Here is a 144179-nt window from a genome sequence, read left to right as displayed (position 1 = left end):
CTGAAAACTGGTATGCAGGTACAGCAGGTAATAAGGAAGGCAAATGAATTTTGGCAGTTATTGCTAAAGGAATAGAATATAAACGTAGGGAAGTGTTGCTGCAACTGTACAAGGCATTAGTGAGACCACACCTGGAGTATTGCATTTAGTTTTGGTCCCCTTACTTGAGAAGGGATGTAGTTACATTAGAGGCAGTTCAGAGGAGGTTCACTAGATTGATTCCAGAGATGAGTGGTTTGTCTTATGAAGAGAGATTAAGCAGTTTAGGCCTTTACTCTCTAGAGTTTAGAAGAATAAGAGGAGATCTAATTGAGGTATATAAGATGATTAAGGGGACTGACAAAGTAGACATAGAGAGGATGTTTCCTCTTATGGGGCAATCTAGAATGAGAGGTCATAGTTTTAGGATAAGGGGTAGCAGATTTAAAACGGAGATGAGGAGAAATTACTTCTTTCAAAGGGTCGTGAGTCTGTGGAATTCACTACCCTAGAGTGCGGTGGATGCCGAGACATTGAGTAAACCTAAGGAGGAGGTAGACAGATTTTTAATTAGTAATGGGTTGAAGGGTTATGGAGAATGGGCAGGAAAATGGAGTTGAGGCCGAGATGAGATCAGCCAAGATCGTATTGAATGGCGGAGCAGGCTTGAGGGGCTGAATTGCCTACTCCTGCTCCTAGTTCTTATGTTCTTATTAGAGTTCTTTGAGGAAGTAACAAGCAAGGTAGATAAAGGGGAACCTGTAGATGTGGTGTACTTGGATTTCCACAAGGCATTTGATAAGATGCCACATCAAAGGTTACTACACAAAATAAGAGTTCATGATGTAGTGGGTTTTAGCATAGATAGAGGATTGGTTAGCTAACAGGAAGCAGAAAAGAGGGATAAATGGGGCATTTTTGGGTTGGCAAGTCATTACTAGTGGAGTGCCACAGCGATCAGTGCTGGGGCCTCAAATATTTATAATGTATATCAATTACTTGGAGGAAGGGACCGAATAAGGTAGCTAAATTTGCTGATGACACAAAGATAGGTAGGAAAATAATCTGTCAAGAGTACATAACGAGCCTACAAAGGGATTTAGATTAGAGCATGGCTACCCGACCTGAACCCCACGGAACCTGACGACATGTGTCAGGTTCAGGTTGGGTCGGGTCGCTCTTCCGGATCTGGCATTCGGGCTCGGATTGGGTAGGGCGGATCGGACACAGTGACAGCCAGGACGTCAAGGCGGGAAACACACTGCACTAGTCTGCAGTGAGCGATTCCATCCAAGGTAGAGCACAACCTCTTCAATAAAGTTGATTATATTCTGGTGGTTGGGTCAGGTCTGGTTGGGTCGGGCGCAAGAAAAAATGAAAGAACTCGGGCTGGGTTGGGATCGGGTCGGATGTAGTTCTGTCGGCTCGGGTCGGGTTTCATTTGCAGACCCGAGCAGGCCTTTAATTTAGATAGGTTAAGTGAGTGGGCAAAAATTTGGCAGATGGAGTATGTGGTAAAATGTGAACTTGTCCACTTTGACAGGAAGAATAGAAAAGCAGTATATTGTTTGAATGGAGAGAATCTGCAGAACTCTACAGTACATGGCACATGAATCACAAAAAGTTAGTATGCAGGTACAGCAAGGGATTAAGAAGGCAAATGGAATGTTGGTGTTTATTACAAGGAGAATCAAGTATAAAAGTGGAGAAGTTTTGCTACAACTGTACAGGGCCTTAGTTAGACCACATATGGAGTCCTGTGTACAGCTTTGGTCTCCTTAAGAAAGGATATAATTGCATTAGAAGCAGTTCAGAGAAGATTCACTGACTGATTCCTGGGATGAAGGAGTTATCTTATGAGGAAAGGTTGGAGTTTAGAAGGAGAGGTTGAAGTGATTTATGACTTTAACCTCTTATAGGGACTAAACCAAATCAGGAGTACACCCCTATGAATCTCCTTTAATCAAGTTCAAAGCAGACAAATACTCAGACACTTATTTGGGTCCAAAGAACTGTACTAGCTTTCCCTCAAAAAAAGAAAACCAACAGAGAATATTACCATCTTTCGGATATTTATGATATTTATGACTAAGTCATATTCGGTCCCTTCCTCCAAGTAATTGATATACATTATAAATTTATGACTAAGTCATAAATATCCCAGATATTATAAGGGTCTGGGAAACTCTCTTCAATTCCTATCTCTCCACTTAAAGAGACACAGAGAGTGGCTTCTTGTAGCTGTATACAGAATACTACATGAGATGATTTATTAACTTTTATAGATTTATTAAAGAACTTCGCGTAATAAACTTCTTAAGTGGATAAGTATATCACAATTTCAAATATTACTGAGAGATGTAACACATATTCTTATTTCTGACAGAGAATCCAAAAATTTAACCTTGCTAATGTTACAGCAAAATTATCTTAGAATATCCAGAATATCCATCAAAATCTAAAGTAAACTTTTACCTTAAATCCCCCAAGCAAGGCATAGGATGAGAAGTATTGTTTGAGAATACAACATCCCTAAACATTACTTTCAAAACTTCTCATTTTTTTACTATTTCTAAAGTGTCATATGACTTTCTGGCATATATGTGACCTTCCTGTGTTCCTTTTAAAATCCATATTTTTAATTACCATTTCCACTTAATAGTTTACTGGAATTTGAAGTTGTGAGCATTTATCTAGTCAAAATGTTTATAATTGTGTTTATTTGACCTCTTATTCCTGTAAGTCCATTTTCTATAATTGCCCTTTTTATGGTACCTTAAAGCAACCTCCGGAGCTGATTTGTCTGCATCTACAACCCCATAAACTAATTTAGTTTATTGCTACCTCTTACTGAGGTTACACAGGATATTTCAATGTGTCTTTATCTTCCAATTCCCTGGCAACATAAATTCTATTCTAACAGGGACCTTGAAATATTTAACTCTACCTTCTTAAAGGGGAATTTCAGTGTGTTCTGACCATTTATTCAATCTTTAATTCTAAAAGGTGTAATACACTATCTATTTCCAAATTCTACTTAATTAAACCTATTATACCTATATTCCATCACAAGGTGACCTTATTGAAACACAAAAGATCCTGAGGGGACTCGACAGGGTGGATGCTGAGAGGACGTTTCCCCTTGTGGGATAGTCTAGAACTGGGCGACACAGTTTGAAAATTAGGAGTCTCCCCTTTAAGACTGGGATGAGGAGAATCTTTTTCTCGCTGTTGTTAATCTGTGGAATTCTCTTCCCCAGAGAGCAGTGGAGGCTGGATCATTGAATTTGTTTAAGGCTGAGTTAGATAGATTCTTAAACAACAAGGGAGTCAAGGGTTATGGTGGGGCAGGCAGGATTGTGGAGTTGAGGCCACAATCAGATCAGCCATGATCTTATTGAATGGCGGAGCAGGCTCGAGGGGTCAAATAGCCTACTCCTGCTCCTAATTCTTGTGTTCTTGATGCTCTTACTAATAAACCTTGCTACTACTAATGATTACCTGAGTTTTGAGAGAGAAACAAAGTAAAAATAAGTTTAAAAAAATACTCACCAACCAATCAATAACCCGCTTCCCACTGAAGACACACTTGATTTTCTTTAGAACACTGTTGGTCAGCTCAGAACCCACAGACTAATCACCACTCTTGTTCTGCTCCCTCACAGCTCTGCTCTTTTTAACTCCACCGCTCTTGCTTTGCTCCCTCACAGGCCCCGCTCTTTTTTAACTCCGCTGCTCTGGTTCTGCTCTCTCATCAACCCGTTCTTTTTAACTCCGCCACTCTGGTTCTGCTCCCTCACAGGTCCGCTCTTTTTAACTCTGCCACTCTTGCTCTGCTCCCTCACTGGCCTGCTCTTTTTAACTGCCACTCTGGTTCTGCTCCCTCACAGACCCCGCTCTTTTTAACTCCGCTGCCCTGGCTCAGCTCCATCACAGGCCTGCTTTTTGAAACGTCATCATTCTAGCTCTACTCACTCACCTGACCTGCTCTTTTAAACTCCACCGCTCTTATCGAAGTACAGTGTGATATTATGTACAACAGAAACACCCAAGTGACCCACAAAGTGACATTACCAAAGTGGTGGCCTTTGCTCATGTACATTCCTACGTTGTGCTCCCCCTTTGGCTGAGGATGAGGTGAATGTAGACTGTTCACTAGTGCCTGTCTGGGATTGAGATGCCTGTGGCCCTCATCCTCAATGCGGAGGTGCCGAGCAGAGCACCTCTAAAGGCTGCTGCACTGGCATCACTTCAGGGGCAGCCTCTGTCCGTTGAAGGGGCCATGGAGGCAGATGATGATGATGGAGACTCGTGAAGGGTGGTCCCCTTATCGCCATCTGTCGCCACCCCAGCCCTTTCATGGTACCCTTGATCGCTAGAGGGAACCACCAGCTGGGGTGCAGCTGGCATCCATTCCATGCTACAGACCGTGGCATGCATTATGTGCATGTCAATGCACTGTTCCTGTATCCACTCTGAGTGATGCCACATATGGCTCTCCATGAAGTTGGCCACTCTCAATGGAGGAGCTCAAGTGCTGAAAGCACCGAGATATTCTGGAGCACGTGAGATGGGTGGACTCCTCCATTCTCATCCCATGACTCTGCAATGCCTCAGGTAACTCCACATGTGGGCACACATCTCATGCTGGAAGAGCCACCTGTATCATGATTCCCTAGGCTCTGCATTTCCACTCTGCTGAGCAGGGCTGCACCTGTCTCCCATCCTCCGTTGGGGACTGGCCATAGCCAACTGAGCCTCCTCCGCGTCCTCCAGCTCTGATATTATGTGCGCTTCACCCTGTGCCACCCTCTCTAACACAGCGCAAGGGCCCACTGAGGTGCAAGTATCTGCACCGTTGGAGGGTGCGCAAGAAAGATGTGACAGTGCAGGCTCTGAGGTGTCTTCCGCCTCTGACCCTTCGGGAACTTGTTGGCATTGTGTGGACTCCTGCCCCTCTGCAGCTGGCCCTGTGGGAGACATAAGAAAAGGTGGTGATGAGAGGTCAGGACAGTCAACAGATGCTTCCATGACTTAAAATAGTGAGATGACATCTTATGCTTTGACGGCATTGCCATGCATCCCCTGTATCTGGAGATGTTGACGTCTTTTCACCCTGTCTACAATAGGCCCCCGTTTCTCTGTCCCCAGTGTCCCTGTGGCTTGGCACTCTGGTCAAATCAATGACCGGCTCTTCAAGAGGTGTCAATGATATTGTGGATGGCCCTGCTAGAGAAGGGGCTACACTCGACCTCCTCTTAGGAAATGAGGCTGGGCAGGTGGTTGATGTGTCAGTGCGGGAGCACTTTGGGACCAGTGACCATAACTCTATTAGCTTCAAGATAGTTATGGAAAAGGATAGGATTGGTCCTCAGGTTGAAGTCCTAAATTGGGGGAAGGCTAATTTCGATGGCATCAGACAGGAATTCTCAAAAGTTGAATGGGAGAGGCTGTTTACAGGTCAAGGGACGTCTGGCAAGTGGGAGGCTTTTAAAAGTGAGATAGGAAGAGTTCAGGGCCGGCATGTTCCCGTTAGATGGAAGGGCAAGGCTGGCAAGTTTAGGGAACCTTGGTTGATGAGGGATATTGAGGGTCTGGTCAGGACAAAGAAGGAGGCATATGTCAGGTATAGGCAGCTGGGATCAAGCGAGTCCCTCGAGGAGTATAGGGGATGTAGGAGTACACTTAAGAAGGAAATTAGGAGGCTGAAAAGGGGCCATGAGATTTCCCTGGCAGATAAGATAAAGGAGAATCCTAAAAGATTCTATCGGTATATTATGAGTAAAAGGGTAGCTGGGGAGAGAGTAGGTCCCCTTAAGGATCAGTATGGTAATCTATGTGTGGAGCCATGGGAAATGGGCGAGGTCTTCAATGAATACTTCTCATCTGTATTTACCGTGGAGAAGTTCATGGAAGCTAGTGAGTTCAAGGGAGGGAACAGCGATATCCTGGAGCATATCAACATTACAACGGAGGAGGTGATGGAGGTTTTGAAGCGCACTAAGGTGGATAAATCCCCAGGGCCTGACCAGGTGTATCCTAGGATGCTATGGGAAGCAAGGGAGGAGATTGCTGGGGCCCTGGCAGAGATTTTTGTATCATCGTTAGCCACGGGTGAGGTACCGGAAGACTGGAGGATAGCTAATGTTGTGCCTTTATTTAAGAAGGGCAGCAGGGATAAGCCAGGGATCTACAGGCCAGTGAGCCTTACATCAGTGGTGGGAAAGTTATTGGAAGGGATTCTGAGAGACAGGATTTATATGCATTTGGAAAGGCATGGTCTGATTAGGGATAGTCGGCATGGTTTTGTGCATGGGAAATCATGTCTCACAAATTTGATTGAGTTTTTTGAGGAGGTGACTGAGAGGATTGACGAGGGCAGGGCGGTGGACGTTGTCTACACAGACTTTAGCAAGGCCTTTGACAAAGACCCGCATGGTAGGCTGGTCCGGAAGGTTCGAACATATGGGATCCAGGGTGAGCTAGCAAATTGGATACAAAATTGGCTTGGTGATAGGAGGCAGAGGGTGGTAGTGGAGGGTTGTTTTTCAGATTGGAGGCCGGTGACCAGTGGTGTGCCACAGGGATCGGTGCTTGGCCCTCTGTTGTTTGTCATATATATTAATGACTTGGATATGAGTGTAGGGGGCATGATTAGTAAGCTTGCAGATGACACCAAAATTGGTGGTATAGTGGACAGTGAAGAAGGTTGTCTAAGGTTACAACAGGATATAGATCAACTGGGAAAGTGGGCAAGGGATTGACAAATGGAATTTAACGCAGACAAGTGCATAGTGATGCATTTTGGGAAGTTAAACCAGGGCAGGACATATACAGTGAATGGCAGGGCCCTGGGGAGTGTTGTTGAGCAGAGAGACCTGGGGGTGCAAGTACATAGTTCCCTGAAAGTGGCAACCCAGGTAGACAGAGTGGTGAAGAAGGCGTATGGCATGCTTGCCTTCATCAGCCGAGGCATTGAGTACAAGAGTTGGGACGTCATTTTACAGTTGTACATAACGTTGGTTGGGCCGCATTTGGAATACTGTGTGCAGTTCTGGTCACCGCACTACAGGAAAGATGTGATTAAGCTAGAGAGGGCGCAGAAAAGATTCACAAGGATGTTGCCTGGTTTGGAGGGCTTGAGTTATAAAGAGAGATCGGATAGGCTAGGTCTGTTTTCCCTGGAGTGAAGGAGGCTGAGAGGGGACATGATAGAGGTATATAAAATTATGAGAGGCATAGATAGGGTAGATAGCCAGAGTCCCATGGTAGGGGTGATTAAAACTAGAGGGCATAGATTTAAGGTGAGAGGGAGGAGGTTTAAAGGGGATCAAAGGGGTAAATTTTTCACACAAAGAATAGTGGGTATCTGGAATGAGCTGCCTGAGGAGATGGTGGAGGCAGGAACAGTAGCAACATTTAAGAGGCACCTGGACAGGTACTTGAATGGATAAGGCATAGAGGGATATGGAATTAATGCAGGCAGGTGGGATTAGAATAGATAGGCATTATGGTCGGCATGGACGCGGTGAGCCGAAGGGCCTGTTTCTACGCTGTACGACTCTGTGACTCTATATGAGTCATCACACCCCACCCCCCGCCACCACCATCCAGACGTGCCCTCTTGCTCTACCTGCCATTTGTTTCCCATTTGGCCTGGAAGATGAAGAAAGATGCCATTAGGACAACGCCTCTCTTTCTTAACACTTAGCGCTTTTCATCTACATACAGTGCAGTCTACACTCCAGACTCCTGTTCAACAGCACTAGGGTTCTGTCATCTGCTTATGGGTCATCAAGGCTGACCAGGAGGGATGCCATCTGAATCTATCTTTGGACTCACCTTTCCAGACTCAAGCAGGTCATTGAAATGTTTCCTGCACTGCACCCAGTTCCTCCTCTGCTGCTGACCTTGTGAGCCACCTACAGCCATGCCCTCTTGGTGAGCCTTGCAGCCTGTCTGTTAGCATTGGCAGGGAACAGGATGTTTCTCCTGATTATTCAGTCATCACCTCCAGCAGCACCTCCAACGAGGCATCAGAAAAATGGGGGGGGCTGCTGCCCTGGCAGCCGCTGCCTACTGTCCTCTGCTCAGCTCCTCCATGATTCATGATGAACGGCCTGCACAGCAATGATTGCCATTCACCCCTTAAATCAGGCCCGCTGCTGCCTGTGTCCTGCCTCCTTCCTGAGTCTGCCGCCACTAATTGGATGGTGAACACAACTCTAAGCCAATTAACCACTTGCCATATTAAAATTGCAATGCATGCACGTTGCCGACACGATGCGGGACCAGGACCCAGAAATGAACACGACGTCGGGGTCCCGACCCCGGAATTGAAATCCCACCCATGGTAGGTGATATTAAGATTATGGAAATAGGAGAGCCACTAGACTAATTTCCAGCATAGAGCATCTTAGCTATCTCTACACTTCAAGGAAGCGTAGACTTAGGGGTGATAAGATGATCAAGGAAATAGATTGTGTTCCATTGATAGTTTTTTCCTGTTAAATAGAGAGGACCAGGGGTCACAATTTTAAGTTATGTAGGGCCAGATGTCAGGAGATGGTTCTTTCCCAGAGAATAGGAGACCTCTGGAAAAGCTGCGTTTTTGTGTGGTGGACACTGATTCACTGAATTCCTTCAAGCAAGAGCTGGACTTGTTTCTGGCTGGGGTGAACACTGACTATTACAAAAGGCAGGTACCGTAGTGAATTCAGGGCCAGACTGATCTCCCAGTCTAGTTTTGATCGCCTAGATAGATGGGAGTGAAATTTTCAGATTTTCCCCCCCCCCAAATTGGCCTGGATTTTTAATCTAGTTTTTCACATCTCCCAGAAGATCACATGGTTTTGGCTGCGGTGGTGATTGGATCTATTGTGATATATATTGGGAGAGGCTGGATGGACTGGAGGGTCTTTACTTGTTTGTAAATTCTACCATAAGTCAACATAATCAGTCAAGCTAACAGCATGGCAGTTTGAGAATTTGAATTGGAAATAAAAAGCTGGTATCAGTAAAAGTGACCATGAAATTGTTGGATTATCGTTAAAAACCCCAGGTGCTTCACCAATGTTCTTCAGGGAAGGGGTTCTCAACTGGGGGTCCATGAGAAGGTTTCAAGGGGGCTGCCGACGCCCCATGGCTTCTGCCAACACCAGTGATCTAGCCCCCGGATCGACTCCACTCTTGACTGACAGCCAGAGTCATGTGACCCGCCTGACCTCTCACTCATAAACCTGTTATACGGATCCAAACCAAATGCTGATGAAGCTAGACACAGATCCTTTTCTTCATAGTCAGTGTATTCTCAGAATGCAATATTACAAATTTCTGCCTCCTGCTTCTCCCCCCATGTCCTATCAGGCTCTCTTTATAGCCGCTCCAAGTCCTTAAGTAAACAATGCCCTTCACCTGTGTATCTTTAACAACACATTGAACCGATCATTAACAGATTCCCCTTTCTTTAAACAAAAACTTTATAACATACTTAAATAATTACAAAGTGATCAAAGAAAAAAGTGGTCTTTCATATTTCTTACAACTGATCATAATACAAGGTGTCCCTCTTCTAGGAGCTCCAACAATTTCTTAGAGCAAGCATTCCTCTTTGTAAAACAGTCTGATAATTGGTGACTTGTGTCGACCCATTTTATCTTTGAGATCTCCTTTCTCTCCAACATTTCCTTTATACTCGTGTCTTGCTAGGCCCCCAACTGTCAAGAATGAGGCACATTAATTTTGTCATGAACATTGATTTTAAACTGTTGCTGAAGTGACGAAAGGATTTGCTTTAAAAAATTGCCATATCTTGGCTGGAAATATATTTGCATATTAACAGTCAGTGTTTGGAAGGACAAAGCAGCCATTCCCTGACACATTCAACCCACAATGGACTTTTGATCACCAGCCGTTGAACGTGGGGGTGCTCGGATTCCAGGTTGACTGCTAAGATGGCCGAATACACAAATGGACATGGTCAAACCAGCTAGTCACATGACTAACCTGCTGGGCAACCTGAGTTTTTTGAGTTTGTACAAACAGTTTGGGCAGAAATCAGAATGAGAAGATCTCTCCTGACTGGCTCGCCACAGCCTCTCCTGTTTGCCTGCTCCCATCTCTTTCTCACAAGCCTCTGAATCCACTGAAGACACATGAACCCCAAGACAGAAAAGTCTCCTGCAGTGAACAAGGTTTAAGAAGAATACTGGGCCCCAAAGCAAAGCAAGATCTACCAACAATCAAGGATTCTACAGTGAGCTCTAAGAACCGTAACAAAAACTCTTCAGATATTGCCTCAAACCTTTCCACTTTATTTTTCTTCTGCTTTTTTCTGTCTCTATTTGCATGTGTGTATCACATATGCATGTTAGCATGAGTGCGTCGTGTATTCGAAGGCGTCAACCGAATTAGAGTTTAAGTTTAATAAATTTCAACTTTTCTTCTTTAAACCTAAGACAGCCTGTTTGTGCTGGTTTCTTTGTCTAATTGGAAAGCAATGAACAAGGATTCACCAAGGGGGAGCTAAAAACATGGTGTGCTTAAAAATTAAACCCTGTTACAGCAAGACGAGGTGAAGGCTGAAAGAAAACCCCAGACCTCTTTCTCACCTGGTCGTAACACTAGCAAGGTCAATCCTTAACCTTTTCTCAGTGACACTGTTTGTCGAATGAACATTATCCCATAGAGAACGGTTATCCACATAGCATTCAATGGGCAAACTTTTCTCAGCTTTCCCCTTTTATCTAACATTTTGAAGGAAATCCTATATAAGTAAAATGCCATATCTATCATTTTTACTAGCACCAGTGTTTCCACAGCTCGGGTACTTTTAACTACCCTTTTTATTTTCTTGGCTTCCCACACCAAGGGACAACACTTTCTATTTTTCCCCACGAAGGATATGATAAACTCAGCTATACTCGAATATCCATCTGGAAGATTGGCATGAGAAGCATCACTTGAAAGGACTAATTTCATGTCATTCAGATCATTCAGGGCTGGAAACCTGAGTAAAGAAATTAAACTTGGAGAAATGCATAATGCTTTATTTGCCCTCAAAATGTCCTCAATTGTAGCATGTTTCATCATAATACTAAGTTCCAATACATTGTAACTGGCATCAGGCCTTGCCTGAGTACATAACCAGTTTAACTGTCCAATCAAGCTTCTTAACTGTTCTGTTTCTTCTTTGGATGCAAGATCACCTTTCAGGGACGACCTGGCCCGATCTATCGGGACATTATTAACACTTTCTGGATATGATTGTTGATTCAAGGTTATTCCCGAACTATTCTAATTACTGTCTAACCCTATATATTTAAAGGCCCCCGAAGCCTTACATCCAATCTTAAGTTCCACTTTTAACTTATCTATAACCAATTTCTCAAATTCCCCAGAACCTCCCCATAGAAAATCATTGACATTCATCATAAAGATGCAAGTGAGTTTTTCTTTGTGATACCATTAGAACATTGCTGGATCTGCTTTGAGCTGAAAACAGCCTACTTTCAGCAAGACAGATCTAACCAAGAAATACCATACTCTCAATGAATCATTGAATTCATAAATACATTTGTTTAATTTCCTCAGCTTCCCTTCTACGTCACTCGCTTCTTTAAGTGGTTTCAAAAGCACTTCTGAAATGTTTTACCCTGCAAAAAGATGGCTTTTATATCAACTTACATTCCCATGACAATGTGGATAAAAGATTTAAGAAATATCACTTTTGTTGCTGTGGGGGAGCCCACTGTAACATCTTGATCACCTCTTCAAAACCCCGAGCTACTTGTCTTGCTTTAGTCTTATAATGTCCCATCTGGGGGTACTTTTTCCCATACAGATCTATTTGTGTGATAAGGCTGGCTGTCCCCTATCTTGCACTTCAGAGTAGACACCAAATGCCTTCCAACTTTCCAACTCTTTTCATTTTGCCTCTCTTATTAATTTTTCATCTAATTTGTTTGCAGCCACCATAACTGCCTGACCATAAGGGCTTATGCTTCTAGTAGTGTTCCAAGATTATTTAGTAGTCCTTGTTCTATTGCAGAGCCTAGTCAAGATACGGCCTCTACTTGCCCTCTTATCTCTTTCTGGACTGCTGCTACAGGATCTCTCCCACGATCAGAGGTTCTGCCGCCAGTACGTGCACGTTTCATAGTGCCAGAGTCACTTCCAGACTCACTATGGGGATTCAGGTTGAGTTTTTTTTTAAAGAGATACAGCACTGAAACAGGCCCTTCGGCCCACCGAGTCTGTGCCGACCATCAATCACCTATTTATACTCTTTTTTCTTTTGGGCCTCCTTATCTCGAGAGACAATGGATACGCGCCTGGAGGTGGTCAGTGGTTTGTGAAGCAGCGCCTGGAGTGGCTATAAAGGCCAATTCTGGAGTGACAGGCTCTTCCACAGGTGCTGCAGAGAAATTTGTTTGTTGGGGCTGTTGCACAGTTGGCTCTCCCCTTGCGCCTCTGTCTTTTTTCCTGCCAACTACTAAGTCTCTTCGACTCGCCACAATTTAGCCCTGTCTTTATGGCTGCCCGCCAGCTCTGGCGAATGCTGGCAACCGACTCCCACGACTTGTGATCAATGTCACACGATTTCATGTCGCGTTTGCAGACGTCTTTATAACGGAGACATGGACGGCCGGTGGGTCTGATACCAGTGGCGAGCTCGCTGTACAATGTGTCTTTGGGGATCCTGCCATCTTCCATGCGGCTCACATGGCCAAGCCATCTCAAGCGCCGCTGACTCAGTAGTGTGTATAAGCTGGGGATGTTGGCCGCTTCAAGGACTTCTGTGTTGGAGATATAGTCCTGCCACCTGATGCCAAGTATTCTCCGAAGGCAGCGAAGATGGAATGAATTGAGACGTCGCTCTTGGCTGGCATACGTTGTCCAGGCCTCGCTGCCGTAGAGCAAGGTACTGAGGACACAGGCCTGATACACTCGGACTTTTGTGTTCCGTGTCAGTGCGCCATTTTCCCACACTCTCTTGGCCAGTCTGAACATAGCAGTGGAAGCCTTACCCATGCGCTTGTTGATTTCTGCATCTAGAGACAGGTTACTGGTGATAGTTGAGCCTAGGTAGGTGAACTCTTGAACCACTTCCAGAGCGTGGTCGCCAATATTGATGGATGGAGCATTTCTGACATCCTGCCCCATGATGTTCGTTTTCTTGAGGCTGATGGTTAGGCCAAATTCATTGCAGGCAGACGCAAACCTGTCGATGAGACTCTGCAGGCATTCTTCAGTGTGAGATGTTAAAGCAGCATCGTCAGCAAAGAGGAGTTCTCTGATGAGGACTTTCCGTACTTTGGACTTCGCTCTTAGACGGGCAAGGTTGAACAACCTGCCCCCTGATCTTGTGTGGAGGAAAATTCCTTCTTCAGAGGATTTGAACGCATGTGAAAGCAGCAGGGAGAAGAAAATCCCAAAAAGTGTGGGTGCGAGAACACAGCCCTGTTTCACACCACTCAGGATAGGAAAGGGCTCTGATGAGGAGCCACCATGTTGAATTGTGCCTTTCATATTGTCATGGAATGAGGTGATGATACTTAGTAGCTTTGGTGGACATCCGATCTTTTCTAGTAGTCTGAAGAGACCACGTCTGCTGACGAGGTCAAAGGCTTTGGTGAGATCAATGAAAGCAATGTAGAGGGGCATCTGTTGTTCACGGCATTTCTCCTGTATCTGACGAAGGGAGAACAGCATGTCAATAGTCGATCTCTCTGCACGAAAGCCACACTGTGCCTCAGGGTAGACGCGCTCGGCCAGCTTCTGGAGCCTGTTCAGAGCGACTCGAGCAAAGACTTTCCCCACTATGCTGAGCAGGGAGATTCCACGGTAGTTGTTGCAGTCACCGCGGTCACCTTTGTTTTTATAGAGGGTGATGATGTTGGCATCGCGCATGTCCTGGGGTACTGCTCCCTCGTCCCAGCACAGGCATAGCAGTTCATGTAGTGCTGAGAGTATAGCAGGCTTGGCACTCTTGATTATTTCAGGGGTAATGCTGTCCTTCCCAGGACCTATTTATACTAATCCTACGTTAATCCCATATTCCTACCACATCCCCACAATTGCCCTACCACCTACCTATACTAGGGGCAATTTATAATGGCCAATTTACCTATCAACCTGCAAGTCTTTGGCTGTGGGAGGAAACCAGAGCACCCGGCGAAAACACACGCAGTCACAGGGAGAACTTGCAAACTCCGCACAGGCAGTACCCAGAATTGAACCCGGGTCGCTGGAGCTGTGAGGCTGCGGTGCTAACCACTGCGCCACTGTGCTGCCCTAGAGTTTTCTTGCTTTTCACCATTTTACCTCATTTTGCCAGTCCATTGATCTTACCTGTTGTGCATCATCTTGTACGTTTAGCCAATGTTTGAATTTGCTGGTGGCTTTCCCTGCTTTCCCTACAATGGTGAATTCAGTGAATCCTTCTGGTATGTGCATTACCTTAATACTGACTTTAGAATGTTGTCCTTTGGGTAAAATAGCCCTATCCTGTGCAGTGGTAAGATCCAGCCCCTATCTACTGTATTCTGTTCCTCATAACTGTTAAACATATATGAATATGTGAGGTATAGGATGCCTCTTCACCTTCTACTAATTGTTCAGATTCTGCAAGTTTATAATCAATACCTATTAATCTAGATGAATGGACCCTAAATAGTTTAACTACCATGTTGGAGAATCACGGTCTTCCCTCACATCCTATCACTTTACCCAGACATTTCCACTCTCTGATCCTCTCTTTTATAGTTTACTAAATCCCCAGGATTAAAGTCTATCTCTGATGGCTTTATGTGATGCCGTAATCACACCAAATATTCTGGGACTTCTGCTTTGATGAATGCCTTTCTTCCTGCATGTAGGACATTCAAGTGCACAGAAAAAGGTAGAACTAATTGTAGTCCCTTCTAATGCCAGGGGATGATCACACAGCACAGAAGGTATTTTGTGATTCTTCCCAAATACCAGGACAGATGTTAGCTTGTAATTTGGTTGGTCAGCTAAGATCTCGTGGAGCATCTCATCAATCACCATGTGATTTCTTTCAGAGTCCACTACTGAAAGGACTTTCAGCTGCATTATTCATCACTACAATGTACATATTTTTGCACATGCCTCTAAAATCATTGGCAAACTCTTCCTTATTGTCAATCTGGAATTTTGTTGTTGCCCCCACTCCAGACCCCATCCATTTTCCATGATTTTATCTACAACCACTCTTATCTTTACCATGTATTACTGTAGAAAGACTGAATCTTGTTGCCATGTCTATGAAATGCAAAATGAAAAGGTTTTTGTCCTTGTCCCACACCTTTAAATCCATAGCTACTACTTTATTAAAGTCTTGTGCTAATGGGAGACTTACAATAGGTCGTGATGGCGTTCTCCAATACCTTTTGCATATATCACATTTTTCACTAATCTCGTCAATAAGCTTTGTGTACTCAACCACCCCTGCATCCTTTAGTAGGATTTTTAATCTGTGACAAGGGATGAGCAAATTGCCAATGTATCTTTAAGACAATTTGCCTTTTTTCTGTCAAATTCCTATCACCTAATGCCATTAACACTTCCTTAACATTCTTAGAGATGCTAGGTTTTGTTAAAGGGATGCAATAATGTCCTGATTGGGTAAATTGCACATCTACTGACTTTCCAAAGACAATTGCTTTATCGTGTTCCATGTTCAATTTCATTTGTGCCTTTTTTCATGGAAGACTTGCTCAGCAGAAAGGGTATCTCACTAGCTACCACATCTGTATTAATAAAGTAGTTTACTCCAGTTATTCTGCATGGAATCACCACCCTTTTCAGTGACCTTAATGTGTTGTTATCCCCAAAGCTGAAGCAAGTTGAACTTTCATACTCCCTGACCTTACTTCAATCCTTACTACAGAGTGAGTAACATTTCAATCAATCTGTTCCACATACTGTGGATGTGCAACCACTGTTCAACACAGCACAATTAAATGAATCTGTGAATAGTACACTCATTACCGGACTGAAGCTTCTTGTGACCAATACAATTTCTACAGACTGATTAATATCATTATCTTCCACCTCCGAACTTTCTGTGTCACGCTTCACCTTGAAAATCCTGTTTATCGCATAATGATATTTCGAATCACATCTGAAACACCTGTTTATAATTCCCTGGGCATTAGTTCCTGTCATCGGCTAGATCTGCCAAAAATGTCTCCAAACTCATTTCTTTTGTCTGTGATTCTTCTGCTGTATTGATACCTGCGCCTTATATCTGAACGACCTCAAAACGCCATGACCATCAAGTCCTCCATCTTCTGTGATACTGACGAATGTTCCATTTGTGCCATAAAGGTTGCTGGAAATGACTGCTTTCCCAGGAATTTTTTTTAAAGCATCAGGTACCTGATCAAGAAGTGTGTCTCTTTCTGAGAATCTCACTCCAGTTAAGACCAGAAACCTACCCATGTGTGACACATTAGCACAATCCAATAATATGAAAGCGAACACTAAACAAAGAATTTCCAAATAGAATTTCTGCAATCTTTTATATAATGTGTTTAGTTCCATGATATATTCCTCTGTGGAATAACCATGCATCTTTCTAAATTTATCAAAGTGTGACCATGCCCCATATACATTTAATAGATCATCTTTCATATAAATTGTATCCATAAAGCTCAATAGAAGTTCCAAACCTTCCTCAGTAACCAACTGATGGGCCTCTAGCTCACAACATACTTGATCTTGCTTTTGCTTTGAAGTGACAGTGCCAAGACCATAACTTGTTTTCTCTTCGGTAAGGATAAAACCTGTGTCCACATACTGACCTCTTTTTTTCCATTGATCATAAAGTTCAGATTCAGAGAACATTGGTAGGAAACCATACCCTGACACTTTACACTTGGTTTCAGCCATTCTTCTCAAAAGTGATTCAGGTTACAATCTCTGTCTGAAAAAAATTCTTAGTTTCTAATCTTCCACTTTAGGCAACCATCCTCTGTTACCATGTTATACAGATCCAAGCCAAATGGTGAAGAATGAAGCTAGACACAGATCCTTTTCTTGACCATCGGTTTATTCACAGAATGCAGCATTACATATTTCTTCTTCCTCCTCTTCTTCCTCCTCTTCTTCTTCTTCTTCCTCCTCTTCTTCTTCCTTTTCCTCTTCTTCCTCTTTTCTTCTTCTTCTTCTTCTTCTTCTTCTTCTTCTTCTTCTTCTTCTTCTTCTTCTTCTTCTTCTTCTTCTTCTTCTTCCTCCTCCTCTATCTCAGCAGGCTCTCTTTTATCTGCTTTAAGTCCTTAATTAAACAATACCCTTCACCTGTGTATCTTTAACAACATAATTAACCTAGCATTTAAAAAAAACAATTCAAATTGTTACAGTCACCTGGTTCATGGTTTGTATTAATTTTCTAGAGGTAACTTTTAATTTAGGACTTGATTTTTTTTTTATGCAAGAAAAGCTGGTTTGAAAAACTGGCAAACTAACCTAAGATGGTTACAAATCAAAGGGTAGCCCATGTTTATTTAAGAAGGTCATGGAAGTGAAAAGACCCGACACAATGGGAACCTCTGTTGTTGTTGGAGACCGGGGCTGGAATTGAACATGACCCGGCGGGGCTGCGGTCTGGGAAGCAGAAATGGATGCTGAAGGCACTTGTGTTCTGTAATCAACTGCCACTGTGATCGAGCGCCAGGTATCCAATTAGCGTCTCGCCAGCAGGCTTTTGAATAGAAAAGGCGCGCGCAGGCAGGAAAGTCTTCGTTGGCGGGGATGGGGCAAGAGCCAGAAAAAGGTGCTAACAGCCATTTAAAAGGGCTGTCAGCACCTTTAGTGGCTCTGAGACTGCTGCATGCTTCTCAGAGGATGGTGGGAGGAGCAGGAGCTACATTGAGGACACATATAGCAGGCTGAGGGGAACAGGAGCTGTCCTCTGACTGTAAAGGGTGATCCACCAGATCGTCACAGATACCAGCCTGAGACCTTGGAGAACCAGTACCCGCTTGTGGCAATGGCAGAGAGAACCAACTGGATGGCCCCACGGTTCATCGATGACTCCCTGCATGTCCTCCTCCATGCAGCTGAGGCAAGGTGGGAGGTCCTCTTCTCACCAGATGGAAGGAGAAGGGCTCCCCAGATCACCAGGAAGGCCTGGATGGAGGTTACGAAGGAGGTCAGCAGCTGCAGGGTTGTGAGGAGGACATGGATCCAGTGCCGCAAGCGGGTCAACGACCTTCTCCGCTCTACCAGGGAGAGTGGCATATCTCAGTCCTCATTGCTTCGTACTTAGATGGGTGGGTAACCTGATGTTGATGCTGCAAAGTGGAAGCCCCCCATTTGGAGTGAATGGCTGCAGCTCTGTCATGGGCATATGCTGGGCACATCTCACCTGCACAAGGGTCCAGAAGTGTGCTTACACTTGAATGGCAATGGTCCCGGAGGCAGCATGCAGCAAGAGTGTTGAGTGGGTGCTCCTTCAAGTCAAGTAACTGAAATGATTGTCATGTAACTCCACAGGAGGAGGGCTCAGAATGCCCATGAGAGGGCACAGACCGTTAGCAGTGTGCCAATCATTACCATTCTCACTGCTGTGAAGGAGGAGGCATTGCTACTTGCTGGTGAGGACGGAGATCACCAGTCAGTTGCTTATGGTAAGGCCGGAGTACCTGACCAGGAGGGTGAGCTCCCCAGGGTGCGGTTGGGGCAGAGGTGGGGGAGGCTTTAAGCAATGAGGGTTGTTTGTGCATTGAAACTCACAGACATGTGGCCAGACTGCACCAAGCACCAGCTCAGATACAGTCACCTCATTTGGGCTAATAGCACATTCAGATTCGTGGTCACAACCTGGTTCTAGCACTGCACAAGTGCTGGACCAGCTGCCAGAGGACTGTGAGAGGCCAGGCCAGTACTGAGCCCCATGCTGATGATGAGCATCTAAGGTCATCCATTCAGCGGCAGATGCTGCAGGTGCAGTGAGAGGTACGTAAAGACCTGGTGGAGTTACAAGAGACGATACGTGCTCTGGCTTGGACTTTGGAGGCATCCTTCCAGGCCATAAGTTCTGCACAGTCCCTGTCATCTGAATGACTGGCTTCCTCCATTGACAGATTAGTGACTGCTGTGGAGAGCCAGCTCCAGTAGGTCACCCAGTGCCCGCCGGACATGCGCAGAGACTTACATAACATCACAATGTCAGTGAGCTCCATGTATCAGTGGCAATGCAAGAGAGGAACGAGGCACCTGGAGTTCCTCCAGTTGGTCATCCCTCTCAGGTCAGCAGGGAGGCTCAAATGAACCTCGTGATGGCAGAGGAGTAACAGCAGTCTGCATTTGGGGATTTGTCTCAGGGCGCTCCTGATGTGTACAGTGGTTCCTTCGCCCCTCTGCCAGTGACACTGGCACCTCAGAATGCCAGGATGACAGAGGGTGGTGCTGAGACTGCTTAGGGTCACCTCAACATGCCAGAGCCCTCACGGCCTCGGGCAGCCAGAAGATGGCCGCCAAGGTCATCCCAAGCTACGGGGCAGCCTGATCAGCCACCTGCCTCTGCTGTAGCTGACGGCGAAGGGGAGTGAATGGACATGCACGAGCACTCGGAAAAGATTTAAGAAATCATTGTCACTGCACTTAGGTTCCACTGGTGTTGATTTTGATCCACGTTAATTTTTATCTAATTTTCCACAAACTTTATTTAAGTTCTCCTTTTGCTTATTTATGTCTCAAGTAACTGTTGATATATGAGGCAAACCTTTTCTTCTGCATGAGATGGAGACTTGGGGGAGTTGCACCAGTGGGCCACGGTATGTTAGAGGGAAAGGTGGACTATAGCAGCTGAGATTAGCCCTTGCAGGTGAGTGCATTTGGGGTTCCAGAAGATGTGAATGCCTGAATTTAGATTGATATGTCAGTCGCTGGCAGAGTGCATGGCTCATGAACCTCAGGTCAAGAGAAATGCCTGAGTATTAGAGCCTCCTGCGCCTCCCTTGCACCTAACTCCTGCAGACCTCCAACTGCTTCCCCCAGACAGCCAGGTGGCTGCGCCCCCACCTCCTTCTCAAACTCTTCACCTTCTTGTCTGAGGATGTCTCGTGCTGAACAATTTCCTCAGCATCCAGGGCCTCCCCCACCTCTGCAGCGCCAGGTTATGTAAGGCGCAGCAGACAACAACAATGTGAGATACCCTTGCTGGCGAATGCTGAAGGGCACCGACTGAACGATCCAGGCACCTAAATCTCATCTTCAGAAGACCTATGGTCTGTTCAATGGTGACTCTGGTCATCGCATGGCTCGCATTGTACCATTCCTCTACTTCATTCCGTGGGTTCCTCACAGGTGTCATCAGCCATCTCTTCAGCGGGTAACCCCTGTCGCCAAGTATCCAACCTTGCAGGCACTCAGGGGGTTTGAAAAGCATTGGCACCTGGGAGTTCCGGAGAATGTTTGAGTCATGACTGCTTCCTGGATAACGAGCACATACCTGCAATATTATTTTACGGTGGTCACAGACAAGTTGCACATTCATCGAATGAAATCCCTTTCAATTAATGAAGGCCACTGGCTGGCTTGCAGGAGTTCTGATGGCCACATTTGTACAGTCAATCATTCCTTAGACCATGGGGAACTCAGCAATGGTGCTGAAGCCTCTGGCTCTCTCGGCTGAATCAGTCTTAAACTTGATGAGCTGCTTGGCCCGCGTGAATACGGCATCAGTTACCACGCTTATGCAATGCTGTGCAGATAATTGTGAGATTCCGCATATGTCTCCTGTAGAAGCCTGGAATGAGCCTGATGCATACAAGTTCAGAGTGACTGTGATCTTTAGTACCACTGGCATTGGATGGCCACCCATGCAGTTGGAGCTGACCTCGCTGCCATCATCTTACACAGAGGTGTCACAGGACAGGCACAGACTTCTAAGGCACTGGCGCTCTCTCATCTGCATAAAGATCAGCTGCTGCCGGTACACCCTGCCTACTGGGTAGACTCGTTTCCTCACAGGTCTTTCGTCCTGATGCACTCTGTGGCCTTCTGCCCCTCCCCCATAACCAGGTTGCAGTTGGCCAGCAGGCTGCTGATTTCTTGTCCCTCCTTGAGCCATTCTCTTCCTCGCTGGAGGACCCTCCTCCAGAGTGGACAATGCCCATGGCAGCAGCGTCCCAAAGATGTACTGGGGACAGCTTTTTACTGCCTGCTGCAAGGACAGGCACTTGCAACCTCCCTCCCCTACCCAGGATAAATCAGAGATGCTGTGGCCCTACCAGGAGTATTACTCACTCAAGTGAGCCCTGGTGTGCCATCAATATCAGCTGCAACCTTGGAATTTGCTGTGAAATAAAACACACAAAATAGAAAATTCTAGTACCTTTAACTCCTTCAGTGAGAGAGTGGTTGCCGCTCATTTAAAGCTGCCAGGTCTGCGACCCTCCGTGTGACCCGTGGGCAGAACATAAAATGGCACGGGCAACGTATAATGGGTGTCAATTGGCTTTTTAATCACTTCTATTGCCTTAAGTTGAACAGCGAGTGGCGTTCCCATCTCGCCTGCCGTCCGACAAGAATAAATGGCGATATGGCATCATGAAGTCGGGGACCTGTTCTGATGTCATTGCCTGCCATTTTCCACTGCAGCCACCTCCGACGACACCAAATTTGAGAAGGTAAAATTCCGGCCCAGGTGTCTGCTGCTGCCGTCAGCAGGGGTTTAAATTATTCATAGAATTTGAATAGAATAGGTCTGCACTGAGTGTAAAGAAGGGAATTTGGTAAGTGAATGAATTTTAAGGGTTAATCTCTCAAGACTAGTTACTGTTTTGTTTACCTCTAGCAATTAATTGAAATTCCTGTTTCAGTTAAGAGGTAAGTTAGGTTTCTTGCAGTTTTAAACAGGGGTCTTCTTCTTCTTCTTTGGCCTCCTTGTCTCGAGAGACAATGGGTAAGCGCCTGGAGGTGGTCAGTGGATTGTGAAGCAGCGCCTGGAGTGGCTATAAAGACCAATTCTAGAGTGGCAGACTCTTCCGCAGGTGCCACAGATAAAATTGGTTGTCAGGGCTGTTACACAGTTGGCTCTTGCCTAATTAGGTAGCTAGCTTAAACTGGTTTCTGAGCTGCAGCAGAACTCTAGCAGAGCTGACACAGTATTGCTTTCAGGGTATAAATTGAGGGGACTCTCAATGCTGCTTGTCTGCACAGAATGTTGCTGGAGGGCACAGAGTGTGAAGAAAGGAGTTTGGCAATTGAGGGAGTTCGCTAAGGAGGGGAACTATAAATCAAAAAAAGTGTAAAGCGGGAGTATGGTGCATGAGGGAGGGGCTCCTTTCTTTCTTTCTTGTACCTTTTTTCAGCCTCCAGTAACTGAGTCTCTCTTCAGTACAGAGGAAGAAGTTGATTGGTGAGTAACTGGTAAGTTATTTTACTTGTAATAAAAAGTTTTTAAAGTTACCTTCTGGCAGGTCAGCTTAGCCAAGTGGAATGTACGTCCTGTGGTATGTGGGAAGTCATGGACGCACCATGCATCCTAGACCAACACATCTGCAGGAAGTGTCACCGGCTGCAGACGCTTGAGCTCCAGGTTTCAGAACTCAAGTGGCAGCTGGAGTGACTATTGTGCATCTGCGAGGTAGAGGACTATGTGCATAGCACGTTTAGGGAGGTAGTCACACCGCAGGTTAGGAGCATGCAGGCAGCGAGGTGACCGCTAGGCAGTCTAAGAGAACCAGGCAGGCAGTGCAGGAGTCCCCTGAGTCTATCTTGCTTGCTAATCAGTTTTCCATTTTGGATACTTGTGAGAGCGATGGTTCCTCGGGGGAGTGCAGCCAGAGCAAAGTCTGTAGTACCATGGGTGGCTCAGCTGCACAGGAATGGAGGAAGACAAGAGGAAGAGCAATAGTAATGGGGGATTCAATAGTCAGGGGATCAGACGGGCATTTCTGCAGCTGTAAAAGTGACTCCAGGATGGTGTGTTGCCTCCCTGGTGCCAGGGTCAAGGATGTCACGGAGCGGCTGCAGGACATCCTTCTGGGGGAGGGTGAACAGCCAGAGATCGTGGTCCACATTGGTACCATTGACATAGGTAGGAAGAGGGATGAGATCCTGAGAGATTTTAGGCAGTTAGGAAGGAAATTAAAAAGCAGGACCTCCAAAGCAATAATCTCAGGATTACTCCAAGTGCCACATGCTAGTGAGCATAGGAATAGGAGGATTGATCGATTTAACACGTGGCTGGAGAATTGGTGTAGGAGGGAGGGCATCAGATTTCTGAGGCATTGGGACTGGTTCTGGGGCAGGTGGGACCTGTACGAGATAGATGGGCTACACGTTAACAGGACCAGAACTAATATCCTCGCAGGGAGATTTGCTAGTGTTGTTGGGGAAGTTTTAAACTAGCTTGTCAGGGAGATGGGAACCTGAGAGGTAGCTCAAATTGGAAGGAAGTAGAGCTGGTAACAGGAGGTAGAAAAGTAGCAAGTGACATTAGAAGGCAGGTGAAACAAAGATGAGCATCAACTAGGCTTAGAATGCAGAATAATGTCAAGAAGACACGGTTAAGGGCACTCTACCTGAATGCACGCAGCATTCACAACAAGGTAGATGATTTAAATGCCCAAATAGAGGTAAATGGGTATGATCTAATTGCCATTACGGAAACGTGACTACAGGGTGACCAAGACTGGGAACTGAATATTCAAGGATATTCGACATTTAGGAAGGACAGGCAAAAAGTAAAAGGAGGTGGCGTTGCACTGATAATAAGGGATGGGATCAGTATATTAGTAAGGGAGGATCTCAGATCAGAAGAACAAAATGTGGAATCTGTTTGGGTGGAGCTAAGAAACAGCAAGGGGCAGCAAACAGTGGTAGGAGTTGTCTATAGGCCACCAAACAGTCGTGGTAATGTGGGGCATGGTATTAATCAGGAGATTAGAGAAGCATGTGGCATGGGTAATACAGTAATCATGGGTGATTTCAATCTGCATATAGACTGGGTAAACCTAATGAGCACTAATGCAGTGGAGGACGGGTTTCCGGAGTGTGTTAGGGATGGTTTTCTAGAGCAGTATGTTGAGGAACCGACTAGAGAAAAGGCTATTTTGGATCTAGTTTTATGGAATGAGAAAGGGCTAATTAATAATCTTCTTGTAAAAGAACCTTTAGGGATGAGTGACCATAATATGATAGAATTTTACATTATGTTTGAAAGTGAGGTAGTTCAGTCTGAAGCCAGGGTGTTAAATTTGAACAAAGGGAATTATGAAGGCATGAGGGGCAAATTGGCTGAGGTGGATTGGGAAAACACATTAAAAGGTATGACAGTACATAGGCAATGGATAGTCTTTAAAGACATATTACATAGTTTACAGGAACTATACATTCCTTCAAGGCACAAAAACCCCAGAAGTAAAGGCAGTCAACTGTGGATAACAAAGGAAGTTAAGGATTGTATAAAATTATAAGAAAAGGCCTATAAAGTTGCCAGAAATAGTAGTAAACCTGAGGATTGGGGGGATTTTAGAATATGGCAAAGGAGGACAAAGAAATTGATAAAGAAAGGGAGAATAGAATATGAAGGTAAGCTAGCAAAAAATATAAAAACAGACTGTAAAGCTTGTACAGGTGCGTAAAAAGGAAACGTTTGGCTAAGACCAATATGGGTGCTTACAGGCAGAGTCAGGAGAATTTATAATGGGGAATAGAGAAATGGCAGAGAAGCTAAATGATTACTGAGGAAGATACAAGAAATCTCCCAGAATTAAAAATCCAAGGGATTAGGGGGAATGAGGAATTGAAGGAAATTAATATTAGTAAGAAGGTTGTATTGGAGAAATTAATGGGGCTGAAAGTTGATAAGTCCCCAGGACCTGATATTCTACATCCCGGTGTGTTGAAAGAGGTAGCTATGGAGATAATGGATGCATTGGTGATCATCTTCCAAAATTCTATAGATTCTGGAGCAGTTCCTGTAGATTGGAAGGTCGCAAATGTCACCCCACTATTTAAGAAGGGAGGGAGAGAGAAAACAGGGAATTTGATAGAATCTATTCTAAAGGATGTGATAAATGGACACTTGGATAATAATGATCTGATTGACCATAGTCAACATGGATTTATGAATGGGAAATCATGTTTGACGAACCTGTTGGAGTTTTTTGAGGATGTTACTAACAGAATTGATAAAGGGGAGTTGGTGGACATGGTATACTTGGATTTTCAGAAGGCTTTTGATAAAGTCCCCCACAGGAGGTTGGTTAGCAAAATTAAAGCATGTGGGATAGGAGGTAATATACTGGCACGGATTAAGGATTGGTTAACAGGCTGAAAGCAGAGAGTATGAATAAACGGGTCATTCTCGCGTTGGCAGGCTGTGACTAGTGGGGTACCGCAGGGATCAATGCTTGGGCCCCAGCTGTTCACAATATATATCAATGATTTGGATGTGGGAACCAAATGTAGTATTTCCAAGTTCGCAGATGACACAAAACTAGGTGGAAATGTGTGTTGTGAGGAAGATGCAAAGCGGCTGCAAGGGGATTTGGACAGACTTAGTGAGTGGGCAAGAATGTGGCAGATGGAATATAATGTGGAAAACTGTCAGGTTATCCACTTTGGTAGGAGGAATAGATGTGCAGAGTATTTCTTAAATGGTAAGAGATTAGAAAGTGTAGATGTACAAAGGGACCTGGGTGTTCTTGTCAATAAGTCACTGAAAGCTAACATGCAGGTGCAGCAAGCAATTAAGAAGGCTAATGGTATGTTAGCCTTTATCGCAAGAGGATTTGAGTACAGGAGCAATGAAGTCTTGCTTCAATTGTATAAAACCTTGGTTAGACTGCACTTGGAGTACTGTGTGCAGTTTTGGTCCCCTTACCTTGGGAAGGATATTATTGCCATATAACGAGTCCAGACTTGTTCATGGGGTTGCTGGACTGTCCTATGAAGAGAGAAAGGGGAAACTGGGCCTGTATTCTATAAAGTTTAGAAGAATGAGAGGTGAATGCTCCTATGTTTCTATGTTCCCAGAACAAAGAGATTTAAAGTTCAAAAATCTCTCCATGAGTGCTTACAGAGTTAGAAAGGTGAGAGCCATAAAACCGCAGGTGGCCTCATTTAGTTGGGCAGTTGGACCCAATACATCTATTGTTACCAATATCGTGTGGGCATCAGAAATCAAAGAGAAGATTTTGGAGTTGGAAATAATTAGGATAAATTTCTGTCTGGGACATTTCCCGTGCACCACGTTGCGATGGAGATAGATGTTGCTAGGGAGTTGGCTTTTAGTCAGTGAGTTGGCTTTTGGAAAGCTGGTTGGCTTTGGGAGCAGCTGGACTCGAGTGTAGAGGCTTTTGGGAACCAGGGGTGTTTCTTTTTTAAGACAGACCCATACTCAGGTTTTGGAAATCCAGATTTGAGAGGTGTTGAAGGTGAACGCTATAGGGAGAATCCCCAGGAAATCTCAAACCTCAGAAGACAGCTGAGAAACTAAGGAAATTGAAGTGAATTCCTAAGAGCTGTGGTACACTTTGGATTGGTCCCAGGAGAAGTGAAAAATCCAAGATATTGTAACATATAGGGAAAACTTTTGGGGTGGAAGTAACAGACAAACAGGAGATTTCGGTTGAGATTTAGAGTTTAAAGTATTCATCTTCATATTCTATTAAGATTTAAAGTTTAAAATATGTGTTTCCAAATTGTAGTGTTGTTAATTGTGTTTTGCTTTAACTCATGCAAGTTTTGTTTAAAATGTGAAATCTTGTGGCATAATTCTTTCAGTAATAACTGAGAATTCAACTTTCTTTTTTTAAAAGATAATGGTCCCTAACGGGAACGTAACAAAATGCAAAGTTCAACATTTAAAATTAAACTGCCAACAATATTTTTAATACATTTTCATTGTTTAGATCCAATAATAAAATGTTATTTTATAACCACGTGATGTTTAATTTAATACCATTTTCGCTACTAATGCATCTCGCCCCCCACCGTGCTTCCAGATGTTGTGAGCTGATCATTCCGCTTGAATTATCGTTGTGCAGAGATAAAAATTTGATAGAGTGACAACTCTGGGCACTGGAGACGGTGAGGGCCCTGGGCATTGGAGACGGTGAGGACCCTGGGCATTGGAGACGGTGAGGGCCCTGGGCATTGGAGACGATGAGGGCACTGGTTATTGAAGACGATGCATTGGAGACAGTGAGAGATCCGGCTGTGAATGCTCCGATGAATACAGCACTGCTTCTCCTCAGCACTCAGTGTTGATCCCATTTAGTACAACCTACTTGTGCGAAGCAGCGACATCAATGAAAACTGAGCCAGAATAAACATTGACCATGAGATGCATGAGTGCTTGTCAACGATAACTTCACAGCTTCCAGAATTGTTGCTCAGCCCCAGCAACAAGTTTCACATTAAGAAATTAAAACAAAAATAATAAATATATGTTTAATTTTGTAACCAATCTTTCCACATAAAAAATACTGTGTTACAGGGATCCATGGAATTTTTGTAATATGGGAGCAGAAAGATTGAGAACCATGGGAAGGAAATCAGCCATCCTTCCCAGTCTGGTCTGTATATGACTCCAGCCCCACTGACATTGTTGACTCTTAATTGCCTCCTGAAGTGTCCTAGCTAGCCACTTGGTTGTAAGAGAAAGTGGTTTAAGGAATAGGCCGATCATCACCTTCTCAAAGGCAACTGGGGATGGTAATAAATGCCAGCTTTGCCAGCGATGCCCACATTCTGAGAATTAATTTTTTTAAATTGTTAAAATAGCAAATGTAAAAATATCAAGTGGACACATTGAGGTTTCACAAAAAACAGCTGAGATGGAGAGAAATCAGCAGTGAGACAGACTGATAATAGAGAAAGACCGATTAACAGCAGAGACGTGCAAGCAGCATGAAATTGAAGCAATGAGAAATGAGCAGAGTCTGAGGAAAGGGAACAGAGCAACACAAAAGGAAAACATTAAATAACAAACTACTTTCCCTGTATAAAATGAGATCACAGCAAAAAAGGCACAGAAAAAGTTTAATTCCATGCAGAAAGGACGAGAGCAAACACTGGGAAAAATACACTAGACAGGAGCTTTGATTGTGGTACAGAAAACACAGGTATTTGCAGTACTTTTCTAGTCCAGTAGGGCTGATCTTCTGCAGTTGGAGTCAAGGCATGCTGCTGGGACTGCGTAGAGTGACCTTAGTCCAATGTCTGACTGAGCTGCCTCTGACCTGAGAGGACCAGAAGTGGACAATGGATAGCAAAAATGTTTCATTTTCCAGCATCCTCCACCTCAATCAGCAGAACAATTAACCAAAGTGCTAATGGTGTTCCTGAATCATGTGATATCACTGGTATCTCATATGTAAAAGAAAGTCACCACGTCTGGTCCAGGTAAAATTTTAAGTATACAAATGAGGAAAGAAGCTGTTTGCATTGATAATTTTCCTTGCATCCATGAGGCTAAATCTCAGGCCCTCCCTGATCCATCTCTCCAACATGTGAAATTGCTCTTTCATTGGGACGTGCTGTATCTTGTTCTTCAACACTCTGGACTATTACAGAGCCATTCTGGTGATCCTCAGATCTTTCACAGTTCTGCTGTTCCAGGATCACAGCACTACTTTCAGTGGCAATACTGAGATCTTCCTGTTCATTCCTTTTAGCAATTTGAAGATTGCTCTGGTCCTCAGAACCTGGCTCTTCTGCAATTGGAAACTCTATTTCAATGGCAATACTGAGATCTTCCTGTTCATTCCTTTTAGCAATTTGAAGACTGCTCTGATCCTCAGAACCTGCCTCTTCTGCAACTGGAGACCCCATTTCAATGGCAGTACTGAGATCTTTCTGTTCATTCCTTTCAGCAATTGAAAGACTGTTCTGGTCTTCAGAGCCTGTCTGCTCCACACCTTGAGACCTCATTTCAATGGCAGTGCTGAGATCTTGCTCTTTGATCCCCTTTGCAATTTGCATCTGGTCTCCTGGGTGACAGTAAAACAGGATTAAATATTGCAGCTTAGTAAACACAGATGAAAGGCCACTCTCATAGAGTCATAGAGCTATACAGCATAGAAACAGGTCCTTCGGCCCATCGTTCTGTGCCGGCCATCAATCACCTATCTATTCTAATCCCAAACTCTACAACTTATTAAGTAAGGGATCCTGCCACAAATTGCTCTATTATATACTGCTATCTTAGACGTAAAGCACTTTTTTGGGGGACCTCAGATATCTGAGGCCTTTCTTATAGAACAGTAGAATTATACAGCACAGAAGGAGGCCATTCAGTACATCATGCCTGTGCTGGCTCTTTGAAACAGCTGTCCAATTAGTCCCACACCCCTGCTTACTCCAGAGCCCTGCAATTTTTCTCCCCTTCAAGTATTTATCCAATTCCCTTTTGAAAGTTAGTATTGAATCTCCTTCCAGTCAAGCAGTATATTCCAGATCAGGACAACTCTCGGAGTAAAAAAACCTCTTCTCACCGCTCCTCTCATTCTTTTGCTAATTCCCTTAAATCTGTGTCCTCTGAGTACTGACCATCCTGCCATCTACTCTATCGAAGCTCCTCATAATTTTGAAAACCTCTATTAAATCTCCATTTAACTGTCTGCTCTAAGGAGAACAATCCCAATTTCTCCAGTCTCTCCATATAACTGAAGTCCTTCATCCCTGGTATCATCCCAGTAATCTCGTCTGCACCCTCTGCAAAACCTTGCCACCCTTTCTGAAGTGGAACTGGACACAAAACTCCAGCTGAGGCTGCTGTCCTCTGACAGGAAAGTTTCACACACATGAAGGAGTACATCCCAGATGAAACCTCTATAATAGAGCAGTTTCACCAATACTGTGTCAGCAAAGATAAAAATTATCTGCTTTGTGATGGGCTGAGAAACCCAAGTCAACACCCCAATTAAGAAAGAAACACTTGCATTTATATAGCACCTTTCATGACCATTGGACAACTCAAAGCACTTTACAGCCAGCAAAGTATTTTTTGGAGTATAGTCACTATTGTAATGCAGGAAATGTGGCAGGTAATTTGTGCATAGCAAGCTCCCACAAACTGCAATGAGATAATGACCAGATAATCTGTTTTTGTGATGTTGATTGAGGAATAAATTGGCCAGAACACTGGGAAACACTCCCCTGCTCTTCTTCAAAATTGTGCTATGGGATCTTTTATGTCCATCTTCGAGGGCAGATGAGGCTCGGTTTAACGTTTCATCAGAAAAATGGCACCTCCAAAAGTGTAGCACCCCCTCAGTACCGCACTGGTCAGCCTTGATTTTTGTACTCAAGGCCTGGAATTGGACTTGAATCCAGAACTTTGTGACTCAGAGGTGAGAGTGCTACCAAATGAGCCATGGCTGTCAGAGAATGAAATGAACAAAACAACTTAAATAAAAAAAATTGTCCCTCGTGATGCATTTTCATAAAATATTGCTTTTACTGTTACGAAAGTACCTCTGTGATTTGTTAAATATATTTTTTGAGGATTCATTTTTGAAAGATTGAAGAAATGTTAAACTTTGGGGTTTTCAAAGGGGGTCATGTAAAGGCCACTTGACTTTGAAAAACAGTCCCTGGAAATGTTTTATAAGAGGGGCACTGAGAGGTCTTGTGAGGAAAGCAAACCTTTCCAGGAAACCACCTGACTTCCAGCAACAACACAAGCCTTTCTGGGAAACCGCCTGCCTTCCAGTTCAATAAACAACAGAGAATTTTGGACACCTGGAGAAGTTGTTTACAAAGAAGTGACAGTTCAAGACTGATAGAGGTCAAAAGGTTGATCTCCTGTTGTCAGTTTCGCTTTTGAATTGTTCTGAGTTGAGGTCGAACTATATAAAAAGGGAGAGAACTTCCAAGTAGAGAAGAGAATTGCCAAGGGAGGAGAGAAGGCTACAACCCAGCTCAGCTTTCCAGCATCTCTCTTTAAAAAAAAACCCTGAGAAGTCTACTGTGTCAACTCATCTCATCACCTGTCTTTGAAGAATAGCCTGATAAATCAATTCTCAATGCCGCCTGAAAAGAACTGTTCTAAAAGATCCCAGTGACCTGTCTACGTGTACTCGGAGGCCAGACTGTATGCTAGTTTTGGAACACAACGTATCTCATCTGCTGTTTCTTCAAGAATGAGCAAGTATTCAGTCCAAGTGTTTTTTTTTGTCTAATAGAGCTCTAAAAACAAAAATACCTTTATTTTTCCAGTTAACTGGTGTATGTGTATGTGAGGGGATAAGGTAAAAAGAGAACTTTTATATTTCGATCTGTGTGTTTATGCTTTGCTTCATTACTGGTTAAGACTTGTTTTATAATAAACTGATCATCTTGTTGTTTCTTAAAGAAACCTGTTTGGTATATTCTGGGATAAAAATAGAGTCTATGATTGGTAAGTGGGAATCAAGATAATCAGGCAGAGTCAACATGGTTTTGTGAAAGGGAAATCATGTTTAACCAATTTATTGGAGTTCTTTGAAGAAGTAACATGCGCTGTGGATAAAGGGAAACAGGTGGATGTATCATACTTAGATTTCCAGAAGGCATTTGATAAGATGCCACATCAAAGGTTATTGAAGAAAATAAAAGCTCATGGTGTAGGGGGTAACATTGGTATGGATAGAAGATTGGCTAGCTAACAGGAAACAGAGAGTATGCATAAATGGATCATTTTCTGGTTGGCAAGATGTTACAAGTGGTGTGCCACAGGGATCTGTGCTGGGGCCTCAACATTTTACAATTCATATAAATAACTTAGATGAAGGGACTGAAGGTGTAGTTGCTAAATTTGCTGATGACACAAAGATAGATAGGAAAATAACTTGTGAAGAGGACATAAGGGGGCTACAAAGGGACATAGATAGGTTAAGTGAGTGGGCAAAGATCTGGCAAATGGAGTATAATGTGGGAAAATGTGAAATTGTCCACTTTGGCAGGAAGAATTTAAAAAAAGCATATTATCTAAATGGTGAGAGATTGCAGAGCTCTGAGATGCAGAGAGATCTGGGTGTCCTAGTGCATGAATCACAAAAGGTTAGTATGCAGGTACAGCACATAATTAGGAAAGCTAATCGAATGTTATAGTTTATTGCGAAGGGAATTGAATACAAAAGTAGGGAGGTTATGCTTCAGCTATACAGGGCATTAGTGAGACCACATCTGGAGTACTGTGTACAGTACTGGTCTCCTTATTTAAGGAAGGATGTAAATACTTTGAAGACAGTACAGAGAAGGTTTACTAGACTAATACCTGGAATGGGTGGGCTGTCTTACGAGGAAAGATTGGACAGGCTAGGCTTGTATCTGCTGGAATTTAGAAGAGTAAGAGGGGAGTTGATTGAAACATATAAGATCCTGAGGGGTCTTAACAAGGTGGATGTGGAAAGGATGTTTTTCCTTGTGGGAGAATCTAGAACTAGGGGTCACTGTTTAAAAATAAGGGGTCGCCCATTTAAGACAGAGATGAGGAGAAATGTTTTCTCTCAGAGGGTCGTGAGTCTTTGGAATTCTCTTCCTCAAAAGGCAGTGGAAGCAGAGTCTTTGAATATTTTTAAGGCAGAGGTAGATAGGTTTTTGATAAGCAAGGGGGTGGAAGTTTATCGGGGGTAGGTGGAAATGTGAAGTAATCAGTTCAGCCATGAACTTACTGAATGGCGGAGCAGGCTCGAGGGGCCGAGTGGCCTACTCCTGCTCCTAATCGTATGTTTGTATGGGAAAAAAATTAAATATATGTTGTGACCTGTGGATAAGTGGAACTAGAATAAACAGTGCACTCCTCCCACCTCAGTTGTAACATCACAAACAATAGTGTTTGTACTTCCAGTACTTCAAGAGCAAACTAGCAACTCTCCACCGATTGTCAGTCTCTCCACTGACAAGGGCCAAGTAAATGACCCTGGAATAAACAGTTAAGATCACCTATCATTGTAAAAATTGGCTTTAGGTAATTGACAGCAAGAACTGGGTATCCCAAAAACAATCTCTTCTCCAGAAGATCAAAGCAAATGATATTGGTTGTGAGGAATTGGACACTTTCCATCTTTGGCATCAAATAGCAACATTATGTGTTCCAAGGCAAAGGAATAGTCAGTTATATGCACTCCCAGGGCAGGTACAGCAAGAGTTGGATTAATTCTTTCTCGACACTGCCCCATGCTAGGTGTAGCAAGGTTAGATAAAGAGAAAATATCTCTCTACATTATCACATGAAATGTCATTACTTCAAACTCTCAGAATACAATTCTGGCCTCTTGTGCATCCCCAATTTCCTTCGCCCTACCATTGGCCATCATGCTTTTAGCTGTCTAGGCCCTAAGCTCTGGAATTCCCACCTTATACCTCCCTGCCTCTCCACCTTCCTTCAGTTTCTTTCTTTTGGGCCTCCTTATCTCGAGAGACAATGGATACGCGCCTGGAGGTGGTCAGTGGTTTGTGAAGCAGCGCCTGGAGTGGCTATAAAGGCCAATTCTGGAGTGACAGGCTCTTCCACAGGTGCTGCAGAGAAATTTGTTTGTTGGGGCTGTTGCACAGTTGGCTCTCCCCTTGCGCCTCTGTCTTTTTTCCTGCCAACTACTAAGTCTCTTCGACTCGCCACAATTTAGCCCTGTCTTTATGGCTGCCCGCCAGCTCTGGCGAATGCTGGCAACTGACTCCCACGACTTGTGATCAATGTCACACGATTTCATGTCGCGTTTGCAGACGTCTTTATAACGGAGACATGGACGGCCGGTGGGTCTGATACCAGTGGCGAGCTCGCTGTACAATGTGTCTTTGGGGATCCTGCCATCTTCCATGCGGCTCACATGGCCAAGCCATCTCAAGCGCCGCTGACTCAGTAGTGTGTATAAGCTGGGGATGTTGGCCGCTTCAAGGACTTCTGTGTTGGAGATATCGTCCTGCCACCTGATGCCAAGTATTCTCCGAAGGCAGCGAAGATGGAATGAATTGAGACGTCGCTCTTGGCTGGCATACGTTGTCCAGGCCTCGCTGCCGTAGAGCAAGGTACTGAGGACACAGGCCTGATACACTCGGACTTTTGTGTTCCGTGTCAGTGCGCCATTTTCCCACACTCTCTTGGCCAGTCTGAACATAGCAGTGGAAGCCTTACCCATGCGCTTGTTGATTTCTGCATCTAGAGACAGGTTACTGGTGATAGTTGAGCCTAGGTAGGTGAACTCTTGAACCACTTCCAGAGCGTGGTCGCCAATATTGATGGATGGAGCATTTCTGACATCCTGCCCCATGATGTTCGTTTTCTTGAGGCTGATGGTTAGGCCAAATTCATTGCAGGCAGACGCAAACCTGTCGATGAGACTCTGCAGGCATTCTTCAGTGTGAGATGTTAAAGCAGCATCGTCAGCAAAGAGGAGTTCTCTGATGAGGACTTTCCGTACTTTGGACTTCGCTCTTAGACGGGCAAGGTTGAACAACCTGCCCCCTGATCTTGTGTGGAGGAAAATTCCTTCTTCAGAGGATTTGAACGCATGTGAAAGCAGCAGGGAGAAGAAAATCCCAAAAAGTGTGGGTGCGAGAACACAGCCCTGTTTCACACCACTCAGGATAGGAAAGGGCTCTGATGAGGAGCCACCATGTTGAATTGTGCCTTTCATATTGTCATGGAATGAGGTGATGATACTTAGTAGCTTTGGTGGACATCCGATCTTTTCTAGTAGTCTGAAGAGACCACGTCTGCTGACGAGGTCAAAGGCTTTGGTGAGATCAATGAAAGCAATGTAGAGGGGCATCTGTTGTTCACGGCATTTCTCCTGTATCTGACGAAGGGAGAACAGCATGTCAATAGTCGATCTCTCTGCACGAAAGCCACACTGTGCCTCAGGGTAGACGCGCTCGGCCAGCTTCTGGAGCCTGTTCAGAGCGACTCGAGCAAAGACTTTCCCCACTATGCTGAGCAGGGAGATTCCACGGTAGTTGTTGCAGTCACCGCGGTCACCTTTGTTTTTATAGAGGGTGATGATGTTGGCATCGCGCATGTCCTGGGGTACTGCTCCCTCGTCCCAGCACAGGCATAGCAGTTCATGTAGTGCTGAGAGTATAGCAGGCTTGGCACTCTTGATTATTTCAGGGGTAATGCTGTCCTTCCCAGGGGCTTTTCCGCTGGCTAGGGAATCAATGGCATCACTGAGTTCCGATTTGGTTGGCTGTATGTCCAGCTCATCCATGACTGGTAGAGGCTGGGCTGCATTGAGGGCAGTCTCAGTGACAGCATTCTCCCTGGAGTACAGTTCTAGGTAGTGCTCAACCCAGCGGTCCATCTGTTTGCGTTGGTCAGTGATTATGTCCCCCGATTTAGATTTGAGGGGGGTGATCTTCTTGATGGTTGGCCCAAGAGCTCTCTTCATGCCATCATACATTCCTCTGATGTTTCCGGTGTCTGAGGCCAGCTGAATATGACTGCATAGGTGTTGCCAGTAGTCGTTTGCGCAACGCCTAGCTGTTCTTTGTGCAGTACTTCTGGCTGCTTTAAGTGCTGCGGATGTTAAATCGCTGGGGGCTTTCTTGTAGTTCAAAAGTGCAATGCGCTTAGCGGCTATGACAGGTTCCAGCTCTTCATTATGAGATTGAAACCAGTCTGCATTTCTCTTCGCACTTTTGCCGTAGGTGGTCAAAGCTGACTCATAGATGGCGTCTCTGATGTGGGCCCTAATATTTCCTTAAGAGGTTTGGTGTCAAATTTTGTTTGGTAATGCTCCTTCAGTACACTTCTTAAAACCTATCTCTTTGACGAAGCTTTTGGAAATGTGTCCTAATATTTCCTTAAGAGGTTTGGTGTCAAATTTTGTTTGGTAATGCTCCTGTGAAGAACCTTGGGATGGTTTACTACTTCAAAGGTGCTATATAATAGCAAGTCATTGTGTAATACCTCCCACTAATGCACTGTGACCCTCTCATTTCCCACATCAGCCATCAGCCATCATAACAAAGCTGACAATTCAATGTTATTTAGTGTTTAATTAAGGCCACTTTGGTACGGGCACTCATTCGAAACTAGATTGGAAGTGTACATAGGACCCTTATGGCTCGCAGGCAGGACTTTCATCTAATCAATCTAGACTGGAATCAAATCTAGAACTCAGATGCTATTATTTCCAGGAAGAATTTAGTCCGCTCCTTTTAGACTGCATGTCAAAATACTCCTTAGGTTACAAAACAGCTCACTGTGAGCAACACCTTGCGAGAGTTGCTATACACATGAAACCCTTGACAGTTTGCATTTTGTCATGCCCAGTTGTGGCTGTTGTGATCTAGTTTTGGTTTTGAGACATTGGCGATGCTTAGAGAAAACACCTGAAGTGCAGTGGTAACAACTGCATCTACTGCTTTTAAATGTTAACGCTGATAATGCTGGCTATTCAGTCTTCCCACCACAGGGTGTGTTGTTCCAGCAGGTTTCCTGGTCTGACTTCGACAGCCAGTGTCGCTAACCCTCTAGGATTGTCCTGGGGAATCCAGGAATCTTACATTATAATACAGTTTCTGTCTGTCTGCACGTTTCTGATTGGTTGGTGGGTTAAATTAGTGGCGGAGCCAGTACTCATCTCACAGCAGGGAGATCAGGGCCATAGTGGATATGTTCAAGGTTTTCACACCTACAGTGCGAGGTGAGTTTAGTACACCAGCATGAGACTTTAATATAAAATTGAGAGAGACTGAGATCAACTATAATCAATGCAATATAAGGATCACAGAGGGAGATCCATTTTTAAAAATAGGACAATTTCTGTTGGGTTTGTAGGCTTTGGTTTGTGAAGTGTTTTGTTAGGTCCAGTGAAGTTTTGTAGCTGCAGGCTAACAGTTGGCTGATTAGATATTGTAGTGTGTATTAAAGTACAGCATGTGTTACGCTACAGTTTTTTGATCGGTTCAACACAAGGCTCCTGGTTCTGTCTGCCCGCAACATTTTTTGGTGTTTAGCTTTGGCTTCAAACGAGACATCAGGTCCAAGGTGGATATGCTCAAGGTTTTCACATGTACAGTGAGAAGTGAGTTAGGTACACAATCATGAGACTATAATTTAATTTAAAATTGAGGGGGACTGAGGTAAAATTTAATCAATATAATATTAAATGGGGAGAGACTGAGGTTAACTATACAAAATAGATAGAGCGAGAGAGACTGAGATAAAGTACAATCAATGTAATAAAGGGATTGCAGAGGGAGACCCATTTTAAAAATAGGACAATTTCTGTTGGGTTTGTAGGTCTTAGTTTGCAGAGTGTTTTGTTAGCTCCATTGAAGCTTTGCACCTGTGGGCTGACAGTATGTTCATTAGATAGGGTAACATTTTGTTGTAACATTAAAGTGTGTTGAGTTACAATTTTCTGATCGATTCAATACAAGGCACCTGGTGAATGGGGAAGACACATCAGAAGACACATGGTAGACGGTGCCTGGTGCATGCGGAGGCACATGGGGAGGAGACAGGTGATTGGTAATGGAAAGATTTGGGGGAAGATTGGGATAAAAGAGGTTTGACATCACAGAATTTAAAAAAAGAGACTGCGGTAAAATATAATCAATTTAGTATTAAATAGAGAAAGGCTGAGGTAAAATATACTATAAAATGGAGAGAGACTGAGGTGATGACAGGAGGGATGGGGATGGCAAAAGCAGGATGGGGATAGCATGAGAGGGATGGAAGGGCATGGGATGGGTGGATGGCAATGGGATGGGTGGATGCGATGATGGAATTGGTTAAGTGTGGTTAAATGGCAGGGACAATTATTTGATACAGTAGACCAGATATTGGTAATGTTTAATCTCAGTCTCTCTCTGTTTTATATTACAGTGATTACATTTTATCTCAGTCTCTCTCAACTTTGATTTTCACATGTACAGTGAGAGGTGAGGAAGGTAAGGGGTATAATTGAATTTTAATGCAATATAAGTGAATCGCCAGACTCTTGACAAAATTTGTATTTAGATTCGTAGGCCTGTTTTTACACAAACTGAAACTGAACTGGAGTCGGCATATAAATACCGTGGCTACAAGAGCAGGGCAGAGGCTAGGAATTCTATGGCAAGTAACTCACCTCCTGACTCCCCAAAGCCTGTCCACCATCGACAAGGCACCAGTCAGGAGTGTGATGGAATATCTCCACTAGCCTGGATGGGTGCAGCTTCAACAACACTCAAGAAGCTCGATTCCATCCAGGGCAAAGCAGCCCTCTTGATTGGCACCCCACCCATAAACATTCACTCCCTCCTCCACCAACGCACAGTGGCAGCAGTGTGTACCATCTACAAGATGCACTGCAGCAACACACCAAGGCTCCTTAGACAGCACTTTCCAGATCTGTGACCTCTGCCACCTAGAAAAACAAGGGCAGCAAATACATGGGAACACCGCCACCTGAAAGTTCCCCTCCAAGCCGCACACCATCCTGGCTTGGAACTATATCGCCGTTCCTTCACTGGGTCAAAATCCTGGAACTCCCTTCCTAACAGCACTGTGGGTGTACATGGACTGCAGCACTTCAAGAAGCTGGCTCTCCACCATCTTCTCAGGGGCAATTAGGGATGGGCAATAAATGCTGTCCTAGCCAGCGATGCCCACATTCCATGAATGAACAAAAAAAAATACATGGGCAGCTTTATGTAGCTTTTTCCAGAATGAGAAGTTTTGATTCTGTTAAAGCCTTTGGTGAAAGAATAACCGTAAATTTAAAGAAATTCTGCTGCAATAAAGATTTAATATTGCCACTAATACTTTGTAGGTCTCTGTTAATTACAAATTAATCTCCTGGAAACTGCTGCGAGCAATCCAGGAGAAAAATCACAGGGCATTAAATAAAATTGTGTGTTCCTTTTCATTTTCTTTGAATGCTTTCCTTTATTACCTGTAAAAATACTGGAGATTTGGGGTTGGGGGAAAGGCTGTTTGGCTGGCTAGGGCAGTTGGAGGTCGGAGGTCTTGTGATTAAATCTCCAGGGATAAATACATCTGCAGCTGAGAACCCTACTTACAAAAAGAATAGCTAAAACAAAAAATAAAAACAGAAAATACTGGAAATACTCAGCTGGTCAGGCAACATACGTGAGGAGAGGATGGGAGGATTAACGTTTCCGGTCGATGACCTTTTGTTAGAACTGCTATCCGTCTATATCTTTAAAAAGCCACATGGATTGAGTCAGAACTGGAGACAATTGCTGAGAAAAGAAATGCAGCTGTGAAAGGGGGTTTTGGAGAACAAATGATTGAACACAAAGAAGGGAGATGTGGTGATGGAGGCAGACATGGTGAAAGAGACAAGAATCACATGGTAGGGAGGAGCAGAATTTCTTCAAGGTGGGCAGCCCTGGCGAGGAAGCAGCAATGAATCAAATAATAAAGATGCTGGAAATTTGAAATGGACCCGAAGAGTTACACCCTGCCTTTCGCTCTCCACAGTAACTGCTGACCTGCTGTGTGTTTTCTGTTTTTATTCTGTCATGAACGCTGGACTTTGCTGTATGATCATGTTTTTTAAAAAACTGTGATTTTTAATGCAGTGTAAAAAGGATTTGGAGGAGACATGTGAATTCACACCAAGTCTGCCCAGAGACAAGCCAGGGGTCTTGGTTACCATGCAAACAAGGAACCCAGATCAAAGACCCTTTTGAAAGCAGAGTACAAGGTTGTAACACCTGACTGACAATGGGTTTCGCTCGCTCAGACTCTCAAATTATAAACAGGGAGCCATAAGCTCTAAAAATGCATGTGCTATCACTTGGAAACAAAGGAAGGCTCAGGTGGTTTTGCTATAGCTGGACTTACAGACTGTGAGAAATTGTAAAAGGCAAATGCCTATTGACTTTTGTTCTGAATAAATTCAACAGTTTTTCCTAAGTCAGACAGGCTGTAAGGGGGAAAGGAAGACATGAAGAACCCAGCAGGAGCTGCCCACCTCAGGAGAGAAAGAACTACTGTCAGAGCACCGATACAGTAGAAGGCTGCTAAGATTTAAACTCATTTCGAAAGCTCGAGGTTTGTGGAGGAGAAAAGGCTAACAAGGTCAGCAGAGATTGCCTTATTGACAGAGGACCATTTGGGAGTGCTCAGAGTAAGTAAGTGAAGAGGACATTGGCTTTGTTAAGGACACTGGGAGATCCAACCCATTGCAACTGGGAGGAGTTTGGGACTTTTAACGGCAAAGATACCTTTTTGCTAAGAACACTGAGTAACATATAAATGTGGTGTGTGATTTTCAAGTGTTGTACTAAGTTAATGGGAAATACCTTTCTCTGTAATTTAATGTATTACTGTAATTGAGTTCTGACTCAATCCATGTGGCTTTTTAAAGCTACAGACAGATAGCAGTTCTAAGCAAAGGTCATCGACCGGAAACGTTAATCCTCCCATCCTCTCCTCATTGATTTTGCCTGACCAGCTGAGTATTTCCAGCATTTTCTGTTTTTATTTACCTACTAAGTATTGTTTAGTTAATGTTGATTTTTAGTTTAGTTGTTATAAGAGTCTTAAAATGTGAAATCTTCACTTGTAATTCTTTAATCAGTCTGGGGGATGGGGCATATCTCTTGTTTTTAAGTTAATAGTCTCAACTGAAGTCGCAACAATTTCGTATTTCCAACCTTTGAGGTATTTTGTTTTATCTTGCAGCTAAAAGACAAATCATTTCCTCCCACTAACCATCAGCAGGTCCATGGGCATACACTAGAATACATGCTGACAGCAGGACACACTACCGCACCTGTGCAGACTTTCAGTCCCAACATTTGCTCTTTAACAATAAATTTAGTGGGTATGTAGATGTGGGTAAAGTGGAGGTGTTCCTTACCTGGATGTGCAAGTACATTCAGAGAGAGACTCCTCTCTGCATCAGTCTCTGCAGCCTCCAACAACCCCTCATCCACAAGTGGTAACCAGGTCTTCATTTCAATTTTCACATCCTGCAATAAAAAGAACAACTCAGGTGGTGAAGAGCTGGGAGTGTAGTTGGGGTCTAATACTCTAACTGATGCAAAGAATTTAATGGTAGATGGATGACTATGTGGCTAGGAGGCCAACCTCAACTGGCATAGCACATTCATTTCAAAAGCTAACACGTGTAGACTGGAGCAGATACCCAACGCTAATACACACGGTGAGAAGCAGATGCTTAGGTCCTAAACTTCACAAGGGACAGGTTTGAAGGCAAAATTGTGAGCAAAATTGGAGATTAGGACGTCGAATCGATACCCCGAAGCGTTCCTGCCTCTGTGCAATCTTGCTGGAGGCGGGTGAACAGCGACAACCACTTAAGCCACTTTAGTGCCTATTGAGGGGGACTGGGAGAACTCCGCTGAAATCTTCCTGGTGTCAGAACAGACCCCTGCTGAATGCAGAGCCCAGTAGCCACATCGAGCATGCCTCACGGCGGCAAACCAGAGGCCATCAGTGCCATGACCCAATGACAGGGCCGTGGGGATGAAAGGCCACAACCACAGCCCAAACAAATCCTCCAGAGGTGTTTCTCCTCCACTTTGATGGCCCTACTGATTTCTGGCCTCTTTATTTTCGTCAATTTATTCACGCTTCCAAGGATGCGTCCATTTTGAGACGCCCTTGTGGTCCACTAGCTGCGGCAGTGGTGCCCACCTCTCCGGCTCATCCAGAGCTGCGGGCCCCCTGATTTGGCCTGCAGGCTCAGGAAGCATCTGTCGAGGTGGCCAATTAGGAGGCTGCCTCCTGAAAAATGACCTGAAACGTTAACTCTGCTTCTCTCTTTACAGATGCTACCAGACCTGCTGAGTATTTCCAGCACTTTTTGTTTTTACCTTAGTTAATGCATACAGAGAAGCAGATACTCAACGTTAATACACATGGAGGGAAGCTGATACTCAGTGTTAATACACATGGAGGGAAGCTGATACTCAGTGTTAATACACATGGAGGGAAGCTGATACTCAGTGTTAATACACATGGAGGGAAGCTGATACTCCGTGTTAATACACATGGAGGGAAGCTGATGCTCAGTGTTAATACATACTGAGGGAAGCTGATGCTCAGTGTTAATACATACTGAGGGAAGCCAATACTCAGTGTCACAGTTTTCTGCTTCCTTTACCCATCTTCTTCACATTTGATAATCCTGTACCCTCATTTTCCAACTGGGACCCACTACAGTGATATTGGCAACCCCAACTCTGCTTCCTTTCTCCCCAGGGATACTGTAGCAGGAGAATGTGCTGGAAAGAAATCCAGCTGGTCACATTTTCAGGCTTTTTTGTGGTGCCGAATATCTTTTCTTCGCCCACCAATGTGCCATGGAAACACTAGAAAATGAGACACTTTCCATTCTAGGTCCCCAATGGCAGCATCAAGTTCTCCCAAGTTTGCAACAGCAGGGTTTAAATGAAGAGTAAAACTCGATGAGGGATAAGTTGGCTGTGGTAGATTGAGAAACTACATTAAAAGGTATGATGATAGACAGGCAATGGATAGTATTTAAAGAATTAATACATGGTTTACAACAAAGTTACATTCCTTTGAGGCACAAAAACCCAACAGGAAAGGTGATCCAACCATGGCTAATGTGAAGTTAAAGTTTGTATTAGATCAAAGGAAGAGGTTTATAAAGTTGCCCTAAAAAATAGTAAGCCTGAGGATTGGGAGCATTTTAGAATTCAGCAAAGGAGGACCAAGAAACTGATAAAGAAAGAAAAAATAAAATATGAAAGTAAACTAGCAAGAAACATAAAAATGGACTGTAAAAGCTTCTATAGGTATGTAAAAAGGAGAAGATTAGCAAAGACAAATGTAGGCCCATTACAGGCAGAGACACAAGAATTTATAATGGGGAATAAGGAAATGGCAGAGAAACTAAACAAATACTTTGTGTCTTTCTTCACGGAGGAAGATACAAAAAAAACTCCCAGAAATACTAAAGAACCAAGGGACTAACGAGAATGGGGAACTGAAAGAAATTAGTATTGGTAAAAAAGTAGTACTGGAGAAATTAATGGGACTGAAAGTTGATAAATCCCCTGGACCTGATATTTACATCCCAGAGTGTTGAAAGAAGTGGTTGTAGAGATAGTGGACGCATCGGTAATCATCTTCCGAGAATCTAAAGATTCTGGAATGGTTCCTGAAGATTGGAAGGTAGCAAATGTAATCCCCAACTATTTAAGAAAGGAGGGAGAGAGAAAACAGGGAACGACAGACCTGTTAGTCTGACATCAGTAGTAGTTTCTAGCATTTTCCCTATCATGAAGGGTGCTATAACTGGACACTTAGAAAAGAATGGTAGGATTAGGAAGAGTCAACACGGATTTATGAAATGGAAATCATTTTGACAAAACCTGTTGGAGTTTTTTGAGGATGTAACTAGCAGAATAGATAAGGGGGATCTAGTGGATGTGGTATATTTGGATTTTCAGAATGCTTTTGATAAGGTCCCACACAGGTTAGTAAGCAAAGTTAGAGCACATGGGATTGGGGGTAATATACTGTGTTACGACCAGGTGAGAAAGGTATCTAGGGATCCCTCTCAGCCTTCACCTGGTCTAACTGTAACAGGGTTTATTTTTAAACACACTGTTTTCAGCTCCCCCTTGGTGAATCCTTGTTCACCGCTTTCCAATTATAAGGCAAAGAAACCAGTACAAACAGGCTTTCTTAGGTTTAAGGAAGAAAGTTGAAATTTATTAAACCTAAACTCTAAGTCGGTTAATGCCTACGGATACACGACGCACCCACGCTAGCATGCATACGCGATACACACATGCAAATAGAGACAGAAAAGAGCAGAAGAAAAGTTTAAGGCAATATCTGAAGAATTTTTTGTTACGGTTCTTCGAGCTCACTAGAGTCCTTGATTGTAGGTAGATCTTGCTTTTCGTTGGGGCCCAGTATTCTTCTTAAACCTTGTTTGCTGTAGGAGACTTTTCTCTCTTGGGGTTCGTGTGTCTTCAGTGGATTCAGAGGCTTGAGAGAAAGAGATGGAAGCAGACAGACAAGAGAGACAGTGGCGAGCCAGCCAGGAGAGATCTTCTCAGTCCAGGAGAATTCTGCTTTTTGCCCAAACTGTTTGTACAAATTGAAAAAGCTCAGGTTGCCCAGCAGGTTGGTCATGTGACTAGCTGGTTTGACCATGTCCGTTTGTGTATTCGGCCATCTTAGCAGTCAACCTGGAATGCAAGCTCCCCCACCTTCAACGTCTGGTGATCAAAAGTCCATTGTGGGTTGAATGTGTCGGAATGGTCCTACACTGTCCGTTAATATGCAAATATCTTTCCAACCATGGCTGATCTGTTTAACAAGTCTTTTCTTCACTCCAGTAACAGTTTAAAATCAATGTTCATGACAAAATTCATGTGTCTCATTCTTGGCAGTTGGGGGCCCAACATGACAACTGGTACGGATTGAAAATTGGTTAATAGACAGAAAACAGAGAGTAGGAAAAAAACAGGACATTTTCATGTTGGCAGGCTGTGACTAATGGGTACCACGGGATCAGTGCTTGGGCCCCAGCTATTCACAATCTATATCAATGATGTATATGTGGGGACCAAATGTAAGATTTCCAAGTTTTCTGATACACAAAACTAGGTGGGAATGTGAGTTGTGAGGGGGATGCAAAGAGGATTCAAGAGGATTTAGACAGGCTAAGTGAGTGGACAAGAACATGGCAGATGGAATATAATGTGGAAAAATGTGAAGTCATCTACTTTGGTAGGAAAAACAGAAATGCAGAGTATTTCTTAAATGGTGAGAGATTGAGAAGTGTTGATGTCCTGGGATCTGGATGTCCTCATTCATAAGTCACTGAAAGCTTACATGCAGTTGCAGCAAGCAATTAGGAAAGCAAATGGTATATTGGCCTTTATTGCAAGAGAATTTGAGTACAGCAGTAAAGAAATCTTGCTGCAATTGTGTAGAGCCTTGATGAGATCGCACCTGGAGTATTGTGTACAGTTTTGGTCTCCTTACCTAAGGAAGGATATACTTACCATAGAGGGAGTGCAAAGAAGGTTCACCAGACTGATTCCTGGGATGGCGGGATTGTCCTATGAAGAGAGATTGAGAAGGTTGGGCCTGTTTCTGTAGCTTTTAGAAGAATGAGAGGTGATCTCATTCAACCATATAAAATTCTTAAAGTGCTCGACAAGGTTGATGCAGGAAGGATGTTTACCCTGCCTGGGGTCTAGAACACAGTCTCAAAATAAGAGGGAGGCTATTTAGGACTGAGTTGAGGAGGAATTTCTTCATTCAGAAGTTGGCGAAATTTTGGAATTCTCTACCCCAGAGGGCTGTGGAGGCGCAGTCATTGAGTATATTGAAGACAGAGGTAGCTAGATTCCTAGCTATTAAAGATATCAAGGGATAGGCGGAGCAGACTAGAGGGGCTAAATGGCCTACTTCTGCTCCTATTTTCTATGTTCCTTCTACATTGTCCATTAAGCTCTCCGATGTTGAAGGCAGCATGGATTAGATACAGAGCGAAGCTTTTTTTTTTACAATATACCAACAATGCAGCTCAAGACCAGGATCTGCATGAGATTTCAGTTTCCTACACCAGTGTGGTCCAATACAAATCACTGGCTAGCCACAGGTGTAGCTATGGTGACATTGTTTTAACCACACGCACTAACTTTAGTAAAGCATCCCTTACACACAATGTATGTAAATATACATCACGTGTATATTTCCTTCACAAACATCTCTCACCACTCAATAACCAAGGAAGCAAGGCACTCAATGCTTGCATGATTGATCTGGGACTGGATTTTGTGTGATTAGGAGCGGAGAACTCACCAATTTAACATCAGTGTGCTGTACGCTGTCATGTAAGTTTGGATCATGAGTTGAAACCATCTCGACTTCCCTTCCAAAGAGGTACGGGCTTTGTTGGGTACATTCAACTTTGGCAGAAGAGACTGGAGAAAGTTGGCACTCAGATCCTGCACACACACAATATAAAGCCGTTAAATATTACGTTTATTACTGCATGTTACATGTGCCTGGATTTGAGGCATGTTTATAATGGATTATAATCGATCTGAAAAGTTACCTCTGATTTTCTCTCTCCACAACTGTTGCTTGACCTGCCGAGTGCTTCCAGCATTTTCTGTTTATATTTACATCTGAAATAAGGTCGCTGTTTTCAGATTTTGCTGACTTTTGTCCTAAATCTCATGTATTTCCTAAATCTCCTAAGATTCATGCTAAAAACTGGCAGGTTTCACAACTGTGTAATTCTGAATGCCATATTACTATCACCACTACGCACAAACTCCCCAAGCCCCTGCAGTTCCCAAGGCAATTACTTTGCCGGTGGAGCCCGGCCCCAGTAACCAGTCTAAACCTCTGCAGACAGTGACTTCCAGTGCCTGGCATCATGTGGTTTATTGTAAAATCACGGGTACAATCTCTGTGATTCCCCTTCCCACTGCCGCTGGCATTAATGGAGAGACAAATGGGATGGCAGGGTATGGCTATTTTCTGATAAGCCAAACGCCACATCCAACCCAGGCCGAATGGTGCAGTGTTACGGAAAATCCACATCCCCGCAAAAAAAAACGAGGTATTGACCAAAGAGTTCATCACCTCTCGGCCAAATTTTGTCTTCACACATTAGTGCCAATAAGGAGGTCCCAGTTGAGTGTTGGCTGTATCAGGGATCAGGAGTGGGGACCCAGTCCCATATACAGGGGTACAGTATACATTGTGGAACTCCCCAGGCCTGTGATTTGTTGTGAAGCTCTTCTTAGGAGCCCCAGCAAAATTGAAGTCAATGGGAATTGGGGGAAAAACTCTCCACTGGTTGAAGTCATACATAGCACAAAGGAAGATGGTTATGGTTGTTGGAGGCCAATCACCCCAGCCCCAGGACATCACTGCAGGGGTTCCTCATAGCAGAATTCGAGGCCCAACCATCTTCAGCTGCTTCATCAATGACCTTCCCTCCATCATAAGGGTCAGAAGTGGGGATGTTGGCTGATGATTGAACAATGTTCAGCACCATTCGCGACACCTCAGATAATGAAGCAATCCATGCCCACATGCAGCAAGACCTGTACAACATTCAGGCTTGGGTGGATAAGTGGCAAGTAGCATTTGTGCCACACAAGTGCCAGGTAATGATGATCTCCAACAAGAGAGAATCTAACCATCTCCCCTTGATATTCAACGACATTACTAATGCAGAATCTCCTACTATCAACATCCTGGGGGTTTCCATTGATCAGAAACTGAACTGCAGTAGCCATATAAATACTGTGACTACAAGAGCAGGTCAGAGGCTGGGAATTCTGTGGCGAGTAACTCACCTCCTGACTCCCCAAAGTCGTCCACCATCTACAAGGCACAAGTCAGGAATGCGATGGAATACTCTCCACTTGCTTGGATGAGTGCAACTCGAACAACACTCAAGAAGCTCAACACCATCCAAGGCAAAGCAGCCTGCTTGATTGGCACCCCATCCATAACCTTAAACGTGCACTCCCTCCACCACCAGCGCATGCTGGCTGCAGTATGTACCCTGTATAAGATGCACTGCAGCAACTTGCCAAGACTCCTTTGACAGCACCATTCCAAACCCGCGACATCTATCACCTAGAAGGACAATGTTAGCAGATGCATGGGGACGCCACCACCCGCAAGATCCCTCCAAGTCACACACCATCCTGACTTGGAAATATTTTGCCGTTTCTTACTGTCGCTGGGTCAAAATCCTGGAACTCCCTTCCTAACAGCACTGTGGGTGTACCTACCTCACATGGACTGCAGCAGTTCATGAAGGCAGCTCACCACCACCTTCTCAAGGACAATTAGGGATGGGCAATAAATGCTGGCCTAGCCAGCGACGCCCCATCCCATGAATGAATTAAAAAAAAGATGGACTGCAGCGGTTCAAGAAAGCAGCTCACCGCCACCTTCTCAAGAGCAATTAGGAATGGGTGATAAATGCTGGCCTAGCCAACGTGCTCACAACCCAATAACGAATAAAGTAAAGTACATTTTTTAACCTCCTCTTCAACAAACAATTCAAATGTCTGTAAATATTTGTTTCACATAATAAATCAAAAGAACACAATTTTTATATATTTTTTTTTAAAAAGCAAAATTGAAGCAATCAAAGAATCATGCAGCACAGAAAGCCCATCATGCCACCTCTTTAAAAGTGCTATCCAATTAGTCCCACCCCCCTGGCTCTTTCCCTGTGGCCGTACAAATTTTTCCTTTCCAAATATATATTAAATGCTGGATTGAAGGCTATTATTGAATCTGCTTCCACCACTCTTTCAGGCAGTGGTTTCAGATCATAATAATTCACTGCATAACAGAAATTCTCCTCATCACCCCTTAGTGCTTTTGCCAATTATTTTAATTATTAATTTAATTCATTTATTGTATCTCCTGGTTACCAACCCACCTGCCAGTGGAAATAATTTCTCCCTATCTACTCTATGAAAACCCCTTATAGTTTGGAACACCTCTATTAAATCTCCACTTAACCTTCTCTACTCTAAGGAGAACAATCCCTTCTTCTGTAGTTTCTCCATATAACTGAACTCCCTCATCATTGGCACCATTCTGATAAAGCTCTTTGCACCCTGTCCAAGGCCTTGACACCCTTCCTAAAATGTGGTGCCCATATTTGGATACAGTACTCCAGCTGAGGCTTAACCAATGATTTATAAAGGTTTGACAATCGCTACAACGCATGAAGTGAATCAATGTGGAAAATATTTTGTTGCGATTTTGGAACTGTTAATAGGAACATAGGAGCAGGAGTAGGCCACTCAGCCCATCGAACCTGCCCCGCTATTCAATACGATCATGGCTGATCATCCATTTCAATGCCTTTTTCCCACACTATCCCCATATCCCCTTATGTCATTTGTATTTAGAAATCTGTCAATCTCTGCTTTAAACATACTCAATGACTGAGCTTCCACAGCTGTCTGGTGTAGAGAATTCCAAAGATTCACAAGCCTCTGAGCAAAGAAGTTTCTCCTCATCTCAGTACTAAGTGGCTTCCCCCTTATTTTGAAATTGTGTCCCCTGGTTCTAGACTCCCCAACCAGGGGAAACATCTTAACTGCATCTACCCTGTCTATCCCTTCACGTATTTTGTAGGTTTCAATGAGATCACCTCTCATTCTTCGAAACTCTAGAGAATACAGGGCCAGCTTCCCCAATCTCTCCTCATAGGACAGTCCCGCCATCCCGGGAACAAGCCTGGTGAACCTTTGTTGCACTCCCTCTATGGTAATAATAGCCTTCTTAAGGTAAGGGGACCAAAACTGCACACAGTGCTCCATTTGCGTTCTAACCAAGGTTCTCTGCAATTGAAACAAGACTTCATTACTCCTGTACTCAAATCCTCTTGTGATAAAGGCTAACATACCATTAGCCTTCTTAATTGCTTGCTGCACCGGCATGTTAGCTTTCAGTGACTTATTGACAAGGACACCCAGATCCCTTTGTACATCTACACTTTCTAATCTCTTACCATTTAAGAAATACTCTGCACATCTATTCCTCCTACCAAAGTGGATAACCTCACATTTTTCCACATTATATTCCATCTGCTACATTCTTGCCCACTCACTAAGTCTGTCCAAATCTGCTTGAAGCTGCTTTGCATCTTCCTCACAACACACATTCCCACCTAGTTTTGTGTCATCCGGGAACTTGGAAATATTACATTTGGTTCCCACATCCAAATCATTGATATATATTGTGAACAGCTGGGGCCCAAGTACTGATCCCTGCGGTACCCCACTAGTCACAGCCTGCCAATGCGAGAATGACCCATTTATTCCTACTCTCTGCTTTCAGCCTGTTAGCCAATCCTTAATCCATGCCAATATATTACCTCCTATCCCATGTGCTTTAATTTTGCTAACCAACCTTCTGTGGGGGACCTTATAAGAGGTCTTCTGAAAATCCAAGTATACCACGTCCACCGACTCCCCTCTATCAATTCTGTTCGTAACATCCTCAAAAAACTCCAACAGGTTTGTCAAACATCAGATCATTATTATCCAAGTGCCCATTTATCACATCCTTTAGAATAGATTCTAGCATTTTCCCAATGACTGATGTAAGGCTAACAGGACTGTAATTCCTTTTTTCACTCTCCCTCCCTTCTTAAATAGTGGGGTGATATTTGCGACCTTCCAATCTACAGGAACCACATCAGAACCTATAGAATTTTGCTTAATAACGTTTAAATAATGTTTCTTCTTTATTCCCCCTCCCCTTTCAAACTTCCTCCCAAACATTCACTGGAAAATGCCAAATAAATGAATAGCAAGAAATAAGATCCTTGACCTGTCTTGTTTTGGGAGGCAGAAAGATTGTGGTGGAGGTACTTCTGCCGCTTTACAGTCCCCAGGTTAATGATGTTCATCCTCTTGCCCTCCAGGAACTGAAAGAAAGGATGGAGATGTTAGGCAATGTAACAAGGGCTGAGGAGATTACCAGACCAATAGCACTGTCAAACTGACCACTACAGGACCATGCAGTTTCTCCTGGCCCCTTGTCAATCTGATGTAGTTTTCTACAATAAAACAACTTCTATATGATTTCGCCCACCCTCATGGTGCTGACTGTTGGTATTCTAGCCATAGTCCCATAGACATATCTCTCTCTATTAGAGAAAGACAGTTGATAATGCATAGCTTGAGGGTCACCACTCCTCAAGCATGGGGTAAGGCAAGGAGGCAGGCCTCCACTAACTACCACAGCAGGTATGGGAATTGAACCCATGCTGTTGGCGTCTTTCTGCATTATACGCAAGTCATCTAGCCAACTGAGGTAACATGGGTCACCTGGGCATCTTCCCAGCCCCTCATCAACAGATCATTCAATGTGGGGTTGGGGGTGGGGTGGGGTGGTGGTGACAAGACAACTGAATCATCCAGTCTACTCAGAATACAATTCCCATCGCTTATAGCATGATTTGTGCACTCTACTCAATAGTCAGTATAACGTGGTAATGCTATTACAGGACTCCACTGCATCGCAAGAATGTTCCTTTTGTAGAGTGACGTTTTGCCCCACCGTTTCTAGCTCTACTCTGATCTGAAGCTTTATTTAACTGCAGTCAGTGCTTAGATTCAATGCACATTAACGAGGTGCGAACTAGTAAGAATGGCTGTTTCTGCCAGAAATAAACAGAGCAGTTAAGTCATATAACTGGGAACTGAAATTGTTGTTAATGCAAAAGGATACAGGTTATTGATTTTAGGCTGGTATAGCGACTGCCCATTTTAAACATTGATGTTTCAAGTGGCGGGGTCTTTTTTTAAATTCATTCATGGAACGTGGGGATCACTGGTAAGGCCAGCATTTGTTGCCCAACTCTTGAGAAGGTGGTGATGAGCCGTCTTCTTGAATAAAACTGAGTGGCTTTCTAGGCCATTTCAAAAGCCAGTTTAGAGTCAACCACGTTGCTGTGGGTCTGGGTATGGTAGCATAGTTGTTATGTTGCTGTGCTAATAATCTAAATGCCTGCATTAATGATTCAAAAACCAAGAGTTCAAATCCCACCAGAACAGCTGGGCAATGTAAATTCAATTAATCAAATCAACAACTTATCTGGAATAAAAAGCTAGTATCAGTAATTGTGACTGTAAAATTACTGGATTGTTGTTAAAAAGCCACCTAGTTCAATAATTCCCCTTTAGGGAAGGAAATCTGCTGTCATTTTCCAGTGTGGCCTACATATGACTCCTGTTTTTATTTTTTCATGGGATGTAAGCGTCGCTGGCAATGCCAGCATTTATTGCCCATCACTAATTGCCCTTGAGAAGTTGGTGGTAAGCCGCCTTCTTGCATCGCTGCAGTCCATCTGGTGTAGAGAGGGCGTACCAGGATTTTGACGCAACAAGTGAAGGAACGGTGATATAGTTCCAAGTCAAGATTGTGAGTGTCTTGGAGAGGAACTTGCAGGCGGTGGTGTTCCTATGTGCCTGCTGCCCTTGTCCTTCTAGGCGGTAGAGGTCGCGGGTTTGGAAGGTGCTGTCGATGGAGGCTTGGTGGGTTGTTGCAGTGCATCTTGTAGAGAGTACACACTGCTGCCACTGTGTGTCGGTGGTGAAGGGATTGAATGTTTAAGGTGGTGGATGGGGTTCCGACGAAGTGGGCTGCTTTGTCCTGGATGGTGTCGAGCTTCTTGAGTGTTGCTGGAGCTGCACTAATCCGGGCAAATGCAGAGTATTCCATCACACTCCTGACTTGTACCCTGTGGAGAGGCTTTGGGGAGTCAGGAGGTGAGATACTCACTGCAGAATTCCCAGTCTCTGACCAAGTCTTGTAGCCACAGTATTTATGTTGCTGGTCCAGTTCAGTTTCTGGTAACCCCCAGGATGTTGATAGTGGGGGATTCAGCGATGGTAATGCTATTGAATGTCAAGGGGAGATCGTTAGATTCTCTCTTATTGGAGATGGTCATTGCCTGGCACTGTGTGGCACAAATGTCACTTGCCACTTAAGAACCCAAGCCTGAATGTTATCTAGGTCTTGCTGCATGTGGACACAGACGGCGTCAGTATCATCCACAATCATCCCCACTTCTGACCTTATGATGGAGGGAAGGTCATTGATGAAGCAGCTGAAGATGGTTGAGCTGAGGCCACTACCCTGAGAAACTCCTGCAGTGATGTCCTGGGGCTGAAATGTTTGGCATCAATAACTACCTTCCTGGCGAAACCCAAACTGAGCACAGTGAGCAGGTTATTGCTGTGTAAGTGCTGCTTGATAGCACTGTTGACGACACCTTCCATCACTTTGCTGATGATCAAGAGTAGGCTGATGGGGCAGTAATTGGTAGTTCCTTTGTGCTAGGTATGACTCCAACCAATGGAGAGTTTTCCCCCGATACCCATTGACTTCAATTTTGCCAGCGCTCTTTGATGCCTCACTGGGTCAAATGTTGCGTTGATGTCAAGGGCTGTCACTCTCACCTCACCTCTGGTGTTCAGCTCTTTTCTCTATGTTTGAACTAAGGCTGTAATGAAGTCTGGAGCTGAATGACACTGGTGGAACCCAAACTGAACATCAGTGAGCAGGTTATTGCTGTGTAAATGCTGCTTGATAGCACTGTTGACGACATCTTCCATCACTTTGCTGATGTTCAAGAGTAGACTGATGAGGCGGTAATTGGCCAGATTGGATTTGTCCTGCTTTTTGTGGACAGGACATATCTGGGCAATGTTCCACATTGTCAGGTAGACGCCTGTGTTGCAGGTGTACTGGGGGGACAGCTTGGCTAGGGATACGGCAAGTTCTGTAGCACAAGTCTTCAGCAGTATTGCGGGGATGTTGTCAGGGCCCACAAGTCTTTGCAGTATCCAGTGCCTTCAGCCATGTCTTGATATCACGTGGAGTGAATTGAATTGGCTAAAACTGGCATCTGTGATGCTGGGGATCTCAGTAGCAGGCCGAGATGGATCATCCACCTGGCACTTCTGGCTGAAGATTGTTGCAAATGCTTCAGCTTTGTCTTTTGCACTGACGTGCTGGGCTCCCCCATCATTAAGGATAGGGATGTTTGTGGAGTTTCTGTCTCCAGTTAGTTGTTTAATTGTCCACCACCATTCATCACTGGATGTGGCAGGACTGCAGCGCTTTGATCTGATCTGTTGGTTGTGGGATTGTTTAGTTCTGTCTATAGCATTCTGCTTCTGCTGTTTGGAATGCATATAGTCCTGTGTTGTAGCTTCACCAGGCTGGCACCTCATTTTTAGGTATGCCTGGTGCAATTGTGACATGCTCTCCTTCACGCTTCACTGAACCGGGTTGATCCCCTGGCTTGATGGCAATAGTCGGGTAATGGATATGCCAGGCCATGAGGTTACAATACAATTCTGCTGTTGCTGATGGTCCACAGCACCTCATTGATGCTCAGTTTTGAGCTGCTAGATCTGTTCTGAATCTATCCCATTTAGCATGGTGGTAGTGCCACACAACATGACAGATATTATCCCTTAGTTGGAAGGCGGACTTCTCCACGAGGACTGTGCGGTGGTCACTCCTACCAATACTGCCATAGACAGAGGCATCTGAGACGGATAGATTGGTGAGGGTGAGGTCAAGCAGGTTTACCCTCACCACCTGCTGCAGCACCAGTTTGGCAGATATATCCTTCAGGACCTGGTCAGTAGTGGTGCCACCAAGCCACCCTTGATGATGGACATTGAAGTCCCCCACTCAGAGTATATTCTGTGCCCTTGCTACCCTCAGTGTTCAACATGGAGGAACACTGATTCATCAGCTGAGGGATGGCAATAAGGGCTAATCAGCAGGAGGGTTCCTTGCTCATGTTTAACCTGATGCCATGAAACTTCACGGGGTCCGGAGTCAATGTTGGAGACTCACAGGGCAACTCCTGACTGTATACCACTGTGTCGCCATCTTTGGCTACAAGGTATGATTCGTCAGTATGACTATGTCAGGCTGATGCTTGACTAATCTCTGGGACAGCTCTGCCAATTTTGGCACTGTGTGTGTGTGTAGTTATAGATGTTGAAAAGTCCCAATTGCCAAGTCTTTTGTCAACTCATTTCTGTCACTAAGGGTCAACCTTCTGGGTTATTTCTGCACTGCCTCCAGCTCTGTTCTTCAGAATCAAGTGGACACAGGACCAAGGTGCAAGCTGCTAAGGTGCTAAGGACTGTCAGAGTTCATCGGAAGGAGAGGTAGATCCAGGTGTCAAACAACACGCACCCCCCCCCTCCCCCCACCAGACATGTTCTAGTGATGTGGTTTATCAGCATTATTGATTGTCAAATGTGGCAATCAATGCAGAGCAGCTTCAAGGGTCATCAGGACTCATAGGTCCCTCAGTCATACTTAGCCACTCCAGCACCACGGAATATGTATCATTTCCCCCTGCCATGCAATAAATTTCACCCATCATTGTTCTACCCAACACATTGTCTGACTCCTCCTGTCAGCACTGTTGCCTTTAATTCCACAGCCCTCATTTGTCATCTGCAAACTTGGCTACTCTGCATTGAGTTTTTGAATCCAAGTCATTAATGTAAGTGGTCTCAGAATCCTGGAGCAGCCAACTTGGTACTCCCTTTCTCACCCAGACAAAACTTCCTCTCATGCTTAATAGATTAATGTAATGCACAATTCTACCCATCAAAACATCTACCTTGAATTCCTCCAGATGTGTGTTTAAATATATCCACACAGCAATGAACCAGTACTAGTGAATACAGTCTGCTTGCTATCATGGCACCCAAACTATAAACTCACCCAACATTTACTCCAATTCTCCCCTCCACCCAAAGCTTGCAGGTTTATGCAAAGTAGCCATCTAAGTGGTCATCTTCATAAATTAAGAATAGTCAAGTCAGGCTAAAGAGGCAGACAATACTTACAGGACATCTGCTCATATGCTTGATTTAGGGATCATGTACATAATCTAGTGTCTTTCTAAATAACAATATCTAGGAAGATTAGATGTAACACTTTGATTTTTTTTCTTGGTTTCCTCTCATAGTTCTCTCTCTCTGCCGTTGCTTTATTCTCGCTGTGCTCTTGGATCTTCCACTGTCTCACAGGGCTCTCTCTTTCTACCGCTGCTTTATTCACACTGTGCTCTCAGACCTTCTGCTGTTCTCGCAGGTGGGGAATAAAACCTTGGCTTGACGCCATCTCATCCGGCAGCGATAAGACCATTCCCCTCTTGCATCTCTCTTCCCAGGAGTTTGCCAGAATGGTTAGGAATTAGGGTGGGAACCTGATATGTCCCAGCCTTGCACCAAAGTTTCCAGGATGGTCTGTGTGTGGGTGGTGTAGGGAGGAGGGAGGATTAACTGTGAACTTTTCCTGAGAAATCCTCAGGACCTGATGGCCTACATCCTAGGCTTCTAAAAGAAGTAGATGCAGAGACAGTGGATGCACTAGCTATGATTTTCCAAAATTCCCTGGATTCTGGAATGGTCCCAGCAGATTGGAAGTTAGCAAATGTAACACTGCTATTCAAGAAAGGAGGGAGAGAGAAAACGGGGAACTACAAGCCAGTTAGCCTAACATCAGTCGTCGAGAAAGTGCTGGAATCTATGATAAAGGAAGTCTTAACAATGCACTTAGAAAATAATGGTATGATCAGGCAAAGTCAATATGGTTTTATGAAAAGAAAATTGTGTTTGACAAATTTATTAGAGCTTTCTGAGGATGTAACTAGTAGGATAGATAAAGGGGAACTAGTAGATGTAGTATACCTGGATTTCCAAAAGACATTTGATCAGGTGCCACACAAAAGGTTAATAGGCAAGATAAGGCTCATGGAGTTGGGGGTAATATATTAGCACGGATGGAGGATTGGTTAATGGACAGGAAGCATGGGGTAAGCAAAAAAGGGGCAATTTTCAAATTGGCAGGCTGTGACTAGTGGAGCACGCAAGGGTCAGTGCTGGAGCCTCAGCTATTTACAATCTATATTAATGACTTAGATGAAGAGACAGAGAGTAATGTTTGCTGATGATACAAAGGCAAGTGAAAATGCAAGCTGTGGGGACGACACAGAGAGGCTACAAAGAGATATAGACAGGTTAAGTGAGTGGGAAACAAGGTGGCAGATGGAGTATAATGTGGGAAAGTGTGAAGTTATTCACTTGTTGTAAGAGTAGAAGAGCAGAATATTTTCTAAAAGGTGTGAAATTTGTAAATGTTGATGTTCAGAGAGAGGTGTTGTTATGACCGAGGTGGGAACAGTGCACTGTTTATTCTAGTTCCACTTCTCCACGGGTCACAACATACATTTAATTTTTTCCCACTTACTGATACGGTCAATCATAGAATCTATTTTTATCCCAGAATAAACACACCAACCAGGTTTCTTTAATAAACAACAAAATTATCAGTTTATTATAAAACAGGTCTTAACCAGTAATGAAGTAAAGCATAAAAACACACACACACACACATATATACCACTTAACCAGGAAAATAAAGGGATTTGCATTTTAGAGCTCTATTGCAAAAAAAAACAGAAAGAAAAACACTTGGGTTAAATACTTGCTAATTCTTGAAGAAGAAAGAGAAGATATGGAAAGATGTTCTTTGTTTGGGTTTGGCGTCCCAAATGTAAAGATGGCGGTCACTGGGATCTTCCTAGAACAGTTCTTTTCAGATGATGTTGAAGATCTGTTTGGGTAGGCTTCCAGGAAATGCAGCAACAGAGGTTTCAGACACAGGCCTTACAGTAGGAATGCAGCCACAGTTTCAGTCTGCTTCTTACACTTGTTTTTCCGCTCCTCGAGAGATGAGAAATTGGCAGGCTTTTTTCAAACTGCTGGAACAGACTGAGTTGGGGTGGTTTGTTCTTCTTGGCAAGTTTTCTCCAACTGTCTTTTCAAACCATTGTCCATATACTAACTCACTGCCCAAAGTGAAATGATAAACAATGTCACAAGAGACAAGTCTCCTGACCTCTATAAATCTTGACCTGTCACTTCTCTGTAAACATCTTCCCCAAGTCAAAAACATCCCCTTCTGGGTAATTACTTGAAGAAAGGTGCCTTCCAGTAACAGTTTTTAGCATTCCTTGATCCTTCCAGTAATTGTTTGTTTTCAAAGCCAGATCTCTGAGTGACCCTTGTAAAAGAAAATCCATGGACTCCTCTTCCGTTTTAAACTAGAAATCTTCAAAATTTACCCAAAAAATGGAAGCACTCATAACAGGGTGCTCGTACAAGGAACACAGAAATTTAGCATGCAGGTACAGCAAGCAATTAGGAAGGTAAATGGCATGTTGTCTTTTATTGCCAGGGGATTGGAGTACAAGAATAAAGAAGTCTTGCTACAATTGTACAAGGCTTTGGTGGGACCACACCTGGAATACTGTGCACAGTTTTGGTCTCCATTTATAAGGAAGGATATACTTGCATTGGAGGCAGTACAGCGAAGATTCACTAGATTGGTCCCTGGGATGAGAGAGCTTTCCTATGTTGAGAGGCTGAGTAAATTGGGTCTATATTCTCTGAAGTTTAGAAGAATGAGGGGTAATCTAATTGACATTTACAAGATTCTGAAGGGGCTTAACAGAGTGGACACTGAGAGTTTTTTTTTGCTGGCTGGGGCATCTAATACATGGGGGCACAGTCTCAGGCTAAGGGGCCAAACATTTAGGATTGAGATTAGGAGAAATTTCTTATAGAATCATAGAATGGTTACAGAGCAGAAGGAGGCTATTCGGCCCACCGTGTCTGTGCCGGCTCTCTGCAAGAGCAACTCACCTAGTCCCATTCCCCTGCCTTTTCCCCATAGCCCTGCAAATTTTTTCTCCAGATAATTATCCAGTTCTCTTTTGAGAGCCTCAATTGAATCTGTCTCCACCACACTCTCAGGCAGTGCATTCCAGATCCTAACCACTTGCTGCATAAAACTGTTTTTCCTCATGTCACCTCTGGTTCTTTTGTCAATCACCTTAAATTGCTGTCCTCTGGTTCTGGATCCTTCCGCCAATGGGAGCAGTTTCTCCCTATCTACTCTGTCCACACCCCTCATGATTTTGAATATCTGTATCAAATCTCCTCTTAATCTTCTCTTCAAGGAGAACAGACCTAGCTTCTCCAACCTATCCCCGTAACTGAAATTCCTCATCCCTGGAACCATTCTTGTGAATCTTCCGTGCCACTGCTCTAATGCCTTCATGTCCTTTCGAAAGTGTGGTGCCCAGAACTGGACACAATACTTCAGCTGAGGCTGAACCAGTGTTTTATATAGGTTTATCATAACTTCGTTGTTTTTGTACTCTATTCCCCTAATCATAAAGCCCAGGATCCCATATGCTTTATTAACCATTTTATCAACCTGCCCTGCAACCTTCACTGATTTGCCCCAAGTCCCTCTGCATCTGCACCCCCTTTGGAATTGTGCCCTTTAATTTATATTGCCTCTCCTTGTTCTCCCTACAAAAATGAATAACTTCACACCTTTTCTGCATTAAATTTCATCTGCCACTTGTCCGCCCATTCCACTAGCCTGTCTATGTCCCTTTGAAGTTTATCACTATCCTCACAGTTCACAATGCTTTCAAGTTTTGTATCGTTCACAAATTTTGAAATTGTGCCCAGTACACCCAAGTCTAGGTCATTTATATATATAAAGAAAAGCAGGGGTCCCAACACTGACCTCTGGGGAACCTCACTATATATCTATCTCCAGTCCTAAAAACAACTGTTCACAACTACTCTCTGTTTTCTGTCACTCAATCAGTTTTGTATCCATGCTGCTACCGTCCCATTTATTCCATGGGCTCTAACCTTGCTGACAAGTCTGTTATGTGGCACTTTATCAAATGCCTTTTGGAAGTCCATGTACACCACATCAACTGCATTACCCTCATCACCTTCTCTGTTACCTCATCAAAAAACTCAAACAAGTTAGCTAAACACAATTTGCCCTTAATAAATCCATGCTGGTTTTCCTTAACTAACCTACATTTGTTCAAGTGACGATTAATTTTGTCCCAAGTTATCGTTTCTAAAAGATTTCCCAACACTGTGGTTAAACTGATTGGACTGTAGTTGATACGCTTGTTCCCTTACACCCTTTTTTGAACAAGGATGTAACATTTGAATTCTCCAGTCCTCTGGCACCGCACGTGTATATAAGGAGGATTGGAAGATTATGGCCAGTGCCTCTGAAATTTCCACCCTTACTTCCCCAAGTCTCCTTTGATGCATCTCATCCAGTCCTGGTGACTTATCAACTTTAAGCACAGCCAGTCTATCTATTACCTCCTCTTTATTTATTTTTAGCCCATCCAGTATCTCAACTACCTCCCCATTCACCATGACTTGAGCAGCACCTTCTTCCTTGGTAAAGACAAATGCGAAGTACTCCTTTAGTACCATGGCTGTGCCCTCTGCCTCCATGCCTAAATCCCCTTTTAGGTCCCTAATCAGTCCCACTCTTTTTATAACCCTTTTACTATTTATGTGCCTAAAAAAGACTTTTAGATTTCCTTTTACTTAGCCGAGAGTCTTTTTTCCTATTCTCTCTTTGCTGCTCTTATATGCTTTTTCACTTTGCCTCTGAACCATCTCTATTCAGCCTGGTTCTCAATTGTATTATCCACCTGTCATCTGTCATAGACACCCTTTTTCTGCTTCATCTTACTCTCTATCTCTTTCGTCATCCAGGGAGTTCTGGATTTTTTGCTCTACCTTTCCCCTTCATGGGAATGTACCTTGACTTTACCCGAGCTATCTCCTCTTCAAAAGCAATCCATTGTTCAGTTATAGTTTTGCCTTCCAATCTTTGTTTCCAATTTACTTGGGCAAGATCCATTCTCACCCCATTGAAGTTGGCCCTCCCCCAATTAATTCTCTTTAATCTGGATTGCTCCTTGTTCTTTTCCATAGCCAACCTAAACCTATGATGTTATGGTCCCTGTCCCCTAAATATTCCCCTAATGCCACGTGATTCACTTGACCCACCTCATTCCCCAGAACCAGATCCAGCAATGTCTCCTTCTTCGTTAGAATGGAAACATACTGATGTAGAAGATTTTCCTGAACACAATCAAGAAACTCTTGCCCCTCTCTGCCTTTTGCACTATTACTATGCCAGTCTATATTAGACTATATTAAAGTTCCCCATTGTAACTACTCTAGAATTCTTACACCTCTCTGTAATTTCCTTGCAAATTTGTTCCTCTATATCCTTCCCACTAATCGGTGGCCTATAGAATACACCCAGCAATATAATGGTACCTCTGTTGTTTCTTAGCTCTAACTAAAGATTCTGTCCTTGACGCGTCTAGGAAATCCTCTCTCTCTATCAGTGTAATATTCTTCTTAATCAGTACAGCTACCTCTCCTCCTTTCCTTCCTTCCCTATTTTTCCTGAACACCTTGTATCCACAAATATTCAATCCTGCCCTTTTTTGAGACAAGTCTCCATTATTGCCATGACATCCTATTTCCAAGTGGCTATCTGGGCCTGCAGCTCACTAAGCTTGTTTACCACACTCCGTGCATTCACATGCATGCATAGTGAACCTGATTTAGACCATATTACACTCCCTCTTACAGTGACCCCACTTAATGCCTTACTATGTCCTACTCCAGTGTTATCTGTCTTGCCCAATTCTCTGTGCATCTTGATTGCCCTCTCAAAATTTACCTCCTGGTTCCCACACCCCTGCCAAGTTAGTTTAAATCCTCCCTAACAGCACTAGCAAAGTGCTCCACATGGACATTAGTCCTGGCTCTGTTCAGGTGCAACCTATCTGAACTGTATAGGTCCCACCTCCCCCAGAACCAATTCCAATGAGCAAGGAATCTGAAGCCCTCCCTCCTGCACCATCCCTCCAGTTGTGAATCTTTGGAATTCTCTACCCAGAGGGTTGTGGATGCTCCATCACCCCTAGCCAAGCTGTTCCAGTACAGCTATAACACTGGTATCTATCCAATGTGGAGGTGGCAATGTGGAAAGTTGAACAGCTATGTCCTGTACACAAAAAGCAGGACAAATCCAACCCGGTCAATTACCGCCCCATCAGACTACTCTTGATCATCATTAAAGTGATGGAAGGTGTTGTCAACAGTACTATCAAGCAGCACTTGCTTAGTAATAACCTGATCATTGACACTCAGTTTGGGTTCAACCAGGGCCACTCAGCTCCTGACCTTATTACAGCCTTGGTTCAAACATGGACAAAAGAGCTGAACTCAAGAGGTGAGGTGAGAGTGACTGCCCTTGACATCAACGCAGCATTTGACCGAGTATGGCATCAAGGAGCCTTAGCAAAACTGAAATAAATGGGAATCGGGGGAAAACTCTCCGCTGGTTGGAGTCATACCTAGCACAAAGGAGGATAGTTGTGGTTGTTGAAGGTCAATCATCTGAGCTCCTGGACATCACTGCAGGAGTTCCTCAGTGTAGAGTCCTAGGCCCAACCATCTTCAGCTGCTTCATCAATGACCTTCCCTCCATCATAAGGTCAGAAGTGGGATGTTCGCTGATGATTGTACAATGTTCAGCACCATTCATGACTCCTCAGATACTGAAGCAGTCCATGTAGAAATGCAGCAAGACCTGGACAATATCCAGGCTTGGGTTGATAAGTAGCAAGTAACATTCGCACCACACAAGTGCGAGGCAATGACTATCTCAAACAAGAGAGAATCTAACCATCTCTCCTTGACATTCAATGGCATTACGATCACTGAATCCCCCACTATCAATATCCTGGGCGTTACTGAACTGGAGTAGCCATATAAATACTATCTAGGAATCCTGCGACGCATAACTCACCTCCTGAATCCCCAAAGCCTGTCCACCCATCTACAAGGCACAAGTCAGGATTGTGATGGAATACTCTCCACTTGTCTGGATGGGTGCAGCTCCAACAACACTCAAGAAGCTCGACAGCATCCAGGACAAAGCTGCCCGCTTGATTAGCACCCCAAACATTCACTCCCTCCACCACCTACGCACAGTGACAGCAGTGTGTACCATCTACAAGTTGCACTGCAGCAACTCACCACGGCTCCTTAGACAGCACGTTTGAAACCCTTGACCTATACCACCTAGAAGGACAAGGGTAGCAGATGCATGGGAATGCCACCACCTGTAAGTTCCCCTCCAAGCCACACACCATCCTGACTTGGAACTATATCGCCGTTCCTTCACTGTCACTGGGTCAAAATCCTGGAACTCCCTTCCTAACAGCACTGTGGGTGTACCTACCCCTCATGGACTGCAGCGGTTCAAGAAGGCAGCTCACCAACACCTTCTCAAGGGCAATAAGGGATGGACAATAAATGTTGTCCTAGGCAGCGATGCCCACATCCCATGAACAAATTAAAAAAAAAATTTAAGTCTGGGATAGACAGATTTGTGGTCTCTCAGGATATTAAGGAATATGCCATGATCATATTAAATGGTGGAGAAGGCTCAAGGGACTGTGTGGTCTACTCCTGCTCCTATTTCTTTTGTTCTTAATGTAGGCATTCCCGTGCTCCAGTCCTCATTTGGGATCTGGCATATGGTATACTTGGTCAGACCAGGTGTATCAGCAGGCCCACCAGTGGTTATGGGCCCACCTAAGGACCATGCCCAGCACCCAGGTCTGAGCCATTGAAGACTTGGACGGAATATTATTTTTCAGTTACTTCAATGCGGCCTCTCTCGTAAGGGGTGGGGGGTCACGGGGGAGCATCTTTGGTTTTCTTCTGGGTGTGGAAAGGGGTTGGGTAGACCTGGCACCTCCCTACCCTGCGCCTCTTTGACCAGACTGTCTGGCCTCTTCAGCAGGCACCAGTCCAGATGTGCCTGAGCCCACTGGAGGTATGTAAATCGCTGGACCTCCTCTCGCCCTTGCAGGCTTTACCAGGGTCTGTGGTGGAAGCCCGGGGTGAGGTGCACCTCAGTACTTACACTCAGCAGATATCCAGCCCCCTACTCCCTTGTAAATATTACATCATATACATACATTGGGGGCGGGGCAGGGGGGGGGGGGGGGTTGTGGAGTGGGAGGGTTTGGCTTTGTCACCACTTTGGACAGACAGTGGATACCTTTGCCTTTTGTAGTGTGATCCTGCCCACTGTGGAGATGAATGGTTGATCAGAACCTTTCCTACATCCATGGAATAGATGAGTCCATATCTGAATCTCGAGACCCACACACTCCCCACCTTCTCCCTACACTATATGTCCAATCCATTGGCACCTACACTGAAAGGCAGTGACCTTCTTGACCCAAATTGAACTTTAACCCCAGAGTCCAAATTGTTCTGATATCCCTGTCTTACCTGTTGATCCATTCTGTAGTGGATAGTTGACAGAACTTGCTGCTGCTTCCCATTGAGGTTGCGCAGGGCAAATTTCTTGTTGACTGCGGCAGGCATAATGTAAGCTGGGATTTTTCGAGAACCCTCGCAGCCACTGAATGGAAAAAAAATCAAAATGTGATATTACAGGAAAGCAGGTAAGTGATTGGCTCATGAGTATTTTTTCTTTCTCTCTCTCTAAACTAGGGCATTTGGTTAAACTAGAATCTGGGAAATTAAAAATTTCAATTGGGTTAAGTGTACCAGTAAGTGAATTCATAAGACTATTAGCACAGAGCAGGTCTAAGGGCATTAATTAAAATTAATAGTTTTAACAAAGTGCTAACTAGATTCTAAAAGAGGGAATAGAGTTTTTTTTATATCACGGATGGGCAGCTGAGATCTGTTGCCTGCAATTCCTGTGCCATGTGGAACTTCGGGACATTTCATTTGTCTTGGTGGACCACATCTGTAGGAAGTGTCTCCAGCTGTCTGAGCTTGAGCTCAGGATTTCCGAGCTTGAGGGGCAGCTGGAGTCTCTGCGGAGCATCCGGGAGGATGAGAGTTTCCTGGATCGTACAGAATACAAAGATATGTTTAGAATATTAAGTGCAGAAAGTTTGGTGAATGAGGTTGGTGAGCTACAAGCACAAAGAGCTATGGGGAATATGATGTAATGGCAATAAAAGAAGCGTGGTTTAAAAATAGTGAGGACTGGGCACTTAATATTCAAGGATACAAAGTGTTCAGAAAAGATAGGGAAGGAAAAAAGCAAAGAGGGGCAGCAGTATTATTAGTGAAGACACTGCAGTGTTGGAAAGAGGGGCTGTCCTGAGTGGGCAAGGACAGAATCCATTTGGTTAGATTTGGGAAGCAAAAATGGTATGATCACGCTACTGTGGGTATTCTATAGGCCTCCAAATAGTGAGAGAGAGATAGAGGAGCAAATTTGCAGGGAAATCACAGAAATGTGCAAAAACAATAGCGTAGTGATATTGGGAGACTTCAATTTCGTGGTTTGTTGCAACACTGTGAAATTTACGATTTAAACATGTTAAATCGTGACATTCATGATTCTTAAAAATGCCATGATTATGCAATTTGTAAAATTTGACAGTGAATTTCGTAGGGCCCTAATCATATCATAAGGTTTAGAGTAGTAATGGAGAAGAGAAAGGCACAATCTAAAGCAGAACTTTTAAATTGGAAGAGAGGCAACTTCAATGGGATGAGAAGGGATCTATCCAGGGTAAAATGGAATCAAAGATTGACAGGAAAAATGGTAACAGAACAAAGGGTGATCTTTAACTGTGATCTTTAAGGAGGAGATGTTTCAGGTACAGGCTAGGTACATTCTAACAAGGGTGAAATATAGGGAACCAAAGACAGGGCACCTTGGAAGTGAAGAAAAAAATAAGACTGGAAAAGAGAGAATATGAGATTAAAATGGCAGTTAACATAAAGGGGAACCTAAAAATCATCTACCAGCATGTAAATTGTAAGCAGGTTGTTACGACCAGGTGAGAAGGGGTTCCCTCTCAGCCTTTGCCTGGTTTAACTGTAACAGGGTTTAATTTTAAAAACACCGTGTTTTTAGCTTCCCTTCAGTGAATCCTTGTTCACCGCTTTCCAATTGTAAGGCAAAGAAATCAGACAGGTTTTCTTAGATTTTAAACAAGAAAGGTAGAATTTATTCATCTTAAACTCTGATCCAGTTACCGACTATGAATATGCAATGCAACCATACATACATACCATACATACGTGATAAACATACATGCAGATAGAGACAGAAAAGTAGAAAATAACACAGGGGAAAAGTTTGAGGCAATAGATGGGTTTCTATTTTACTGTCCTTTGAGTTTGCTGTGAAGTCTTTGGTTGCCGGTCAGACTTGCAATTTGTTGGGGTCCAGTGCACGATTCAACTTGTTTCGAGGTCGGAGTCTTTTCTCTCTTGAGGTTTACGTGTCTTGCGTGGTTCTGGTGGCTTGGGAAAAAGCGAGAGAGAGAGAGAGAGGCTTCCTTGCTCCAGGTTCCAGTTCAAACAGCCTTCTCCCTTTCGTTGTGACACAATTAAAAAAAACCCAGGTTGTCCAGCAGGTTAGTCATGTGACTAGCTGGTTTGACCACTTCTGTTTGTGGATTCTGCCATCTTAGCAGTCATCCTGGAATTTGAGCTTCCTCACCTCCAATGTCTGGTGATCACAACCCATTTTGGGTTGAGTGGATCAGAGAATAATCCTTTGTCTCTCCAAGCACTGTCTGTTAGTACGCAAATATTTTTCAAGCCAAGTGTCTGGTGATTTTTTTTAACATCCTTTCTTCACTCCAGCAACTGTTTAAAATCAATATTCATATGATAAAATTAACATGCCTCAGTCTTGGCAGGTGGGGGTCTGTATGACAAGGTAATAAAAGGCGAGTGGGGCCAAATAGGGATAAGGAGGGTGATATATGCTTAGAGGCACAGGGCAAGGCTAGAATACTTAATGAGTACTTTTCATTGGCGTTTACTAAGTAAGAGATTCTGACAAAATATCGATAGAAGTGGAGATGGTAGAAGTAATGGATAGGGTGAAAAGTGTGTGCTGGAAAGGCTGGCTATGCTCAGAGTGGATAACTTGCCTGGTCAGGATGGCTTGCATCCCAGGTTGCTAAAGCAAGTGGGAGTGAAGATAGCAGAAGGGCTCGTCATATTCTTCCAATCTTCCCTAGACACGGGGGAGGTGCCAGAGTATTGGAGAGTGGCAAAAGTGACACCCTTATTCAAGAAAGGATGTAAGGACATTCCTACAACTACAGGCCAGTTAATTTAACATTAGTGGTAGGTAAGGTTTTAGAAACAATAATCAGGGTAAAAAATCAATAGGCACTTGGAGAGGTTTGAGTTAATTAAGGAGAGTCAGCCCAGACTTGTAATAGGCAGATCGTCCTGAGCTAATCTATATTGAATTTTTTGATGATGTAAGAAAAGGTTGGTGAAGGGAAAGCAATGCATGTTGTCTCTATGGATTTTAAGAAAGCATTTGACTAGTACCACATAAAACGCTGCTTAACAAAACTGAGGCTCATGGAATAGGAGAGTCAATGTCAGCTTGGATAAAAAATTGGCTTAAGGACAGAAAATAGTGAGTTGTGGTTAATGGTTATTTTCCAAACTGGAGGATGGTAGACAGTGGTGTTTCCTAAGGTTCAGTGCTAGAACCACTGCTTTTTTGATACATATAAATGATTTGAATATTGGAATACAGAGTAAAATTTCAAAATTTGCCAATGATACCAAACTTGAAGGCGTGGAAAACAATGAGGATGACACAAATTGACTGCAACAGGACATAGATAGACTATGAGAATGGGCAGTCAAGTAGCGGATAGAATTTAATACAAACAAGTGTGAGGCATTTTGGCAGAAGGGATAGGGAGACTTAATAACACACTTCTAAAGAGAATGCAGGGACAGAGGGACCTTGGGGTCCTTGAAGGTGGCAGGACATGAGAGAGTAGTTAGCAAAGCATATGGGATCTTGGGCTTCATAAATAGAGGTATTGAGTACCTTTTTTTAATTCTTTAATGGGTTGTGAGTGTAATTGGCCTCGAGAAGGTGGTGGTGAGCTGCCTTCTTGAACCGCTGCAGTCCATCTGCCGTAGGTACACCCAGAGTGCTGTTAGGGAGGGAGTTCCGGGTTTTTGACCCAGCGACGGTGAAGGAACAGCAATATAGTTCCAAATCAGGATGGTGTGTGGCTTGGAGGGGAACTTGCAGGCGGTGGTGTTCCCATGCATCTGCTGTCCTTCTCCTTCTAGGTGGTAGAGATCATGAGTTTGGAAGGTGCTGTCAAAGGAGGTTTGGCAAGTTGCTGCAGTGCATCTTGTATATGGAACACACTGCTGCCACTGTGTGTCAGTGGTGGAGGGAGTGAATGTTGAAGGTAATGGATGGAGTGTTGATGAAGAGGGTGGCTTTGTCTTGGATGGTGTCAAGCTTCTTGAGTGTTACTGGAGCTGCACTAATCCAGATAAGTGGAGAGTATTCCATCACACCTCTGACTTGTGCCTTGTATATGGTGGACAGGCTTTGGAGAGTCAGGAGGTAAGTTACTCACCACAGAATTCCCAGCCTCTGACTTGCTATTGTCGCCACAGTATTTATATAGCTGGTACAGTTACGCTTCTGGTCAATGGTAACCTCCAGGATGTTGGTGGGGAATTCAGTGCTGGTAATGCATTGAATGTCAAGGGGAGATGGTTAGATTCTCTCTTGTTGGAGATGATCATTGCCTGGTACTTGTGTGGCATGAATGTTACTTGCCATTTATCATTCCAAGCCTGAATGTTGTCCAGGTTTTGCTGCATATGGACACAATGCTTCAGTATCTTAGGAGTGGTGAATGGTACTGAACACTGTGCAATTATCAGTGAACATCCCCACTTCTGGCCTTATGATGGACGGAAAGTCATTGATGAAGCAGCTGAAGATGGTTGGGCCGAGGACACTCCTTGGAACTCCTGCAGCGATGTCCTGGGGCTGAGATGATTGGCCTCCAACAACCACATCCTTCTTAAATAAAAACAAGAAATGCTGGAATCACTCAGCAGGTCTGGCAGCATCTGTGAAAAGAGAAGCAGAGTTAACGTTTCGGGTCTGTGACCCTTCTTCGGAACTGACAAATATTAGAAAAGTCACAGGTTATAAGCAAGTGAGGTGGGGGTGGGACAAGAGATAACAAAGGAGGTTGAGATTGGACCAGGCCACATAGCTGACCAAAAGGTCATGGAGCAAAGGCAAACAATATGTTAATGGTCTGTTGAAAGACAAAGCATTAGTACAGATTAGGTGTTAATACACTGAATATTGAACAGCAGCAAGTGCAAACCTAAAAAAAAACAGTGGGTAAGCTAACTGAACAAACTAAGATGAAATGAAATAAATGCAAAAAAAAATTGTAAAAAATGTAAAAAAGAATGTAAAAAAAAAAGGAAGAAAAAATAACTAAAAATGAAAGTAAAATGGGGGGCTGTCATGCTCTGAAATTATTGAACTCAATGTTCAGTCCGGCAGGCTATAGTGTGCCTAATCGGTAGATGAGATGCTGTTCCTCGCGCTTGCGTTGATGTTCACTGGAACACTGCAGCAAACCCAGGACAGAGATGTGAGCATGAGAGCACCCCACCCCCACCTCACTTGCTTATAACCTGTGACTTTTCTAATATTTGTCAGTTCCGAAGAAGGGTCACTGACCCGAAACGTTAACTCTGCTTCTCTTTTCACAGATGCTGCCAGACCTGCTGAGTGATTCCAGCATTTCTTGTTTTTATTTCAGATTTCCAGCATCTGCAGTATTTTGTTTTTATTATAACCACATCCTTTTTTGCTCAGTATGATTCCAACCAGCGGAGAGTTTTCCCCTGATTCCCATTGACTTCCATTTTGCCAGGGCCCCTTAATGCCTCACTCAGTTAAATGGTGCCTTGATGTCAAGGGCAGTCACTCTCACCTCACTTATTGAATTCAGCTCTTTTGCCCATGTTTGGACCAAGGGCTCCTGCACTCCTCATTGAACAAGTACAAGTAGAAAAGCAGGGAAGTTATGATGAACCTACATAAAGCTCTGGTTAGGCCCCAACTAGAGTATTATGTTCACATTTTAGGAAGGATGTGACAGTCCTTGAGGTAATCCAGAGGAGATTTACCAGAATGGTTCCAGGGATGATGAGGTTTAGCTACAAGGTTAGGATGGAGAAGCTGAGTTGTTCTCCTTGGAACAAAGGAGAGAGATTGATGGGTGATTTGATTGAAGTATACAAGATTAAGGACATCTTTAGATAAGGTAGACAAAAAATAGCTGTTCCCATCAGCTGATGGTACAGGGACTAGGGGACACAAATTTATGGGCAAGAGATGCGGGGGGATGTGAAGAAGAACTTTTTTTAAGCAGCGAGTGGTAACGACCTGGAACTCGCTGCCTATGAGGGTGGTGAAAATGGAGATGCTTAACGATTTCAAGAGGAAATTGGACAGGCACTTGAGGGAAATAAACTTGCCGGGGAATGGGGATAATGCAGGGTGTGGGACTGATTGGAATGTTCTGCAGAGAGCCAGCATAGACCTGATGAGCCAAGTGGCCTACTTCTGTGCTCCATGACTCCATGGGCTGGATTTTATGCAGCCAATGTGGGTCCCTACGCCTGGCCAGAAAGTTGAGCGGAACCATGCCTCTGCCGTTTGGGGGACCAATTAACTGCTTGGCACCGGGGTCCCCGTCCCTTTAAAACCAGAGTCCTGCCTCCAAGAGCTGCTGGCCAATCAGAGAGCCGACAATTCAGCAGTCCCAGTAGCACCATCACTGCCCCGCTGCTGGTAAAATGGCAGTGGCATTGGGAAGAGGCCTTTAAGTGGCCATTAAGTGGATACTTACAGGCTTCAATTGGCCTCTGGGTGGGAAGGCCATCTTCTGCCTTCCCTGCCCCTGATTAAATTGAATGGTGTTGGGAAGGTGACGGGCACTGCACCCATCACAATATTATGGCCCTCCACACCACCTTTCCCATTCCTAGAGGGCTGATAAAATTCAGACTTTTGACTCTCTGACTCTTGTTGGTTCTTGTTCATAACATACTGCTGCCTCAGGCCCTGTTCAGCTGCATGTTCACGACAGTGGGCAAAGACACAAGAGACGTACTATATTTACAAAAACAGCAAGAGAACAAGAACGAGATTCTACATGCATCAGGTCATGAGTCTCTTGGAACTGACCAATACCCACTATATTCAGTAAGTCCATCTTACTTGCCCATTATATTAAGTCCTGATCACAACTGTCTTTTGAAGCACTTCAAATAACTTGGTTACTGAAGTGGGGTCTTTCACCAATGGGCTGTTGGCATTAAGCACATGTCTCTCTCTCTCTCAGTGGTAATATTTCTCTCTAATTGAATAATATTTCACTCTCTCAATGTAACTAATGATCCAGGCTCCCTTTTTCCACATTACCTTTGGTTAGGTTGTGCTATCTGTGGTAGGAGACTTCCATGCTCTCCATCCATTGACTGCGTTTTTTCTCCCCATCTCTTGAGGATCTGCTGTTGTCTGGCAAGGAAGGTGTATGGCTGCCCACCAGTTGGCACATTGTTTCTTGCCTTCTTTTTCTGAGGAGAAGAGAAATGACAGTTGTGTAACCTTCAACTCTCTCCATGGAGACCATCCATCCAAACCCGGAGGCCTAATAACTGTGGCATTTAAAAGTCCAGACTGTTAAGTCAGGATTAGTAGCAGAAATGCAATGAGAGGTGGGGGGATGGGGGCTGGGGAGGAGGGGAAGGTTAGACAATTTTTCCCCCCCCATTTGAAGGGTTATTAGGATGTGCAATGTTGTACTGTAAGGAACCATCGAAGCTGTGTCAATTATAGCATTTAAGAGGCAACCAGAAAATAACATTTTGGGATACAGTATAAGATTAGTCAGAGCCATGACCATGTGTAACATGCGTGGGAGGAAAAAGCTGACAGTTAGTGTTCGGTAAACTGTATTCCATTGGAAGCTATTTTCCTGGGAGTGGTTGATCAGTATCAGATTGATTTTGGGAGAGTCAGGCAAGGAGAAGCACAGAGTTAAGCTCTGTTTGGCTCCATTGCAACAAAGAAAGGGATTCCCAGCTTGGCCTCACTGGTAGCACTCTCGACTTTGAGTCAGAGGTTGTGGATTCAAGTTCCATGCTTGAGACTTGAGCACTTTATCTAAGCGGATATCTTTTGAATGAGATGTTAAACCGAGGTACCTTCTGCCCAAACTGGCGGGTGTAAAAGATGCCATGTCACTATTTCGAAGAGTAGGAGCAGTTTCCCCGGTGCCCTGTCCAATATTTATCCCTCAACCAACATCAGTAAAACAGATTATCTTATCATTATCGCTTTGCTGTTAATAGGATATTACTGTGTGTAAATTGGCTGCTGCGTTTTCCTACATTTAAAACAAACATACTTTGTTGACTGTAAAGTACTTTGGGATGTCTGAGGTCATGAAAGGTGCTACAGAAATGCAAGAACTTTTCTTTAAAAGGCAGCAGATGGTGCAGCAGCAAACGTGTCAACCTTGTTCAAAGTGACTGATAGGCTCTACAACAACACTCTCCGCAGTTTATATCAGGTGAGACTCACCATTTTTTGACTTTGTTTCTGGTCATATGGCTGACCCTGGAAGCTGATTTTCTGGACAGTGACGTGCTGTGCAGATATGATGCTGTTTAAAACAGTGAAAAAGCTTCAGTAAATATATCATATTTTTTTAAAACAAGGTCCTGCAGAGTGCAGTTCCTTTTGGTCACATCACACTTCCTGTGTCAGAGATTGACATCACACGTTGTTAAACATTCATATTTCATACTTAACAAAACCTGCCAATAAAGCAAACAAGAATCTGAAACAATCAAATCACTTCAAATTGTTTTCAAAATCCTTTTAGCTGCCAATAATTGGAACAAATCTGAACAATAGTGGTCAATAGAAATAAAACATTGAAACAGAATCTAAAAAATCATCAAAATAATTTTTGAAAGCTTTTTTTGTCCAGGGTGTAGCCGTGGCTCAGTTGGCATGAGTGCCAATCAGCACATAATCAAGGCTGGGGGAGTGCCGGAGTGATGGAGATGCTGTCTTTCAGATGAGACGTTCAGCCTGTCTTCCCTCTCAGGTGGACTTAAAAGATCCCATGGGCACTATTTTTTTTATTTTTTTTTATTTTAGAGATACAGCACTGAAACAGGCCCTTCGGCCCACCGAGTCTGTGCCGACCATCAACCACCCATTTATACTAATCCTACACGAATTCCATATTCCAATAACATCCCCACCGGTCCCTATATATTTCCCTACCACCTACCTATACTAGGGGCAATTTATAATGGCCAATTAACCTATCAACCTGCAAGTCTTTGGCATGTGGGAGGAAACCGGAGCACCCGGAGGAAACCCACGCAGACACAGGGAGAACTTGCAAACTCCGCACAGGCAGTAACCAGAATCGAACCCGGGTCCCTGGAGCTGTGAGGCTGCAGTGCTAACCACTGCGCCACTGTCGAAGATAAAGTACCACATTAAAGGCTGGTTAACAAAATGGAGGCTTATGGACTAGGAGGTTCAGTATCCAATTGGATAACAAAAATTGGCTGAAGGACATAAAACAGCGACACATGGTTGTTTTTCAGACTGGAGGATGATAGACAGTCGTGTTCCCCAAGGGTCAGCTGCTTTTTTTTGCTACATATAAATGTCTTGGAATACAGAGTAGAATTTCAAAATTTGCTGATGACACCAAACTGGAAGGAGTGGTAAACAGTGAGGATGATACGAACTGCCTGCAACAGGACAGTGATAGGCTCGCAGAATGGGCAGACAAGTGGCAGATGGAATTTAATACAGACAAGTGTGAGGTGATGCATTTTGGCAGAAGGGATAGGGAGAGGCAATATTGACTTAATGATACCGTTGTAAAGAGTGTGCAGGAACAGAGGGACCTGGGGGTTCATGAAGCTGGCAGGTCATATTGAGAGAGTGGTTAGTAAAGCATATGGGATCTTCGGTTTCATAAATAGAGGCATGGAAAGCAGGAAAGTTATGCTGAACCTTTATAAAGCTTTGGTGAGGCCCCAACTAGAGTACTGCGCCCAGTTCTGGTCACCAAACTTCAGGAAGGATGTGAGTGTCCTTGGGAAGGTGCAGAGGAGATTTACCAGAATGGTTCCAGGGATGGGGGATTTTAGTTACAAGGTTAGGTTGGAAAAGCTGGGGTTGTTCTCCCTGGAGCAAAGGCACTTGAGGGGAGATTTGATAGAAGTGTACAAGATTATGATAGGCTCAGATAAGTTAGGCAAGGAAAACTGCTCCCATTAACTGATGGTACAAGGACTATGGGACACATTAAAGGTTTTGTCAAAAGATGCAGGGGGAATATGAAGAAAAACTTTTTTATGCAGCAGCTGGTCATGACCTGGGACTCGCTGCCAATGAGGGTGGTGGAAGCTGAGACAATCTATGATTTCAAAAAGGAAATTGCATGGGCACTTGGAAATAAATTTGCAGGGCTACAGGGATCGAGTGGAGGATTGGGACTGACTGGATCACTTGGCAGAGAGCCCGCATGGACTCAATGGGCCGAATGGCCTCCTTCTATGCCATATATTACTCTACGACTCTAAGAGCAGAAGAGTTCTTCCCAGTGTCCTGGCCAATATGGATCTCTCAATCATCACTGAAACAAATGACCTTGTCCTGACCTCATTGCTGTTTGTGGGAACTTGCTGCGTGCAAATTGGCTGCCACATTTTCAACATTACAACAGGTAATTTCAAAAGTACACCTCAATTAGATCACCCCTTAATCTTCTATACTCAAGGGAGTAGAAGCCTAGACTATGCAACCTGTCCTTCTAATTTAACCCTTCTAGCCTTAATAACATTCAACTAGCTTGCTGGTGTCCGGTGTGGGTGACGGAATTGGGGGAGACAAAAGGTTCTTTCGTCAGGAGAACAAAAAACTCCTCGCACGATTCCATGATTGCCCTCCTCTGTCATGCCTAATGTACTGGGAAACTGAGTTTTGGTGGAAGAAACCATTCATTCTTACGATTGTGCCCGCTTCTTCTGCCACTTCCTATTGTATGAAGGGTTTGGGACCCAGAAAAGCATCGTGTTCCCCAGGTACTGGTCACAGGATGAAGGCTGTTGCTTCACCTCCATTACATAAACCTACAAACACAGAATGAACACTATTACTGGGGCCTGACATCAAGATTACACAAAACAGAAAATCACCTGTTCTAAGAGCAAATGCTTGATTGTATTTCGAAAGAAAATACTGTGGATGCTGGAAATCTGAAATTAAAACAGCTAATGCTGGAATTTTTTTGTTTATTTGTTCATGGGAAGTGGGTGTCGCTGGCTAGGCAACATTTATTGCCCATCCCTAATTGCCCTTGAGAAGGTGATGGAGAGCTTCTTGAACTGCTGTAGTACACATGGGATAGGTACACCAACAGTGCTGTTAGGAAGGGAATTCCAGGATTTTGACCCAACTACAGTAAAGGTACAACAACATAGTTCCAAGTCAGGCTGGTGTGTGGCTTGGATGGGAACTTGCAGGTGGTGGTGTTCCCATGCATCTGCTGCCCTTGTCCTTCTAGTTGGTAGAGGTCACGGGTTTGGATGTGCTGTCTAAGGAGCCTTGGTGTGTTGCTGCAGTGCATCTTGTAGATGGTACACACTGCTGCCACTGTGCGTCGGTGGTGGAGGGAGTGAAAGTTTGTGGATGGGGTTACAATCAAGTGGGCTGTTTTATCCTGGACGGTGTCAAACTTCTTGAGTGTTGTTGGAGCTGCACCCATTCAGGCAAGTGGAGAGTATTCCATCACACTCCTGACTTGTGCTTTGTAGATGGTGGACAGGCTTTGGGGAGTCAGGAGGTGAGTTACTTGCCACAGGACTCCTGGCCTTTGACCTGCTCTTGTAGCCATGGTATTTATATGGCTACTCCACTTCAGATTCTGGTCAATGGTAACTCTCAGGTTGTTGATAGTGGGGGATTCAGCGATCGTAATACCATTGAATGTCAAGGGGAAATGGTTAGATTCTCTCTTGTTTGAGATGGTCATTGCCTGGCACTTGTGGGGCACAAATGCTACTTGCCACTTACCAGCCCAAGCCTGGATATTGTCCAGGTCTCGCTGCATTTCTACACGGACTGCTTCAGTATCTGAGGGGTCGCGAATGGTGCTGAACAATGTGCAATCATCAGCGAACATCCCCGCTTCTGACCTTATGATTGAAGGAAGGTCACTGATGAAGCAGCTGAAGATGGTTGGGCCTAGGACACTACCATGGGGAACTCCTGCAGTGATTTCCAGGAGCTCAGATGATTGACCTCCAAAAAACCACAACCATCTTCCTTTTTTGCTCGGTATGACTCCAACCAGTAGAGAGTTTGCCCCCTGATTCCCATTGACTTCAGTTTTGCTAAGGCTCCTTGATGCCATTCTTGGTCAAATGCTGCCTTGATGTCAAGGGCAGTCACTCTTACCTCACCTCTTGAGTTCAGCTCTTCTGTCCATGTTTGAACCAAGGCCGTAATGAAGTCAGGAGCGGAATGGCCCTGGCGGAACCGAAACTGAGCGTCACTGGGCACATTAATGCTAAGCAAGTGCCACTTGATAGCACTGTCGACAACACCTTCCATCACTTTATTGATGATTGAGAGTAGACTGATGGGGCAGTAATTGGCTGGGCTGGACCTGTCCTGCTTTTGTGTACAGGACATACCTGGGCAATTTTCCACATTGCCGGGTAGATGTCAGTGTTGTAGCTGTATTGGAACAGCTTGGCTAGGGGCATGGCAAGTTCTGGAACACAGGTCTTGAGTACTATTGCTGGAATATTGTCAGGGCCCATCGCCTTTGCAGTATCCAGTGCCTTCAGTCATTTCTTGATATCACGTGGAATTAATCGAATTGGCTGAAGACTGGCATCTGTGATGCTGGGGACTTCAATTCGGCACTTCTGGATGAAGAATGTTGCAAATGCTTCAGCCTTATCTTTCGCACTGATGTGCTGGGCTCCCCCATCATTGAGGATGGGGATATTTGTGAGGCCACCTCCTCCAGTTAGTTGGTTAATTGTACACCACCATTCATGAGTGGCTGTGGCAGGACTGCAGAGCTTAGATCTGATCTGTTGGTTATGGGATCGCTTAGCTCTGTCTATCGCATGCTGTTTATGCAGTTTGGCAGGCAAGTAGTCCTGGGTTGTAGCTTCACCAGGTTGACACCTCATTTTGAGGTATGCCTGGTGCTGCTCCTGGTATGCCCTCCTGCACTCTTCATTGAACCAGGTTGGTCTCCTGGCTTGATGGTAATGGTAGAGTGGGGGAAATGATGGACCATGAGGTTACAGATTGTGGTCGAGTACAATTCTGCTGCTGCTGATGGCCCACAGCGCCTCATGGATGACCAGTTTTGCATTGCTAGATCTGCTCAAAATCTATCCCCTTTAGCACGGTGATAGTGCCACACAACACGATGGACGGTATCCTCAATGTGAAGACGGGACTTTGTCTCCACAAGGACTATGCGGTGGTCACTCCTACCAATACTGTCATGGACAGATGCATCTCCGGCAGACAGACTGGTGAAGACGAGGTCAAGCATGTTTTTGCCTCTTGTTGCTTCCCTCACCACCTGCCGCAGAGCCGGTCTAGCAGCTATGTTGTTTAGGACTCGGCCAGCTCCGTCAGTAGTGGTGCTACCGAGCCACTCCCGGTGATGAACATTGAAGTCCCCACCCAGAGTACATTCTGTGCCCTTGCCACCCTCAGTGCTTCCTCCAAGTGCTGCTCAACATGGAGTATTGATGCATCAGCTGAGGGAAGGTTGGGGGGGGTGCGGTAGATGGTAATCAGCAGGAGGTTTCCATGCCCATGTTTGACCTGATGCCATGAGACTTCATGGGGTCTGGAGTCAATGTTGAGGCCTCCCAGGGTAACTCCCTCCCGACTGTATTCCACTGTGCCGCCACCTCTGCTGGGTCTGTCCTGCCGGTGGGACAAGACGTACCTGGGGATGGTGACGGCGGTGTCTGGGACATTGTCTGAAAGGTATGACTCCGTGAGGATGACTGTGTCAGGCTGTTGCTTGACTAGTCTATGGGACATCTCTCCCAACTTTGGCACAAGTCCCCAAATGTTAGACTTTGCGAGGTCGACAGGGCTGGGTTTGCCGTTGTCGTTTCTGGTGCCTAGGTGGATGCCGGGTGGTCCGTCCGGTTTCATTCCTTATTAACTTTGAAGTGGTTAGATACAACTGAGTAGCTTGCTAGGCCATTTCAGAGGGCATTTAATAGTCAACCACATTGCTGGGTCTGGAGTCCCATGTCAGCCAGACCAGGTAAGGACAGCAGATTTCCTTCCCTAAAGGACATTAGTGAACAAGATGGGTTTTTACAACAATCGACAATGGTTTCATGGGCAACGTTAGACTAGCTTTTTAAATACTCAGCCGGTCAGGCAGTATCTGTTCAGATAGTGTTTCAGGTTGATAACTTTTCATCAGAACTGGAAAAGCTAGAACTGTAACTAGTTTAAAGCAAGTACAGAAGCAGGGGAAGGAGGAAGGGGTGAAAGAACAAAAGAGAAGGTCTGTGATAGGGTGGAAGACAGGAGAAATTAAATAACAAAAGGGATGATCGTGCAAAGCAAAAGGTGATGGTAATGGAACAAGTAGAAAAACAGAGGAGGTGTAAATAGCAATAGCAGAATCATCCCAAAGCTGTTGTCTGAAAAAAATGGGTCAGTGATTATGATCTGAAATTGCAGAATTCAGTGTTGAGTCCTGAAGGCTGTAAAGTGTCTAACTAAAAAGTTCATTGAGCCTGCATTGAAATCATTGGAACTGTGCAGGGAGACATTGACAGAGAGGTCAGAGTGGGAGTGCAGCGGAGAATTAAAATGACACGGGACCAGAAGCTTGGGGTCATGCTTGCGGACTGAACAGAGATGTTCCGCAAAGCGGTCACCTAATCTGCGTTTGGTCTCCCCAGCGTACAGCAGACCACATTGTGAGCAGAGAATACAGTATACTAAAATGACAGAAGAACAAGTAAATCGCTGTTTCATCTGGAAACTGTGTTTGGGGCCTTGGATGGTCAGAAGGGAGGAGGTAAAAAGGCAAGTGCTGTACTTTCTGCACTTACATGGAAAGGTGCCATGGGAAGGGTGTTGAGGATGTCGCGGAGGGAATGGTCCCTTCAAAATGCTGAAGGGGGTGGGGGAGGGGAAGATATGTTGTGGCTTCACGCTGGAAGTTGCGGTAATGGTGGATGATAATCCATTGAATGTGAAGGCTGGTGGGTAGAAGGTGAGGACAAAGGGAACCCTATCATGGTCCTGGGAGGGAGGGGTAGGGGTGAGTGTAGAACTGTGGAAAATGGAACGGACATGGTGGAGAGGAATCCTTGGTTGAAGAAAAAGGAAGACATATCAGACATATGGTATGGAAGGTGCATCGTCAGAACAAAGGCGATGGAGACAGAGAAACCAGGAAAATGAAATAGAGACTTTCCAGGAAGCAGGGTGTGAAGAAGTGTAGTCGAGGTAGCTGTGCAAGTCAGTGGGTTTATTGTGAATATTCGTAGATAAGCTATCCCAGAAACGGAGACAGAGAAATTGAGAAAGGGAAGGGCAGAGTCAGAGATGGACCATGTGAAATTTTCCAGTTCAGGATGAGAGCAGGATATGGCACCGATACAGTCATTAATGTATCGAAAAAAGAGGTGATGGAGGGGGCCTAAGTAGGACTGAATGCTCTACATATCCCATGTAAAGACAGGCATAGCTAGGACCCATACGGATTCCCATAGGAACACATATTTGGAAGAAGTAAATGTTTTCAAGGAGTTAGATATAGCTCTTGGGTCTAAAGGGATCAAAGGGTATGGGGCAAAAGCGGGAACAGGCTACTGAGTTGGATGATCAGCCATGATCATAATGAATGGCGGAGCAGGCTCGAAGGGCCGAATGGCCAACTCCTGCTCCTATTTTCTATGTTTCTATGTTTCTGTGAGTTGAAGGAGAAGTTGTTCAATGTAAGAACAAGTTCAGTCAGGTGGAGGAAGGTGGTGGTGGACGGAGACTGATTAGGCTTCTGTTCATGGAAGAAGCAGAGAGCCCTCAGACTGTCTTGGTGGGGGATGGCGGTGTAGAGAGATGTGACGGCCATGGTAAATAGGAGATGGTTAGGGCCATAAAACTGGAAACTGTTAAAATGGTGGAGGACGCCAGAGGAGTCACGAATGGAGGTGGGAATGCAACTAGTTACAGAACAGATCAGCCGTAGATTATCACATTGCTGTCTGTGGGAGCTTGCTGTGCACAAACTGATTGCCATGTTTCCTACATTACAACAGTGATTACACTTCAAAAAAGTACTGTGAAGCACTTTGGAAAATCTTAAGGCTGTGAAAAGTGCGAAAGAAATGCAAGTCTTTCCTTTTGTTATCTGGCAATTGATCATGGGGATGTGGAGAGAATTGAAGAAAGTGAAAAAGAAAATAGAAGTAACTGTACTATGGGAAAAAAATCCACAAAGTAAACAGCGCAGGTGCACTGCAACTAGTACACACTGCACTAGGGTGACATCACTGGGATCCAGTGTGAAACACTGACTACAGCAGCATTGCTATGGAGCCTCCAGGAATTAAAAAAAAATTCTTTGAACTCTTTGGTTTACTGATTATAAAAATATTGGACATGAAAGAAAAAAAAAGAAAAACCTGCTCTTACATAGCATTTTTCAAGACCACAAGACATCTCAAAGCACTTTATAGCCAATTAAGTACTTCTAAAGGGTAGTCATTGTTGTAGGAAGCACAGCAGCCAATTTGCACACAGCAAGCTCCCACAAACAGAAATATGATAATAAGCAGATAATTTGTTTTTGTGATATTTATTGAGAGATAAGTACTGTCCAGGACACCAGGGGTAACTCCCTTGCTCTTGTTCAAACAGTGTCATGGGATCGTCTACATCCACCCAAGCAGGCAGATGGGCCTCAGTTTAACGCCTCATCCAAAGGACAGCACTTTCAACAGTGCAGCACTTCCTCAGTACTGCATTGGAGTGTCAGCCTAGACCTTTGTGCTCAGGGCCTGGAGTATGACTGGATCCGAGGACTGACTTAGAGGCGAGAGTGCTAACATCTGAGCCACGGCTGACGCTACATGGGGTAAAATGCTGTTTGATAGACGGTTAAGACTCTTCCAAATGGGTAACAAAGTGTCTGATTTCTTTCTAATTCATGAAGAAAAGCGGTGAACCATGAGGATGGACCTGCCAGGTAATAATGGAGGATGGGGGAGGGTGGGGCGGTTGCAGACAGGACATCATGTGATGCAATCTCCAGGAATATGTCCAACCAACATTGGAAACACTACACCGACCAAAGCAGGTGGCCCTTCACCAATCCATGAAAATCTCAGTTAGAGATGGACATACCCCCATCTTCCTTAACCATGCATCAAACAATGACATTCCCAAACAAGAAAACAGGGACCCCTAACACTGTGCATGAACCAACAACATCACCCCATGCCACCCACCCCCACAACAGGAACCTACATACCGACCTTTTTGAGAGTGGCAGAACTACCCCGTGTTGTGGGAGAACAGGAACGACTTCTGCTGAACTGCAAAGAGTCTAAACTGCAACAGGAGGAATCAGCCATTAGCTTCATACAAACACACAGCCGAGGCTGAACTAAAAATTGTGCATCTGGAGGAATACATGCATGAAGAATCCAGTTTGAAACAAGACCTCCTAGCACTGCTTGGAGCTATATATGAGCTCCACTGCAATGAATGGAGCCATAGGATAAAGGCCTGCTATGAGACCAGAACCCAATGGGACCAGACGACATGTGCTGGGTTCGGGTAGCACTTCCGGGTCCAGCATTCGGGCTCGGGTCAGGTCGGGCTGGATCGGACACATTCCATTACCACCGCAGGTAAGTGACTCTAATGTTAATTTATTTACTGGACATTAAAGGTAGTTTTGTTACAGTTATTTTAAGCTTGTGCAGGTAAGGAACAAAGTGAAAAACAGAAAGTAAGTTAACTGATGTTTGGGTCGGGTTGGGTTGGGCGCGGGAAAAAATGGAAGGACTCGGGCCGAGTCGGGGTTGGGGTCAGATGGGGTTCGGATGGGCACGGGTCGGGTCTCATTTGCACTCCCGAGCAGGCCTTAACCGTAAGCTACACACAATTACCACTGTAGTGAATGGAGTGTAGGATACACACAATAATCACTGCAGTGAATGGAGTGTAGGATACACACAATAATCACTGCAGTGAATGGAGTGTAGGATACACACAATAATCACTGCAGTGAATGGAGTGTAGGATACACACAATAATCACTGCAGTGAATGGAGTGTAGGATACACACAATAATCACTGCAGTGAATGGAGTGTAGGATACACACAATAATCACTGCAGTGAATGGAGTGTAGGATACACACAATAATCACTGCAGTGAATGGAGTGTAGGATACACACAATAATCACTGCAGTGAATGGAGTGTAGGATACACACAATAATCACTGCAGTGAATGGAATGTAGGATACACACAATAATCACTGCAGTAAATGGAGTGTAGGATACACACAATAATCACTGCAGTGAATGGAGTGTAGGATACACACAATAATCACTGCAGTGAATGGAGTGTAGGATACACACAATAATCACTGCAGTGAATGGAGTGTAGGATACACACAATAATCACTGCAGTGAATGGAGTGTAGGATACACACAATAATCACTACAGTGAATGGAGTGTAGGATACACACACTCAACACTGTAGTGAATGGAGTGTAGGATAGACACAATAATCACTGCAGTGAATGGAGTGTAGGATACACACAATAATCACTGCAGTGAATGGAGTGTAGGATACACACAATAATCACTGCAGTGAATGGAGTGTAGGATACACACAATAATCACTGCAGTGAATGGAGTGTAGGATACACACAATAATCACTGCAGTGAATGGAGTGTAGGATACACACAATAATCACTGCAGTGAATGGAGTGTAGGATACACACAATAATCACTGCAGTGAATGGAGTGTAGGATACACACAATAATCACTGCAGTGAATGGAGTGTAGGATACACACAATAATCACTGCAGTGAATGGAGTGTAGGATACACACACTCAACACTGTAGTGAATGGAGTGTAGGATACACACAATCATCGATGTAGTGAATGGAGTGTAAGATACACACAGTCATAACTGCAGTGAATGGAGGTGTAGGATACAATCATTACTGTAGTGAATGAAGGCGTAGGATACACACAATCATCACTGTAGTGAATGGAGTGTAAGATACACACAGTCATAACTGCAGTGAATGGAGGTGTAGGATACAATCATTACTGTAGTGAATGAAGGCGTAGGATACACACAATCATCGCTGCTGTTACTGGACTGTAGATTACCAACAATCTTCACTGCAGTGAATGGACACGTACAATCATCACTGGATTGAATGAAGTGTAGGATACACACAATATTCACTGCAGGTGAATGGAGGCGGAGGATACACACAATAATCACTGCAGTGAATGGAGTGTAGGATACACACAATAATCACTGCAGTGAATGGAGTGTAGGATACACACAATAATCACTGCAGTGAATGCACTGTAGGATACACACAATCATCACTGCAGTGAATGGAGGCATAGGATATACACGATCATCACTGTAGTGAATGGAGTGTAGGATACACACAATAATCACTGCAGTGAATGGAGTGTAGGATACACACAATAATCACTGCAGTGAATGGAGTGTAGGATACACACAATAATCACTACAGTGAATGGAGTGTAGGATACACACACTCAACACTGTAGTGAATGGAGTGTAGGATACACACAATAATCACTGCAGTGAATGGAGTGTAGGATACACACAATAATCACTGCAGTGAATGGAGTGTAGGATACACACAATAATCACTGCAGTGAATGGAGTGTAGGATACACACAATAATCACTGCAGTGAATGGAGTGTAGGATACACACAATAATCACTGCAGTGAATGGAGTGTAGGATACACACACTCAACACTGTAGTGAATGGAGTGTAGGATACACACAATCATCGATGTAGTGAATGGAGTGTAAGATACACACAGTCATAACTGCAGTGAATGGAGGTGTAGGATACAATCATTACTGTAGTGAATGAAGGCGTAGGATACACACAATCATCACTGTAGTGAATGGAGTGTAAGATACACACAGTCATAACTGCAGTGAATGGAGGTGTAGGATACAATCATTACTGTAGTGAATGAAGGCGTAGGATACACACAATCATCGCTGCTGTTACTGGACTGTAGATTACCAACAATCTTCACTGCAGTGAATGGACACGTACAATCATCACTGGATTGAATGAAGTGTAGGATACACACAATATTCACTGCAGGTGAATGGAGGCGGAGGATACACACAACCATCACTGCAGTGAATGGAGTTTAGGATACACACAATCATCACTGCAGTGAATGGAGTTGTAGGATACACAGAATCATCACTGTAGTGAATGGAGGCGTAGGATACACACAATCATCACTCCATTGAGTTGTAGGATACACACAATCATCACTCTAGTGAATGGAGGTGTAGGATACACAGAATCATCACTGTAGTGAATGGAGGTGTAGGATACACACAATCATCACTCCATTGAATGGAGTTGTAGGATACACAGAATCATCACTGTAGTGAATGGAGGTGTAGGATACACACAATCATCACTGCAGTGAATGGAGGCGTAGGATACACACAATCATCACTGCAGTGAATGGAGTGTAGGATACACACAATCATCACTCCATTGAATGGAGTCGTAGGATACACAGAATCATCACTGTAGTGAATGGAGGTGTAGGATACACACAATCATCACTGCAGTGAATGGAGGCGTAGGATACACACAATCATCACTGCAGTGAATGGAGGCGTAGGATACACACAATCATCACTGCAGTGAATGGAGGCGTAGGATACACATAATCATCACTGCAGTGAATGGAGTGTAGGATACACACAATCATCACTGCAGTGAATGGAGTGTAGGATACACACAATCATCACTGCAGTGAATGGAGGCGTAGGATACACATAATCATCACTGCAGTGAATGGAGTGTAGGATACACACAATCATCACTGCAGTGAATGGAGGCGTAGGATACACATAATCATCACTGCAGTGAATGGAGTGTAGGATACACACAATCATCACTGCAGTGAATGGAGTGTAGGATACACACAATCATCACTGCAGTGAAAGGAGGCGTAGGATACACACAATCATCACTGCAGTGAATGGAGTGTAGGATACACACAATCATCACTGCAGTGAATGGAGTGTAGGATACACACAATCATCACATGCAGTGAATGGAGTGTAGGATACACACAATCATCACTGCAGTGAATGGAGGCGTAGGATACACACAATCATCACTGCAGTGAATGGAGTGTAGGATACACACAATCATCACTGCAGTGAATGGAGGCGTAGGATACACACAATCATCACTGCAGTGAATGGAGTGTAGGATACACACAATCATCACTGCAGTGAATGGAGTGTAGGATACACACAATCATCACTGCAGTGAATGGAGTGTAGGATATACACGATCATCACTGCAGTGAATGGAGTGTAGGATACACACAATCATCACTGCAGTGAATGCACTGTAGGATACACACAATCATCACTGCAGTGAATGGAGGCATAGGATATACACGATCATCACTGCAGTGAATGGAGTGTAGGATACACACAATCATCACTGCAGTGAATGCACTGTAGGATACACACAATCATCACTGCAGTGAATGGAGGTGTAGGATACACACAATCATCACTGCAGTGAATGCACTGTAGGATACACACAATCATCACTGCAGTGAATGGAGTGTAGGATACACACAATCATCACTGCAGTGAATGGAGGCATAGGATATACACGATCATCACTGCAGTGAATGGAGGCGTAGGATACACACAATCATCACTGCAGTGAATGCACTGTAGGATACACACAATCATCACTGCAGTGAATGGAGGTGTAGGATACACACAATCATCACTGCAGTGAATGCACTGTAGGATACACACAATCATCACTGCAGTGAATGGAGGTGTAGGATACACACAATCATCACTGCAGTGAAGAGAGGTGTAGGTTACACAGGTTGATGCTTTCCTCTTAACTCTAACACTTTCCAACCTCTTTGTTTCTTCAAATTTCATGTTTTAAAAGATAAATTTGAAATGTTATATGGATCTCAAATCTGATTCGTTTTTTAATTCAATTCCATCAATGGCTGTTGACTTTTCTCCAAATCTCTTTCGGGCCTCACCTGTTTCCCAAGCTGCACCCCATCATACTGATTGTGTATGTGCTACCAGGATGGGCTTGTCCATATGTCCGTGAGCTGGTAGCTGTTTTTTCTGATGTTACATGTAGATTCGATACGCAAACACTCTGGTCTGCACTCCACTGGGGAAGCTCCAGTATACTCAGTGCTGGTAACTCACCTGCAAAATGAAAGGTAAACAATTTCTAGCACAGGGTTCAGTCAATGCTCCAATTTCCTTTGATCATGCTTCACAACAGGAGTCCATTTGGCCCATTGTGCCTGTGCCAGTGCTTTGGAAGGATTCTCCAATTCTTCCCACTCCCTTGTTTTGTCCTCCCAGCCCGGCAACTTTTCTTATTGAAGAATTTATCCAAGTTGGTTTTGAAAGTTACTTTTGGATCTGCTTCCACCCCCCTTTCAGGCAGGTCCGGATTATAGCAACTCACTGTGTGTAAAGAAAAATCTCATGTTTCGTCTAGTTATTTGCTAATTCCCTTAAACCTGTGTCCTCTGGATATCGACCCTCTGCCAGTGGGAACAGTTTCTTCCAATCTACTCTATTAATACAGTGTTATGACCGAGCCAGGAGGAGTGCACTGTTTGTTCTAGTCTCACTTCTCCACGGGTCACAATGTATATTGTCATGCAGGCCCCCACCTGCCAAGAGTGAGACACCTTAATTTCACCACATGAACATTGATTTTTAAACTGTTACTGGAGTAAAGAAAGAACTTGTTTTAAAAAAAAACACCAGACCCTTGACTGGAAAGACATTTGCATAGTAACAGACAGTACCTGGAACGGACAAAGGGGCCACTCCCTGCTCCAATTTAATCCACAATGGACTTTTGATTACCAGACATTAAAGGTGAGAGACTAGCATTCCAGGTTAACTGCTAAAATGGCTGAATACACAAACAGACCTGGTCAGGCCAGTTTAGTCACATGACTAACTGGTTGTTGGTGCTTTTTGAATTTGCACTGCCACAGGGAATTTGAACTCAGAAAGCTTTTTGCTCCTGGACTGAGAACATCTCTCTTCTGCCTGCTCTTAACTCTTTCTCATGGGACTGAAGATCCACTGAAGACATATGAAACTCAAGACAGAAAAGTCTCCTACAGAGAACAAGGTTTAAGAAGAATACTGGGCCCCGATGAAAAGCAAGAATTACCTACAAGCAAGAACTACCTACCAAAAGGACTACAGTGAGCTCGAAGCGCAGTAACAAGAAGCTCTTCTGATATTGCCTCAAACCTCACTACTTTATTTTTTCGTCTGCTCTTTTCTGTCTCTATTTGCATGTATCTATCGCGTATGCATTCTAGCGTGGGGTGCGGTGTGTATCCATAGGCGTTAACCGAATTAGAGTTTAAGTTTTAATAAATTTCAATTATCTTCTTTAAACCTAAGAAGGCTTGTTTGTGCTTCATTTCTTTGCCTTATGATTATGATAATTCTGAGAAGTGTGATGCATTTTGGGAGGACTAAAAAGGCAAGGGAATATACAATGGGTGGTAGGACACTAGGAAGTACAGAGGGTCAGAGGGACCTTGGGGTACTTGTCCATAGATCACCGAAGGCAGCAGCACAGATAGATAAGGTGGTTAGGAAGGTATATGGGATACTTGCCTTTATTAGCTGAGGCATAGAGTGTAAGAGCAGGGAGGTTATGATGGAGCTGTATAAAACGTTAGTTAGAATCATAGAAACATAGAAAATAGGAGCAGGAGTAGGCCATTTGGCCCTTCGAGCCTGCTCCGCCATTCATTATGATCATGGCTGATCATCCAACTCAGTAACCTGTTCCCGCTTTCCCCCCAATATCCTTTGATCCCTTTCGCCCAAGAGCGAGATCTAACTCCTTCTTGAAAACATACAAGGTTTTGGCCTCAACTGCTTTCTGTGGTAGCAAATTCCACAGGCTCACTACTCTCTGGGTGAAGAAATTTCTCCTCATCTCAGTCCTGAAAGGTTTACCCTGTATCCTTAGACTATGATCCCTGGTTCTGGACTCCCCCACCATCGGAAACATCCTTCCTGCATCTATCCTGTCAAGGCCTGTTAGAATTTTATAGGTTTCAGTGAGATCCCCCCTCACTCTTCTGAACTCCAGCGAATATAATCCTAACTGACTCAATCTCTCCTCATACGTCAGTCCCATCATCCTAGGAATCAGTCTGGTAAACCTTCGCTGCACTCCCTCTATAGCAAGAACATCCTTCTTCAGATAAGGAGACCAAAACTGCACACAATATTCCAGGTGTGGCCTCACCAAGGCCCTGTATAATTGCAGCAAGACATCCCTGCTCCTGTACTCAAATCCTCTTGCTATGAAGGCCAACATACCATTTGCCTTTTTTACCTCCTGTTGCACCTGCATACTTACCTTCAGTGACTTGTGTACGAGAAAACCCAGGTCTCGTTCCATATTCCCCTCTCTCAGTTTATAGCTGTTCAGATAATAATCTGCCTTCCTGTTTTTGCTACCAAAGTGGATAACCTCACATTTATCCACATTATACTGCATCTGCCATGCATTTGCCCACTCATTCAACTTGTCCAAATCACCCTGAAGCCCCTCTGCATCCTCCTTACAACTCACCCTCCCACCCAGTTTTGTGTCATCTGCAAATTTGGAGATATTACATTTAGTTCCCTCATCTAAATCATTAATGTATATTGTGAATAGCTGGGGTACCAGCACCGATCCCTGCAGTACCTCACTAGTCACTGCCTGCCATTCGGAAAAAGACCCGTTTATTCCTACTCTTTGTTTCCTGTCTGCCAACCAATTTTCTATCCATCGCAATACACTACCCCCAATCCCAAGCGCTTTAATGTTACACGCTAATCTCTTATGTCGAAAGCCAAATAAACCCACACCCACTGGCTGTCCCTCATCAACACTACTAGTTACATCCTCGAAGAATTCTAGTAGATTTGTCAAGCATGATTTCCCTTTCGTAAATCCATGCTGACTATACGATTCTACCAATTCCAAGTGCTCTGCTATAAAATCTTTGATAATGGACTCTAGAATTTTTCCCACTACTGACGTCAGGCTGACTGGTCTATAATTCCCTGCTTTCTCTCTACCTCCATTTTTAAATAGTGGGGTTACATTAGCTACTCTCCAATCTGTAGGAACTGTTCCAGAGTCTATAGAATCTAGGAAAATAACCACCAATGCATCCACTATTTCTAGGGCCACTTCCTTAAGTACTCTGGGATGTAGACTATCAGGTTCTGGGGATTTATCGGTCTTCAATCCCAGCAATTTCCCCAATGCCATTTCTCTACTAATACTGATTTCCTTCAGTTCCTCTCTCTCACTAAACCCTGTGTTCCCCAACATTTCTGGTATGATACTTGTGTCCTCCTTTGTGAAGACAGAACCAAAGTATGCATTTAGTTGGTCAGCCATTTCTTTGTTCCCCATAATAAATTCCCTTGTTTCTGACTGTAAGGGACCTACATTTGTCTTCATCAATCTTTAGGTCACAGCTGGAGTATTGTGTACAGTGCTGGTCGCCACACTATAGGAAGGATGTGATTGCACTGGAGAGGGTGCAGAGGAGATTCATCAGGATGTTGCCTGGGCTGGAGCATTTCAGCTATGAAGAGAAACTGGATAGGCTAGGGTTGTTTTCCTTAGAGCAGAGAAGGCTGAGGAGAGACCTGATACAGGTATACAAAATTATGAGGGGAGCTATCAATGACCAGGGGGCATAGATTTAAGGTAAGGGGCAGGAGGTTCTCATATCCAGGAACATTGTATGAATTACTCCAGGGGAGAGTCCTTAGTCACCTGACTGACACCACAACCTGACAAGTTTCTACCTTAAAAGGTATCTCTCTTGAGAGAGAGAAAGAGAGAGAGAGGCAGAACAGCCAGAAAAGGTCATTTTCGGCCAGAACAGCTGTGAGACGGTTCCAACTAAGCAGGAGCTCTCCTGATAACATCTTTTAAATACTGCGGCAGGGAAATTGCAAAGTGACTTTGAAGCTCCCCATCTGTGAAAATGAACCAAAGATTTCCACCATCAACTTCAAATTGAGACTTAAACACAAGGAGCCTGCAACACTTCATCCTTTTCCAGACAACAAACATTCATGCCTGCACCATTGAAAGATTTGCTCCCAAAAAGCTTCAAAAGGTTTTCTTAAAATAACGAACTCTTTTACCACAATTGGACTCTAACTGCATTCTATGACTCTATTCTCTATCTTTTTGTGTGCATGTGTGTGTATGTGGGTGTGCGTGTGTGTGTGTGTGTCTGTGTGTACATGAATGTCTGAGTGGGTGAGGTCATGAACATTTTTTGGTTATTGTCTTAAATAAATATTAATCTTTCTTTTTCTAACTTATGAGAAAACCTGTCATTTGTCTATTTATTTGACCCTTAAAAACACTTTGGGACTAAAGCACTATTTTTAAAACACTATCAGTGAAAAGTAGAAGTCACCCACACCATTTCCCACCAGTCCATAATAACATAGTAGCATCCTGAGGCACTTCACAGGAATCAGACAAAATTTGAGACTGAGACATTTAAAGAGATACTGGCCTGAATTTTGTCAGTTTAGTTTAGTTTAGAGATACAGCACTGAAACAGGCCCTTCAGCCCACCGAGTCTGTGCCGACCATCAACCACCCATTTATACTAATCCTACACTAATTCCATATTCCTACCACATCCCCACCTGTCCCTATATTCCCCTACCACCTACCTATACTAGGGGCAATTTCTAATGGCCAATTTACCTATCAACCTGCAAGTCTTTGGCATGTGGGAGGAAACCGGAGCACCCGGAGGAAACCCACGCAGACACAGGGAGAACTTGCAAACTCCACGCAGGCAGTACCCGGAATTGAACCCGGGTCGCTGGAGCTGTGAGGCTGCGGTGCTAACCACTGCGCCGCCCTGTGTCAGCCTGGTGCAGTTCCCAGAAGTGGCACCACAAGTGGGTGCCGTCACTGTATGTCATATGTGCAGCCAGTTGACCACAATCATGAGGCAATCAGGCAATCAGCCAATTACCATAACCGAGGCTCAGGGCCCATCTAATTGCAGGACGGAGGCGGGCTACGAGGCGTTAATGGCGGCATCAGCTGACAACCTTGCTTGTACTGCTGCCTTTCTCAGATGCAGTGACTCTGGAGTGCTGCTGAACTCCTCTGCTGCTGCCATTACTGTTGGCCCCACCATCCACTACTGCCATTACTGCTGGACTCCCCATGCACCCCTGCACCAGGACTGAGAACCCAACAGACAGACTGGGAGCCAGTTGGGATTATCTCTGAGGCAAGACACTGGGTGGCCCCATAGTTTAGTGATAGCTCCCTGTAGTTTCTCCTCCAGGCTACAAGGGAAAGGCGTGAGGTCCTCTTCCCAAGGGATGGATGGAGATCCTCCCACCTGACCAGGCAAGCCTAGATGGAGATCATAGAGGAGGTCAGCAGCCATGGGATCACCCCCGGAACTGGGTCCAGTGCCGCAAGAGTGTCAACGACCTCAAAGTGAGTCCTCCGTATCTATCTCCTCTTTGGGGCTTGCATGTGGCTAAGCGGGAGGGAGTGACCACAAAGGTGGTGGCAAGGGGGTTAAACAGATGCAGGCTGCATCTCAGCGACAGGCCACCTTCTTTCAGAGCCCACATTCATTGCATCCCCTGAGAGCAGATGTGGGGAAGAACCATTTAGGAGACCCCATTAAGGGAACGAGGGGCTGCCACTTGATCTGTTGCTCTATGAGCAAAGTTTAACTGCTTGCAGAAGAAACAGGCCAGTAAACCTGGGAGACATTGAGGACTGGCAGTGGGATCCCTAACATACATCCTCCAATGATGGCAGACTAGGGGGCTCTGGAGCTAGCGGGGGCCCAGGCCTGTCATGAATTCGCGGACAGTGAGAATGGAGTATCAGCACAAGAGAGTGAGGAGACATTATGTTCATGTGTTCTCCACCACACTTCTGGAGATCCACATCACATATGGTTGGCATGAGAAATTCAGAACAACCTAACTCACAAATGTTTGTGTTCTCTCATGCAGGTCATGGCACTTTAGAGGCAAGCGCAGCTGCTAGGACAGGGGGCTGCCATCGACCTCTGAGGAGGAGAAGCAGCAGTCAGATGATGCACCGTCACATTATTCCCCTGCACCCTCCACCAGCGCAGATACTTTCAACTCGGTGGGTATGCACTCGGAATTAGATTCAAGGTCACAAGCTGGTGGGAGAACCACACACGCACCTGAGCAGCTGACAGAGACTGTGACAGACAAGGCCACTGACAGTCAGAGGACTGTGGATGGCCAGGCCCATGTTGAGCCCCAGGCTGATGATGACAGCAAAGGGTATGCTGCAGTTGAAGACAGAGGAAAGGGAACATCTGGCAGAGCTCGCTGTCAGAGGCCATGTGCAGTCATGAGCCAATGATGGAGGAGTCCATCCATGCCATGAGTGCAGCCAAGTCTCAGGTGTGTGAGTGCATGGCTTCCTCCATCGAGAGGCTGGCTACCCTCCCGGACAGCCAGATCCTATAGATGTGCGCAGACCAGCACACCATCACCTTAGCCATGGGATCAACGCTGTAGTAGCCAGGCGAGAGATGGAGTCTGGAGTCTTCTCTAGATTCTCGTTGTTCTCTGGTTAGCAGGGAGGTTCCATTGCGCCTTGAAAGGGAGGAGAGTCTGACCTCCACATCTGGGGGCTCCCCTCAGGGCACTCCCACGTGTGGACAATGGCTCCTCAATTCCTCCACCAGTGACCCTAGCTCCAGTAACTGTGATGACTGAGGAGGCTCCTGCACCTGTCCAGGAATCCCTCAGGCAGCTGGGGCCTTCCAGGTCTCAGGCACCCAGAGGACATCCGCCAAAATCATCCCAGGCCAACAGACAGCCCGTTCAGCAGCCTGCCTCCACCTCAGCTGCCAGCACAGGGGTCGTACTGCTTAGAAAATGCAAAAGCATATAAAGAAGAGCACCTAGACACACTTGGCCTTGTTCCAATTGTGCGAATAAATAGAGGTCAGATTCATTGCTGTAAATGGCTCACGTTCTCAATGCTGCCTTGTGAGATATAACCTTTACCCTTGCTCCCTCAATGGGCTGCCATGTAGACACAGGCCCCCTTTGGTAAGTATCTCAGATGTGCCAGAGCGCATGGTGAAACTGGGCACTGTGTACTGAGGTTTCTCTTTATTCGTTCAGGGGATGTGGGCATCGCTGGCTAGGCCAGCATTTATTGCCCATCCCTAATTGCCCTTAAGAAGGTGGTGGTGAGGTAGGAAGGGGGCAACAGGTGGAATACAGTGAGATTGAGTTCACTTTGAGAGGCTATCATGGTGGCAGGAAGTGGGTTTATCTTTTGCCTCCCTTGTGCGTCTCTCAGCGGCCTCTGGTGCTAGGAAATTAATATCCAGTGCTGCCTGCTCAGTAGCCTCCTCCACATCCTCCTCATCGGATGAGGACTGGCGATCTCTCATACAATCATACTCTCATACATACGATCCTCTTCATACAAGGCCTTCCCCCTCTGCACTGCTAGATTGTGCAGAACACAGCAGACCACCACCATACGTGATACGCTCATGGGGTCATACTGCAGGACTCCACCAGATTGATCGAGGCACCGGAACCTCATCTTCAGCAGCCCAATGTCCTACTCAATGGTTGCTGGGATAGACTCCTGGCAAGTGTTGTATCTCTCCTCTGCTTCAATGCGGGGATTCCTAACAGGGGTCAGTAGCCATGTCATCAATGTCTTTGTCCCTGAGAATCCAACCCTGATAGAGAGTGGGGGGGCTTGAAAAGCTGTGACACCTGGGACTGTCGAAGTATGTAGGTGTCGTGGCTGCTTCCCGGGAAGCGGGCACTCACCTGCAGGAAACACTTTCGGTCACCGCAGATCAGCTGACATTTATTGAATGGATGAATGTTGATGAAGGCGGCTGGCTGCTCCATGGGAGTAGCAGTTGATAACACCTTACACCTAGGGGAAACCCAGCGATCGCCCTGAAGCCGATGGCCCTTTCCGGCTGACTGCCATGGTTGGTCCAGTAATGCACATAATTGCCGGCCCTCTTGAACAGGGCATTGGTCACCTCCTTGATGCAGCGGGGGGCTATTGCCTGGGAGACCCCACACATGTCCCCAGTGGAACCCTGGAAAGAGCCAGACGCATAGAAGTTGAGTGTCATGGTGTTCTACTCAGCCACGGGCACTGGGTATCCACCGAAACTCATACATTGTAGCTGTCCCTGCAGCATGACGTGTAAGTTGGTCAAGGCCTCCTTGGAGAACCGTAGTCTTCGCTGACACTGCCGCTTGGACATTTGCAGGCAGTTGAGGCGAGTCCAGTACACACTCTGGCACGGATAGGTCCTTCTTTGCAAGGCTAGCAGCAGCCCGCTCCCCTATTTGAGCATCACCAGCATGCCCAGCTGGCTCCTGGTCCTCCCTCCCTCTGCCCCTCTGTTGTGCAGCACGGGGGTCCACAAAGACTGGGCATATGAGACCCATGCCAGCTTGTCTCTGCCCCTCCATGTGCTGTCCTTGGAGAGATGATCTTGATCATGCTCTGGGACCTTCCTGTTACTACTCTCCTCTGAAGGCGCGCTAATGCTCCTCTGCACTCACCCTTGCAGAGAGCCCAGCACCACAGGCCAACAATGGCCTTTTTGCCCCCTCTTCTCCTATCCACTGTTTACCATGGCTGCCCTCCCACAGTGACACTGAGGCCTCACCTTGGTGTCGCCATCTATAAACAAGTCAAGGATTTGAAGGCACTTGATCCCCGTGCACATTGACAAAAGTGGAAACCCCCCATAAAATTGCCTTCAGTTCAATGCAAATGCATTCTAACTAGCTGTTCACCAATTCACGAGTCCCACCGCGTTGTGGTGGCAACACCGCCTCGGAGTTTTCCCGCTGCTGATGTCACGACATGTGGTTTCCTGGTGAGCAGGACCACCCCGATTTTACGGCCATCCGCCCCCCTCCACCCCCCACCCCACACCTCCACTCCCACCTTTGCTGGCTAGATAAAATTCTACTTGGACAGGTGTCCAAAACACTGGTCAAAGAAGTCCGTTTTAAGGAACATCTTAATGGAGGAGAGAGAAGTGGAGGGGAAGAGAGGTTTTGGGCGAAATCAGACAGCTGAATGCACGGTTACCAATCGTGAAGAGATTAAAATCGGGAATGTGCAAGAAACCAGAATTGGAGGAGCTCAGAGATCTCCAGGGGTTTGTAGGGCTGCAGCAGGTTAGACAGCAGTGGTTCGATATATGGCCTGCACAGTTAGCTGAGGCAATGAGGCAGTGTCCCAGTAGTACAGGGAGAGCTTCAGCTTCTGACTGCGACTCACAGATCACTGCCAGAAAGCTATTGGATTGGATCAGGTTCAGAGGCTACAGTAATGGATAACAGCTCCAAAACCTCTGCACCCCCCACCAGTCTTCTGTCTGTTTAAAAAAGGGGTGCAAACACCAGTCCCACATATTGGCCTCTTATTTGGACTGTATAGAGTGCAGAAAATCTGATCCCAATCCCAAATCCACCCACTCATCACATTTACATTGGTTGATCATTTGGCCTTGAGAATCATTATCATTTGGTCACCGGTCCTGACATCTCCTTTTGTGAGTCCCTGTCAATTGTTGTCTGATTAATATCTTGTGGGGATTTACTACATTAAAGGCACTATATAAAGGCAAGCTGCTGCTGTTCTTGGGGAGAGGAGAAATCCCTGGTCTCCGCTGGGGAAGTCCTGCTGAAAAGTGCACAGAGTTTCAATGCACCAGGCCTCAGGGCATAGTCGGTCACGTGGCCACTGGCAAGAAGGTAGCTTTATTTTTCTTTCCTAAATTAATTTGGAGTCATCCTCTTGGGCCAGTGTTCGGCAGTGCCCTCTGCTGCTCGGACTCTAGGCAACACCTCAGGCTCCTGCTGACTGATGTGGTCATAGTGGAACGTTACCGCAAGCTACCCAAAACCCACTAAAACACCAGCAGGACAGATGCAGAGAGATCGAGGCTTCCTTGGCCAAAGCAGCAGGCGTCCATGGCCTGAGGTAGCACCCTCAGGAAAGATGGATTATACAGCGAGGAATCACATTTGTGTGTCAGGGTCACAGGAGAAACCTTGAGACCCTGGGCAACAAGAACTTTAGGGATCCAGCCCCACCTCCGCACAACTCCTCCCTCCCCACCTCACATGACCCCACCTAACCAACCTCCTCCCCACACAACACACTGCCTCCGCCCAACTCCTTCTTCCACCCCACTTAACCTCCCTACCTCCGCACAACAACCCCCCGCCTTCGCACAGCCTTCACCGCCTCTGCACAACCTCACACACCCCACACAACCCTCAACCCCCGCACAACACCCCCCTCCACTCCTCACAATCCCCGCCTCCACACAAGCTTCCCTCCACTTTGCACAACCCCCTGCCCCCATCTCCCTCATACTGTATCTCTTCTGTTGCTAATCCAGCTCCCTCACACTGTCACTCAGTAACCCCTCTTCCCCACAGCACTCTGTATTACTGATATTATCTCTACAGACGTTAATCCAGTTCAAACAAACATTGACGCAAAAAAACCAAATCTGTGCCAGAAATGAATCACTGGATTCCCAGCCTGGAAATCGTCTCATTTAACCCGCCTCCACCTACACCTTTACCTTCGTTTTCCGGAGGGATTTTGGGGACAGACTGTAATTTCCTGCGAGGAAGCCTGCGCTCCAGCCGCCTCATGGTTTCCCAGCACAGTGGGTGCTGACAGAGTGCATGATCGCACAAGGTCTCGTCCACGTCTTTGAGGATTTCTCGCACTGCCGCCATGCTCCTTGAAGAAAGAAGTTAAACAAATTACTTCACCTCATCGCTTTTCAGAACTGGGGTGGTTGGACCCTCGTCTGGGGATATATGAAGTGGGTGGGGTCCCTGGTGATCTGTGAGGGCAGAGCTTTTGTGTGTCTGGCATCAGATTGCTGTATCTTTTCTGTACAGGTTGCGTGACTGGAAGGTTATTCCTGTTTCTGTCTGCTAATAAAGAACATTTCCACATATTTTACACTGTTCTCCTTTTGGAACTGAGGGTGGATACAGGATCCCTGAGAGTGTGTCAGAAACAATGATTACAAAGCAATGGACCTTTACTGGGTTGTAATTAATGAATTAATAATCATGCTAGAAAGAATGGGCTTTAATTTAAAACTATTAAGTTTAAACAGCATGTAAGAAAGTTCAGTGCCAGGAGGATTTTGTAAGTCACTATAACCCAGGACTGAATTCGGCGGCGGGCGGAAAAAATGCGGGCCGCACACCAAAGAGCCGCTGCAATTCCGAGCGTGGCGGCTCATTTAAATAGCCGGAGCAGGCCGCCACTCCACCCCCACCCCCAGCCCTGATCACGTGGAGGGGGTGGGCTGTCCGATCCCGGCAATGGCGTCAGCTGCCGGTGCTTCCCATAATTTTATATACCTCTATCATGTCCCCTCTCAGCCTCCTTCACTCCAGGGAAAACAGACCTAGCCTATCTCTCTTTATAACTCAAGCCCTCCAAACCAGGCAACATCCTTGTGAATCTTTGCTGGACCCTCTCTAGCTTAATCACGTCTTTCCTGTAGTGCGGCGACCAGAACTGCACACAGTACTCCAAATGCGGCCTAACCAATGTTACGTACAACTGTAACATAGAACATAGAACATAGAACATTACAGCGCAGAACAGGCCCTTCGGCCCTCGATGTTGCGCCGACCTGTGAAACCATCTGACCTACACTATTCCATTTTCATCCATATGTCTATCCAATGACCACTTAAATGCCCTTAAAGTTGGCGAGTCTACTACTGTTGCAGGCAGGGCGTTCCACGCCCCTACTACTCTCTGAGTAAAGAAACTACCTCTAACATCTGTCCTATATCTATCACCCGTAACATGACGTCCCAACTCTTGTACTCAATGCCTCGGCCGATGAAGGCAAGCATGCCATACGCCTTCTTCACCACTCTGTCGACCTGTGTTGCCACTTTCAGGGAACTATGTACTTGCACCCCCAGGTCTCTCTGCTCAACAACACTCCCCAGGGCCCTGCCATTCACTGTATATGTCCTGCCCTGGTTTAACTTCCCAAAATGCATCACTATGCCCTTGTCTGCGTTAAATTCCATTTGTCAATCCCTTGCCCACTTTCCCAGTTGATCTATATCCTGTTGTAACCTTAGACAACCTTCTTCACTGTCCACTAAACCACCAATTTTGGTGTCATCTGCAAACTTACTAATCATGCCCCCTACATTCTCATCCAAGTCATTAATATATATGACAAACAACAGAGGGCCAAGCACCGATCCCTGTGGCACACCACTGGTCACCGGCCTCCAATCTGAAAAACAACTCTCCACTACCACCCTCTGCCTCCTATCACCAAGCCAATTTTGTATCCAATTTGCTAGCTCACCCTGGATCCCATATGTTCGAACCTTCCGGACCAGCCTACCATGTGGGTCCTTGTCAAAGGCCTTGCTAAAGTCTGTGTAGACAACGTCCACCGCCCTGCCCTCGTCAATCCTCTCAGTCACCTCCTCAAAAAACTCAATCAAATTTGTGAGACATGATTTCCCATGCACAAAACCATGCTGACTATCCCTAATCAGACCTTGCCTTTCCAAATGCATATAAATCCTGTCTCTCAGAATCCCTTCCAATAACTTTCCCACCACTGATGTAAGGCTCACTGGCCTGTAGTTCCCTGGCTTATCCCTGCTGCCCTTCTTAAATAAAGGCACAACATTAGCTATCCTTCAGTCTTCCGGTACCTCACCCATGGCTAACGATGATACAAAAATCTCTGCCTGGGCACCAGCAATCTCCTCCCTTGCTTCCCATAGCATCCTAGGATACACCTGGTCAGGCCTTGGGGATTTATCACCTTAATGCGCTTCAAAACCTCCAACACCTCCTCCTTTGTAATGTTGATATGCTTCAGGATATCGGTGTTCCCTCCATTGAACTCACTAGCTTCCATGACCTTCTCCATGGTAAATACAGACAAAAAGTATTCATTTAAGACATCGCTCATTTCCCGTGGTTCCACACATAGATTACCACACTGATCTTTAAGGGGACCTACTCTCTCCCTAGCTACCCTTTTACTCTTAATATACCGATAGAATCTTTTAGGATTCTCCTTTATCTTATCTGCTAGGGAAATCTCATGGCCCCTGTTCGCCCTCCTAATTTCCTTCTTAAGTGTACTCCTACATCCCCTATACTCCTCGAGGGACTCGCTTGATCCCAGCTGCCTATACCTGACATATGCCTCCTTCTTTGTCCTGACCAGACCCTCAATATCCCTCATCAACCAAGGTTCCCTAAACTTGCCAGCCTTGCCCTTCAATCTAACAGGAACATGCCGGCCCTGAACTCTTCCTATCTCACTTTTAAAAGCCTCCCACTTGCCAGACGTCCCTTTACCTGTAAACAGCCTCTCCCATTCAACTTTTGAGAGTTCCTGTCTGATGTCCTAATCTTATAGCGTGTGGAACTGTAAGAATCCCAACACGTGTATTTACCAGTGAAGGTAGACCATGGTAGAGAACCCCTAGCAGATTTCTCAACTAGTACGTCAAGGAAAGGGAGCTCATTTGACTGCTCCATTTCAAAGGTGAATTTGAGCGCAGGATGGAGCCTAGTAAGAAATGTAAGGAAATTGTTACACGCAGCTGCGGATTCAAATATAGCAAACGTATCATCTACATATCGGAAATATGCAAGAGGTAGGAGGTTAGGTGTCATTCCCTCGAAGACTCGTTTCTCATGGAACCCAACAAAGATGTTTGAGAGAGCTGGGCCTAGAGGGGATCCATGGCAATACCATCTATTTGGGCGTACATGGTGTTGTTAAAATTGAACTCAACTGCGTGAGCTGCCAAGTTCATAAGTTCAATAAATACTGATTCACGCAATGGTGGAGGGTCTAGACTGACGTGATATATTCATTGAACTTAAGAACTTGGCAACTTGCGCAGCTGAGTTCAGTTTTAATGACACCACGTGACAAACCCCTCCCCATCTGTGGTTTTAAGCTGGTGTTTTTCTCTGCAGCAGAGGAGAAGCAACTGGACTCTGACATGTGCAGCCCCTAAGTGGGGGGTCCCGCTCTCTCTCTCTCTGTCTCTCTCCATTCCAGCTTGAAAGCTTTCGAATCCTGCTTGTTGAATGACCACCTTTGCATACTCTGGCTACAATCTGAAAGCCATTGGAGGAAATCAACCGCATCGCTATCTCCAAGAGACTCACTGAACCAGTCATCTACCTCTTCAAACGAAAAGCCTCAGGACCACTGAATTTAGCTAGAAGCCAGCCAAATCACCAATCTTCATAGCCTGTATACCTTTTTTATGGACTCTAACTCAACCAATCTACCTTTCTCCACTCTGTAATCTATTTGTGTGTGTGTAAACCTCTCGTGTGTGTGTGAGAGTGAAAGTTGATGCACTGTTCATTATTTTATTGGTTCGGTTTAGGTACAATAAAGTTAACCTCTTTCTTTGTTAACCCAAGAAAACCTGTCCAATTGGTTCTTGTTATGATCATAGCAAGTAAATAATCAAACACCTACTGAATTGGCCAATACATCCACTTTAAGAAAGAATTAAATCTGTTGTGGTCAAACAAGGAGAGGGAAAAGAGGGAAGCCCTTCGACCACTCCTCATTTGATGGTAATGCATGCAATTAGAAAGGCAGTCATATGCAGACACAGTCTTACCCAATGACATCAAGTGGCTGAAGCAGAGCCTTGGCTTTTATCGTCGCCCCATGAACTGCCACTTGGACAACAGTCAGCAGCTCCTCCAATCACCTTCCGCATTCGAAGGACATCCCATTATACCTCATCAAATGCTGAAACATGATTGGCTGAAAGTTCCTATTCCTCATATAGGGTAATGTCACATCTGATATCACAGACTGGGCATGGCTTCCAATTGGTTAATCAGGACATTTGGAGGGGAAACAGCAAAAGGGCAGCAGGAATACAGTCCAACAAAATCTGCTGAATCCCACCCTTTCAAAAATGTGGAAAGTATTGAACTTGAAAATTAATTTAAATATAAGTACAAAAAATAGAGTTGAAATATAAAGTTCCTTGACGGCAGACTGATTAGCAGCTGGGTGCTCCAGTGCAAAAAAGTGAATTAAATCACAATCTAACCACCAGTCAGATAATCCCAAATACAAAATAAAGAATGACTTGCATTTATATAGTGCTTTTCAAAGTTCTTTGCAGCCACTGAAGTGCATGTATGAAGTGCAGTCACTGATGTAATATAGAAAACATGCCAGCCAAAATTGCAAACAGTGAGGTCTCATCAATGAGATAATAACTAGATAATTTGTTTCAGTGATGTTGGTTAAGAGATTTGATTGGGAAGCTTTCTGATTCCCACCCATTTATTGAGACTGCGCTACTGATGTTTGTGTAGAGCAGTTTGATCCAATTGTGGATTCCCTCCCCAAACCCCATTTTGGAGAGCACGTCCATCATGTAGGTGTGCGGTAGCCTGTCAAAAACCTCTCCAGGTCCTGATGGACTTCATCCTAGGGTCTTAAAAGAAGTGGGTAGTGAGATAATTGATGCGTTAGTTTTAATTTTCCAAAATTCTCTAGATTCGGGGAAGGTTCCGTTAGATTGGAAAATAGTGTATGTAACTCCTTTATTCAAAAAGGGAGGGAGACGAAAAGCAGGAAACTACAGGCCAGTTAGCTTAACATCTGTCTTAGGGAAAATGTTAGAAGCTATTATTAAAGACGTTATAGCAGGGCATTTAGAAACATTCAACGTAATCAGGCAGAGTCAACATGGTTTTGTGAAAGGGAAATCATGTTTAATCAATTTATTGGAGTTCTTTGAGGGAGTTACATGTGCTGTGCATAAAGGGGAACTGGTGGTTCTATTGTACTTAGATTTCCAGATGGCCACATCAAAGGACATTGCAGAAAATAAAAGCTCATGGTGTAGGGGGTAACACATTGGCATGGATATAAGATTAGCTAGCTAACAGGAAACAGAGGGTAGGCATAAATGGGTCATTTTCTGGTTGGCAAGGTGTAACAAGTTGTGTGTCATAGGGATCTGTGCTGGGGCCTCAACTTTTTACAATTTATATAAATGACTTAGATGAAGGGACCAAAGATATGGTTGCTAAATTTGTTGATGGTAGGATATCGATAGATAGGAAAGTAACTGGTGAAGAGGACATAAGGGGACTACAAAGGGATATAGATAGGTTATGTGAGCGGGCAAAGACCTGGCAAATGGAGTATAATGTTGGAAAGTGGGAAATTGTCCACTTTGGCAGGAAGAATAAAAAAGAAGCATATTATCTAAATGGTGAGAGATTGCAGAGCTCTGAGATGCACAGGGATCTGGGTGTCCTAGTGCATGAATTGCAAAAGGTTAGTATGCAGGTACAGCACATAATTAGGAAAGCTAATAGAATGTTATGGTTTGTCGCGAGGGGAATTGAATACAAAAGTAAGGAGGTTGTGCTTCAGCTATACAGGGCATTGGTGAGACCACATCTGGAGTACTGTGTACAGTACTGGTCTCCTTATTTAAGGAAGGATGTAAATGCATTGGAGGCAGTACAGAGAAGGTTTACTAGACTAATACCTGGAATGGGTGGACTGTCTTACGAGGAAAGATTGGACAGGCTAGATTTGTATCTGCTGGAATTTAGACGAGTAAGAGGTGACTTGATTGAAATGTATAAGATCCTGAGGGGTCTTGACAGGGTGGATGTGGAAAGGATGTTTCCCCTTGTGGGAGAATCTCAAACTAGGGGTCACTGTTTAAAAATAAGGGGTCGCCCATTTAAGACAGAGATGAGGAGAAATGTTTTCTCTCAGAGGGTCGTGAGTCTTTGGAAATCTCTTCCTCAAAAGACGTTGGAAGCAGTGCCTTTGAATATTTTTAAGGCAGAGGTAGATAGATTCTTGATAAGCAAGGGAGTGGAAGGTTATTGGGGGTAGGTGGAAATGTGGAGTCATCAGTTCAGCCATGAACTTATTGAATAGTGGAGCAGGCTCAAAGGGCCGAGTGGCCTATTCCCACTCCCAGTTCATATGTTCGTAAGCTGATGAGGCAGGTGTCCACCTCCCGTCCCGTACATAGGCGATCGTATCCCTGAGTAGCGTGAGGCTATTGGAGATCTTCCTGCCGGGTACAGAGCAGGTCGGGTCAGGGTGGATCACCAACTCCAGATCAAACTTGACCCGACTGGCAATGACTTTGGACAGAATCTTGTAGTCTACATGAAGCAGTGAGCTGGGCCGCCAATTTCTGATTTCCTCCCTCTTCCCCTTCCACTTGTAGATGAAGGTGATGATGCCTTTTCTCATGGATTTAGACATGCTGCCGCCAGAAGCAAACTCTCATACACTTCTAGCAGGTCTGGGCTGATTAGCCCCACACAAATACAACTCGACTGGTAAGCTGTCGCTTCCCCGGGTGTTTTACTCGTCTCTTTGTCAGCCCATCCAGAGTTAGCGATTTGTTCAGACTCTCCTACATGCTATCATCTAAGACCTCCATGATAGATGACAGGAAGGACTGGGAGGCCGTGCTGTCCGTGGGCTTCACGTCGTACAGCCCAGCATAAAAGGATTTGCTAATCCTTAGTATGCCAGACTGCAATGATGTTACCAAGCCATCCTCTTCCTTCAGGCTGCTGATCACAGAGCTCTCTATGTGTACCTTTTGGAAGAAACAACGTGAGCACATCTCATCGTATTCAATGGAGCGGACTCTGGACCGGAAGATGATCTTGGAGGCCTCTATGGCAAAGACCAAGGCCTGCTGGCTCTTCACCTCATGGACATCCTCTTTGACCTCAACCCCCATTGACTGCAGCAGGAGCCGATTCTGTATGCTTTTCTGGAGTTGGGACATTTTCTTCTGTCTCTCTCTTGTCCTCTGAACACCTTTGAAGATGAAGAACCTCTTGACGTTTGCCTTGATTGCTTCCCACCAGCGCACCGGAGACTCAAAGAGGGATTTCATGGTTCTCCAACCTTTGTAATCCCCTTTGAGTTCTTCAATGATCTTTGGAGTCAGCAGTTTTACATTCAGCTTCCATTTCCCCCTGCCAACCTGCTGGACATCCTGTAGGTGACAGTCAGCCAGTAGGAGGCGGTGGTCAGACAAAAACACAGGCTTGACGTTGGTGGATCTGACCGTGAAAGGATGGGTTCACAAACAGGTGAACGTGCAGACCCATCCGGTCTTGACCAGGTATATCTCCGCTGCGCTCTGTCTGCAGGGTTGCTGAAATACCTTGCAGCTTGGCATCTTTTACTGTTTCCCTCAGGTGTCTGGACGTGGTGTCCAGTCTGCTGACGTCTCTGCCAGATCGTCCAGTTGCATCAATGATGAAGTTGAAGTCACTGCCTAGAGTGACCTGCCTGGATGTCGCCAGCAGCAGTGGGAGCTGCTGGAGGACGGTCAGGCGCTTGCTGTTTTGAGCCGGGATGTACACATTGATTAACCAGAGTGGAGCGTTTTGGTACATTACGTCTGCTACGAGGAAGCGACCATCCACCACCTCCTTACCCTCAGAGATGGTGAAGTTGCTTCCCCGCAGCAGAATACCCAGGCTGGAGGAACGGGAATCGTTTCCCCCTGACCAGATCGATGGCCCCTGGGACCACCATCGCAACCATTACCTGTAGGTGCTGAGGTGTGGAATCCCACACTCCAGCAGAAATGGTGGGTCGGCTTTGACCTTGGCAAGGTAGCCCAAGGTCGAAACACATCGCGTAGTGGATTTAACGCTACGCACCTTAATGGAAACAATCTTTAAACCCATTTAAAGCTGGATGTTGCTTACCACTCCAGGTGCCCCTACTAGTCCCAGTCCTTGGGTGTTCTCCTGCATACCCATAGTGTGTGTAAGATGGATTTTCCTCACTGGGGGCAGAATTGCTGGTTTCCTTTGCAGCACTAGGCGCGTTCACCTTTCCTTCCTCCAGCCTTTCCTTGGACCTTGCCGCCTGTGCATAACCGAGGCAGCGCTTGGAGCAGGTCTTGTAGAGATGGCCTGCTCCACCACACAGGTTGCAGCACTTACTCTGATTACAGTCCTTTGTCTGGTGGCCTTCCTGTTTGCAGTTCTTGCTGACGACTGTGCTACAGTTGGCTGCCACATGACCAGCTTTGCCACAGGTACAACAAACTCTGGGCTGCCCCGCATAGACCAAGAAGCCTCGACTTCCCCTGATAGCGAAGCTGGAGGGAGGATGAAGGCTGGCTCCATTGATGTTCACCTTCAAGGTCACCTTGACCTGCTGCTTGCTGGTCCAAATCCCAAATGGGTCCTTGACCTCGGTTCTGCTCCCGGTCATCTCAACGTACCAGGCGAGGAAAGTGAGCACATCCATGACAGGGACATGGGGGTTGCAGAGGTGGATTGTCACCACCCGGTTCTGTTGCGACGGCAGTGTAAAGAGCGGTTCCGCTGTGAGGATGGACAGCAACGCCTGGTTTCCTCTCTCCTTGAGCATGCATCCCACAATCTTGAACGTCACATCAAAATAGCCGCTGCTAGGGAAGGCCTTCAGGAAGAAGATGTCCGCAGGTTGGAATCCACAGCATTCAATCAGGATTTTGTTCATGAAGAAGGCACGGTCGATGGGTGCACCTCCTTCGCTATCTTTCACCGTCACCCTAACGGTGTTACGCACCCCCCTGGCCTGGAGCTCCGGTGTTGGTTGCAGCCATTTTTTGCTTGAAGCTTTCCCAGGACAGGCACTAAGATCCCAACCAACAGAAAAACAACAACCACGGTAGATCTCCAAGTCTAACGGGTGAAAACTGCACTGAAACTCCTCCCAAAAAACAAAAGAGAAAACAGCTTGTCATCTATAACTTACTGTCTCAGAGATGAGAGTGTGACCACTAAGTCAAAGCAAGAATCAACAGCTCACTTCCCCAGTTTGCAGCCACCCTTCAAACAATTTGCTAAATATAACCAGAGAGTATATTGGGACCTTGCATTTGTGATGCTATTATTGCCCAGTAACCTCAGGTTTCTATATATTTAATCAGAGTTAATTGCATCAGAAACAAGTTAAAATCAGTCAAGTACCAGATTCTGAAAAGACTTCCCATACTTGATATGCAAGCTACTAAGCAAAGTGGCCAAATGTGTGAGTCACTGGAGGGCACCTGTGGAAGCCCACGCGGGCCAGGAGTGAATGCCTTCACATAGGAGAGGAAAGTTTTTAAAAATTCATTCATGGGATGTGGGCGTCTCTTGCCAGGCCCGCATTTATTGCCCATCCCTAATGGCCCTTGAGAAGGTGGTGGTGAGCTGCCTTCTTGAACTGCTGCAGTCCATGTGGGGTAGGTACACCCACAGTGCTGTTAGGAAGGGAGTTCCAGGATTTTGACCCAGCGACAGGGAAGGAATGGCGATATAGTTCCAAGTCAGGATGGTGTGTGACTTGGAGGGGAACTTGCAGGTGGTGGTGTTCCCATGCATTTGCTGCCCTTGTCCTTCTAGTTGGTAGAGGTCGCAGGTTTGGAAAGTGTTGTCTAAGGAGCCTTGGTGCGTTGCTGCAGTGCATCTTGTAGACGGTACACACTGCTGCCACTGTGCGTCGGTGGTGGAGGGAGTGAATGTTTGTAGATGGGGTGCCAATCAAGCGGGCTGCTTTGTCCTGGATGGTGTCGAGCTTCTTGAGTGTTGTTGGAGCTGCACCCATCCAGGCAAGTGGAGAGTATTCCATCACACTCCTGACTTGTGCCTTGTAGATGGTGGACTCCTGCTCACTCACAACTGTACCTTTTTAATGAGGCTCGAGCACAAAATCTAAGCTAACACTACAGTGCAGTGGTGAGAGAATGCTGCATTGGCGGAGGTACCATCTTTCAGATAAAACGACCTTCTCTTTCAGAAGGATGTAAAAGATCTCGGGGCACTATTACAAAGAGCAGAGGAGTTCTCTCTAATATCCAAGACCAATATTTATTCCTCAACCAAGATCACTAAAATAGATCAGAAAGTGCTGGAAATACTCAGCAGGTCTGGCAACATCTGTGGAGAGAGAAACAGAGTTAATATTTCAGGTCAGCGACCCTGCAAAGGGTCGCAGACCTGAAACATTAACCCTATTTCTTAAATTTAGCAACCATACGTTTGGTCCTTTCATCCAAGTCATTGATACAAATTGTAAATAGTTGAGGTCCCAGCACCAATCCCTGTGCCACTTCACTCATTACAGCTTGCCAACCCAAAGAAGACCCACTTATCTCTCTGCTTCCTGTTAGCTAACCAATTCTTTATCCATGCTGATATGTTACCCGACCAGCCCCCCCGCCCCCCCCCCCCCACACCATGTGCTCTTAACTTGTGTAGCAGTGCTGTGAGGAACTGCTATCTGGGAGCTTGCTGTGCACAAATGCAGCATTTTCTACATTACAACGGCTGCTACTCTTTGGCTGTAAAGCGCTTTGGGACGTCCTGAGTTTGTGAAAGGTGCTATAGAAATGCAAGTTTCCTTTCACATCTGGTGGGCCTGGGGGAAACTGAAGTGTTTCATCAACAGCCGGAACCTAATTTTAATTTGATTTGTCAAGTTTCCTTTAAATTTTTGATTTCTGTTAGTGTTTATTAGTGGTGCCCCTTTTCGAATTGACAAGAACTCCTGTCAATCGTAAAAATAACAGTTAGAAATGTAAGTTCTTTATTTGAGTGCAACAAGAAGGTTGCTTCTACCGTATATTAGTTCCCAGTGTTTACTTGTAACAAAAAGCCCATCTCCAGCGGGGGTGGGAAGCAAATTAAAAATGCAAGCAGCAGCTGATGAGAGACACAAATAGTTCAGTGAATACCGCTGTTGGTTTATTAAACAAAACTTACTGCACATACATCCGACAGAATAAAATAAGTTTACCTGGCACACTGTTCAGTCCCCGGGGACAGCCGTGTCCGTGTCCCAGAGCCCCCGACACATTCTCCAGGAGTTGCCCCTGTCAAAACTGTTACAAGCACCGTTGCTTAGCGACATAGGACGCGTTCCTCAGCACGTTCGAGTTCAGAGTTCACCATGTTCATTGTGGCAGCGACTTTCTCTCCGAGTAAAGAGGCAGAAGACATGAGCGCCATCAGGGGATCTCTTCTCTGGGGCACTTGGACAGCCCCTTCACAGTGCATTACTCAACACCTCAGCAGTGGACTGACTCGCTGCTTGTCAACCACAGCTCAGTTGGTAGCATTTTCACTTCTCAATTCTGAAGGTTATGGGTTCAGTTTCACCCCAGGATTTAAACACAAAAATCTAAGCTGACATTCCAGTGTTGTACTAAGGAGTACTGTACTGTCTTTCAGGTGCAATGTTAAACTGAGGCCCATCTGCCCTCTCAGGTGGATGTAAAGGATCCCATGATGCTATTTGGAAGGTGAACAGTGAAGTTATCCCATGATCCTGTCCAATATTAATCTCTCAATAAACATCACCAAATATCTGGTCATTATCACTTTGTTGACTGTGGGAGCTTGCTGTGTGCAAATTGGCTGCTTGGCTTCCTGCATTACAATAGTGACTATATTTCAAAAAGTACTTAATTGGCTGTAAAGGGTTTGGGACATCCTCAGATCATGAAAGATACTGTACACATGCAAGTTTTTTTGTGTGGAATGCTAGGGCAACCCCCCACCAGTCCATTCTCACCAGGGCATCACTTCAACAGGGGATCATTTCACAAGGACATCTTCTTATTAAAGCACCTGGTCAACCTCTTACCCGGACATCTTCACTTAGGTATTTCCACTAATTATGGAATCAGGGCACCAGATTCTCATCAGGGTATCAGTGCATGTAGGTGCATCAAGTCACTGGGCCACCAGGACACCATCTGACGATAAGGTCTTCACCTCACTAAGGATTGAAGTTCACCTATTCTACCACCACAGTATCTTTCACCAGGACATTGAAACATTCCTGGACAAGAGCATCTAACTCCTCTCATTGTGGTACCATCTCACCAGAGCACGAAGTTACCAGGGTGTTTCCTCACTGGGGCATCAGCATACCCCCTTACTGGGCTGCCAAGGCAACCTTTTATTTGCACTCTCTCACTAGGACATTAAGGTATTCCCTCACTGGAAACTGTGCACTCCTCACTGTGCCATCCCTTCACCAGGACATTAAAATATTTACTCATTGGCATGTTGGGGTTTCCCCTTGCTGGGGCATTTAGTCATTGGTGCAATTTCTTCCACCTTTGCTCTAGGTTTAAATGTCCCAGATTTTCTAAGCATTCCATACTGCATCCATTATGGCATAAGTGTATTGCCTCACTGCAGCACTTGGGCAATCCCAGTCAGGGGCTAATACAGCTACCAGTGAGTGAGGACCCCCAGTAAGGATCAGCACTGGGTAGAGAATATTTGTTGTGATCTGGAATGCACTGCCTAGAAGGTTGATGGAAGCAGATTCAATGGTAACTGTCAAGATACTGTTTTTTTGGGGGTGAAAACTCAACCATCAGCGGTTCCATGACTGATTCAGACATTCATTGCTTGATCCATATTAAGCACCGTCATGGCTCAGTAAAATCTTCAGCTCCCTCTCTAGAATTATTCTGGAGGAAAATGACAACCCACAGCTCCTTTTCACCATGTTAAATCACCTCCTCAAACATTTTTCTCTGTCCCATCTGTCATGTAGGCCCCCACCTGCCAAGAATGAGGCACATTAATTTTGCCACATGGACATTAAATTTCAAATTGTTGCTGGGAAGAAGGAATTACAAGGAATTGCCAGGCCCCTGGCTGGAAAGACATTTTTGCATATTAGCAGACAGTGTTGGAACAAAGTAGCTATCCCCTGCTCCCATACAATACACAGAACAGACCTGGTCAAACCAGTCAGCCATGTGACCAACCTGCTGGCCAACTTGGGGAGATTTAAGTTGTAGAGACAGTGTTTGAACTGGCAGAAAGCTGAATGCTCCTGGACTGAAGAAGACCTCCTCTCTCCTGTCTGCTCCCGTCTCTTTCTCACAGAACTGAAACCCACTGAAGACACATGAACCCCAAGAGAGAAAAGTCTCCGACAGTGAACAAGGTTTAAAAAGAATACTGGGCCCCAATGAAAAGCAAGATCAACCTACAAAAGGACCCTACAGTGAGCTCGAAGAACCGTAACAAATTCTTCAGATATTGCCTCAAACCTTTCCACTTTATTTTTTCTTCTACTCTTTTCTGTCTCTATTTGCATGTGCGTATTGCTTTTAAGTTTAAGTTTTAATAAATTTCAATCTTGCTTCTTTAAACATAAGAAAACCTGTGTGTGCTCATTTATTTGCCTTATAATTCGAAAGTGGTGAACAAGAATTCCCCAAGGGGGAGCTAAAACACAGTGTGTTTAAAAATAAAACTCTGTTACAGTAAGACCAGGTGAAGGCAGAAAGAGACCCGTAGACCTCTTTCTTACCTGGTCGTAACACATCCAACCTCACCTTCAGATTCAAGTGCGGATTTATCTGTTTGATGCATGTGGTTGCCTCTGCTGTTTTCTCCCAAGCTGTTCCTGAACTCCTCCAAACACCCACCTAAGCCTATCTCCAAACTTACGCCACTCTGCAGTTTCTCTTCCACCTGCCTTATCCAATCTCATCTCTTCCATTTCTATCTTCTGTTGCCTTGATCTCCCGATTACTCAATTACCTTATCCCTGCTGACATAAATAATTCTTTTGTTCAGGCAGTCCCTTGGCCTACAAAAACAGCCAACAGCTCTGTCCAAAAAATTACTAACTACAAACCTCCCTAAAGGTGTTTGAAACAGTCTTAGTCACCCACCTTTCTGCCTAATATAAAAGCAAAATACTGCGGATGCTGGAAATCTGAAATAAAAACAAGAAATGCTGGAACCACTCAGCAGGTCTGGCAGCATCTGTGAAAAGAGAAGCAGAGTTAACGTTTCGGGTCAGTGACCCTTCTTCGGAACTGACAAATATTAGAAAAGTCACAGGTTATAAGTAGGTGAGGTGGGGGTGGGGCAAGAGATAACAAAGGAGGTCGAGATTGGACCAGGCCACATAGCTGACCAAAAGGTCACGGAGCAAAGGCAAACAATATGTTAATGGTGTGTTGAAAGACAAAGCATTAGTACAGATTTAGGTGTTAATACACTGAATATTGAACAGCAGCAAGTGCAAACCTGAAAAAAAACAGTGGGTAAGCAAACTGAACAAACTAAGATGAAATGAAATAAATGCAAAAAAAAGGTTGTAAAATATGTAAAAAAAAATGAAAAAATAACTAAAAATGAAAGTAAAATGGGGGGCTGTCATGCTCTGAAATTATTGAACTCAATGTTCAGTCTGGCAGGCTGTAGTGTGCCTAATCGGTAGATGAGATGCTGTTCCTCAAGCTTGCGTTGATGTTCACTGGAACACTGCAGCAATCCCAGGACAGTGATGTGAACATGAGAGCGGGGGGGGGTGTTGAAATGGCAAGCAACCGGAAGCTCAGGGTCCTGCTTGCGGATTGAGCGGAGATGTTCCGCAAAGCAGTCACCCAGTCTGCGCTTGGTCTCCCCAATGTAGAGGAGACCACACTGTGAGCAGCGAATACAGTATACTACATTGAAAGAAGTACAAGTAAATCGCTGCTTCACCTGAAAGGAGTGTTTGGGGCCTGGGATAGTGAGGAGAGAGGAGGTAAATGGGCAGGTATTACACCTCCTACGATTGCAGGGGAAGGTGCCATGGGACGGGGATGAGGTGGTGGGGGTAATGGAGGAGTGGACCAGGGTGTCGCGGAGGGAACGATCCCTTCGGAATGCTGACAGGGGAAGGGAGGGGAAGATGCGACTGGTAGTGGCATCACGCTGGAGGTGGCGAAAATGGCGGAGGATGATCCTTTGGATATGGAGGCTGGTGGGATGAAAAGTGAGGACAAAGGGAACCCTGTCACGGTTCTGGGAGGGAGGGGAAGGGGTGAGGGTAGAGGTGCGGGGAATGGGTCGGACACGGTTGAGGGCCCTGTCAACCACAGTGGGGGGAAATCCTCGGTTGAGGAAAAAGGAGGTCATATCAGAAGCACCGTCATGGAAGGTAGCATCATCAGAGCAGATGCGTCGGAGACGGAGAAACTGGGAGAATGGAATGGAGTCCTTGCAGGAGGTAGGGTGTGAAGAAGTGTAGTCGAGGTAGCTGTGGGAGTCGGTGGGCTTATAATGGATATTAGTAGACAACCTATCCCCAGAGATGGAGACAGTGAAGTCGAGGAAGGGAAGGGAAGTGTCAGAGATGGACCATGTAAAGGTGAGAGAAGGGTGGAAATTGGAAGCAAAGTTGATAAAGTTTTCCAGTTCGGGGCGGGAGCAGGAAACGGCACCGATACAGTCATCAATGTACCGGAAAAAGAGTTGGGGGAGGGGGCCTGAGTAGGACTGGAACAAAGGATGCTCGACATATCCCACAAAAAGACAGGCATAACTAGGACCCATGCGGGTACCCATAGCGACACCTTTTACTTGAAGGAAGTGCGTGGAGTTGTAGGAGAAGTTGTTCAATGTGAGAACAAGTTCAGCCAGGTGGAGGAGGGTGGTGGTGGATGGGGATTGGTCGGGCCTCTGTTCCAGGAAGAAGCGGAGAGCCCTCAAACCATCCTGGTGGGGGATGGAGGTGTAGAGCGATTGGACGTCCATAGTGAAGAGGAGGCGGTTGGGACCATGAAACTGGAAATTGTCAAAATGACGTAGGGCGTCAGAAGAGTCACGGATGTAGGTGGGAAGAGACTGGACCAGCGGAGAAAAGATAGAGTCTAGATAGGAAGAAATAAGTTCAGTGGGGCAGGAGCAAGCTTACACAATGGGTCTGCCAGGACAGTCCCGTTTGTGGATTTTGGGAAGGAGGTAGAAGCGGGTTGTGGGACTATGAGGTTGGAAGCTGTCGAGGGAAGATCTCCAGAGGAGATGAGGTCAGTGACAGTCCTTTGGATGGTGGCTTGATGTTCGGTGGTGGGGTCATGGTCCAGAGGGAGGTAGGAAGAAGTGATGTGAGTTGGCGTTGAGCTTCTGCAAGGTAGAGGTCGGTATGCCATACGACAACAGCACCACCCTTGTCTGCAGGTTTTCTTTTTTACATTTTTTACAACCTTTTTTTTGCATTTATTTCATTTCATCTTAGTTTGTTCAGTTTGCTTACCCACTGTTTTTTTTCAGGTTTGCACTTGCTGCTGTTCAATATTCAGTGTATTAACACCTAGTCTGTACTAATGCTTTGTCTTTCAACACACCATTAACATATTGTTTGCCTTTGCTCCGTGACCTTTTGGTCAGCTATGTGGCCTGGTCCAATCTCGACCTCCTTTGTTATCTCTTGTCCCACCCCCACCTCACTTGCTTATAACCTGTGACTTTTCTAATATTTGTCAGTTCCGAAGAAGGGTCACTGACCCGAAACGTTAACTCTGCTTCTCTTTTCACAGATGCTGCCAGACCTGCTGAGTGGTTCCAGCATTTCTTGTTTTTATTTCACCTTTCTGCCTATCTGTGCCAAAGTTTCCTGCTCTAGTCCCTGCAGTCGGGCTTCTGACCTTCTCACACATGGTCAGTCACAAATAACATCTACTGTGACTGGTACATTACCATTCCTTGACCTCTCCACAGCACTCCTCTGATGACGGAATCGATTTCCTGTAATGGGGGTATCAAGTCAAGGGTAAGCTATAAAATTAGAGCTAGGGTATTTAGGAGGAAAATTAAAAAGCATTTTTTTACCCAAAGGGTAGTAGAAATCTGGAATTCTCTCCCCCAAAAGGTGTTGGATGCTGGGACAACTGGAGCTTTCAAGACTGTAATCACAGATTCCTGTTAGGTAAGGATATCGGGGGATATGGAGATAAGGTGGTTAACTGGAGTTGTGGTAGATGATGGAAATGCAGAGCAGGTTCGAGAGACTGAATGGCCTACTCCTGTTCACATGTTCCTAATATGGTCCACCATACCATCCATCTCCACCATCTCTCCTATTATCTGGCTCCAAAGGACTGAGCCATAACGGCACAGAAAGAGGCCCATTGAGTCCATGTTGGCTCTCGGTAGAGCAATCCAGTCAGTTCCATTCCCTGCTCTACTCCCGTAGCCCTGCAAGTTTGTTTCCCTCAAGTACCTATCCAATTTCCTTTTGAAATAATTGATCATTTCCGCTTCCACCACCCTCGTAGGCAGCGAGTCCCAGGTCATTACCACTCCCGTAAAAAAGTTCTTCTTCACATTCCCCTTGCATCTCTTTCCCAAAACCTTAAATGTGTGTCCCCTAGTCCTTGTACCATCAGCTAACAACAGCTTTTCTTTGTCTACCTGATCGAAACCTGTCATAATATTGTACACCTCTATCAAATCTCGCCTCAGCTCCTTTGCTCCAAGGAGAACAACCCCAGCTTCTCCAAACTAACCTTGTAGCTGGAACCATTCTGGTAAATCTCCTCTACACCCTCTCAAGGACCTGCACATCCTTCCTAATGCATGGTGACCAGAACTGGTCACAGTACTCTAGTTAATATAAAAGCAAAATACTGCAGATGCTGGAAATCTGAAATAAAAACAAGAAACGCTGGAAATACTCAGCAGGTCTGGCAGCATCTGTGGAGAGAGAAGCAGAGTTAACATTTCAGGTCAGTGACCCTTCTTCAGAACGAACTGAGTTTTAGAAATTGCTCCTCTTCCTTTTCCTACACTGTCATCTCTGAAGTCCTCCAAGGATCTGTCCTTGACTCATCTTCTTCCTTATTTACATGCTGGTCCTCGGTGTCATCATGCACAGGCTTGAAGCCACTTTCCCTATATATGCTGGTGACATGCAACTCTGCTTTTCCACCATTTCATTTGTCCTTACGCTATCAGCATTCATCTCTGATAGTAACTTTAAGATCACTCAAAATTCACTCCAACTTTCCTCAATTATTTTTGGCCCCCCATTATAAACTCCAATCCTTTGCCAGACCACATCTTCCATCCTGACCACTTTCTTAGACTGAACCAAATCATGCAAAAACTTGGCATCCCGTTCAACCCAGAGCTATTTCAAACCCCTCCACAACCTAATCACCTCTGCAGCAATGCCCTCCTCCACTCCTAGTTCTGTCACTCCAATATTAAAACGATACTTTTATTACATCTAGGCTCAATCTCTGCAATGTTCTCTTTGCTGGCCTCCCATCCTCCATGAGTTCCAGCTTGTCCAAATTTCAGCCACCCATATCCTGATTCGTAGTAAATCCTGATTTTAAAAAAATTTATTCATGGGATGTGGGTGTCGCTGGCCAGGCCCGCATTTATTGCCCATCCCTAATTGCCCTTGAGAAGGTGGTGGTGACCTACCTTCTTGAACCGCTGCAGTCCATGTGAGATAGGTACACCCACAGTGCTGTTAGGAAGAGAGTTCCAGGATTTTGGCCCAGTGACAGTGAAGGAACGGCGATATAGTTCCAAGTCAGGATGGTGTGTGGCTTGGAGGGGAACTTGCAGGTGGTGGTGTTCCCATGCATTTGCTGCCCTTGTCCTTCTAGTTGGTAGAGGTCGTGGGTTTGGAAGGTGCTATCGAAGGAGCCTTGGTGCTTTGCTGCAGTGCATCTTGTAGATGGTACACACTGCTGCCACTGTGCGTCGGTGGTGGAGGGAGTGAATGTTTGTGAATGGGTGCCAATCAAGCAGGCTGCTTTGTACTGGATGATTAGATTAGATTAGATTAGATTAGAGATACAGCACTGAAACAGGCCCTTCGGCCCACCGAGTCTGTGCCGACCATCAACCACCCATTTTTATACTAATCCTACACTAATCCCATATTCCTACCAAACATCCCCACCTGTCCTTATATTTACCTACCACCTACCTATACTAGTGACAATTTATAATGGCCAATTTACCTACCAACCTGCAAGTCTTTTGGCTTGTGGGAGGAAACCGGAGCACCCGGAGTAAACCCACGCAGACACAGGGAGAACTTGCAAACTCCACACAGGCAGTACCCAGAATCGAACCCGGGTCCCTGGAGCTGTGAGGCTGCGGTGCTAACCACTGCGCCATGGTGTCAAGCTCCTTGAGTGTTGTTGGAGCTGCACTTATCCAGGCAAGTGGAGAGTATTTCATCACACTCCTGACTTGTGCCTTGTAAATGGTGGACAGGTTTTGGGGAGTCAGGAGGTGAGTTTCTCGCCGCAGGATTCCTAGCCTCTGACCTGCTCTTGCAGCCACGGTATTTTCTGGTCAATGGTAACCCCTAGGATGTTGATAGTGGGGGACTTAGTGATTGTAATGCCCTTGAATGTCAAGGAGAGATGGTTAGATTCTCTCTTGTTGGAGATGGTCATTGCCTGGCACTTGTGTGTCGCGAATGCTACTTGCCACTTATCAGCCAAAGCCTATTGTCCAGGTCTTGCTGCATTTCTACATGGACTGCTTCAGTATTTGAGGAGTCGCGAATGGTGCTGAACATTGTGCAATCATCAGTGAACATCCCCACTTCTAACCTTATGATTGTAGGAAGGTCATTGATGAAGCAGCTGAAGATGATTGGGGCTAGGACACTACGCTGAGGAACTCCTGCAGTGATGTCCTGAAGCTGAGATGATTGACCTCCAACAACCACAACCATCTTCATTTGCGTTCGGTATGACTCCAACCAGCGGAGAGTTTTCCCCGATTCCCATTGATTTAAGTTTTGCTAGGGCTCCTTGATGCCATACTCGGTCAATGCTGCCTTGATGTCAAGGGCAGTCACTCCCACTTCACCTCTTGAGTTCAGCTCTTTTGTCCATGTTTGAACCAAGGCTGTAATGAGGTCAGCAGCTGAGTGGCCCTGGCAAAACCCAAACTGAGCATCACTGAGCAGGTTATTACTAAGCAAGTGCCACTTGATAGCACTGTCGATGACACCTTCCATCACTTTACTGATGATTGAGAGTGGACTGATGGGGCGGAAATTGGCCGGGTTGGACTTGTTCTGCTTTTTGTGTACAGGACATACCTGGGCAATTTTCCACATTGCCGGGTAGATACCAGAGTTGTAGCTGTACTGGAACAGCTTGGCTAGGAGCATGGAAAGTTCTGGAGTACACGTCTTCAGTACTATTGCCGGAATATTGTCAGGGCCCATAGCTTTTGCAGTATCCAGTACCTTCAGTCGGTTGTTGATATCACGCAGAGTGAATCGAATTGGCTGAAGTCTGGCACCTGTGATGCTGGGGACTTCAGGAGGAGGTCAAGATGGATCATCAATTCGGCTCGTCTGGCTGAAGATTGTTGCAAATCTTCTGCCTTAGCTTTCGCACTGATGTGCTGGGCTCCTCCATCATTGAAGATGGGGATTTTTGTGGAGCCACCTCCTCCAGTTAGTTGTTTAATTGTCCACCACCATTCACGGCTGGATGTGGCAGGACTTCAGAGCTTAGATCGGATCCGTTGGTTATGGGATCGCTTAGCTCTGTCTAAGCATGCTGCTTATGCAGTTTGGCACACAAGTAGTCCTGGGTTGTAGCTTCACCAGGTTGACACCTCATTTTGAGGTATGCCTGGTGCTGCTCCTGGCATGCCCTCCTGCACTCTTCATTGAACCAGGGTTCGTCATCTGGCTTGATGGTAATGGCAGAGTGGGGAATCTGCTGGGCCATGAGGTTACAGATTGTGGTTGAGTACACTTCTGCTGCTGCTGATGGCCCACAGTGCCTCATGGATGCCCAGTTTTGCATTGCTAGATCTGTTTGAAATCTATTCCATTTAGCACGATGGTAGTGCCACACAACACGATAGAGGGTATGTATCCTCAATGTGAAGGCAGGACTTCGTCTCCACATTGGTGGTCACTCCTACCAATACTGACATGGACAGATGCATCTGCGACAGGTAGACTGGTGAGGATGTTTTTCCCTCTTGTTGGTTCCGTCTTCACCTGCCGCATACCCAGTGTAGTAGCTATGCCCTTTAGGACTCGGCCAGCTCGGTCAGTAGTGGTGTCACCGAGCCACTCTTGGTGATGGACACTTAAGTTCGCCCACCCAGAGTACATTCTGTGCCCTTGCCACCCTCAATGCTGATTCATCAGCTGAGGGAGGGTGGTAGTGGTGATCAGCAGGAGGTTTCCATGCCCATGTTTGACCTGATATCATAAGACTTCAGGGGGTCCGGAGTCAGCGTTGAGGACTCCCAGGGCAACTCCCTTCCGACTGTATATCATTGTGCCACCACCTCTGCTGGATCTGTCCTGCCGGTGGGACAGAATATACCCGGGGATGGTGATGGCAGTGTCTGGGACATTGTAAGGTATGATTCCGTGAGAATGACTTTGTCAGGCTGATGCTTGACTAACCTGGGACAGCTCTACCAACTTTGGCACAAGCCCCCAGATATTAGTAAGGAGGGCTTTGCAGGATCGACAGGGCTGCGCTGCCATTGTCGTTTCCGGTGCCTAGGTCGATGCCAGGTGGTCTGTCCAGTTTCATTGACTTTGTAGTGGTTAGATGCAACTGAGTGGCTTGCTAGGCCATTTCAGAGGGCATTTAAGAGTCAACCACATTGTTGTGGGTCTGCAGTCACATGTCGGCCAGACCAGGTAAAGACAGCAGATTTCCTTCCCTAAAGGACATTAGTGAATCAGATGGGGTTTTTTCAACAATTGACAATGGTTTCATGGCCATCATTTGACTAGCTTTTTAATTCCGGATTAAATACTCTGGGTCTCTGGGACTCCAATACCACTCTGCTACTGCGTACCCATCAGACATCCTCAACGATCTGCATAAGCTCCCTCAACACAGTAAATATAAATGATCTTCCTCCAAATCTCTCCATAGCCTCACCCAACATATCTCTGCAACCTCCTGAAAATTTAAATACCCTTTCACACCCTTCAGTCCCCATTCTGATTAGCTTCTGAAGTTCATTATTCATACGGAGTAATTGAAGAATTTCACCTTTCAACTCCCTGTCAACAGGGTGACAAAAACCGAAATCGTTGTTTAGGATTAATTTCAGCACTGTGCCACCATAGATCAGGTACAGCTAACCGTTTAAACATCTGATTGCTTAGTGTGGGTGAAGTCTCAGCCTTTTGAATACTGCTATGAATTAACAGATCTAAATGTGCATTGTTGGTGAGACTGGTGAGTGATTCAGTTTTTGTGCTTTATGTTCCATCCTTGATTAAACAAGTTTAATTGTTGATTCCTTCAACTCAAAATTCACTCATTTCGCTCAGGGGACACAAAGTTCAGATGTAAGATATTCCTCCACCATCATTTGGAATTGATTACAGAATAAGGTAAACTGACAGGAACTTTCATTAATAAAGTACCGTTCACAACCGTAAGACATCCTAAAGTGGATTACAATCAACTGACTACTGCTGAAGTGCAGTCACTGTTTTGTTTGCAAAGGTAGCAACCAATTTGTGCACCAGATCCCAACAAACAGCCAGATGTTCAGCTGATGCTGGTTGAGGAAAATGTTGACCATGATACCAGGAGAAGTCTCATTTCTTCTTCAAGTAACGCCATGAGATCTTTTACATTTTTCTAAACATCGTTAAGCATCTCATTCAAAAGGTGGCATCTCCAACAATGCAGCACTTCCTCATATCGCACTGGAGCATTAACTTCGATTATGTACTCCAGTCCAGTCAGGACTGAATCCACAATCTATTGAAGCAAAGGTAAGAGTGCTACCAACTGAGCCAAGTTGACACAATGAGCAATATCAGACCGATTTGATGTGAACATTAATGTGTGGAGCAGTTGGTATATAATTTCATTTTTGGCTCCTCAACTTTGATTGGTTGCCCGCCACCCACTCCACAACAAATGGAAATAATTTGGAAAGTGCTGAGGACCACCTCCCCCCCCCCCCCCCCCCCATTGTTGCCTTTAAAATTTGCTATTTTCCCATTTCTTTCAGCTTTACAACTATACTGTAATCAAATAGAGGAGAATATGCTTTTTGGGATTGTAGCCTTATGACCCCTTATTTGGTACAGCAAGAGGCAATATTTGAATCTTGGGATTTAATTAGATAGAACTAGGCTCATTACATATCTTACCCTCTCACCCACTTGGAAATGTGTTCCTCACTCAAAGTATGAAAAGCCTAGCACACAGAGACAACATACTAGTGGTAAAAAGGTTACATGCATTAGGTCTACCATCAGTAACATAGCATAAGGGCAACTTGAATGACAGTATCCCCCATTGGAAACAAGTCCCTTTTCTGAAGCAGCATGGAGCAAGAAGGGACTCAAAAGGCAGACATGGTAGTTATCACATGGTAGCTCCTGTGTTGGGGAAGGATAGTCTATTAAACATTAGGGAATAGAGATTCAGCTCCGTAGCACCAAGGTTTTTGGCGTTATGGTGCTGTTGCGATTCCAAAATGGTGTCTGTGCCACACGCATACAATTCTGATGCGTGTGCCTCGGACGCCATTTTAATAAAGGCCAACAAGAGTGCCTTTTATCCATGTCAGAAGCAGATGTTAGGATCCTTATTTGCGTATGTAAATGGCCTAGTGCCTGATTTGCTCCGTCTTGCAACTCTGGCTTGAGCTTGAGGAAGCCAGAACTAGTGCTGATTGCCTACAGGAAAACCAACCATAAGCAGCTTGAAATGGAAAAGAAGGTTAGTATTCACCTTAATTATTCTGGCTCCTGAGATCTCTCACATCACTCCCGACTCTTGACTTCCAGGACGATCACCCGATCTCCTAAACCCCTCTGACTGCAGACATCCCGTGATGTGCTTTGCCAACCCCCAACAGATGTCCTGGCTGCACTTCAAGGCCCCCAACAATACTGCAGAACCCTGCGATGTTCTTTGCCGACCCCCCCACAATTGCACCGAGGCCCCTCCCAAAAGTACTGCAGACCCCAGTGATGTTATTTGCCGATCCTCAACAGATACTCTTAGGCCCAGCTGTTCCTCCTCCAGACTTCCGCAATCTTACTCAATCACTTACTTGAACATTGGTGCATGAACCTGTGTGGGCTCCTACCGCGGTGCCATTTATATGTTAATGAAGTTGTAGGCTGAAAATCCCGGGCTCCTTGGACCTAACTATTTGAGCCCCAGCTGTTAGCAGATTTAGGCACCCAAGAATGGACATTGCCAAATTTCTAGACCCTGGATTCAAATTCTGGAGCAGAACTGATGTAGCATATTTTAATTCAAGGTGGACTTGGGTACTGCTCCTGTCAAAATTCCACCTCTCTATGGGACCTAGCTGCCTGTAAAGTTCCTGCTGGCTAACTTTGCCAGTAGTCTATCACTCTACTACTAGACTACTAAATGCTGAACCGTCAATATTCTACTTTAGATTAGAGAACAAGATTGTATTTTTTCTTGGGTAACAGAATGTGGTGCCATCTACAGGATAGACAAGACCTGCAAGTGCAGTCGTGTCAGCCACACTATCCTGAACTCCAACATGATGTGCCAGAGGAATTGGGATTGAGAGAAGGTTCCTTGGTGGAATGCATAAATAGTCACAAAAGGAACAGCAATGAAAGATATAAAAGACGACATGCATACTCCTGATGGGATCTGTTCCAGTTTATTCACTGCCTCCACGCTGCCACGATCTAAGAACATTATTTGAAATTGCTGCAGGCATCAGCCCCCATACTTGTTTATAAGATTAAGTTACAACCATCATCTACAATATATGGTCAGATGAATGGATGATTGTGAAACAAAAGATAGGTTAGTTGCCTTTACTTGTTATCCCATTCTGCTCCCAACATTGGCACTATCCATTCCCTACAGAGACATTTAGCATGTAGTATACTGGATTGCAACAACACCTCTACGGTTGGCTTTTTACGAAGGCATTCTTGAGACATGTGAAAGTTAAATCTTCACATTCCATTTCCTTCCCTCTGCAGCAGACCTGACCAAGACTGTCAAATAGAGGCACCAAAGTGACAGTGATTTAAAACTGGGTCTGAGCCAAAAAGCCAGCAATACAGTGTTGCAGAAACTAGTTTGTCACCAACACACATCCTGGGAGGAGCCAGGAAATGCTATGACTGTATTATGGAAATAATATCTTTATTAAAGTTAGCTTAAAAGTCAAAACAGAGCAGCTAAACATATCAACAGGCAAAACAATTTACAACAGAATTTGTGGAACTCCACTTATTATAAAACAGATCAATTAATTCCATCTTAACAGATCTCTACAGGCAGGAAGTTATCTCCCAAAGCAGCTTGTGCCCTGCTGGAAAACAAAAAAAAAGCAATCAAAGCTCTGAATTTGCTGTATATAATAAGCTCAATTTCAGTCTTCATTGGCTGTGTGACAAACGGACACGTTGCTGAAAATTCCCAACCCTTATTCAAACTGGGATAAGTCCTTAAAATAAGGCAGATTAAAGGATGCCCACTGCAGCATTTAACACCAATTAAGTTACTGCCTGGAGCTAGACTCATCTGAAGCAATTCAACTGGAGCTGGCACAAATTACTGGCTCAGTGTGACATTGAACATCCCAACACTACAGCACATTAATGTAATGTCCATCACTGTTCACTCTTCATTGCATACTTCTGAACACCTTTTCTGCGTGACACATTTGAAGTTATTTGCCTAAAGTAGGTGGAAGGGACTGAAACAAATTTTAATCGTTTGTACATTTTAAAATAAAGAATTGTATTCATTTGTACAATCCCGCTATAACTACACTATCTGCAATACAGCAAAATGAAAGAAAATATAGGCTCTGTGTCTTGCTACATGTTTGACTAGAGCAGAAATCACATACTGCAAACTATCTGGACAGTACATTATGATCATTGCACCTAAATTTGTTCTGTACATACAGGTAAAAGTAAGAAAACCTTCATTGCTTTTGTAATTTTGCTGCACTTTCATACTCAAATGCACAGAGGTACAGAATGCAAGGTACAGGGAACAGATACAGTGGACCGGGATGGCTATTCATTTCCTGTCAACTTTGTTCTACTAATTATTAGTAAAATAAACCTGATTTTCTGATCTTTCACCAAAACAAAATAGCTAGAACCTAATAAAACGGTATAAGCAGATAGAGTAAAGAAGTGCAAAAAATGTCTACATTTGCAGAATGACCCTGGTTGAAGTTTCAATTGACAGGATAGATTAAACTCAACTTCAGAATAGTGCACTTAGGTTGCAGATCTCTAGTGGGGTACAAGACTAGTGCTATGTGAATTTAAAACAGCCCTTTTGCACTATGGTGTTTATACCTGATTTTATATTGAATATACTAAGGCAACAAACAAAATCATCTCAATTTTCCATTGTATCCAAAGTGTGTTCCATACATTTCATACCATGCAAATTAAATACCAATAATTCCCATTCCCAGTTGAGGGGGATCAGAAAACTGCTCCAAGACATCCATCAGTTGCTATTACCAGCGAGCAAAGACAATGTCATATTCAGAGGACTTATCCTTCCTTGCAAACCCCACTCCACTCCAGCCTCAAGCACCTCATCTCTACTTAGCAACTGTCTGGGGCTCTTGTGATCAACAGCTCATCATGAACGGAAAGCTATACCTGTAACCTACAACCCTCATATTCTGAAATCTGGTCCATTATGATTAGCCAAAAGGCATTTTTTTTGTTGAAAATATTTTAAAGGCAACTTTACAAGAATAAATTATTGTCTTTAACTCACCTTATCCTCCTTGTGCTTATTTCTCCTTTTCCAACACAAGAATGGAAGGCACAATATTGTTTGTGTCTCCCTACAAAGAAACAAAAATGAGCAGGAGAATGGTATAGCTACAAATGGTAATACTTCAGTCAGTGTATACAACTTTCATTTACAAAGACTTCTCAAAATGATTTTCTAAAAGCTGGAACTGCAAACAGATAGCCAAACATCCCAGAACATAGGAACAGACGGACCATATATAAAAGGAGGGAACAACCCGCATCTTCCCACAAGCTACCATTTAATTACTGAACTATTCCAAATACCATGGTGTGCTCAGCAATGGTTCTCTTCCTCTTTTTTCTTCTCCAACAACTTTTTTTTAAAGTAGATGACTGGCCCTAGTTCTATGAAAGAGTTCAGCAAGGACATGGGCAATATTGTTCTGTTATGTCTCAGTGGTTGAACATGTCCTTGCACAGTGGTTGATGAGTGATGCTATGAGTTGTGTTTGCTCACTTACACATCATACATGTAATTCTAGTACTTACAGTTCAGCACTGTCCTCATCATCATCAATCTCATCAAACAGCTCCTCAGAATATTTAAGGTCCACATCCAAACCCTAAATGAATGAAAGTTCACACAGTGTTATCTCAAAAATTCAATATTTTAGTCATTTCTTTGCCTTTTCTCTCTCTGCCACCCTCACAATGCACCATTAGTCAGTAAACTGTACTCTGCTCCTAGGCCTCTGTACATATCATATGAACTCGCAGAGAGAAGGCATATGAACAGATCCTATGCTATCCTTGATTCTGGTGATGTGTGGGGGAGGGCTGCCATCTGCCTGTGACAAGGAACCCAATGTCTGGGAAGCTGCAAGCATTAGCTGCCTCTTACTGCACTATGTGACATCATATAAGCTGTATCAACTCACGGGACTATCAGTTTACCTGTGCAAGTGTGCTGGCTCAGTGCTTGCCTAGGCATGATCAGGCGACTGGCAATACAGATGAAAACTCAATTTGGCATGTTAAATATATGTCAGTCTGATCGCATCTATGTACAATCTACACTTCTAGACAGTGTTTGTGCTATTTCAAGTACATCACCATGCACCTGTCTCTTTCCACTCCTTTAAAATCCTCATCATCTACCAGCCTCCCAAGACTCCTCAGTGACCATACTCTCTTGCCTCTGAATTCACTGTGTTCCATAAACTTCTCTTCCATGTAAATTAGTCCACCCATATTCTTGACCGCCCCTCCAATCACACCATATCCTGTGGCTTCTCTACTCTGATGGTGTGTATATAAAGGAGTGCCTTGAGTGTAATTCTTTAGCAAAATGTGGGGTTTGAGGATTAATCAGAGTAAACTGTGATACAGAACCAGTTTATACCCCCAAGGGCAAAAGCTCTACTTGCCAAAAAAGACAACCATGGACAACTAGAGGTAAGAGACAACATAAAAAACATACAAAAATGGGTGAATGGGAGATACAAAGAACAGCAAAGAGTGACAAAACAGATAGCAAGAACTACAAAAAGAGCGCATGAAAAGAAACTTGTAAAGGATATCAAAATCAACACAATTTAAAAAAAATTACATTAGGGAAAAAGAAAGCAGTCAGGACCAAATGGGTCCCTTAAAAACTGATTAACGGTGATTTTGTCAACAAAAATAAGGAAATGGTAGACATGCTGAATAATTAATTAGTATGAGTATTTACAGCAAAGGAAGAGGTCAGCGTGCTGGACATCCCTGGGAAACTATTATTGAATTAGGGACATGGACTCACCCAAATAAACATAAGCAAAATAATGGTAATGAAAAAAATTATGGCACTAAAGAGTGACAAATCCCCAGGACCAGATGGTTTCCACCTCAGAGTTTTAAAGGAAGTGAGAACACTGCAGATGATCTGACTATAAACTTCCAAAGTTCTCTAGATTTGGGAAACATTGCTTTAGATTGGAAAACTGTGCACGTTGCTCCGCTATTTAAGAAAGGTGGGGGGGTGCGACAGGGAGGGAAACCGGGAATTATAGACCAGTTAGCCTTACATCTGTTGTTAGGAAATTACTAGAGTCTATAATTAAGAATAGGGTGGCTGAACATCTTGAAAATGTCCTGCTGATCATAGAGAAACAGCATGGATTTGTAAAAGGTAGAGAAGTCATGCCTGACATGCCTGATTGAATTTCTTAAAAAGCTGACTAAAGTAGTGGACAAGGAAATTTGTATGGATGTTATTTCTGTGGACTTCCAGAAGGCATTTGATAAAGTCCCTTATAAGAGACTGTTAGCTAAAGTGAAGCCCATGGAATTGAAGGAAAATTACTGCTCTGGTTAAGAAATTGGCTTAGTGACAGGAGACAGTGAGTAGGGATAACAGGCAGGTACTCTAATTGGCAGAATGTGACAAGTGGTGACCCACAAGCATCTGTGTTGAGGTCCCAACTATTCATGGTATTGATTAAAAACTTAGATGGTGGAATAGAAAGCCACATGTCCAAATTTGCTACTGGCACAAAGATAGGCGGCACTTTAAGAAGTGTAGATGGAAGTATAACATTATAAAGAAATATTGATAGGTTAAAAGAATTAGCAAAATTGTGGCAAATGGCTTTCAATGTAGGCAAATGTGAGGTCATCCACTTTGAATCTGAAAGGAACAGAACAGTATACTTTCTAAATGGTGGAGGTCCAAAGAAACTTGAGGATCCAGTTATATAATCATTAAAAAATGTCATGAACAGGTACAGATAATAAACAAAAAGGATAATTGAATGCTGGACTTTAAGTCTAGTGAGCTTGAGTACAAAGGGGTAGAAATCATGCTTCAGCTATTCAAGGCCCTGGTTAGAACACCTGGAGTACTGTGAGCAGTTCTGAGTACCACACCATAGGATGGATATATTGACCTTGGAGGGAGTGCAGCATGGATTTATCAGAATGATATGTGGCCTCCAAGGGTTAAATTACAAAGAGAGATTGCACAAACCTGGATTGTATTACATGGAGTTTAGACAGTTAAGGTGGTGATTTGATTAAATGCTTTCAAGCTGTTAAAGGGAACAGATAGTTTCTTGCTATCTACCCGATTTCTGCTGGTTGGGGAGACTAGGATTAGGGGGCATAGACTAAAAGTTAGAGCCAGGCATTTCAGGAGTGAAATTAGGAAACACTTCTACATGCAAAGGGTGGTAGAAGTTTGAAACTCTTTTCTGCAAACAGCAATTGATGCTAGATCAATTATTATTTTTAAAATTGAGATTGGTAGATTTTTGTTGACCAAAGGTATTAATGGATTTGGGGCAAAGGTGGGTATATGGAGTTAGGTCACAGATCAGTCATGGCTGAACAGGCATGAGGAGTTAAATGGCCTACTCCTGTTTCTATGGTTCCAGCTTCTGCCTTGAACATCACAAAACAACTCAGCAGTGGCCTTTTCTCGCCCCCCCCCCACCAGTTACGTGCTTACAAGGCCACTCAAGTAAGCATGACCGAAGTTAAATCTTACAGAAGTAAAGCTACCCTGATATGAGTAGCTTTACTACTGTAACGTTAGTAGTAACCCACATTTCCTATCAGCAGCATGGAATTGGCTTAAAATTTAAGTAGCTGATCCAGTAAGCTTGGAATTCACTGGAACTACAAGACCTCCAAGGGTCAATAAATACACCCCAATAACATAGTTAGTTCTGCATATTTTTCTTGGTTAACTGAACCCCAAGGTTTTGGCACATTTGTTCTAAGACCCCAAGTTGTAAAATTTACCTGATAGTGCTCTAGAGCAAATTTAGTTTGTTTGTTCTTGTAGTCAATCTGTATAAGAAATAAAAACAACATTTTACAGTTCAAAAATGTTTCAAACTTTGATGTTCAGCAGCGTAGATAGGAATTTAAACTGCATAAGACCCAGATTGGATACTTGAGGGGAATGTATAAACATACACATACCCTGCACATAAAAAACATGCTGACATAATGTCTCATGGGAACGTCATGAACCTAGCTGCTCCTTCTGGAAGGTGCAATTAAGTGAAAGAGAACCAGTTCTAATGAGAGAAGCAACTGGGCTAGGACTGTGGGATGAAGGCAGAGTTTCGAGCATAACTGGAAAGTATCAACAATGTCAGTTTGTTTCTGCTCCGAAAGGGTGGCATTACACACCATCAGAACAATAGTGTCAGTCTGATCTCTTGCTTTGCTAAACGCCTCTTCTCAGTGGATTAGCTGAGGGACGGTATGGAGTAAAACTCACAGTGAGGAATATCATTGAGTGAGTTCGCCCTTCTTGGGGACCTCTCAGAAACTGGTGTAAAGGGGCACTGATACTGGGGGGAAAAAATTAAAGGGAAAATGGACTCAAGTAGTAAAACCTTCTGGCAATGGGTCCATCAGGTAGAATATTTTTTGTACTGGAGGAAATATTGCACAAAGACTGTAACTAGGCATAGAGAAAACCATTTCCAATTACACATGATTAGAAAACATAGCAGACATATTCTCCCCTCACATCAAAATATCGCTGACCCTCTGAAAAGCACTAAATATGAATTACAGCAAGTTTCTCTTCCATTGAGGAGCACAGATACATCATTGCAACTTGTATCATGCCATTGATAGCGCATTTAAGTCAATAAGTCACAGCAAATATAAATAATAGAAAAACAGGGAGGTTCAACCCATCTATTCGGTGTCAGGTTATTGCTTAACCCCTGAATCAATGAATTGGCTGGTCATTTTTTAAACAAAATCCACAGTGCTCCTTTGGAACAAGTAGGGCTCATCTTATTCTGACATATTCATGGCATTACCATCAACAATTACCCCATTATCAACATCCTGGGAGCTTGCCATTGACTAGAAACTGAACTGACCAGACACATAAATGCCATGGCTACTAAATCGGGTCAGAGGCTGGGTAGTCTGTGGTGAGTGGTTCATCTTCTGACTCCCCAAAGCCTCTCCACCACTTACAAAGCACAATTCAGAAGTGCGATGAAATACACTTCTATTACCTAGATGAGTGCAGCTCCAACAACACTCAAGATGTTCAACACCAGCTAAGTACAGGGGAGATGGTGGCATAGTGGTAATGCTACTGAACTAGTAATCTAGGGACTAATTCCCTGGGGACATGGGTTCAAGTCTCACCACAGGTGCTGGTGAAATTTAAGTTCAGTTAATTATTTTTAAAAATCTGTTAGCTAAAGTGAAGCCCATGGAATTGAAGGAAAATTATTGCTCTGGTTAAAAATTGGCTTAGTGACAGGAGACAGTGAGTAGGGATAACAGGCAGGTACTCTCATTGGCAGAATGTGACAAGTGGTGACCCACAAGCATCTGCGTTGAGGTCCCAACTATTCATTCTATTTATTCAAAACTTAGATGATGGAAAAGAAAGCCACATGTCCAAATTTGCTAATGGCACAAAGATAGGTGGCACTGTAAGTAGTGTAGATGGAAGTATAACATTATAAAGAAATATTGATAGGTTAAAAGAATGAGCAAAACTGCCCTCTGAAATGGCATAGCCAGCCCTCTGTTGTCAAGGGCAGATAGGGATGTGCAACAAATGCTGGCCTTGCTAGCAATGCCCACATACCATGAAAGAATTAAAAAAAAATAAAGCAGTGCACTTGATTGGCACTCCATCCACCACCTTAAACATTCTTTCTACTATGGGCACATCATTGCTGCCATGTGCACTGTCAACAGGAAGAACTGCTAAGGCTTTTTTGACAGCACCTCCCAAATCTGCAACCTCTACCACCTGGAGGGGCAAGACAGTTTGTACATGGGAAAAGACCATCTCAACTTGGGCATGCATTGTTGTTCCTTCATCATCACTTGATAAAAATCCTGAAATCCCCTATTTAACAGTACTTTGGGAGTACCTTCCCAAAACAGACAGCAGCAGTTCAAGGAGGTGGCCCATCACCACTTTCTCAAAGGCAACTATTGATGGGCAATAAATGCCAGCTTTTGAAGTGACCCCCATATCCCAAGAATGAGTTTAAAAATGTGCACTGAAATACTTTACATTTAGAGAGTGCATGTACAGATCAAAGAACAATGAGACAGTCCCTACACACTGCAATTATTTCTTGTAGTCTTCACCATTGCACTGTACACTTGAATTACAGAATGGTTCTGGAACAAATGCATTTGATTTATTGATCCAACCACATCCTGCTTACAAATGAACTATCTGGTATAATCCTATTATTTGCCTCTTCCCCATGAAGTTAAAATGTATAGAATTATAGTTACCTCAGCTTTATCCTTCATCACAAGTTTCATTTCTTCCTCTGCACAGTAAGACTATGTAAATAAAACACACTTTGGTTAAGATTGAGCTGATTCTCATCTTACACATTTGCATGCTATGGGTTTACAAGCTAAACTCGAAAGAATGAGATAGACCTGGGCTACCATTTAGGTGCAGTGACTGATTCAAGCTTTATGCAAGGTACATAACAATTTAAACGGTAACTGCATGAACTGAAGACCAGTTAATTTCCTAGCTCTCCTGTGATGACATGTGGGTGAAGTACTAATAGATAAGAATGTGCACAGTTGCAAATATATGAGGACTGTATTCAAAGTATTGAACCTCCCTATCCACATTATAATTAGCCATTCAGATGAATTCACACATGCACTAGGGACCTTGCCCCTGAACAGTTAACATTTTATTTTAATTTAGGAAACCTGGTGAAGTGTCAAAGTCCCTAGAAAGCTGGAACTAATAGGAGCGAGGAAGATGTAAATAAAGCAGTATTTAGGTTACACCAAGCATGTATTGTTACCTTTCTTTTAGATTTAGTGAAAGAATATTCAAATGTCTCCATGCTTCCAATCTGCAAGAGAGAAGAAATTTGTCATTTCCTTTTTCAAGATCAGAAAAGGTCCTGTTTGATTTAAAAAGGAACTGAGCTCCTGTGGTTAAATCTTTGAATATTTTTGTTCATAAGCTTCACAGGTCAAATTAGTCAAAATCCTGAAAATCAAAGTCATTTTATCAACTGGACCCCTTGTCAACTAACTGCTATATCCTGGCCTCTTACCTTCTCTAGATCCTTCCATTGAGAATTGCCAGCGTGTCATTGGCCGTCTCAATTTCTCTGTTCCTCACTCACATTAACCTATCTCCCTTTAAACTTGCAGCACTCTGTTCTCTCATGGCCCATCCTAACGTTGCCATCAAACCTGCTGACAAGGGTAGAGCTGTTGTTATAAAAGCTAACAGCACTGTGGGTGTACCTACCTCACATGGACTGCAGCGGTTCAAGAAGGCAGCTCACCACTGCCTTCTCAAGGGCAATTAGGAATGGGCAATAAATGCTGGCATAGCCAGTGACGCCCACTTCCCATGAATGAATTTTTAAAAAAGTACTGCAGATGCTGGAAATCTGCAGCTGTTGTCTGACGTACCAACCACTACCTAGCAGAAGCGGAATGCCAACTCTGACACCTCTGCCTACCCCACCATGGACTACGACCCCACCTACGAACATCAAGCCATCGTCTCTAGGTCTGTCACTGACCTCATTCCTCTGGAGATCCTCTCCACAGCCTCCGATCTCATTGCCCGCTTCTACCTCATTCGCAAGATCCACAAGCAGGGCTGCCCTGGTAGGCCCATTGTTTCAGCCTGTTGTTTCCCCACAGAACTGATTTCTTTCCATCTTGAATCTATTTATTCTCCCCTTGTCCAGTCTCGTTCCACCTATATCTGTGACTCTTCTGATGCCCTCTGTCACTTTAACAGTTTCCAGGCCATAACCGTCTCCTTTTCACCATGGACATTCAATCTCTCTACACCTCCATCCCCCAGGACAGTTTGTGGGCTCTCTTTTACTTTCGGAGGCCCAACCAGTCCCCATCCATTAACACCCTCCTCTGCCTGGCTGAACTTCCTCTCCTTTAACTCCACTCAATTCTTCCAAATGTAAAGTGTTGCTATGGGAACCCATATGGGTCCTAGCTGTGTCTGCCCTTTTGTGGGATATGTGGAGCATTCTTTTTCCAGGTCCGCCTCTCACCTCTTTTTCTGGTACACTGATGATTGTATTGATGCTGTTTCCTATTCGCGCCATGAACTGGACTTCCATCACCTTCACATGGTTCATCTACAACTCTTCCCTTTCTTGACTTCTCTGTCTATTTCTGGGGATAGGCTATCAACCAATATCCACGATAAAACTACTGACTCCTACAGCTCCCTTGACTACACTTTCTCACACCCTGCTTCCTATAAGGACTCTTTCATTCTCCCCATTTCTCCATCTTTGTTGTATCTGTTCTGACAATGCACCTTCCATACCAGTGCTTCTGAAATGTCTTCCTTTATCCTCAATCGAGGATTCCTCCCACCGTGGTTGACAGGGCCCTCGACCATGTCCATTTCATGCCCTGCACTTCTGCTGTTACCCCTTCCCCCCACTCCCAAAACCATGAAAGGTTTTCCCTTGTCTCATCTTCCACTCCATCAGCCTCTACATTCAATACATGATCCTCTGCCAATTTTCATCACCTCCATTATGATGCCACTATCAAGCACATCTTTCCAACCCCTTTCAGCATTCTGAAGAGACCGTTACCTTTGCGAGATCCTGGTTCACTCCTCTATCATTTCCGACACCCCCTCCCTTCTCACAGCACCTCCCCATGCAAACGCAGGAGATGCTACATCTGCCATTTTACCTCCTTCCTACTCATCATTCAAGGCCCCAAACACTCTTTCCAGGTGAAACAGCGATTACCTTTAACTTCTTTCAATTTAGTGCACTGCATTCACTGTTTACAATGCAGTCTCCTCTACATCAGGGAGACAAAACGCAGTTTGGGTGACGGTTTCGTGGAACACCTCCATTCAGTTTGCAAACATGACCCCGAGCTTCCAGTCGCCTGTCATTTTAATTCACTGCCCCACTCCCACTTTGATCTCTCTGTCCTCAGCCTTCTAGACTATTCCAATGAAGCTCAATACAAGCTCGAGAAACAGCACCTCATCTTTCGATGATACACTTTACAGCCTTCTGGACTTAATCCTGAGTTAACAAAAACAGAAAATGCTGGAAATACTGAACAGGTTAGGCAGCATCCGTGGAGAGAAAAACAGAGTTAACGTTTCAGGTCTGTGTGACCTTGATCAGAATTGGTCTGCTGAGCATTTCCAGCATTTTCTGTTTTCGTTTCAGATTTCCAACATCCGTCGTATTTTGCTTTTGTGTTTGACGAAATTGAACAATTTCCGATCATAACCTTTGCTCCCTTTTTTTTGGATGGCAGCTGTTGCTAATGATTCTGCATTTTTCCATTTGCACCTCCACTAAACACATCTTTTGTTTCTTTAATTGTCCCATTACCACCCTCCTTCTGCCTTGCACCATCATCTCTTTTCACATTTAATCTCTCCTGTCTGACCTTATCAGAGACCTTCCCTTTTGTTCTTTCTCCCCCTTTCCCTGCCTCTGTACTTGCGATAAATCTGTTACATTTTTAACTTTTTCCAGTTTTGATGAAAGGTCATCAACCTTAAACATTAGGGAGAATTTTAACCCAACTCGCTGGGTGGGAAACCCAAGGGATGGAGTGGAAAGCTGATTTTACACCCTGCCCAATATTCTACCTTATTGACTTCACTGGCAAGTAAAATCAGGTGCGGTGTACAAGCTGTATTGTACCTAATCTTGTCAGTTTACTGACTGATAGATTAAGTTAAAATCACCCCATTAACTCTGCTTCTCTCTCCACCGATGCTACCAGATGTGCTCAGTATTTCCAGCATTTTCTGTTTTTGTTATTTTCTGAAAGTTGTTACCTCCAACAAGAATTCCAGCAGTTTAACTAAGCACAAACCATGCCTCTAAATTCACATTGACTCTTCTTCATGACTTCTATATTCTTTAAGAAGTATTAATATTGTAATGAAGTGGTTTACGTTTTACAGTGGCATTGAATTTGGTTTGTAAACATAATTCAGCCATGCAATTTCATGACAGCAGTTGAAGTAAACCACCCCCAGCAGCTGTAGGCATGTAGTTTAGGTTCAAAAGTACACAGCAGTAGGGGTTAATACCCATATTTTTTTTATTCGCTTGTGGGATGTGGGGGTCGCTGGCTAGGCCAGCATTTATTGCCCATCCCTAACTGCCCTTGAACTGAGTGGTTTGCTAGGCTATTTCAGAGGGCATTTAAGAGTCAACCACATTTCTGTGGGTCTGGAGTCACATGTAGGCTAGACCAGGTAAGGACAGCAGATATCCTTCCCTAAAGGACATTAGAGAACCAGATGGGTTTTTACAACAATTGACAATCATCAGAAGATTTCAGATGAACTTCAAAATTGAGTTGCATCAGGTTCGGAAGGGCCAGTATAAATTGCCTCTCCCAACATCAAACTCAACATGGTTGGCTATCCATTTATTTTATGAAGTGTTTTTTCCACAATTGATTTGGACCAGTTTAGCCTAATCTTTAATGCAATCCATTGACTATCACAGTCCCAGGAGCAGCAACCACAAAAAACTTCTAAAAGCACCAAAATCATATCTTTGGCCTCACTTACTTTAATTTTCTTCAAGATTCTTCTAATGTGCACATCATAAAGCCTTATCATGTACACAGGTGCTTCACACACAATTAATTATTTTGGAGTATAGTTTAATTACTCTATATAGTATGCATGCACCACATTATCATTCTGTACATAGTACAATGCCACAAAAGCAATGAGATGAATGGCCAGTTAACCTGTTTTTGTTGGTGTTACTAGTTAAAGAATGTTGGCCATGAAACCCAGGGAAATACCAACGAAGCAGTGGAACAGGCAGGTTTTTCAGTTTAACATTTTACCAAAGGTCAGCATCTCAAAAAATGCAGCACTCCCTCAGTACTGATCTAGATCATAAACCTGGACCTCTAATAGGGCTTGAATCCATAACTTCATAAACCAGAGGCAAGAGTGCAGCCATCTGAGCTTATCTGTACTTTGTGTACACTTATCTCTCAACCTTGTTTACAACGGATGCTTCTCTACCATCTCAAGATGTTTAACTTCCTATGAAGAATTAATTTGATACCTCAGGCATTTCCTAATTCTCTACATCTCTAAGAACATAGGAAGATCCTTGTGCAACACCTTAGGCTGGATTTTCATTACGGAGGCAGGAAACAGGAGCCAGGTCTGGTTTGGGCTCAGAAACTTGTCTCTGTTGGGCAACTGATTCAGATTCAGATTTTCAAATGCCCTTATTTGGTATGGAGACGGGTTTCCTGTCCACCTAGAGACAGTACGGCTGGGAATGGAGATAAATGGATGAAGTGTAGGACTCATGTAGACACCCCACGGCAGCCATCACTGAGGTTGCTGGTTGTCCTGAGGGAGAGATCTGCATTTTGTGCCAAAACCTTCGACTGCACCAGAGGGAAGTGAGATGTCACAGGGGAACTGGAGACCTGGCACTAGGAGCAGGGCAGACCCTTGCTTCATTGATGCTGATCTTGATGTAATGCTGGAGGCCGTGAGGAAGAGACAAGTCCTCTTCTCGAGGAGGAGGCCACCTTGTCATGCAGAAGGGGCATCTCTTGGTTCTGTGCTATCCACCAACGCCTCCTCCTCTCTTACTTCCTGCTCCTCCAACGATAAGCTGTTTCCATCCAGGGCCTCAAGGGCCACACCTCTCTGGAAGGCCATGTTATGGAGAGCGCAGCACACCACCACAATGGTGGCACAGTAGTTAGCACCGCAACCTCACAGCTCCAGCGGGTTCGATTCTGGCTACTGCTCTGTGTGGAGTTTGCAAGTTCTCCGTGTCTGCGTGGGTTTTCGCCGGGTGCTCCGGTTTCCTCCCACAGCCAAAGACTTGCAGGTTGATAGGTAAATTGGCCATTATAAATTGCCCCTAGTATAGGTAGGTGGTAGGGGAATATAGGGACAGGTGGGGATGTGGTAGGAATGTAGGATTAGTATAAATGGGTGGTTGATGGTCGGCACAGACTCGGTGGGCCGAAGGGCCTGTTTCAGTGCTATATCTCTAAATAAATAAAAGAGACCCATGCAGGGAGGGACTGAAGGATGTCACCCAACTGGTCCAGGCACCGGAATTGGATCTTCAGAAGCCCGATGGACTGTTCAATGGTTGGTCTGTTGTATCATTGGTTGTATCGCCTCTCCTGCAGAGGGGTCAGTAGCCATCTCTTACATACATACATACAAAAATATAAATTAGGAGCGGGTTTAGGCCACGCGGCCCCTCGAGCCTGCTCCACCATTCAATAAGATCATGGCTGATCTGGTTGTAACCTCGACTCCACATTCAAAGACTCTGCTTCCACTGCCTTTTGAGGAAGAGAGTTCCAAAGACTCACAACTCTCTGAGAGAAAAATTTCTCCTCATTTCTGTCTGAAATGGGCCACCCCTAATTCTAGATTCTCCTACAAGGGGAAATATCCTTTCCATATCTACCCTGTCAAGATCTGTCAGGATCTTATATGTTTCAATCAAGTCACCTCCTACTCTTCTAAACTCCAGCAGATACAAGCCCAGCCTGTCCCAACTTTCCTCATAAGACAAGTCGCCCATTCCGGCTATTAGTCTAGTAAAACTTCTCTGAAATGCTTCTTTAAAAAAATAATTTTTTTTATTCATTCGTGGAATGTGGGCGTCGTTAGCCAGGCCAGCATTTATTGCCCATCCCTAATTGCCCTTGAGAAGGTGATGGTGAGCTGCCTTCTTGAACTGCTGCAGTCCATGTGAGATAAGTACAGCCACAGTGCTGTAAGGAAGGGAGTTCCAGGACTTTGACCCAGAGACAGTGAAGGAATGGCAATATAGTTCCAAGTCAGCGTGGTGTGTGACTTGGAGGGGAACTTGCAGGTGGTGGTGTTCCCATGCATTTGCTACCCTTGTCCTTCTAGTTGGTAGAGGTCGCGGGTTTGGAAGGTACCTTCTAAGGAGCCTTGGTGTGTTGCTGCAGTGCATCTTGTAGATGGTACACACTGCTGCCACTGTGCGTCGGTGGTAGAGGGAGTGAATGTTTGTGGATGGGGTGCCAATCAAGCGGGCTGCATTGTCCTGGCTGGCGTCAAGCTTCTAATGCATTTACATCCTTACTTAAACAAGGAGACCAATACAGTGCTTTGTACTCCAGATGTGGTCTCACCAATGCCCTGTATAACTCTTCAAGGGATTTCCCTTGTCCCCTTAGATTCACTTTAGGGGATGGAGTGAAAATCCAACGCAGCCTGGTCTGGTGGAGGATGAAGGAGTCATACAGCTGCCAGGAGAGCGAGTGCACACTTGAACAAAGCTCTTGTTGTGGTTGCTGACCAGTTGGACGTCAAGGGAGTGGAAGCCCATCCTGTTAATGGATCTCACTGGTCGGTCACTGGGTGCCTTGATGGCCACAATCCATGATGCCCTACACCTGGGGGAATCCAGCTATGGAGTCAAAACTCACTGCCCTCTGTCCCTGCACAGGCCCATCTGTGTCAAAGTAAGATCATAACTGATCTGGTTGTAATCTCACCCTCCTGAAGATGGCATCCTTGACCAGCCTGATGGCGTGGGGAGCTGCTAACAGCAAGATGCCACTTTGGCCCACATCTTATCCCCAGAACAACGACCTTGTTGCATAGAAATTCAGGGAGTTGGAGACCTTGACGGCTGCAGGTAAGGGACTGCTATGGGGGCTGCGAGGCCTCAGGTCATTATGGATCAGTGCACAAAGGTCCGAAACCATCTGCTTGGATAGGCATAGCCGCCTCCGGCACTGGTGCTCTGTCATTTGAAGGTAACTGACTCTTGGGCGGTAGACCCGATATCTGAGGTAAAGCCTTCTTCTCCTTGCAACCCACTGTTGTGCTCCTCTGGCCTCCTGCTGTCCAGGAGGTTGCATCTGCTGAAACCTATCCTGGCTGCTATGTCCAATGTCAGAGTAGCCTGTTTCCATATCAACTCCCTCAGTAGGGCTTTGTACGTTTGCCAGGCCTTCCCCTGCGAACCCAGCTGCCCATGTGATGCCAGCAGGCTCATGTCCCTCTCCAGATTCCTACGACTTACCACTGAAAAAAACAAGTCCTACAGCTCCAGCAATGTCTACTCTGTGGCGTTAGTTTGGACCCCTGCATCATGTTAATCACCCCTTCCCACCGCCCTCATGGCCTTCTGCATTGTCCATGTCTTCTAAACTCTGCCATGGTCCAGACTTAGCCCTTCCTTTGAAAATCATAAACTGCTGCTGACAAGCCTGTTAATGAGCACAACAGGTATTTAATGGAGGTGTGCGGGGTTGCCATTCCCTCCCTCTTGGTGTCCCTTTAAAAATGGCTTTGCATTCCGGAGGCAGCGGGACCCAGTGCTGACCTCCAAGAACATGATCTTTGAATCATACTTGCACCCAGTGGACTTTAGAAACCTGGCCCCGCTAGTCACATCCTGCCAATTAGAGAACCTGCCCTTTATACTACTCTCTGTCTCCTTCCTCTCAGTCAATTACCTAACCAGATTAACCAGGGAGGGGGTGGCGTAGTGGTATTGTCACTGGGCGAATAACCCAAAGACCCAGGGTACTGCTCTGGGGACATGGGTTCAAATCCCACCACAGCAGAAGGTGGAATTTGAATTCAATTAATAAATCTGGAATTAAAAGCTAGACTAATGATGGCCATGAAACCATTGTCGATTGTTGTAAAAACCCATCTGGTTCACTAATGTCCTTTAGGGGAAGGAAATCTGCTGTCCTTACCTGGTCTGGCCTACATGTGACTCCAGACCAACAGCAATGTGGTTAACTCTTACATGCCTCTGAAATGGCCTTGCAAGCTACAAAGTCAATAAAAAAGAATGAAACCGGACAGACCACCCGGCATCGACCTAGGCACCGGAAACAACAACGACAAACCCAGCCCTGTCGACCCTGCAAAGTCCTCCTTACTAACATCTGGGGGCTTGTGCCAAAGTTGGGAGAGCTGTCCCACAGACTAGTCAAGCAACAGCCTGACATAGTCATACTCACGGAATCATACCTTATAATGTCCCAGACACTGCCATCACCGGGTATGTCCTGTCCCACCGGTAGGACAGATCCACCAGAGATGGTGGCACAGTGGTATACAGTAGGGAGGGAGTTGCCCTGGGAGTCCTCAACATCGACTCTGGACCCCATGAAGTCTCATGGCATCAGATCAAACATGGACAAGGAAACCTCCCGCTGATTACCACCTACCGCCCTCCCTCAGCCGATGAATCAGTACTCCTCCATGTTGAACAGCACTTGGAAGAAGCACTGAGGGTGGCGAGGGCACAAAATGTACTCTGTGTGGGGGACTTAAATGTCCATCACCAAGAGTGGCTCGGTAGCACCACGACTGGCCGAGTCCTAAAGGACATATCTGCCAGACTGGGTATGCGGCAGGTGGTGAGGGAACCAACAAGAGGGGAACACATACTTGACATCGTCCTCACCGATCTGCCTGCCGCAGATACATCTGTCCATGACAGTATTGGTAGGAGTGACCACCGCACAGTCCTTGTGGAGACGAAATCCTGCCTTCACATTGAGGATACCCTCTATCGTGTTGTGTGGCACTACCACCGTGCTAAATGGGATAGATTTCGAACAGATTTGCAATGCAAAATTGGGCATCCATGAGGCGCTGTGGGTCATCACCAGCAGCAGAATTGTACTCAATCACAATCTGTAACCTTATGGCCCAGCATATCCCCCACTCTACCATTACCATCAAGCCAGGAGACCAACCCTGGTTCAATGAAGAGTGCAAAAGTGCATGACAGGAGCAGCACCAGGCATACCTCAAAATGAGGTGTCAACCTGCTGAAGCTACAACACAGGACTACCTGTGGGCAAAACTGCGTAAGCAGCATGCGATAGACAGAGCTAAGTGATCCCATAACCAACAGATCAGATCTAAGCTCTGACGTCCTGCCATATCCAGCCATGAATGGTGGTGGACAATTAAACAACTAACTGGAGGAGGTGGCTCCACAAATATCCCCATCCTCAATGATGGGGGAGCTCAGCACATCAGTGCGAAAGGCAGAAGCATTTGCAACAATCTTCAGCCAGAAGTGCCGAGTTGATGATCCATCCCGGCCTCCTCCTGAAGTCCCCAGCATCACAGATGCCAGACTTCAGCCAATTCGATTCACTCCGTGTGATATCAAGAAACGACTGGCACTGGATACTGCAAAGGATATGGGTGGGCCCTGACAAAATTCCTGCAATAGTACTGAAGACGTGTGCTCCAGAACTTGCCGCGCCCCGAGCCAAGCTGTTCCAGTACAGCTACAACACTGGCATCTACCCCGCAATGTGGAAAATTGCCAAGGAATGTCCTGTCCACAAAAAGCAGGACAAGTCCAACCCGGCCAATTATCGCCCCATCAGCCTACTCTCAATCATCAGTAAAGTGATGGAAGGTGTCATCAACAGTGCAATCAAGTGGCACTTGCTTAGCAATAACCTGCTCAGTGATGCTCAGTTTGGCTTCTGCCAGGGCCACTCAGCTCCTGACCTCATTACAGCCTTGGTTCAAACATGGATAAAACAGCTGAACTCAAGAGGTGAGGTGAGAGTGACTGCCCTTGACATCAACGCAGCATTTGACCGAGTATGGCATCAAGGAGCCCTAGCAAAACTGGAATCAATGGGAATCAGGGGGAAAACTCTCCGCTGGTTGGAGTCATACCTAACGCAAAGGAAGATAGTTGTGGTTGTTGCAGGTCAATCATCTGAGCTCCAGGACATCACTGCAGGAGTTCCTCAGGGTAGAGTCCTAGGCCCATCTTCAGCTGCTTCATCAATGACCTTCCTTCAATTATAAGGTCAGAAGTGGGGATGTTCGCTTATGATTGCACAATGTTCAGCACCATTCGTGACTCCTCAGATACTGAAGCAGTCTGTGTAGAAATGCAGCAAGACCTGGACAATATCCAGGCTTGGGCTGATAAGTGACAAGTAGCATTCGCGCCACACAAGTGCCAGGCAATGACCATCTCCAACAAGAGAGAATATAACCATCTCCCCTTGACATTCAACGGCATTACCATCGCTGACTCCCCCACTACCAACATCCTAGGGGCTATCATTGACCAGAAACTGAACTGGAGTAGCCATATAAATACCGTGGCTACAAGAGCAGGTCAGAGGCTAGGAATCCTGAGGCGGGTAACTCACCTCCTGACTCCTCAAAGCCTGTCCATCATCTACAAGGCACAAGTCAGGAGTGTGATGGAATACTCTCCACTTGCCTGGATGGGTGCAGCTCCAACAACACTCAAGAAGCTCGACACCATCCAGGACAAAGCAGCCCGCTTGATTGGCACCCCATCTACAAATATGCACTCCCTCCACCACCGACGTACAGTGGCAGCAGTGTGTACCATCTACAAGATGCACTGCAGCAACGTACCAAGGCTCCTTAGACAGCACCTTCCAAACCCACGACCTCTACCACCTCGAAGGACAAGGGTAGCAAATGCATGGGAACACCACCACCTGCAAGTTCCCGTCCAAGTCACACACCATCCTGACTTGGAACTATATCGCTGTTCCTTCACTGTCGCTGGGTCAAAATCCTGGAACTCCCTTCCTAACAGCACTGTGGGTGTACCTACCCCAAATGGACTGCAACGGTTCAAGAAGGCAGCTCACCACCACCTGCTCAAGGGCAATTAGGGATGGGCAATAAATGCGGGCCTGGCCAGCGACATCCCATGAATGAAAAAAAAAAATTAGCCATCAATTCCATGAGCTTCAACTTTAGTTAACAGTCACTTGTGAGGAACTTAATCAAATGCCTTCCGGAAGTCCATATGAATAACATCCATAGACATTCCCCTGTCCACTACTTTAATCAGCTCTTCATGAGATGCATTAAGATTCACCAGGCATGATTTATCCTTTATTATAGTTCTTAGGGCTAATGGGATCAAGGGATATGGGGAGAAAGCAGGAACAGGTTACTGAGTTTGGATGATCAGCCATATTGAATGGCTCGAAGGGCCGAATGGCCTACTCCTGCGTCTACTTTTCAATATTTCTATGTTTACAAATCCATGTTGGTTTTCTCTGATCAGCTGAAAATTTTCAAGGTGTTCAGTCATTCTATCCTTAATTACAGACTCTAGCAATTTCCCGACAGCAGATGTCAGGCTAATTGGTCTATAATTCCCCAGTTTCCTCTGTCACCTTTCTGAAATAGTGGTATTTCTATCCTAACTGTTCTTTAACGAATCTAGTTAATCTTAAATTGCTGCCTGCAATATACACAATGGTTAAATTTAGCTGGATCTCAGTTGCTATCTATTGGGCCTTCATTATCCTGAATGCAGCTGGTTCAGCCCAAAACTGCCACCTATAGGATTTGTTCAATTGACAGTCTTTAAAGCTATAAACTAAAATGGTTTGGAATAAAATTAAGTTCCATTTCCAGCACACTCTCTATAACTGCAGTCAAAGCCCAACAACAACAGTCTTGTATATACTGCACTTCACAATCGGCAAACACTCCTTTCATTGATCAAGTACCAGAGAGCTCAGCTGCCTTTCAGCCAGACTGAGTAACTCTGGGGGTGAGCAAAGCATCACCAAACTCAAAATCTACTGATCGTTTACTTGTGACCTTGGTTATTACCCATCATTGTGAAACCACATCGTACAACTGCTGTTACATCAGCTTGACAAGTTTTGCCTACACTACATCAGATCCATCATGCATTATCAAATGGCAGGACCATGTTACCTATTGTGTTGATACCAATCTATCCATAATACACGAAAAATATTGCATCTGCTCACATGCCCTGTCTCTACCAGTTGACTTTTTGGTGTCATGTTGTCATATTTTTTGTGTCAACAGTTGCACATTTATTATTGCATACATAATCTGTCACACCGTAATTACACAATGTAGGTACTAGTTGGCTTTGTGCTCAGCCTGTTCGCAGACCCTTTCTGACAATCTCAGATCCTTCATCCACCATGTTGGAATTCCCCACAGGAGAAGGTTATAAATTTCATTTTTTGCCTTTATCCTTTATTAAATATCTAATTATTTTACCACTTTATTCCTTTTAAAGACCTTTCAGCCTCCTGCTTGTTGCATCCTTGAAATAAAAATATTAAATTACCATTTTTTTTGTTCCTTCGTTGCACTGCACTTTCCTTCTTTCTCACCAATGGCTCACGCTCACAGTTGTGGTCCCGGTCAAACTTAGAGCTGCAGAAATTTATCCCACAGATATTTTTAATCACTGAAATAGTACTAAGCCTACTCTCCTTCAGGGAATTTCAGGCCATTCCCTGACTTGCAATCTGCTGAATGTTCGACAGAAAATAAATAACCTACAAGAGCACCCATTCAAACCCAGAATGAAATAAAATGCAACAGGCACAACAGCTTTCTATTATTGTGTTGCATTTACCTGTTCAAGATGTTCAGGTTTTGCAGCTACTTCCATCTTTTGGTACGCTTGATCCTTCTGGAAAAAAGGAGCATTTTTCCAGAATTGTTATATTTCAGTCTGGTATAATTAATATTAATGTAAAAATATTTGTATTTGATCTTCAGGCTGAATTGTAGGATACATTTATCAGTAAATAAAGCAGTGCAAACTAATTTCTATCTTGGGAGAAGAGGTCTTGCTTTGTATTCATATTTACCTCCTACAAACAAAAAATAATTTTGTGCCATCGATATTAGAATATGTTAACTTCAAATTTCTTTGTCTACAAAACCAACTTTTGATGGGATACTACACCATGAGGTACTACACCCTTCAAATGTTAGCTTAGAAACTGAGTATTAGTTTGACTATGGAAATAAAGCATTACAGAGGAAGTGCATCAAGATTTCAGATCTTCTTTTGGGCCTCCTTATCTCGAGAGACAATGGATACGCGCCTGGAGGTGGTCAGTGGTTTGTGAAGCAGCGCCTGGAGTGGCTATAAAGGCCAATTCTGGAGTAACAGGCTCTTCCACAGGTGCTGCAGAGAAATTTGTTTGTTGGGGCTGTTGCACAGTTGGCTCTCCCCTTGCGCCTCTGTCTTTTTTCCTGCCAACTACTAAGTCTCTTCGACTCGCCACAATTTAGCCCTGTCTTTATGGCTGCCCGCCAGCTCTGGCGAATGCTGGCAACTGACTCCCACGACTTGTGATCAATGTCACACGATTTCATGTCGCGTTTGCAGACGTCTTTATAACGGAGACATGGACGGCCGGTGGGTCTGATACCAGTGGCGAGCTCGCTGTACAATGTGTCTTTGGGGATCCTGCCATCTTCCATGCGGCTCACATGGCCAAGCCATCTCAAGCGCCGCTGACTCAGTAGTGTGTATAAGCTGGGGATGTTGGCCGCTTCAAGGACTTCTGTGTTGGAGATATAGTCCTGCCACCTGATGCCAAGTATTCTCCGAAGGCAGCGAAGATGGAATGAATTGAGACGTCGCTCTTGGCTGGCATACGTTGTCCAGGCCTCGCTGCCGTAGAGCAAGGTACTGAGGACACAGGCCTGATACACTCGGACTTTTGTGTTCCGTGTCAGTGCGCCATTTTCCCACACTCTCTTGGCCAGTCTGAACATAGCAGTGGAAGCCTTACCCATGCGCTTGTTGATTTCTGCATCTAGAGACAGGTTACTGGTGATAGTTGAGCCTAGGTAGGTGAACTCTTGAACCACTTCCAGAGC

At 44.7% G+C, this 144179-nt stretch overlaps 2 protein-coding genes across 2 annotated transcripts in view; both read right to left on the bottom strand.

Annotated features, from left to right (window-relative positions):
* Positions 1–27447: 27447 nt before the first annotated feature.
* Positions 27448–113369, bottom strand: LOC137347477 (uncharacterized). Its single transcript, XM_068011923.1, has 14 exons — positions 113300–113369; positions 107702–107804; positions 96422–96585; positions 85733–85910; positions 80896–80971; positions 74354–74475; positions 71891–71972; positions 70727–70881; positions 63715–63847; positions 50261–50357; positions 45734–45879; positions 44929–44985; positions 40773–40884; positions 27448–28958 (listed from the first exon to the last, which is right to left on the bottom strand). Exons 1-14 carry the CDS (start codon positions 113367–113369, stop codon positions 28441–28443), a joined length of 2013 nt encoding a protein of 670 aa, XP_067868024.1. The 3' UTR covers positions 27448–28440.
* An 8613-nt stretch (positions 113370–121982) lies between these two features.
* The window catches only part of LOC137347476 (uncharacterized), a 63062-nt gene continuing 40865 nt past the window's right edge, over positions 121983–144179 (bottom strand). The window contains exons 11-17 of the mRNA XM_068011922.1: positions 142918–142974; positions 130273–130323; positions 129734–129784; positions 127232–127279; positions 123998–124071; positions 123468–123537; positions 121983–122025 (exon numbers count right to left, since the gene is read on the bottom strand). Coding sequence (XP_067868023.1) covers positions 121999–122025; positions 123468–123537; positions 123998–124071; positions 127232–127279; positions 129734–129784; positions 130273–130323; positions 142918–142974 — 378 coding nt within the window. The 3' untranslated portion in view covers positions 121983–121998. The remainder of the gene's footprint in view (positions 122026–123467; positions 123538–123997; positions 124072–127231; positions 127280–129733; positions 129785–130272; positions 130324–142917; positions 142975–144179) is intronic.

Source organism: Heterodontus francisci, chromosome 32, assembly GCF_036365525.1.
Source record: "Heterodontus francisci isolate sHetFra1 chromosome 32, sHetFra1.hap1, whole genome shotgun sequence".
NCBI classification, from domain to species: Eukaryota; Metazoa; Chordata; class Chondrichthyes; order Heterodontiformes; family Heterodontidae; genus Heterodontus; species Heterodontus francisci.
This window is presented reverse-complemented; position numbering and strand designations above follow the sequence as displayed.

What these genes read in the sequence shown, in the direction of transcription:
- LOC137347477 (XM_068011923.1), bottom strand. Translation starts at nt 113,369, where the DNA reads ATGTGTGAGAAGGTCAGAAGCCCGACTGCAGGGACTAGAGCAGGAAAC. An exon ending in GTTCTGCCACTCTCAAAAAG is followed by an intron (nt 74,476 to 80,895) that starts GTCGGTATGTAG and finishes CTGTGTTTGTAG; the next exon opens with GTTTATGTAATGGAGGTGAA. An exon ending in AGCACACTGATGTTAAATTG is followed by an intron (nt 44,986 to 45,733) that starts GTGAGTTCTCCG and finishes CTCTCTTCATAG; the next exon opens with GACAATCCCGCCATCCCAGG.